Source organism: Hyla sarda, chromosome 1 (assembly GCF_029499605.1).
Source record: "Hyla sarda isolate aHylSar1 chromosome 1, aHylSar1.hap1, whole genome shotgun sequence".
In the NCBI taxonomy this organism is placed as follows: Eukaryota; Metazoa; Chordata; class Amphibia; order Anura; family Hylidae; genus Hyla; species Hyla sarda.
The window spans coordinates 66,599,701-66,743,879 of NC_079189.1; the positions used below are offsets into that span (position 1 = coordinate 66,599,701).

Genomic DNA, 144,179 nt, shown 5'->3' on the forward strand with positions numbered 1-144,179 from the left:
ATGACAGGTTAAGAAATAGGGGTTATCCACCTAAAATACTAGATCCTGCTTTAACTAGAGCGCAAGCAAAAAATAGTCTTGCTCTGCTACATAGTTACATAGTTACATAGTTAGTATGGTTGAAAAAAGACATACGTCCATCAAGTCCAACCAGGGAATTGAAGTGAAGGGTGTAAGGGGATAAGGGAAAGGGATGTAGTTTTATAATTCTGCATAAGCATTAATGTTATTTTGTTCCAGGAATGTATCTAACCCTGTTTTAAAGCTGTTAATTGTTCCTGCTGTGACCAGTTCCTGAGGTAGACCGTTCCATAAATTCACAGTCCTCAAGGTAAAGAAGGCGTGTCGCCCCTTTAGACTAAACCTTTTCTTCTCCAGACGGAGGGAGTGCCCCCTCGTCCTTTGGGGGGGGGGGGGGGGGTGTTTAACCTGGAACAGTTTTTCTCCATATTTTTTGTATGGGCCATTTATATACTTATATACGTTTATCATATCCCCCCTTAAACGTCTCTTCTCAAGACTAAACAATTGTAACTCCTTTAATCGCTCCTCATAGCTATAGATGTTCCATGCGCCATATTAGTTTAGTTGCGCGTCTCTGCACCCTTTCCAACTCCGTAGTGTCCCTTTTACGAACAGGCGACCAAAACTGAACAGCATATTCCAGGCGAGGCCGTACCAATGCTTTATAAAGGGGGAGTATTATGTCCCTGTCCCTTCAGTCCATGCCTCTTTTTATACATGACAATATCCTGCCGGCTATGGAAGCAGCAGCCTGACATTGCATGCTATTCTGTAGTCTGTGATCTACAAGTACACCCAGATCCTTCTCTACCAGTGACTCTGCCAGTTTAATCCCCCCTAAGACATACGACGCATGCATGTTCTTAGTACCCAGATGCATAACTATACATTTATCCACATTGAACCTCAAATGCCAAGTGGATGCCCAGGCACTTAGTCTATCATCCAAGTCATCTTGTAACTTATGCACATCCTCTATAGACTGTACCGTGCTACAAAGCTTGGTGTCATCTGCAAAGATAGAAACAGAGCTGTTAATACCATCCTCTATATCATTGATAAATAAATTAAACAGCAGCGGGCCCAGTACTGAACCTTGGGGTACACCACTAATTACCGGGGACCAATCAGAGTACGAATCATTGACCACTCTCTGGGTACGATCCATGAGCCAGTGTTCAATCCAGTTACAAACTAAAGTTTCCAAGCCCAAGGACCTTAACTTACCTGTCAGACGTCTGTGAGGGACAGTATCAAACGCTTTGGCAAAATCCAGAAACACTATATCCACAGCCATTCCTCTGTCAAGGCTTCTACTCACCTCTTCATAAAAGCAAATAAGATTGGTTTGACAACTTCTATCCTTAGTAAACCCATGCTGGCTATCACTTATAATACTATTATCCCCTATGTATTCCTGTATGTAATCCCTTATAAGTCCTTCAAACAATTTACCCACAATGCACGTTAGACTTACCGGTCTATAATTGCCTGGCAAAGACCTAGAGCCCTTCTTGAAGATTGGTACCACATTAGCCTTGCGCCAGTCCCTTGGCACAATACCAGACACCAGAGAATCTCTAAATATCATGAACAAGGGTACAGATATTACTGAACTTACCTCTCTAAGAACTCTTGGGTGTAGTCCATCTGGCCCTGGAGATTTGCTTACATTTGTATTACTTAACTTACCTTGTACCATCTCTACATTAAGCCAGTTCAGTACATTACATGATGTGTTACCAGCACTGACCTGTCCAATGTCAGCTCCTTCTTCCATAGTGTATACAGAACTAAAGAACCCATTCAGTAGCTCCGCCTTCTCTTGATCGCCTGTGACAACCTCCCCATTATCATTATTAAGGGGTCCTACATGCTCTGTCCTTGGTTTTTTTGTATTTATATATCTAAAAAAAATATTTAGGATTAGTTTTGCTTTCTTTGGCCACCTGTCTCTCATTTTGAATTTTTGCTCTTTTTATTACATTTTTACAGATTTTATTAAGCTCCTTGTACTGTTTAAATGTTATAGCTGAGGCTATTTTTTTGTTCTTTATTGCTCTTTTAACATCATTTGTCAGCCATGTAGGATTTAGTTTTAATCGTTTATATTTGTTCCCCTTTGGTATATATTTAGCTGGATAGTTATTTAGAGTTGATTTAAAGATGTCCCATTTACCTTCTGTATCAGTATTTGAGAACACCTCCCCCCAGTCTATGTCCTGTAGTGCAGCTCTCAGCCCAGGGAAATTTGCCTTTTTAAAGTTATATGTTTTTGCCTTCCCCGCCTGTCTTAATCCAAGGAAAGAGAAAAAAGAAGGTAACAAACAACAGGACATATTTGCTTTTACATTTAAATATAGTCACATGGCCAGCAAAATTTAAAATATCATTAATAAGAACTGGTACATTATACAAAATGATGTTGACTTGAAAAACATCAGTAGTGGCAGACCCCTTGTGTCATTTAGGAAGTGTAACACCATTGGCTGCACATTAACCTGAAGTAAATTTTCTAATTTGAAAGAATCTAACTGGCTAGAAAAATCTGTGCCTAAAGGTAACTTTAAGTGTGGCTCTTGTCAATGGTGCCCCTATATGGTTACAGAGAAAGATCTAACCATAGAAGGCATTAAAATACCTAATAAAGATTGTATATTTTGCCACACCCCCTTCGTCTATGCCATTCTGTGCATGCGATTTTATATCGGGTGCACGAGTATTGCCCTCAATACCCGTTTCAGGGAACATATCTATTCCCTAAAAACAGGAAAAGGAGCACCCAGGCTGATTGATCATATATGTGAAGCACACAGTGAAGATCAAAGATGCCTAAAAAATGCTCGGCATTGAAAGGGTGCATGCACAGACCGGCATAGACAGACAACAGGCACTACTACAGTGTGAAGCACGCTGGATTATTGCTACAAAAGCTCTTGGAATGCAGGGTTAAATGATAGTCAGGATTTAAGTATGTTTTTATGAAAATTCTTTGCACTGTGTAATTTATATTGTTTTTAAGCTCTTTTGTTCTTTTTTGACACGCCCCTCACCTATGTCAGGCAGAGTGTGAGTTAAATCTTCCCTCTGCACAGGTGAGTTTGAGTCTGAAGAAACACCATGCTGGTGTGAAACAGTGCTGTCACTTGTGCCTTGCTGGCGTCCGAACTAACCTTCTGTATGCGCTTTTAACTGCACCCCAAAATAAAGAATGAGCACCAAGAAGCGGTGAGTGATCTCTCTTCATTTCTACACTTTCTATTGCCGTGGTATCTTTAAATTGGTTTGGGCCAAACAGACTCCCCAATGTCTTATTTTTTCCTCTACGTAAACAGTGGTTTGTTTTCAGCAATCAGATGCCAATGGCATCTGACCACTGTCTGAATTGCATGATTCATAGGACTGTGTTTGAAGGAAAACACAAACCTGTTGGGACTTCTTTTTGGTTTACCATGGGATCTTAAATCCTTATCACTCAGGTTCCTAGCTCTGACCAAAGCACTCTCAATAACATCCGATGGGTAGCCTTTTCTTAACAATCTATTAGTCAGCTCACCTGCCTGTATCGCAAAGGATTTCCCTGTGATATTTAGTCTTCGCAGACAGAGAAATTGGCTAAAAGGGACTGATTTCTTAATGTGAGGGGGGTGGTAACATTTGTATAGTTACCGTACAGTTGTATGGCTGCATCTGACAGGACCTCATAGCCTGGCCTCTCAGGTAACTTCCAGGGGAAGGCTTATTGTCCCATAATACCTTTAGGCCTCATGGCGCTTCCATGCTGGCCCCCCTTCTCTTTGAAGATTATATTATTAAATTTTAAATATGGTGACTTTCGATCTCCCATGTCCCCCCCACAACCACCACCACCACCACCACCACTGTGGCTTGAAGATATATTTATAAGCATGGCTGTTTATGACATACGCCCCTGGGTATGATACTCTTGACCAATAGGGACAATGACAATACAATTTATTTGAGATGTAACTAAAGTGGGGATCAAAAGTTTCTGAACCCCAGGTAAAAAAAATTATTAATGTGCATAAAGAAGCCAAGAAAAGATGGAAAAATCTCCAAAAGGCATCAAATTACAGATGAAACATAGACATTCTTATAATATGTCAACAAAAGTTAGATTTTATTTCCATCATTTACACTTTCAAAATAACAGGGGAAAAAAAATGGTGTCTGCAAAAGTTTGCAGAGTTAATATCTTGTACTGCTCCCTTTAACAAGTATCACAGCTTGTAAACGCTTTTTGTAGCCAGCCAAGAGTTTTTCGATTCTTGTTTGAGGTATCTTTGCCCATTCTTCCTTACAAAAGTCTTCCAGTTCTTTGAGATTCCTGGGCTGTCTGTCACGCACTGCTCTTTTAAGGTCTATCCATAGACTTTCCATTATGCTGAGGTCAGGAGATTGTGAAGGCCATGGCAAAACCTTCAGTTTATGCCTCTTGATGTAATCCCCTGTGGATTTCGAGGTGTGTTTAGGATCATTATCCATTTGTAGAACAAATCCTCTCTTTAAATTCAGCTTTTTCACAGATGGCATCCAAAATTTGCTGAAATTTTATTGAATCTATTTTCCTTCTACTCGTGAGATGTTCCCTGTCCCACTGGCTGCAATACAACCCCAAAGCATGATTGATCCACCCCCATGCTTAACAGTTGTACAGAGGTTCTTTTCATTAAATTCTGTTCCCCTTCTTCTTCAAACGTACCTTTGCTCATTCCGGCCAAAAAGTTCAATTTTAACCTCATCGGTCCACAGAACTTGTTTCCAAAATGCACCAGGCTTGTCTATATGTTCATTTGCAAAGCTCATACGCTGATTTTTGTGATGAGGACGTAGAAGAGGTTTTCTTCTCATGACTCTTCCATGAAGACCATATTTGTACAAGTATCTCTTTATAGTGGAATAGTGTACCACAACTCCAGTGTCTGCCAGATCTTTCTGGAGGGATTGTGCAGTCAAACATGGGTTTTGAATTATTTTTCTCATAATTCTGTGACCTGTTCTGTCTGATATTTTTCTTGGTCTTCAAGATCTTGCTTTAACTTGCACTGTTCCTGATGACTGCCATTTCTTAATTTGATTCCGAACAGAGGATATGAACATCTGAAAATGTTTTCCTATCTTCTTATAGCCTTCTCCAGCTTTGTGAGCGTCAACTGCTTAAAAGAACCCATGGTGCTGATTGTTTGGGCAAGGTCAGATGAGTCTGGGCATTTAAAACCTTTGAGATTGACATCACCTGGTCTTCCCAGATGATGATTGAGAACAATCCATGACACTGGCAGGTCTCAGCTTTGCAAAGGGGGCAGTGCATGCTATAAATTCTGCAGGGTGCCCAAACTTTTGCAGACGCCATTTTTTTTGTTTTCAGTTAATTTGAAAGTATAAATGATGGAAATAAAATCTAACTTTTGTTGACATATTATAAGAATGTCTAATCTGTAATTTGATGCCTTTTGGAGATTTTTCCATCTTTCCTTGGCTTCTTTATGCACATTAATACAAATTTTTACCTGGGTGCCCAAACTTTTGATCCCCACTGTATTTGTTTACCCCAATCAAAATTAATATGGTGTTCTGAGAACATTTGTAAATGTGGAGAATTGCATGTTTATGAGAATAGAGGTTAGTATGGAACATTACAGATCCATTAAAAATGGCTGTTGTCATGTTATACTTAAGAATATGCAAGGCTATGCCTCAATATTTGAGTTGTGATTACTGACAAAGTGCAAGGAATATCTATGAGGAACAATACTGTAGAATGACAGCACTATGTGCTATTCTGAAACTCTAAATATTAGAATAATGTGTTATGGCTGATACTGTGTACAGCTAATTTTATGCAGAGTGTGAATATGTCAGTGTGATGCACCATTTAATATTCATCTAAATATAATCTATTATTTTGGTATTTAGAGTTATTCTTTGCATGCATCTGCTTAACCCCTTAAGGACCGAGCCCTTTTTCACCTTAAGGACCGGAGCGTTTTTCACAATTCTGACCACTGTCATTTTTAAACATTTATAACTCTGGAATGCTTTTAGTTATCATGCTGATTCCGAGATAGTTTTTTCGTGACATATTCTACTTTAACTTAGTGGTAAAATTTTATGGTAACTTGCATCCTTTCTTGGTGAAAAATCCCCAAATTTGATGAAAAAAATGAAAATTTTGCATTTTTCTAACTTTGAAGCTCTCTGCTTGTAAGGAAAATGGATATTCAAAATATTTTTTTTTGGGTTCACATATACAATATGTCTACTTTATGTTTGCATCATAAAATTTATGAGTTTTTACTTTTGGAAGACACCAGAGGGCTTCAAAGTTCAGCAGCAATTTTGAAATTTTTCACAAAATTTTCAAACTCGCTATTTTTCATGGACCAGTTCAGGTTTGAAGTGGATTTGAAGGGTCTTCATATTAGAAATACCCCATTATAAACACTACACCCCCCAAAGTATTCAAAATTACATTCAGTAAGTGTATTAACCCTTTAGGTGTTTCACAGGAATAGCAGCAAAGTGAAGGAGAAAATTCAAAATCTTCATTTTTTACACTCGCATGTTCTTGTAGACCCAATTTTTGAATTTTTGCAAGGGGTAAAAAGGAGAAAATTTTTACTTGTATTTGAAACCCAATTTCTCTCGAGTAAGCATATACCTCATATGTCTATGTTAATTGTTCGGCGGGCGCAGTAGAGGGCTCAGAAGGGAAGGAGCAACAAATGGTTTTTGGGGGGCATGTCAACTTTAGGAAGCCCCTATGGTGCCAGGACAGCAAAAAAACACACATGGCATACCATTTTGGAAACTAGACCCCTCAGGGAACGTAACAAGGGGTAAAGTGAACCTTAATACCCCACAGGTGTTTCATGACTTTTGCATATGTAAAAAAAATATTTTTTTTTACCTAAAATGCTTGGTTTCCCAAAAATTTTACATTTTTAAAAAGTGTAATAGCAGAAAATACCCCCCAAAATTTAAACCCAATTTCTCCTGATTCAGAAAACACCCCATATGGGGGTGAAAATTGCTCTGCTGGCGCACTACAGGTCTCAGATGAGAAGGAGTCACATTTGGCTTTTTGAAAGCAAATTTTGCTCTGGGGGCATACCGCTTTTAGGAAGCCCCTATGGTGCCAGAACAGCAAAAAAAAAAAACACATGACATACCATTTTGGAAACTAGACCCCTCGGGGAACGTAACAAGGGGTAATGTGAACCTTAATACCCTACAGGTGTTTCACGACTTTTGCATATGTGAAAAAATTTTTTTTACCTAAAATGCTTGGTTTCCCAAAATTTTTACATTTTTAAAAAGGGTAATAGCAGAAAACACCCCCCAAAATTTGAAGCCCAATTTCTCCCGATTCAGAAAACACCCCCATATGGGGGTGAAAAGTGCTCTGCTGGCGCACGACAGGTCTCAGAAGAGAAGGAGTCACATTTGGCTTTTTGAAAGCAAATTTTGCTCTGGGGGCATGCCGCATTTAGGAAGCCCCTATGGTGCCAGGAGAGCAAAAAAAAAAAACACATGGCATACCATTTTGGAAACTAGACCCCTCGGGGAACGTAACAAGGGGTTAAGTGAACCTTTATACCCCACAGGTGTTTCATGACTTTTGTATATGTAAAAAAATTTTTTTTTTTTTTTTACCTAAAATGCTTGTTTTCCCAAAAATTTTACATTTTTAAAAAGGCTAATAGCAGAAAATACCCCCCAAAATTTGAAGCCAAATTTCTCCCGAGTACGGCAATACCCCATATGTGGCCCTAAACTGTTGCCTTGAAATACGACAGGGCTCCAAAGTGAGAGCGCCATGCGCATTTGAGGCCTAAATTAGGGATTGCATAGGGGTGGACATAGGGGTATTCTACGCCAGTGATTCCCAAACAGGGGGCCTCCAGCTGTTGTAAAACTCCCAGCATGCCTAGACAGTCAGTGGCTATCTGGCAATACTGGGAGTAGTTGTTTTGCAACAGCTGGAGGCTCCGTTCTGGAAACAGTGGCGTACCAGACATTTTTCATTTTTATTGGGGAGGGGAGGGGGGCTGTGTAGGGGTATGTGTATATGTAGTGTTTTTTACTTTTTATTTTATTTTGTGTTAGTGTAGTGTTTTTAGGGTACAGTCACATGGGCGGGGGTTCACAGTAGTTTCTTACTGGCAGCTTGAGCTGCAGCAGAAAATTTGCCGCAGCTCAAACTTGCAGCCGGATACTTACTGTAATCCTCCGCCCATGTGAGTGTACCCTGTACATTCACATTGGGGGGGGGGACATCAAGCTGTTGCAAAACTACAACTCCCAGCATGTATGGTCTATCAGTGCATGCTGGGAGTTGTAGTTTTGCAACCGCTGGAGGCTCCGTTTTGGAAACAGTGACGTACCAGACGTTTTTCATTTTTATTGGGGAGGGGAGGGGGGCTGTGTAGGGGTATGTGTATATGTAGTGTTTTTTACTTTTTATTTTATTTTGTGTTAGTGTAGTGTAGTGTTTTTAGGGTACAGTCACACGGGCGGGGGGTTCACAGTAGTTTCTCGCTGGCAGTTTTAGCAGCGGCAGAAAATTTGCCGCAGCTCAAACTTGCAGCCGGATACTTACTGTAATCCTCCGCCCATGTGAGTGTACCCTGTACGTTCACATTGGGGGGGGGAAACATCCAGCTGTTGCAAAACTACAACTCCCAGCATGTACGGTCTATCAGTGCATGCTGGGAGTTGTAGTTTTGCAACAGCTGGAGACACACAGGTTGTGAAACACCGAGTTTGGTAACAAACTCAGTGTTTTGCAACCATTGTGCCTTCAGCTGTTGCAAAAGCTACAACCCCCAGCATGTACGGACAGCGGAAGGGCATGCTGGGTCTTGTAGTTATGCAACAGCCGGAGGCATACTACATTGGCTGGGGATGCTGGGGATTGTAGTTATGCAACAGCTGGAGACACACTGGTTTGCTACTTAACTCAGTGTGCCTTCAGTTGTTGCAAAACTACAACTCTTAGCAGTCACCGACAGCCAACGGGCATGCTGGGAGTTGTAGTTATGCAACCACCAGATGCACCACTACAACTCCCAGCATGCACATTAGCTAATTGTGCAAGCTGTGAGTTGTAGTTACACAACAGCTGAAGGTACACTTTTCCATAGAAAGAATGTGCCTCCAGCTGTTGCAAAACTACAAGTCCCAGCATGCCATAAGGGCATGCTGGGAGTTGTGGTGGTCTGCCTCCTGCTGTTGCATAACTACAGCTCCCAGCATGCCCTTGTTGCATGCTGGGAGCTGTTGCTAAGCAACAGCAGGAGGCTGTCACTCACCTCCAACGATCCACACTGCAGGTCAGACCCTCGCCACCGCCGTCGCTCCTGGGGCCCCGATCCCAACAGGGACGCCGGGGATCGGGGTCCCCAGCACCCGGGGTCTTCTGCCCGCACCCGCTCACATCCTCCGGAAGAGGGGCGGAGCGGGTTGCGGGAGTGACACCGGCAGCAGGCGCCCTGATTGGTCGGCCGGTAATCAGGCCGACGAATCAGGGCGATCGTGAGGTGGCACCAGTGCCACCTCACTCCTGCAGGCTCTGGCTGTTCGGGGCCGTCTCTGACGGCCCCGATCAGCCAGTAATTCCGGGTCATCGGGTCACTGGAGACCCGATTGACCCGGAATCCGCCGCAGATCGCTGGACTGAATTGTCCAGCGATCTGCGGCAATCGCCGACATGGGGGGACATAATGACCCCCCTGGGCGATATGCCGGGATGCCTGCTGAACGATTTCAGCAGGCATCCGGCCCCGGCTCCCCTCCGGCTAGCGGCGGGGGCCGAAAATGCTCAGGGCGTATCCATACGCCCTCGGTCCTTAAGGACTTCGAAACGGGGGCGTATGGATATGCCCTATGTCCTTAAGGGGTTAAACATGGCTGCCAGGGTCAAAATGGAGACTCATTTCTCTCCGCTTCGTTCTGACACAGAACCCCTGACATGGGTTACATCCCACAGCAATATTTCTTTTCATAGTTCAGGGGTGTGGAAATTAAAAAACAAACTACTTGTCCAAGAGATTAAAACAAGAGCACAACCTACTTGTCCCTCATGACAATCCACTTGTCCTGGTACACAAAATAATTTCAACCAAAACAGTATGTCAATAAGGTCTTTAATAATACACTTAACCCCTTAACGACCAAGGACGTATATTTACGTCCTTGGCCGGCTCCCGCGATATAACGCGGGGTCACGTGGTGACCCCACGTCATATTGGGTCGGTCCCGGCATGTATCTGATGCCGGGACCCGGGGCTAATAGCACGCGGCAGCGATCGCGGTCCCGCGCGCTGTTAACCCTTTAGACGCGGCGTTCAAAGTTGAACGCCGCGTCTAAACTGAAAGTGAAAGCTGCCCGGCTGCTCAGCGTGGCTGATCGGGACTACTGCAGTGAAAATGCGGTGCCCCGATCAGCTGGGACACGAGCGAAGGTCCTCTTACCATGTCCCCTCGGCGACTGATTGCTCCAAGCCTGAGATTCCGGCTTGAGCAACCACTGATCATTGCAAAGCTATGGCTTTGCAGTGAACAGTGCTGGCAATCAGTTTGTGCAGTGTTATAGGTCCCTATGGGAGCTATAACACTGTAAAAAAAATTGTAAAAAAAAAAGTTAATAAATGTGATTTAACCCTTTCCTTAATAAAAGTTCAAATCACCCCCCTGTTCCCATAAAAAAAGACACCATGTAAATAAAAATAAATATAAACATATGTGGTATCGCCGCGTGCGTAAATGTCCGAACTATAAAAAATATATCATTAATTAAACCGCACGGTCAATGGCGTACGCGCAAAAAAATTCCAAAATCCAAAATAACGTACTTCTGGTCGCTTTTTATATCATGAAAAAATGAATAAAAAGCGATTAAAAAGTCCGATCAATACAAAAATGGTACCGCTAAAAACTTCAGATCACTGTGCAAAAAATGAGTCCTCATACCGCCCCATATGTGAAAAAATAAAAAAGTTATAGGGGTCAGAAAACGACAATTTTAAACGTATAAATTATTCTGTATGTAGTTATGATTTTTTTCCGAAGTACGACAAAATCAAACCTATATAAGTAGGGTATCATTTTAATCGTATAAACCTACAGAATAAAGATAAGGTGTCATTTTTACCGAAATATGCACTGCGTAGAAACGAAAGCCCCTAAATGTACAAAATGGCATTTTTTCTTCAATTTTGTCACACAATTATTTTCTTTTCCGTTTCGTCGTAGATTTTTGGGTAAAATGACTGATGTCACTGCAAAGTAGAATTGGTGGCGCAAAAAATAAGCCATCATATGGATTTTTAGGTGCAAAATTGAAAGGGTTATGATTTTTAAATGGTGAGGAGTAAAAAACTAAAGTGCAAAAACGGAAAAACCCGTTGTCCTTAAGGGGTTATAGGGGTACTCTGGTGGAAACTTTTTGGTGGAAAAAAAACAGGGTTCTTGCACACGTTTTACACAGTCATCAGACAACTGCTTTTTTTTTTAAAGAAACATTTTCTTTTAAATCAACTCGTGCCAGAAAGTTAAACAGATTTGTAAATGACTTCTATTAAAAAATCTTAATCCTTCCAGAACTTATTAGCCGCTGAATACTACAGTGGAAATTCTCTTCTTTTTGGAACACAGAGCTCTCTGCTGACATCACGGGCACAGTGCTCTCTGCTGACATCTCTGTCCATTTTAGCAACTGTCCAGAGCAGCATATGTTTGCTATGGGGATTTTCTCCTACTCTTAAAATGGAAAGAGATGTCAGCAGAGAGCACTGTGCTCATGATTCAGCAGAGAGCTCTGTGTTCCAAAAAGAAAAGAATTTAATTTATAGTATTCAGCAGCTAATAAGTACTGGAAGGATTAAGATTTTTTTTTACAAATTTGTTTAACTTTCTGGCACCAGTTGATTAAAAAAAAAAAAAAAAAGTTTTCCACCGGAGTACTCCTTTAAATATTTGAGTTTAAGGTTTATTAACCTTTTTGGATTGACAAAGAGCACTTTAGCTTTTCAATCATAAAATGAATACAACTTGACTAATAATTGTTCACTAAGAAATAAATTAATGACTCATCTCATATTGCAGATGGAATAGCTTTCTCGGCCATTTGAAAGGAAGAAAAGGCATCCCAAAGCCATGGCAAGTTTTATGTAGTAAATTAAAGTCCTTAGAAAATACAAACACTCAACAGCACAATTCAGAAGAATTAGCAGCAGTGTTAGAACTGGTAAGATCATAATTTTTTTCTTTTGCAGATTATAGCTAAATATCCAAAGTAATATGGAGTTTCTTCTCTAGAATACAGAAACTGTGTAAAAAAAAAAAACCTGCTAATTTAGATTTTTTTTTATATAAAAAACACATGTATTGAAATGTACAGCTATGTTCACATAGCGTAAAATGTGTCCATATATTTTATTATAGAACATATACTTATTTGCTAATAGACAAAAAAATTATGACCTCATAATGGAAGCTAACTGTTATAAACATATCTTTTATTGGAATAATGTTGAAATAATTGTAAGACTTAGAACTAATAAATAATGTTTTAAAGTCTGGCTGCGGGCACTTTATTGCTGTCTATATGAATGATTTCTAGTCTTGTGACAGAACTTCCAGCACTTTCTGTGTCATTAAAGACGTACTCCGGTGGAAAAAAAATGTTTTCAAATCAACTGGTGTTAAAAAGTTATACAGATTTGACCATTACTTTTATTTAAAAATCTTAATCATTTCAGCTGCTGTATGCTCCAGAGAAAGTTGTGTAGTACTTTCCAGTATGACCCCAGCGCTCTCTGCTGACACCTCTGTCCATGTCTGGAACTGTCCGGAGCAGAAGAGGTTTGCTATGAGGATTTGCTCATGCTCTCTCTCTCTCTCTCTATATATATATATACCCATATATATACTAGATGTCCCAGAAGAAGATGTTCAGCCAAATCCCAAATGATGCAGAAAGTTGAAGTAAAGTAGATTTCTTTATTAAAATAACAAAAAGAATGTGCAAACTGGATAATGATGCATTTCAGGGGCCTTGTACCCCTTTCTCAGATTATTTAAAGTACTAATGTCTCCATCAGACCTTATATTCACAAAATGGGCGCCCTATAGGTCAGGGGCGGAGATACATGATGTCACAGATATCACAATAAATAATTAATAGCATTAAAAAAAACACTCTAATCAACCACTGAAATCCGGGATATGGGCTGTACACAGCTTAAAAAAGAGGTTGCTCTTGTATTGATAAACAAAGCAGCCATGTGTTCTCCAGACTGGAGCAGCGCCATGATCGGACACAGCCGAACACTACAGCGCAGCATTGTAACCATGGATGCGTCGGTATGGCCACAGAACTTGACAACTTATCCAAATCTAACACCAATTACTCTAACAACCTAAATAAATGGATTAAGTTATAAAACCATTGGTAGACATGAAAGAATATGTCAGTAATTTTTCTGCAACCTGAACCCTCATAGAGAACTCTTTATCATCTCATTAAGACCAGATGGTGCCAAAGTTTGTATATCCAAAAATTCTCTCTTCTCCTAAGCATATCAAGGGGTAGTGTTTTGTCTTTAAGACAGTAATTTAGATGCAGCTGAAATAAGACTGGTGATGTGCTAGGTGTCTCAAAACACTGTGTAGCATAAAACCTAGGTTGGTGTTACTCCAATGTTTATTCACCCTATCCCTTAGGCATTGGGTGGTGTGTCGTACATTACTGTAGGCCACACAGACACCCTAGGAGATATATCACGAAGTGCGATTCATGAAAGACTTAATGTGAAAAACTTCCTTGGAGACCGAGGAAGAAAAGTGTTTACTACGGTTCACAATACATCTAACTTGACAGCACTTAAAACAGCCCAGGGAATCTAAAAAGGTGTTCTTAGACACTTTGGCTATTCTCAGTCTGCTAGGAGCCAAAATGTTCTCTAGCCTTCTCTGGAAAGATAAACCTGGTTTAGAAGGTAAAATGGGACTCAGATGGTGGTCCTTTCGGAGGATATACCAATATTTATTAAAAATGTTATGGATATCCTGGTTTTCTTGCTACAATGTGGTGATACAATTTCCTGACCAGTCTGGCTTGGTGGGAATCCGAGATCGCAGATCCTCCATTTTAAGGGCAAGGCATTCCTCTTGGGTTTATTGGCTGGCCCTATTGAAAGATGCTTTGATAAGTTGCTTGGGGGATTTTTGGGCTGCAAATCTTGCCTTCAAAACACCACTCTGATGTTCAAAATCACTCCAGTTTCTTCTAATTTTCTTGAGGTATGTTGATGAGCCTCTTCATAAAATGAGCACTATTGAAATCAAGGTAACTGTTGCTGTTCACAGTCTTAAAAAAGAGTGTATATGTGTTTAGAATCATTGTGGAGAACAACAACAACATCCAAGAAGTCTGCATTATTTTTAAAAACAGACTGAGTGATATTAAGACACCACTGATGCTTATATAGAGGATGTGTGTAAACAAACGACTTTTCAAACAGGCCCACAAGATTGGCGAAACTAGGCGCCATTTTCGAACAGACTGCGGTTCCTGTATGTTGAGTGTAGATCTGCTGTTGAAATAGTTATATGTAAAAAAAAAAAATCTTATTCCATTGAGAACAAATTCGCTCTGAGCCTGTTGCATGTTGCTATCTGATCGCAGAAAGTGATCTATTGCACTTATTCCCAGCTCATGGTCTATCACAGTGTACGAAGAAGATGTATCCATGGTGACTAAAAAATACTGCTCTTCCCAAGATACATCTAAAATATTTTTAATAAAATCTGGGGTGTCTTAAAAAACAATTGTAGACTACAGACATGCTTTTTCAGCAAAAGGTCCACATAATAAGAAAAGATAAATGTTAGGGGGTTGATCCTAGAAATGATAGGATGACCAGGGGGATTTTCAATGCTCTTATGCGCCTTTGGTAGAAAATACAACAGGGGAAAAGAAGGCTCATTAACCAAGAGATAATCTTTTTACTGCTTTGCCACGAACACCACTAGTAAAACCAACTAAAACTAGAGTGTGCAGTTCTTTTGTAAAGTCCAATGTAGGGTTGAAAGGGAGGTTTTTGTAATAATAAGTGTCAGAGAGAAGTCTCAAAGCCTCCGTAACATAATCCACATGATCCATGATGACTGTCCCACCCCCCTTATCGGTCAAACATATAACTATGTCATCATTATCCACCAGTTTCTTGATAGCAAGAATCTCTCTTTTTTAAGTTGTTAGAGTAACTGGTGTTAGATTTGGATAATTTGTCCAGTTCTGTGGCCATAGCGACGCATCCATTGTTACAATGCTGCTCTGTAGTGCTCGGCTGTGTCCAATCACGGCGCTGCTCCGGTCTGGATAGCACATGGCTGCTTTGTTTATCAATACTAGCACAGCCTCTTTTTGAAGCTGAACACAGCCTCGATCCGGATTTCACTACCAGGATGTCGCTGGAACCCAGATGTTTTTTAATCTAAGGGAGAGGTACAAGGCCCCGAAAATGTGTGCAGCTAATTTCCCAATAGCATGACAATAGGTCACAGCATTGTCTAGTCACTACTTATTGCAGAAACTTGGGTGTTACACCAGGATCCAACTTACAGAATCAACATACAGATGCAAAGGGAGTATGAAGCAGAATTCTCCTCTGCGGCAGACTACTGTTCCTTGGATGACTCTTGGGAATATGACTCTTCATTGATGATGCTTCTCTAGGATACTGCGAAAAAGGGAGCTGGTAGGCTTTCACATTACAGAGGTATAGAGTAGCAAAAATTTCTGAAAACTGTTGCCTAGTGCTTTTCAGGAAAAGAGTTGTGGATTCCTGCTGATGTTAATCTACCATCATTTTATTTTAGTTAAGAGGCCAACACTGCAGCCATACAGCTTAGTACCTTCCAGTCATCGCCTTTTTATTTGTCGACAGAAATGTATGAGGGCTTAATGTTGTGAGACAAGTTGTAGTTTTTAATGGCAGCCTTCATTTTACCATATAGTTGAGTGAAATTGAAAAAAAAATAAAAAATTTTTGCAGAATTTTGTGTGACTTACAAGTTTGCCATGTCAACTTTATTCTACAGGTCAGTACAATTATGCCAATATTGAGCTGGGTGAGGGTTTTCTTCTTGCATGGGGAGCTGTTGTTTTTATTGGTGCAATTTTTGGGATATATTAAATTTTGTAATCACTTTTTCTAACCATGCCGTTCAGGATGTGAAATGGGCAAAAACAGTAATTATGGTATTTTGTAATTTTTTCTTTTGTTTACTGTGTTTACCACACTAAATAAATAACATCATATTTTAAAGGGAAACTGACAGGTTGTTCAAAGGCTATAGAGGCAGGGAGCCGGATTTCCTTACTCCCATGCCTCCTCAGTATTCCCACTCTGCTTGCCCGTCATGAATATGCTGTCACTGCCAACTTTTGGTTGTAGCGAGGCAGTGGCGCCTCCATTGCTCACAACAGCGCAATAGCAATAGAAGGTTAAACCCACATACTTCTGTCATTACTGGACCTATTGAAGTAAGTAACCCCTCTTTTTAATGCTGTTCACCCACACTATAACTCATTATATTGGGTTTGGCGCAGATGAACAACTTGTCAGCTTCCCTTTAACTTCTTCCTCACCCATGACATACATTATCGTCTTGGCACAGGCTCGGGAGCCAGGTCTGGGACTTACCAGGCAGGTGCTGGATTTTATCTTCAGCTCCTGCTGGGGATGAGAGATATTGGAGATCACTCTGATATCCATCATTTAACTGTTGAGATACCATGATCAATAGCAATCACAACATCTAAATAGTTTTTAGATGCAACATTGTGGTGCAGTAACAGAAGTGCTCTGACTGAGAGACTCTGGTCTTGTAGCCGCTCTGCCTCGCCTCTGAACCCAGACAGATGAGCTGTTTGCTTCTCCTCAGGAATCAAGACACTTAGGTAGAAGGTGGGAGAGTGGCTATACAGCACTGCTTCTTCCTCCTATGACTGCTCCTGTCCTTTTATCATGTTTCAGCAACAAGGAAGGACATTTAACCCTTACACTGTTTCCCTTCAGTTAATCTATGCGTAATCTTTTGAGGGAAGCAGTGTGAGGGTTAAATGTTACCCTCTTTTATGTAAAAAAAAAACATTCAGTCAGTCATAAGAGGATTGGGGCATAAGAGGATTGGGGTAGCCAGAGCATATAAATGGAAGCATGTTCCCCTCCAGACACCTCTGTCCTCCTCCAGACTCCACTATTCCCCTCCTCCAGACTCCTTCTGTCCACCTCAACAGGGCAGGCGCTACCTCTAGGCAAACTAGGCAGCTGCCTAGAGCACACTGCTGCCCAGGGCACAGCCGTCCAGATTTCCAAGAGAAAGAAGGAGGTGCCAATCAGTCGTTTTTTAAATGGCAAACTAGTGCAGTTAATAACAGTGCTCATTTGCAGTTCATAGGTGCTGCTTGGTGGAGGGGGTGGCACCAATGTGCTATGCACACTCACATCATTGCTGTGGTAGAACCCCCAGCTGCTCAGCTGAATCAGAGAAGCCAGCAGCTGGGACTTCATGTGCCTCCCTGCACGCCATTCTCCTGCAGCGCTTGTACTCTCAGACACAGCGCAGGCAGCTTTAGTATATCAAGCTGCATGCGCATGCCGGATAAGAGGGTGCTGGCGCGGACGTGCTGGTTGGGGCTGGTGCCAGAATAGCGCCCTATGAGGCTTCAGGTACTGCTACCCCCATATCTATATGCATATGGCCTCCCTCTATATGGAAATGCTCCTATTCTTATTTAGTCCCCTCTCCTCTGTACCCCATCATCCTCTCTCTCTCTACAGCAATGTCTGGAAGTGTCACCAACACACTGCCAGACAGCCCAGCTTCCTCCTAGTCCTACTCCTCACTGTCACCCTCCCTGTGTTCACCTTCATGTCACCCTCCATCTGCCTGCACCCCATATTACCTTCTCTGTTTGCACCTTCATGTCCCCCTCCCCTGTGTGCACCTCTGTGTCACCCTCCCCTGGCAGCACCCCAGCATCACCCTCCATCTGTCTGCACCCCCACATCACTCTTTACTCTCTGCACCCTCATGTCCCCCCCCCCTTCCCCCAATGTTAGACCCCCAACTCTTGTGTGGAGGATACTTTACAGAGACACTGAAGATGATGTAAAAAAAAAGGGTGACACTAAGTGGTGAGGCTGAGGGAAGGAGCAAGGGGGCAGCAAAATGAGCTTATGCCTAGGGTGGCAAAAATCCTGGCACCAGCCCTGCACCTCAAGACTTATCTGTCACCTCCTCCAGACCTCTCTTACCCCCTATAGACTGCTCTGTCCCCCCCCAGACCCCTCTGTCCCCTCCAGGCTCCTTTTCCCCCACCCCCCTTCTAGACCCGTTATTTTTCTTCTCTGTCTAGGGCACCAAAGTACTTTGTCCTGAACTTGTTTTTAATATTTTATTAGGAATACATTTTTTCATTTTATATAATGAAAAAGATCAAAGAATATTTTATTAATAAAATTCAACTTTACAGCAAAGCTCTTACGACACGGAAATGAGTGCAATCATGATGTAGTGACATGGGAGTCAGCTGTTTCTTTTCAAAATGAAAAATACTTAGTAAACCATTCTGGACGCTTGGTCTCTTGTTCTTTTGTTTCTGTCTTTGATGACACATGGCAGGGATTGCGTCTTATAATAAGAAAAATAAAAACACAAAAAAGCAGAATGTTATAATATACTCATAAAATACAAAAGAGAACTGAGTATACAATACTAAAAGGGTTGTCTCAATAAGACAACTTCTGTTGGTCTCAGGAACACAATGTACATTTATATATACATTTTAGGAATAACAGAGGAAAAACATAACACAAATAGATGCTCAAGAATTGTTAATTTATAGGGAATAAAATTGTTGATTAAAACAGAACAGATAACAGATCCATTTTAACCCCTTGGAGACAAAGCCCATTTTGACCTTGAGGACTAGAGCATTTTTTGAAACTCTGACCTCTGTCAATTTATGCATTAATAACTCTGGGATGCTTTTACTTATGAATTTGATTCCGAGATTATTTTTTCATGATATATTCTACTTTAAAATAGTGGCAAATTTTCATCAATACTTGCATCATTTCTTGGTGAAAAATTCCAAAATGTTCAAACTTAAGCATTTTTCTAACTTTGAAATTCTCTGCTTGCAAAGGAATTGGACATGAGATATACATTATATATTGAGTCACATATACAATATATACAATATTTCTTATTTATGTTGGCATCATAAAGTTTACATGTCCATACTTTTTGAAGACATTAGAGGGCTTCAAAGTATAGCAGCAATTTTCCAATTTTTCCAGAAAAATTCAAAATCTGAATTTTTCAGGGACCAGTTAAGCTTGAAGTGGATTTGATCTGCTTTTTTTGGGGAGAAGTCAGGGTTAGGGGCCCATAGCAGGATGAGCGGTGCTGAAAAGGGTACCTTCACTTACGTGATTAATTTTATGTTTTTTAAAACTTCTTCACAAAAGGGTTTAATTTTGGGGCAATAAAGCCATATGGGGGAATGTACCTATTCCCAGATTATCACCGACAATATTGAGTTGAAAGAGCCAATCAGTTGTGCCGTACCACCTAGACAAAAGCTTAAAGGAGTTCTCTTGGATCCTCACACATCCAAGAGAACTCCTTTACGGTGCGTTGACACGTGCGTATTTCTGCTGCAGATCTGCTTCAATGGGTAGCAAAATCTGCAGCAGCAGATCTGCAGCAAAAATACGCACGTGTGAACACACTCTTAAGCTTTTGACTAGGTGGTACCGAATGCCTGATTGGCTCTTTCGTCTCAATCTTGTCGGTAATAATCTGCCCTAATATGCATCAATTTAGTTAATTCTATCTGATATGCATTTGTATAATGATGCTTCTTGATCATATGCCTGGTTTGTATATAGTTGAGTTCTCTCCCTTCACCTTATCCTCTCCTCCTGCCCTCCCACTCCCCCCCCCCCCCATCTTCTTCTCCCCCTCTCAATGTGCCCATCTTTACCTCACTCTATCCTTCAATTGCTCAACAAGTTTATTGTTTCCTTCCTTTTTGGGTGGCATTGTACATATTTTACTGTACGCGAGTGTTATCCCCCATGTACATGAATGGTTATTTTGGACCTACGTGCCCTCTTATAGTTCTTGGAGAACCATCCATTGTTCCTCATTATCTTTGATACTTGTTACGCCAAAATGTTCATTTTCACAAAGGGTAATAGGAGAAAAAGACCCCCAAAGTTTGTAACCCCATTTCTTTTGAGTATGGAAATACACCATAAGTGGATGTAAAGTGCTTTGCGGGCCCACTACAATGCTCAGAAGAAAAGGCAAATTTTGTTTTTTGGGGAGAGAATCTGTCTGGAATTGAAGTCGAGGGCCAAGTGCAACAATAAAGGCACCATGCTGCCAGAACAGTGACCCCCCCCCCCCCCAGGTGACTCCATTTTGGAAACTACACCCCTCATGGAATGTTACAAGGGCTACAGTGAGCATTTACACCCCACAGGTGTTTGACAGATTTTTTGAAACAGTGGGCTGTGCATACAAAAATGTTAATTTTTGATTTTCTCAGACCACTGTTCCAAAAATCTGGTGAATGCCAGTGGGGTGTAAATGCTCACTGCACCCCTTATTACATGGTGCGCTCTCACTCCTGAGCAATGTTGTGTGCCCGCAGAGCACTTTGCATCCACATATGGGGTATTTCCCCACTCGTGGGAAATTTTGGGGGTCTTTTTCTTCTTTTACTTCTTGTGAAAAGAAAAAGTATGGGGCAACACTGGCATGATAGTGTAAAAAAAATTTTACACTAACATGCTGGCGTAGCACCATGCTTTTCCTTTTCAGAAGGGGTAAAAGCGGGAAAAAGCCCCCCCCCCCCCCCAAAAAAAAAAAAAGAATAATAATGATTGTAACACATTTGAGGCCTATGGCAGTGTTTCCAAAACAGGGTGCCTCCAGCTGTTGCAAAGCTCCCAGCATGTCTGGACAGTCAATGGCAATGCTGGAAGTTGTTGTTTTGCAACATCTGGAGGCTCCGTTTTAGAAACAGTGCCATACAAGACGTTTTTAATATTTATTTGGGGGGGGGGGGGAACTGTGTAAGGGTGAGTGTATATGTAGTGTTTTACTTTTTATTGTGTGTTAGTGTAGTGAAGTGTAGTGTTTTTAGGGTACATTGACATGGGCGGGGGTTCACAGCGAGTTTCCCACTGGGAGTTTGAGCTGTGGCTGAAAATTTGCCCAAGCTAAAACTCGCAGCGAGAAAAGGTGTAAATCCCTGCCCATGTGAATGTACCCTGTACATTCACATGAGGGGGTGCAAACCTCCAGACGTTGTGAAACTACCTTTACGCCCTCGGCCCCCAACAGGTTAAAGTGTAAAAAATAAGACTGTACTGGGGAATAGAAGATCTTAAAGGAAAAATTACTTTGTAGGGCTGATGGGTTGTTGGTCCTTTTACTAGGCCGTCTTTTTCTGATTAAAAAATTTCTCCTCTTAGGGTGCGTTCACACTGAGTAATTCAAGAGGAATTTACTTGAGTAATTCCTCTTGAATTCTCCGCTCCAAATTAATTCACATCTCCTCTGCCCATTGACTTTAATATTTTTTCCGCTGTCCTGTTCACACTGCGGAAATTCTGCTAGCGGAATTCCGACGCTGAATTCTGTTCCACTTGAAAAAAGAGTGTGTTCATTCTTAAAGCTTAAAGCGGAATCCGGTAGCAGAAATCAATAGAAGTCAATGGTAAAAAAAAATTGTGCCTGACATCGTTTTCACGCAGAATTTGCGCGGAAATGGCTGAAAAACCCTTCACTTCTTTCTCCCCCATTTCCGCGCGCAATTTACGTGCAAATTTCGCACAAATTTCACGTGAAAATAAAATTATTTTTGTCCGCCTGTAAATTTTTTGACCTGTATTCCTCTTGCTTTGCTCAGTGTAAACGCACCCTTAGGGTGGTGCTAAAGATGAAGCCTGTGTCATAGTCATATTTTTTTTACAAATGTCTGTCATGGAGTTTTCTTTGTTAAGTTTTTAGAATGGGTTTTCGCATGGCAAGGTTCTACAGTTCTGTTTACTTGCTGAACAGATTGAGAGAGCTAAGAGAGCTACTGATTCTTTTATTTGTAGAAATAAAGTGGCTGCGAAAGAATTTCAAAGTATAATGGGAGTATTAGCTTTCTATGCAAGACCTTTGCCTATGGGATATATTTTTGCTCGTCTCTTGATAATGGTGATCACAGGTCTTCAAAACCTCATTGGCATGTTTGCATTTGTAAGAATGTAAGGGAAAACCTTTAGGTTACATTTCTTCAGACAGTTTAAAGGGGTACTCCACTGCCCCAGCTTATGGAACATTTTGTTTAAAATGCTTGGAGCGGACGGCAGGGTTGTGACATCACGGCCACACCCCTTATGCCCTGATGTCACGGCCTCACCCCCTCATGCCATGATGTGGCGGCAGCCACGGCCCCTCCCATAGACTTTTATTGAAGGGGCATGGCGTGACATCATGAGGGGGCGTGGCCATGACATTAAAACTCCGCCACCCACGCCCAGTGTTCTAAACCAACGCCAGGTGCTGCACAGAGATCATGGGGGTCCAAGAAGCGGGACCCCACGATCAAACATCTTATCCCCTGTCCTTGGATGTCTAGAGTTCCCCTCTAATGGTAGAGCTACAGCATTTGGCAATCTGATTATTACCCCACTGATACATTACAGTGATCCACAGATGCTGCAGGTGTGGTGGGCTTTGGTGCTTTTTCCAGGGGCAATGGGAGTGGCATCACTCCCGGATTGGTGATAGTGTGGTTAGGAATCTTGGTTTGTTTAAGTTACTTTGTTTCTCTTGCATTATGTAGCAGTCTTTAGTGAAGAATTGCATTTTGTCACACACTGATGAAGTGATGTATTTGCTGACAGATGTTTTAAATCTTCTAAATGTGGTTTGGTTAAAAATTAGAAAAATTTAAAATTCATGTAAAATAAGATCACTTGGGCTAACAAATCTCTTTCATTGTGTCCTTTTAATTTTTATCTTAGAATAGATTTATGTTTATCCCAGCATGCCTAAAATGCACACATTATTGTTATGTGTTGCATCACTTAGTTCTATTGTATTTGTAGTTAAATATCTGGATCAAGACAGCACATATTGGTGGTTCCTCCAATTAGGTTGCTGATGTCTTTTCACAATGTCAGTTTTTCAGGTTCCAAGAATGGGGAATCTTGCCCAGAACCTCTCTATGCTTCATCTGGCCTAGGGGTACTAGAGGTTTTAGGGGTACTCCGCCCTAAAACATCTTATCCCCTATCCTTTGGATGTCTGATCGCGAGGGTCCTGCCGCTGTGGACCCCCGCGATCTCCAGGTCGACACCCCAGTCATACGGTGCATGGAGCAGAATGGCGACCACAACCTTTTATGTCTATGGGAGGAGGCGTAATGGCTATGTACTAGCTGTCATGCCCCCTCCCATAGACATGATTGAGGGGGCGTGGCATGACCTCACAAACATGGAAGCCCCAGGCTTCTGTGTTCAGAACGCCGCCGCACTGGCCTGGAGATTGCGGAGAGACCCAGTTGCCGGACCCCACATGATCAGACATTTTATCACGTATCCTTTATATAGGGGATGAGATATTTAGAGTGGAGTACCTATTTAATATTGCAAATTGTTCAGCACTCTGTAGCTCCTGCCACATGGTCTAGTTGTAATAATTATGGAACAGATGGAATTATTTTCTTGCTGCCATCAATTTATAACCTTTGGTAGTGGAAGATCAGTTGGCTTTGGCTTCCTTCTACCTATTTTTCTTTTGTGAACATCTAGCTTACTCCACTTAATTAGGTATTTTATTTTTGGTCAAGTTTTTGGGTGGTAGCCTGATTTTTTTTTTTTATTATTGTTATTTTTCAATGTAATTACATGGTATAAAAATAGCATTAGATAATTGTTTTCCACAAGCTGTTTTGATTAAATTATGGTTTTTATGTGTACATATTTTGCCTGGGTTAAAGGGCACCTGTCAGCTGTGTTTGATGCTAAGAGCTGCATACACAATTGAATTGCTGTTAGGGTATAAAAGCAAACTGTACTCTGTACATCAGCCAAGAGGGGGTTTGGGAGGTGAGGGAAAATTGGGAGGGGTGCGGGGCTGTAGCTGCCCAGCCCTGCTTTCTTGACACATGGCTAAGAAATAAAAAGGCAATTTTATACTTTTGGCAACTACCATCATCTCCAGTAAAGAACAGTTTGCTTTTATACCCTAACATCTATCCACTGGTGTCTCAGGAACTGCACAGAGCAGGAAAGCTTTGCTACGGGGATTTGCTCCTGCTCAGGACAGGTTCTGAGACAGACAGAGGTGTCTGCAAAGAGCACTGTGGTCAGACAGAAAAGAACAGCTCAACTTCCTCTTTAGTATACAGCAGCTGATAAGTACTGGAAGGATTAAGATTTTTTAATAGAAGTAATTTACAAATATATTTAACTTTCTTAAGCCTGTTGATATGAAAAAAAAAATTTCACAGGAGTACCCCTTTAAATGGTTGTCCCATCTGATTGATTGATTAATTGATTGTATTATTTTACTATTTAGTAGTATGATTTATAATCCCATTGGGAAACCCTGCACATTATGGAGGGATCCATATGGCATAATAGTCATTCTGACTGTAGATTTTTTCTGAGTTTTGCTAGGAAATTTTCTCATTAATTTTATCTCTATCTCCTGGCAAATTTTGGCAAGGGTCAGCAATTGTTTTTCACTGGGTCTCTTCCTGGACCATGTGAACAGGGACAAAGTCAGATCTTTCCCCGGCTCACAGCTCACAGCTATCTACATCAGGCTTATAGAGTGGAATGGTGTAGAAGCGTGCATGCCTGACAATGTAGATCATCAGAAGGACACAAGACCCTTGTTCTACTGATTCGTGAAGGTCCTATTGGTCAGACCCCGACAGGTTGGGAACTCATCCCCTATTTCTTTGTAGGGAAACCCCTTTAAAGCTAGTACCTATGGGATCCCAAGCTACAACACAGTAGTTTGTACAAAGGGAGATAGTGTATTTGTCTTTATTATAGTGGGAGTGTGGCTGATACGGTATGGTATAATGAGTTCAGGTAGTATTGCTATTGATATGCTATGGACTAATAAGTACATCCAATCAACATTACAGTTTAATTTCTAATGTACAGATAAAAAAAACTATATTTTAAGGCAAATATAAACTCAGATTATAGAGTCATATAATTACCTGTTAGGACGTATGATATCTAGAAGCTGTGCTGGTTGTCTAAAAGGGTATCCAGGCTTGATGGTGTGGTCTAAACTTGGAGAATTCCGAAGGGGATGTGTTGTATTTTTGGTGGTAACATTATTACTAAAGCTTTTTTCATAAGCTGCTAAATTAGGAACACTGATAACACGGGTCTCACCAATTTTCTTTTTCTGTAAGACAAAACAATGTGACCATTTTATGTGGTAGAAGTCACATTATCCACTAAATACAGCTCAGTGTTAATGGCAGCCTATACATTGCTGATTGAATTCTCAGAAGGATTGCCATGATGGCTATAAATTGGATTGCCCTGTGACTGATACCCAAAGTAACACAATCAGAAAATCTACTGGAAGTTTTGGGCAAGTCTATGGGAGTTGCGGTACATCACTTTCCGCTATTTTCAGGTTGCGGAGATGGCCTGTGAGTTTTAAACATCCAACCACCTTACCTACATTATGGTAAAGTATGATTTAACTGTTCAACAGGAAGGTGTAGCGATTGGTGCATGGCAGGGAAAGGGGGTGGAGTGGGTGGGGAGAGAAGATCTATTGCTGGCTGAGAAAAGAGTGAGGGGGAGTGGAGACATCAATATGGGGATAGGAAGAGGGCATGGTGGTGCTGATGCAGTGAGGATTTCTGGGGCTTCAGAAGAATTGGAAAGCTGGTTGGCAGGCAGCACACAGTGTAGGACAACCAGTACTCTCCCAGCTTTCCCACTCTCCTGAAAAACTTATCTGTCTGGTAAAGCAACCACATTGGAAACATACAGAGAACTAGCAGATGTCACTTAACTGCTGTATTTCCTGACATGGCGTTAATTAATTTATTGACTAGCTGAGTGCGGTGATATAAACAAAAGCTTTACTTGAAACTGCTCTTCAAAAACATACTTTATGAGGGAGATTTAGGTTTCCCCAGTAATAAGGATGTGACATTCTCCTACTTAAGTCTAGGTGACCAACAACTAATGTCAAATAGAGATGTCGCGAATTGTTCGCCGATGCATTCGCATCGCCGGGCGAACATATGTGAAGTTCGATCCGCCCCTATACTTTAACATTGCAGTAAACTTTGACCCTGTAAGTCAGAGTCAGCAGACACATTACAGCCAATTAGCAGCAGTCCCTCCCTTCTAGACCTTCCTACCTCTTGCACGGACGCCATTTTAGCCTCATTCAGCATGCTGCAGGCTTAGAAAGTGGAGGGTTAGAGAAGCTGCTCCTGCTGTATAGGGAAAGCGATAGCTAGGTTGCTGCTAGGTATTGTATTCAGGGTCCAGTTTATACCTAAAGCACTAGTGTAACATCTGCTTTAAGGACAGCACCCAAAAAAGCCCTTTTTAGGGATGAAAGATATCAGTCCTGGTTGGGAGGGAGCCGCTGGTTAAAAGGGGTACTCCAGAATCAAACTTAAGTTCCTTCAAGCAACTAACTACTACAGTATTCAAAGGGCTGAAAGATATCAGTCCGTGTGTTTTGCAACAGCTGTAGGCACCCTGGTTGGGGACCACTGCTTAAAAGGGGAACTCCGCTGGCAAGCTTTTTTTCTTTAAAGCAACTAACAACTACAGTATTCAAAGGGCTGAAATATATCAGTCCGTGTGTTTTGAAACAGCTGGAGGCACCCTGGTTGGGGACCACTGCATAAAAGGGGAACTCCGCTGGCAAGTTTTTTTGCTCATTGTCACACTAGTGCAAATCACATTAGGTGTGACAGTTGTGCAAATAAAAAAATTTTAAAAAACTTTTTTCGCTGTTAAATAAAATCAGTTGTCACTGTTAGTTCACGTCACAGTTGTCATTTTTCTTGCCTGCAGGGCAAATTGTGTCACCCTAGTGCAAATCACATTAGGTGTGACAGTTGTGTAAATTAAAAAAAAATACCTTTTTTGGCTGTTAAATAAAATCAGTCGTCACTGTTAGTTCACGTCACAGTTGTCATTTTTCTTGCCTGCAGGGCAAATTGTGTAACCCTAGTGCAAATCACATTAGGTGTGACAGTTGTGCAAATTTAAAAAAAATACCTTTTTTGGCTGTTAAATAAAATCAGCCGTCACTGTTAGTTCAAGTCACAGTTGCCATTTTTCCTGCCTGCAGGGCAAATTGTGTCACCCTAGTGCAAATCACATTAGGTGTGACAGTTGTGCAAATAAAAAAAAAATACCTTTTTTGGCTGTTAAATAAAATCAGTCGTCACTGTTAGTTCACGTCACAGTTGCCATTTTTCCTGCCTGCAGGGCAAATTGTGTCGCCCTAGTGCAAATCACATTAGGTGTGACAGTTGCGCAAATTAAAAAAAAAATACCTTTTTTGGCTGTTAAATAAAATCAGTCGTCACTGTTAGTTCACGTCACAGTTGCCATTTTTCTTGCCTGCCGGGCAAATTGTGTCACCCTAGTGCAAATCACATTAGGTGTGACACTTGTGCAAATTTAACCAAAAAAATGACAGGCAGAGGAAGGCCACCCCGCAGAGGCCATCGTGGTGCTGGGATTCCCTTTGGCCCTAGAATGGCCAGTGTACAGAGGCCACGTACCCTGAACCCCCAAAGTTCTGAGGACTTAGTTGACTGGCTATCACAAGACACCCAATCTACTACTAAAGCTTCCGCTCGGAACATTGACGCATTGTCCTTCTCCTCCTCTAGCTTAGCTTCGGGCACCTCTCATGCTACCACTTGCCCGCCTGCCACCACCACCAACACTAGCACCACAGCAGCTTTACTTGATTCATCAGAGGAGTTATTTACACATCAGTTTGAAGACATGAGTGATGTGCAACCATTATTGACAGAGGATGTCGTTAGCAGGGATATGTCTCAGTCAGGCAACATTACACACATGGACGTACGGCTTCCTTTCTTGAGGTGTCAGATAGAGGTGAAGGTGTTGATAATGACGATGTGTCCGTGGATGCCACGTGGGTGGCCGCTAGAAGAGACGAAGAGGGGGAAAGTTCAGATGGGGAGACAGAGAGGAGGAGGAGACGAGTTGGAAGCAGGAGCTAGTGGCACAGTCAGACAGCATGCATCGGCACCCGGGGTCAGCCAGACGGGACGCCAATCAACGCATGCTGTTGCCATCACCAGAATGCCGTCATGGCAGAGCTCAGCAATGTGGCATTTTTTTTTGTGTGTCTGCCTCTGACAACAGCGAGGCCATTTGCAACCTGTGCCAGAAGAAACTGAGTCGTGGGAAGTCCAACACCCACCTAGGCACAACTGCTTTGCGAAGGCACATGATGTCACATCACAAACACCTATGGGATCAACACGTCAGTACAAGCAGCACACAAAGTCAAAGCCGCCATCCTCCTCCTGGTCCAGCATCTTCCGCCAGGTCAACCACTGCTGCCCTCCTTGCCCCCTCTCAACCATCCGCCTCTCGGTCTCTCGCCTTGAGCAGTTCCTGCTCATCTGCCCACAGTAAGGTGTCTGTCAAGGAGATGTTTGAGCACAAGAAGACAATGTCTCAAAGTCACCCCCTAGCCCGGCGTCTGACAGCTGGCTTGTCGGAACTGCTAGCCTGTGGCGGTGGAGTCTGAGGCCTTTAAAAAATTTGTAGCCATTGGGACACCGCAGTGGAAGGTACCCGGACGAAATTTTTTTGCACAAAAGGCAATCCCCAACCTTTACTCCATTGTGCAAAAGGAAATTATGGCATGTCTGGCACACAGTGTAGGGGCAAGGGTCCATCTGACCACTGATACCTGGTCGGCAAAGCATGGTAAGGGCAGGTATATCACCTACACTGCTCATTGGGTAAACCTGTTGACGGCTTCCAACCATGGAATGCGTGGTTCTGCAGAGGAGTTGGTGATACCGCCACAACTTGCAGGCAGGCCTGCTGCCACCTCCTCTACTCCTCCTACTCCATCCTCTTCCATAACATCCTTGGCTGAGTCCTCTACCACTGCTGCATCTTGCTCCACATCACCGGCACCCCCCCCCCCCAGTTCCCCAGGTGCTATTCCACATCCTGGATACGGCAGTGTCACGCCATCTTGGGGTTGACTTGCCTCAAAGTGGAGAGTCACACCGCACCATCGCTCCTGTCGGCCCTGAACGCACAGGTGGACCAGTGGCTGATTCCCCACCAACTGGAGATCGGCAAGGTGGTGTGTGACAATGGAACAAATTTGTTGGCGGCATTGAGGTTGGGCAAGTTGACACATGTGCCGTGCACGGCACATGTGTGTAATCTGATTGTACAACGCTTTGTGCTCAAGTATCCAGGCTTACAGGATGTCCTGAAGCAGTCCAGGAAGGTGTGTTGACATTTCAGGCATTCCCACACGGCCATGGCGCACTTGTCAGATATTCAGCGGCGAAACAACATGTCAGTGAGGCGCTTGATTTGTGACAGCCCGACACGTTGGAATTCAACACTCCTAATGTTCGACCACCTGCTTCAACAAGAAAAAGCCGTCAATGAATATTTGTATGACAGGGGTGCTAAGACATCATCTGCGGAGCTGGGAATTTTTTGCCACGTTACTGGACGCTCATGCGCAATGCCTGTAGGCTCATGCGTGCTTTTGAGGAGGTGAAAAACCTGGTCAGTCGCACCGAAGGCACCATCAGTGACATCATACCGTTTGTTTTCTTCCTGGAGCGTGCCCTGCGAAGAGTGCTGGATCAGGCAGTAGATGAGCGTGAAAGAGGAAGAGTTGTGGACACCATCACCACCCGAAACAGCCTTATCAGCATCGCTTGCTGGACCTGCGGCAACGCTGGAAGAGGATTGTGAGGAAGAGGAGTCAGAGGAGGAATGTGGCTTTGAAGAGGAGGAGGAAGACCAACCACAGCAGGCATCCCATGGTGCTCCTTGTCACCTATCTTGTTCCCGTGGTGTTGTACGTGGCTGGGGGGAAGAAGATTATACCTTCCCTAACATCACTGAGGACGAGGAACGGGACAAGAGTAGCTCGGCATCCGTCCTTGTGCAAATGGGGTCTTTCATGCTGTCGTGCCTGTTGAAGGACCCTCGTATAAAAAGGATGAAGGAGAATGACCTGTACTGGGTGTCCACGCTACTAGACCCCTGGTATAAACATAAAGTGCCTGACATGTTACCGCATTACAGCAAGGCGGAAAAGATTCAGCAGGTCCAAAATAAATTAAGAAGAATGCTGCACACAGCGTATAAGGGTCATGTCACAGCACAACAGGGATCTAACAGGGGAAGAGGTGAAAGTAATCCTCCTCCTCCTCCCACGAACATGCCGGCAAGGACAGGATGCTGTACAGACATGCTGTTGATGGAGGACATGCAGAGCTTTTTAAGTCCCACACATCGCCACAGCCCTTCGGGGACCACCATCAAAGAACGACTTGACCGACAGGTAGCAGACCACCTGGCCTTAACCGCAGATATCGACACTCTGAGAAGCCATGAACCCCTAGACTACTGGGTGTGCTGGCTTGACCTTTGGCCTGAGCTATCCCAATTTGCGCTCGAACTTCTGGCCTGTCCCGCTTCAAGTGTCCTGTCAGAAAGGACCTTCAGTGCAGCAGGAGGTATTGTCACTGAGAAGAGGAGTCGCCTTGGTCAAAAAAGTCTGGATTACCTCACCTTTCTTAAGATGAATGAGGGATGGATCTCGAAGGGACTGACACTGGGCAATACATTTGACTGAACAAGGCCTGATCAGATGAGCTGCCTTGGCCTAAAAATGGTCCACACGCTGCTGTATTTGAACTCTGAATGCCGGATGACTTGCGTGACTTATCCGCCACCAACTAAGGTTCAAGCCGCAATGTTTTAGGGCACTTTCTGCCTGGCAAAACAGGCTGCTGCTACAATACCAAATTTTCCAGCCAGGTGTTCATGCATAATTTTTCTGTCCTCTGCTGCTGCACTTGTTATGGTGCTGCAATTTTTATGGCCGCTGCTACAGCTGCGACAATACCAAATTTTCCTGCCAGGTGTACATGCCTAAATTCCAAATTTTTCTGGCCTCTGCTGCTGCAATTGTTATGGTGCTGCAATTTTTATGGCTGCTGCTACAGCAGCAGCTGCGACAATACCAAGTTTTCCAGCCAGATCTACATGCATAATTTTTCTGGCCTCTGCGACAATACCAAATTTTCCAGCCAGGTGTACATGCCTAATTTTTCTGGCCTCTGCTACTGCACTTTTTCTGGTGCTGCAATTTTTCTGGCTGCTGCTACAGATGCGGCTGCGACAATATCCAATTTTTCATCGATGTGTACATGCCTAATTTTTCTGGCCTCTGCTGCTGCAATTGTTATGGTGCTGCAATTTTTATGGCCGCTGCTACAGAAGCGGCTGCAACAATACCACATTTTTCAGGCATGTGTACATGCCTAATTTTTCAGGTACTCTCTGCTGACATCTCTGTCCATTTTTGCAACCGTGGATATTAGATGTATGCTAAGGGTAGCATGGTGGCTCAGAGGTTAGCACAGCTGCCTTGCAGCGCTGGGGCCTTGTTCAAATCCCACTATGTGCTGCCTCAAGGGGGGCTCTAACTATGTGCTGCCTAATATGGGGGAATCTTATGTGCTGCCTAAAGGGGAGCTCTAACTGTGTGCTGCCTAACATGGGGGAATCTATGTGCGGCCTAAAGGGGGAATCTAACTATGTGATGCCTAAAGGGGGGATCTAACTATGTGATGCCTAAAGGGGGAATCTAACTATGTGCTGCCTAAAGGGAGGCTCTAACTATGTGCTGTCTAAAGGGGGGAATCTAACTATGTGATGCCTAAAGGGAGGCTCTATGTGCTGCCTAAAGGGGCTAAAGCACGTTATTCCAAACCATTTAGGAATAATAGGTGATTTATGCCCTTTATGGATTAAAACCAGACTCTGCATCAACTATGTAATTTTCCATGGGAGTTTTGCCAGTCCCCTTGAAACAACTTTTAAATCACTATTGTGGCCAGAAAGAGTCCCTGTGGGTTTTAAAATTCGCCTGCCCATTGAAGTCAATGGCGGTTCACCCGGTTCGCGAACTTTTGCATTCGCGGTTCGCGAACCAAAAATTTTATGTTCGCGACATCACTAATGTCAAATTGTCCCTTTGTTATTACAAGTGATTGATCATTCTGTAACTTAGAATAAATATTAAATAATAGACTTATCACTGTAACATCCAATTCTCTGACATATGGCTGTTGTTATGTTTTGGGACTTACCTTTAGTGTAGGAGTTAGGCTTCCGCCATTTGGATTGCAGGAAAATGACTGACTTCTATGTGTTTCCTGAGTAATCGGCACCATATCCTCACTAAAGTTTTGAATTTCCTGCAACATAATAAATACTATAAATACCTTTCTTTTTTTCCTAAGATTTGTATTGACAGACAATGGGAAAGTTTTAACAAAAATATGAAGTAGTTTCTCATCATAACATTGTGTCTTGTGTTGTGACCTACTAAAACCAGCTAAACAGGTAATCCTCAGGCCATAGGGGGTAAAACTTCTAAAACCTTCTTCAATCCCAAGAATGGGGACGCACGTCTGTAATGTAAACAATTCTAAGACTACAATGACTTTTACTATTCTAACAGTACCTGGAATCTTGGAATAATAGTTGTCTTACCAATAAATGTTTAATAATCTGATCCTTATCATTCAGTTTATCTTGCAGGCAGTTTATGAGATGCAAATCCTCTGGACGGGAGAGTTTCTTTCCCTTATCTTCTATATCTTTCAGCCTGTGTTTTAGAAAAATGGAATCCGCTTGTGATCAGAGTCTCAGTTTCAATCTCACTACAAAGCTATTAAACGTTATAGACATACACAATAAAAGAATTAGGACATATCTAAGAAGGGTTTCTCATTGGTTAGTGCAATTTTAAATAGCATAATAGTATATTACTGTATTTAAAGGGGTACTCCAGTGGAAAAGATTTATTTCTTTTTTATTTCAAATCAACTGGTGCTAGTATACTACAGAGGAAATTGTGTAGTTATTTTCAGACTGACCACAGTGCTCTCTTCTGACACATCTGTCCATGTCAGGAACTGTCCAGACTGTGGTGTTCCAGCACCAAAGGCTGTCCTGTGGGCTGCGGATCTCCTCGGGCATGCCTGCAGCCCAGGTGTTGGGCCCACTGAGAGACTGTCTGCTGTATTTCAAATGTTCCAGCACTTTATCATATGTTTTATTATGTTTCTCATATGCACTGTATTATATGTTATTTATGTGTGTTATGCCTTTAACCCCTTGAGGACTGAGCCCTTTTTCACCTTAAGGACTCAGCCATTTTTTGCAATTCTGACCACTGTCACTTTAAACATTTATAACTCTGGAATGCTTTTAGTTATCAATCTGATTCCGAGATTGTTTTTTCGTGACATATTCTACTTTAACTTAGTGGTAAAATTTTGTGGTAACTTGCATCCTTTCTTGGTGAAAAATCCAAAAATTTGATGAAAAATTTGAAAATTTTGCATTTTCTAACTTTGAAGCTCTCTGCTTGTAAGGAAAATGGATATTCAAAATTTTTTTTTTTTTTATTCACATATACAATATGTCTACTTTCTGTTTGCATCATAAAATTTACGTGTTTTTACTGTTGGAAGACACCAGAGGGCTTCAAAGTTCCGCAGCAATTTTCCAATTTTTCACAAAATTTTGAAACTCGCTTTTTTCAGGGACCAGTTCAGGTTTGAAGTGGATTTGAAGGGCCTTCATATTAGAAATACCCCATAAATGACCCCATTATAAAAACTGCACCCCCCAAAGTATTCAAAATGACATTCAGTCAGCGTTTTAATCCTTTAGGTGTTTCACAGGAATAGCAGCAAAGTGAAGGAGAAAATTCACAATCTTCATTTTTTACACTCGCATGTTTTTGTAGACCCAATTTTTGAATTTTTGCAAGGTGTAAAAAGGAGAAAATTTTTACTTGTATTTGAAACCCAATTTCTCTCGAGTAAGCACATACCTCATATGTCTATGTTAATTGTTCGGCGGGCGCAGTAGAGGGCTCAGAAGGGAAGGAGCGACAAATGGATTTTGGGGGGCATGTCACATTTAGGAAGCCCCTATGGTGCCAGAACAGCAAAAAAAAACACATGGCATACCATTTTGGAAACTAGACCCCTCGGGAAACATAACAAGGGGTAAAGTAAACCTTAATACCCCACAGGTGATTCACAACTTTTGCATACGTAAAAAAAAAAAAAAATTCCCTAAAATGCTTGGTTTCCCAAAAGTTTTACATTTTTAAAAAGGGTAATAGCAGAAAATACCCCCCAAAATTTGAAGCCCAATTTCTCCCGATTCAGAAAACACCCCATATGGGGGTGAAAAGTGCTCTGCTGGCGCACTACAGGTCTCAGAAGAGAAGGAGTCACATTTGGCTTTTTTGAAGGAAATTTTGCTCTGGGGGCATGCCGCATTTAGGAAGCCCCTATGGTGCCAGGACAGCAAAAAAAAACAGATGGCATACCATTTTGCAAACTAGACCCCTTGGGGAACGTAAAAAGGGGTAAAGTGAACCTTAATACCCCAAAGGGGTTTCACAACTTTTGCATATGTAAAAAAAAATAAAAATAATTTACCTAAAATGCTTGGTTTCCCAAAAAATTTACATTTTTACAAAGGGTTAAAGCAGAAAATACCCCCCAAAATTTGAAGCCCAATTTCTCCCGATTCAGAAAACACCCCATATGGGGGTGAAAAGTGCTCTGCTGGCGCACTACAGGTCTCAGAAGAGAAGGAGTCACATTTGGCTTTTTTGAAGGAAATTTTGCTCTGGGGGCATGCCGCATTTAGGAAGCCCCTATGGTGCCAAGACAGCAAAAAAAACCACATTGCAAACCATTTTGGAAACTAGACCCCTTGGGGAACGTAACAAGGGGTAAAGTGAACCCTAATACCCCACAGGGGTTTCACAACTTTTGCATATGTAAAAAAAAAAAAAAAATTTCCCTAAGATGCTTGGTTTCCCCAAAAATTTACATTTTTACAAAGGGTTAAAGCAGAAAATACCCCCCAAAATTTGAAGCCCAATGTCTCCCGATTCAGAAAACGCCCCATATGGGGGTGAAAAGTGCTCTGCTGGCGCACTACAGGTCTCAGAAGAGAAGGAGTCACATTTGGCTTTTTGAAAGCAAATTTTGCTCTGGGGGCATGCCGCATTTAGGAAGCCCCTATGGTGCCAGGACAGCAAAAAAAAAAAAAAACATGGCATACCATTTTGGAAACTAGACCCCTCGGGGAACATAACAAGGGGTTAAGTGAACCTTAATACCCCACAGGTGTTTCACGACTTTTGCATATGTAAAAAAAATAATTTTTTTTTTACCTAAAATGCCTCTTTTCCCAAAAATTTTACATTTTTAAAAAGGGTAAAAGCAGAAAATACCCCCCACAATTTCTAACACAATTTCTCCCGAGTACGGCGATACCCCATATGTGACCCTAAACTGTTGCCTTGAAATACGACAGGGCTCCAAAGTGAGAGCGCCATGCGCATTTGAGGCCTAAATTAGGGACTTGCATAGGGGAGGATATAGGGGTATTCTACGCCAGTGATTCCCAAACAGGGTGCCTCCAGCTGTTGTAAAACTCCCAGCATGCCTGGACAGTCAGTGGCTATCTGGCAATACTGGGAGTAGTTGTTTTGCAACAGCTGGAGGCTCCGTTTTGGAAACAGTGGCGTACCAGACGTTTTTCATTTTTATTGGGGAGGGGGGCTGTGTAGGGGTATGTGAATATGTAGTGATTTTTACTTTTTATTTTATTGTGTGTTAGTGTAGTGTAGTGTTTTTAGGGTACAGTCACATGGGCGGGGGTTCACAGTAGTTTCACACTGGCAGTTTGAGCCGCAGCTCAAACTTGCAGCCGGATACTTACTGTAATCCTCCGCCCATGTGAGTGTACCCTGTACGTTCACATTGGGGGGGAACGTCCAGCTGTTGCAAAACTACAACTCCCAGCATGTACGGTCTATCAGTGCATGCTGGGAGTTGTAGTTTTGCAACCGCTGGAGGCTCCGTTTTGGAAACAGTGGCGTACCAGATGTTTTTCATTTTTATTGGGGAGGGGAGGGGGGTTGTATAGGGGTATGTGTATACGTAGTGTTTTTTACTTTTTATTGTGTGTAAGTGTAGTGTTTTTAGGGTACAGTCGCACGGGCGGGGGTTCACAGTAGTTTCTCGCTGGCAGTTTGAGCTGCGACAGAAAATTTGCCGCAGCTCAAACTTGCAGCCGGATACTTGCTGTAATCCTCCGCCCATGTGAGTGTACCCTGTACGTTCACATTGGGGGGGGAACATCCAGCTGTTGCAAAACTACAACTCCCAGCATGTACGGTCTATCAGTGCATGCTGGGAGTTGTAGTTTTGCAACAGCTGGAGGCACACTGGTTGTGAAACACAGAGTTTGGTAACAAACTCAGTGTTTTGCAACCAGTGTGCCTTCAGCTGTTGCAAAAGCTACAACCCCCAGCATGTACGGACAGCGGAAGGGCATGCTGGGTCTTGTAGTTATGCAACAGCCGGAGGCATACTACATTGGCTGGGGATGCTGGGGATTGTAGTTATGCAACAGCTGGAGACACACTGGTTTACTACTTAACTCAGTGTGCCTTCAGCTGTTGTAAAACTACAACTCCCAGCAGTCACCGACAGCCAACGGGCATGCTGGGAGTTGTAGTTATGCAACCAGCAGATGCACTACTACAACTCCCAGCATGCACTTTAGCTGTTGGTGCAAGCTGGGAGTTGTAGTTACACAACAGCTGAAGGTACACTTTTCCATAGAAAAATTGTGCCTCCAGCTGTTGCAAAACTACAAGTCCCAGCATGCCCATAAGGGCATGCTGGGAGTTGTGGTGGTCTGCCTCCTGCTGTTGCATAACTACAGCTCCCAGCATGCCCTTTTTGCATGCTGGGAGCTGTTGCTAAGCAACAGCAGGAGGCTGTCACTCACCTCCAACGATCCTCGCCGCACAGGTCAGTCCCTCGTCGTCTCCGCTGCGGCCGTCGCTCCTGGGGCCCCGATCCCAACATTGACGCCGGGGATCGGGGTCCCCAGCACCCGGGGTGCACGTCCCGCACCCGCTCACGTCCTCCGGAAGAGGGGCGGAGCGGGTTGCGGGAGTGACACCTGCAGCAGGCGCCCTGATTGGTCGGCCGGTAATCCGGCCGACGAATCAGGGCGATCGAGAGGTGGCACCAGTGCCACCTCACCCCTGCAGGCTCTGGCTGTTCGGGGCCGTCTCCGACGGCCCCGAACAGCCTGTAATTCCGGGTCACCGGGTCACTGGAGACCCGATTGACCCGGAATCTGCCGCAGATCGCTGGACTGAATTGTCCAGCGATCTGCGGCCATCCCCGACATGGGGGGGCATAATGACCCCCCTGGGCGATATGCCCCGATGCCTGCTGAACGATTTCAGCAGGCATCGGGCATCGGCTCCCCTCCGGCTAGCGGCGGGGGGCCAGGATTTGACAGGACGTACTCAAATGTCCTGAGTCCTTAAGGACTCGGAAAAGGGGACATTTGAGTACGTCCTGCGTCCTTAAGGGGTTAAGAGTGAGGAGCAGTGTGACCCTGCCTGCACAAATGGGAACCCCTAAATTGTCAGTATATAGTGTAGTGGGGAAGGAGTTACCCCAATTTAGTTTCAGTTTTTGTGTGCAGACATAGCAAGCTAAGCTCCTGAGCCGAGCTCTCTGGACCTTTTCAGAACCTTAGCCGGTGTGGAGAATCTTCAATCTTCAGAGCTGCCTCCACCTTGGACCATGTATAGGATAACGGTGCCCTGGCGTCACGAAGTGATTGGGAATTTGCACCCCTGTGTCACCACAAGAGAAGGAGCAAACCTCATAGCAAACCTATCCTGCTCTGGACAGTTCCTGACACGGTCCAAGGTGTCAGCAGAGAGTCAGACACTGTGGTCAGACAAAAAATAAATAAGAAAAGAACTTCCTGTGGAGCATACAGCAGCTGATAAGTTCTGGAAGGATTAAGGTTTTTAAATAGAAGTAATTTAAAAATCTGTTTAACTTTCTGGGTCCAGTTGATTCAAAAAACAATTCCACCAGAGTACCCCTTTAAGGGAAGCTCATATCTGTTTTCTATCTTATCATAATAGGCCCACCATAGCATACAGAGCAAGCTTAAAGATGAGGTACAGTGGGAGAAACACCCAGCTCAAGAGTGTGTGTGTGTGTGTGGGGGGGGGGGGGGGGGGTTGTTTTAAGAGAAAGGAAGCAGGGAGATAAAGTTATATGGAAACCAATTTACAAATGGAAAATAGAAACTTAGAACTATTACTGGACTCACTCAGCTTCTAATGCAACAACCTTCGCCTGAAGAAAAGACTGGGCATTGCTGAACTTGGACACCATGCCTTGCATTTCCTTTTGGTGGCTTTGTCTCAGAATCTCCAGTTCCATTTTTTGCTTCAGCTGAAGTTCTTCCTGATGTCTTTGCAAATAAGAGAATATAAAAAAAAAAAACAAGTTTCAAGAAAACTTAATAAATACAATTAGTATTACAGGTGATTTAATTGTTCATGTCACTGCCCCCATGTACAACCCCCAACCTAAAGTAAGAGAGAATTACCCATATAACAAACATTAGAGCAGATCTGTCATCCGACTATACTGGCCTGTTGGAGAGCAGTATAGTATGGTGACGCGTCTGGGTCATGCTTAGACTAAAGAGCACCAAACATGAAAGAATATAGCAGCCTCTTCTGTATTAAAAAAGATAGAATTTATTCTGCCAATGTAAACAACACTTCTGATGTGAACATTGAAGCAGCGTGGGAACTGGAGTTAGTAATAAACTGAGGGGTGAGTGCAGTGTGTTGTTTCTCCCAATTTTTACTCCAGTCCCTGCCTATAGGCATATTTTTTTTAAAGCATCAGCATACCCTTTAATCTAAATACCGTATTTTTCGCCGTATAAGACGCACTTTTTCTTCCCCAGTTTAAGGGGGAAAAGTTGATACGTCTTATACGGCGAATACACACCTATCGGGTCCGTCCCTGCGGCCATCAACGGCCGGGACCCGCGGCTAATACAGGACATCACCGATCGCGGTGATGCCCTGTATTAACCCTTCAGACACGGCGATCAAAGCTGACCGCCGCATCTGAAGCGAAAGTGACAGTAACCTGGATGCTCAGTCGGGCTGTTCGGGACCGCCGCGGTGAAATCGTGGCGTCCCGAACAGCTAACAGGACACCGGGAGGGACCTTACCTGCCTCCTCGGTGTCTGCTCCGTGCCGGGATCCCATGCATGGCGGCGCTCTCCTTCGACATCTACACGTTGTCGCGCACGCCGTCCCATCGTCCATTAGGAGTGGCGTGCGTAGCGATGTGATGACGGCGACGGAGAGCGTGGCTCCCGGGGAAGAAGACGTCCGGAGCGTTAGGGACACAACAGGGACGCGGTGACAGCGATGGAGCGACATCCAGGGCAGCGGTGACGGGTCCGGAGCGGCGAGGACACATGAGTATTACCTCCTATCCAGTGGTCTTCAACCTGTGGACCTCCAGATGTTGCAAAACTACAACTCCCAGCATTCCTGGACAGCAAACGGCTGTCCGGGCATGCCGGGAGTTGTAGTTTTGCAACATCTGGAGGTCCGCAGGTTGAAGATCACTGTTGGGTGCAGAATCTTTTTTTTTCTAGATTTTGCACCTTTAAAATTGGGTGCGTCTTATATACCGGTGCGTCCTACAGGGCGAAAAATACGGTATATAGTTTTACTGTTCTTTATACTGCACCTGGTTTGTTCTTCATTCAGCTCCAATGCCTCCTGTTGGGACATGGTAACCTCCTTGCTAAGAAGTTCCACAGAACCTCTTAAGACGGCGTTCTCCTGTTCCAGTCTGGATATTTCCTTTTCAAACTTATCAATTTTGCTACTTATTTTTCTAAACTGATTCTGTGAATTTTCTTCCTATAGATGACAATGGAAACAGAAAGCATTAAAAACCTGTTAAACACATCTAGAGTCTTCACACTGTAGTAGGAGGCAAAATGACCTTTAACCCCTTAAGGACCGAGCCCTTTTTCACCTTAAGGACCGGAGCGTTTTTTGCAATTCTGACCACTGTCACTTTAAACATTAATAACTCTGGAATGCTTTTAGTTATCATTCTGATTCCGAGATTGTTTTTTTCATGACATATTCTACTTTAACTTAGTGGTAAAATTTTATGGTAACTTGCATCCTTTCTTGGTGAAAAATCACCAAATTTGATGAAAAAAATGAAAATTTTGCATTTTTCTAACTTTGAAGCTCTCTGCTTGTAAGGAAAATGGATATTCAAAATATTTTGTTTTTGGGTTCACATATACAATATGTCTACTTTATGTTTGCATCATAAAATTTATGAGTTTTTACTTTTGGAAGACACCAGAGGGCTTCAAAGTTCAGCAGCAATTTTGACATTTTTCACAAAATTTTCAAACTCGCTATTTTTCATGGACCAGTTCAGGTTTGAAGTGGATTTGAAGGGCCTTCATATTAGAAATGCCCCATAAAAGACCCCATTATAAAAACTACACCCCCCAAAGTATTCAAAATGACATTCAGTAAGTGTATTAACCCTTTAGGTGTTTCACAGGAATAGCAGCAAAGTGAAGGAGAAAATTCTAAATCTTCATTTTTTACACTTGCATGTTCTTGTAGACCCAATTTTTGAATTTTTGCAAGGGGTAAAAAGGAGAAAATTTTTACTTGTATTTGAAACACAATTTCTCTCGAGTAAGCATATACCTCATATGTCTATGTTAATTGTTCGGCGGGCCCAGTAGAGGGCTCAGAAGGGAAGGAGCGTCAAATGGTTTTTGGGGGGGCATGTCAACTTTAGGAAGCCCCTATGGTGCCAGAACAGCAAAAAAACACACATGGCATACCATTTTGGAAACTAGACCCCTCAGGGAACGTAACAAGGGGTAAAGTGAACCTTAATACCCCACAGGTGTTTCACGACTTTTGCATATGTAAAAAAAATAATTATTTTTTTACCTAAAATGCTTGGTTTCCCAAAAATTTAACATTTTTAAAAAGTGTAATAGCAGAAAATACCCCCAAAATTTGAAACCCTATTTCTCCCGATTCAGAAAACACCCCATATGGGGGTGAAAATTGCTCTGCTGGCGCACTACAGGTCTCAGAAGAGAAGGAGTCACATTTGGCTTTTTGAAAGCAAATTTTGCTCTGTGGGCATGCCGCATTTAGGAAGCCCCTATGGTGCCAGAACAGCAAAAAAAACCACATGGCATACCATTTTGGAAACTAGACCCCTCGGGGAATGTAACAAGGGGTAATGTGAAACTTAATACCCTACAGGTGTTTCACGACTTTTGCATATGTGAAAAAATTTTAATTTTTTTTACCTAAAATGCTTGTTTTCCCAAAATTTTAACATTTTTAAAAAGGGTAATAGCAGAAAACACCCCCCAAAATTTGAAGCCCAATTGCTCCCGATTCAGAAAACACCCCATATGGGGGTGAAAAGTGCTCTGCTGGCGCACTACAGGTCTCAGAAGAGAAGGAGTCACATTTGGCTTTTTTAAAGCAAATTTTGCTCTGGGGGCATGCCGCATTTAGGAAGCCCCTATGGTGCCACGACAGCAAAAAAAAAAAACACATGGCATATCATTTTGGAAACTAGACCCCTCGGGGAACGTAACAAGGGGTTAAGTGAACCTTTATACCCCACAGGTGTTTCATGACTTTTGTATATGTAAAAAAAAAATTTTTTTTTTTACCTAAAATGCTTGTTTTCCCAAAAATTTTACATTTTTAAAAAGGGTAATAGCAGAAAATACCCCCCAAAATTTGAAGCCCAATTTCTCCCGAGTACGGCGATACCCCATATGTGGCCCTAAACTGTTGCCTTGAAATACGACAGGGCTCCAAAGTGAGAGTGCCATGCGCATTTGAGGCCTAAATTAGGGATTGCACAGGGGTGGACATAGGGGTATTCTACGCCAGTGATTCCCAAACAGGGTGCCTCCAGCTGTTGTAAAACTCCCAGCATGCCTGGACAGTCAGTGGCTATCTGGCAATACTGGGAGTAGTTGTTTTGCAACAGCTGGAGGCTCCGTTCTGGAAACAGTGGCGTACCAGACGTTTTTCATTTTTATTGGGGAGGGGAGGGGGGCTGTGTAGGGGTATGTGTATATGTAGTGTTCTTTTACTTTTTATTTTATTTTATGGTAGTGTAGTGTTTTTAGGGTACAGTCACACGGGCGGGGGTTCACAGTAGTTTCTCGCTGGCAGCTTGAGCTGCAGCAGAAAATTTGCCGCAGCTCAAACTTGCAGCCGGATACTTACTGTAATCCTCCGCCCATGTGAGTGTACCCTGTACGTTCACATTGGGGGGGAACATCCAGCTGTTGCAAAACTACAACTCCCAGCATGTACGGTCTATCAGTGCATGCTGGGAGTTGTAGTTTTGCAACCGCTGGAGGCTCCGTTTTGGAAACAGTGACGTACCAGACGTTTTTCCTTTTTATTGGGGAGGGGAGGGGGGCTGTGTAGGGGTATGTGTATATGTAGTGTTTTTTACTTTTTATTTTATTTTATTTAGTGTTAGTGTAGTGTAGTGTTTTTAGGGTACAGTCGCATGGGCGGGGGGGTTCACAGTAGTTTCTCGCTGGCAGTTTGAGCTGCGACAGAAAATTTGCCGCAGCTCAAACTTGCAGCCGGAGACTTACTGTAATCCTCCGCCCATGTGAGTGTACCCTGTACGTTCACATTGGGGGGGGGGGAAACATCCAGCTGTTGCAAAACTACAACTCCCAGCATGTACGGTCTATCAGTGCATGCTGGGAGTTGTAGTTTTGCAACAGCTGGAGACACACAGGTTGTGAAACACCGAGTTTGGTAACAAACTCAGTGTTTTGCAACCAGTGTGCCTTCAGCTGTTGCAAAAGCTACAACCCCCAGCATGTACGGACAGCGGAAGGGCATGCTGGGTCTTGTAGTTATGCAACAGCCGGAGGCATACTACATTGGCTGGGGATGCTGGGGATTGTAGTTATGCAACAGCTGGAGACACACTGGTTTACTACTTAACTCAGTGTGCCTTCAGCTGTTGCAAAACTACAACTCTCAGCAGTCACCGACAGCCAACGGGCATGCTGGGAGTTGTAGTTATGCAACCAGCAGATGCACCACTACAACTCCCAGCATGCACTTTAGCTGATTGTGCAAGCTGGGAGTTGTAGTTACACAACAGCTGAAGGTACACTTTTCCATAGAAAGAATGTGCCTCCAGCTGTTGCAAAACTACAAGTCCCAGCATGCCCATAAGGGCATGCTGGGAGTTGTGGTGGTCTGCCTCCTGCTGTTGCATAACTACAGCTCCCAGCATGCCCTTGTTGCATGCTGGGAGCTGTTGCTAAGCAACAGCAGGAGGCTGTCACTCACCTCCAACTGCTGCTCCAAGATGCCGCCGCACAGGTCAGTCCCTCGCCGCCACCGTCGCTCCTGGGGCCCCGATCCCAACAGGGACGCCGGGGATCGGGGTCCCCAGCACCGGGGGTCGTCTTCCCGCACCCGCTCACGTCCTCCGGAAGAGGGGTGGAGCGGGTTGCGGGAGTGACACCCGCAGCAGGCGCCCTGATTGGTCGGCCGGTAATCCGGCCGACGAATCAGGGCGATCGTGAGGTGGCACCAGTGCCACCTCACTCCTGCAGACTCTGGCTGTTTTGGGCCGTCTCTGACAGCCCCGATCAGCCAGTAATTCCGGGTCATCGGGTCACTGGAGACCCGATTGACCCGGAATCCGCCGCAGATCGCTGGACAGAATTGTCCAGCGATCTGCGGCAATCGCCGACATGGGGGGACATAATGACCCCCCTGGGCGATATGCCGGGATGCCTGCTGAACGATTTCAGCAGGCATCCGGCTCCGGCTAGCGGTGGGGGCCGGAAATGCTCAGGGCGTATCCATACGCCCTCGGTCCTTAAGGACTTAAGGACTTGGAAACGGGGGCGTATGGATACGCCCTATGTCCTTAAGGGGTTAATACATTTTAACTGGCTTATTTTGTTTCAGTGTTAAAGGGGTATCCCAGGATTTTTTTTATTTGACTATGCTATAGGGGCTGTGAATTTAGTGTAGTTCATAATATAGTGTCTGTACCTGTATTTCATGGTAATCTCACAATTCTTCTGGGATTTTTTTCCCCCCTATGTTTATTTTTAACGGTCCTCTCAGGTTTTCCCAGGTTGCAGTGCATCCCGAGATATTAAATCACTAGTCAGGTGATGAAAGGGGACCTATCTTTACTTCAATGGGTGGAGCGACCACTGGGTGGGAGGGAGATAATGCTGCAAGGAATTGTAGTTTTTCAACAGCTGGAGGCTCCCTGCTTAGAAAACACTAGTCTATTGCATGGGAAGGAGTACAGTTGTGTTTCAATGGAGGGAGGGAGAAAAGTGACCTCACACTTACAAACAAGGAATCATGGGACCTGCGGCCGGACCCCTCGCGATCAGACACTAATCCCCTATCCTGGATCTCTTGCCCGGTAAACCAGTAATCTGCATGCATGGAGCGATCTCCGCTTGGTGCGGGATTACGGGTGATCCGAAGCTGTGGCCGACATGTTCCCTCCATATATCTCTAAGGGAGATACCCAAACGCTGTATCTTTGTTTCTTCCATAGACATGAATGGAGAGGGTGTGATGACCATGGCCGCCCGAAGCCTAGCACAGCCGGCATTCTGAACATAAAGGTTCAGAACGCAGTGGTGCCGGGCCGGAGATCCTGGGGGTCCCAGCGGTCAGTCCCACAAGATCAAACATCTTATTACCTATCCTTTGGATAGGAGATAAGAAGTCTAGGACTGGTGTACCCCTTTAAACCAAACATGCTACAAGCATTTGACTTGTCGAACTTCAATTCTACTTATCCTTAATGTAATATATACTGTATGTATAAAATATCAGGCAATAGCACTGACAAAATAAAAGTGTATATTTCATCAAGCATAAACAAAACGAATGCAGAAAACATGAACTGTGCAAAAAGCGCAGGTGGAAGGGGTATTGATTAAGATATCAGGGTACAATATAGGAAGATAAATAAAAGGTGATGGTGATTATTTAAGGTGGGTGGGGCTTCCTGACCTCCGGATGGGGTGGTGGGGGGGTAGGGGGGGTTACACAGTGTTTACACAAATGTGATTGTTTTGAATTATTTGATTCGCTCTGTTTTTTGGTATGTGTGAAAATAAAATAAAAATAACATGCAAAAAAAAGTGCACGTGGTATTGAATTTTTGCAGCATTTTTTTCTTATTTTATGTTTTTGGCTCAAATACCGTATATACTCGAGTATAAGCCGACCCGAATATAAGCCGAGGCCCCTAATTTCACCCCAAAATCCCAGGAAAAGTAATTGACTCGAGTATAAGCCTAGGGTGGGAAATACATCATCCCCCCCCCCTGTCATCATCCAGACCCCCGTCATTAACACCCTCATCATTATCACCCTGTCATCATCCCCCCCTTCATCATCACCGCCTGTCATCATCCCCCCTTCATCATCACCGCCTGTCATCATCCCACACCCCCCTTCATCATCCCCTTGTCATCATCCCACATCCCCCCTTCATCATCCCATTGTCATCATCCCCTTGTCATCATCCCACACCCCCCTTCATCATCCCCTTGTCATCATCCCACACACCCCTTCATCATCCCCTTGTCATCATCCCCTTGTCATCATCCCCACCCCCCTTCATCATCCCCTTGTCATCATCCTCTTGTCATCATCCCACACCCCCCCTTCATCATCCCCCTGTCATCATCCCCTTGTCATAATCCCACCCCCCCTTCATCATCCCCTTGTCATCATCCCACACCCCCCTTCATCATCCCCTTGTCATATTCCCCCCCCCTTCATCATCCCCTTGTCATCATCACCACATGTCATCATCATCACCGCTTGTCAATGTCTTATACAGTGGTCTTCAACCTGCGGACCTCCAGATGTTTCAAAACTACAACTCCCAGCAAGCCCGGACAGCCGATGCCCGGGCTTGCTGGGAGTTGTAGTTTTGAAACCTCTGGAGGTCCGCAGGTTGAAGACCACTGCGGCCTTCGACATCATCCAGACCCCCCCCCCTCTCACCCCCTTTAGTTCTGTACTCACCTCCGCTCGGCGCTGGTCCGGTGCTGAAGGACTGTCCGGTGGGGAGGTCGTCTGGTGGGATAGTCGTTCCGGGCTGCCATCTTCATCGGGGGGCCTCTTCTCAGCGCTTCGGGCCCGGAATAGAGGCGTTGCCTTGACGATGACGCAGAGGGACGTTGGTAATGAACGTACCTCGTCGTCAAGACAACGTGACTATTCCGGGGCCGGGCCCGAAGCGCGAAGAAGAGGCCCCCCCCCCGGTGAAGATGGCAGCCCGGAACCACTATCCCACTGAACGACCTCCCCACCGGACAGTCCTGCAGCACCGGACCAGCGCACCCTAACGTCCCGCCGAGCGCAGGTGAGAGAACTAAAGGGGGTGAGAGGGGGGGTGGCTGGATGATGTCGAAGGCCGCAGTGGTCTTCAACCTGCGGACCTCCAGAGGTTTCAAAACTACAACTCCCAGCAAGCCCGGACAGCCGATGGCTGCCCGGGCTTGCTGGGAGTTGTAGTTTTTAAACCTCTGGAGGTCCGCAGGTTGAAGACCACTGAGGGCGGAGAGTTCACTCGAGTATAAGCCGAGGGGGTGTTTTCAGCACAAAAAATCGTGCTGAAAAACTCGGCTTATACTTGAGTATATACGGTAAACATTTTTCTACTATTTAATTAGTGTTGCTCGCGAATATTCTCAATGCTAATTTTATTCGCGAATATCACATATTCACGAATTTGCGAATATTCACGAATATAGCACTATATATTTGCAATTATGAATATTCGTTTTCATTTTTTTCAAAGTACACATCGCAGTGATCATCCCTCTCTGCTTCCAGCTTGTGTGGTGTAAAGAAGGCCATAATACTACTGTGTGAGACTGGCGACTTTTCGCTTATGCTTATTTTTTCACATGCTAATGTTTGCATACGCAAATTTTTCGCATACGTGAAAATAAAACACGAATAATATGAATATGCGAATTTAGCAAACATATGAAGAATATTCGTCCATATTTTCGCGAAATATCGCAAATTCGAATATGGCCTATGCCGCTCCACATTATTAATAAGTTGTATACTGTATATTTGCAGCATATCAAAGGTATAACATATATTAGCTCAGATATGAGTAGCAATGATATGACTGATCAGGCTAGGTTCAGCATTTGTCTTTATGTCATTTTATATGTCTACAAAAAACATTTTTTTTAAAGCAAGTGTGCAGCTCACCAGGAGCATGTATATTTGTATGCTATGTATTCTAGAACTCAGATAAATCACCAAAATCCTCAAATGAGAAAATACTAATTAAAGAAACAAATAGCATCATAATAAAACAATATCTGTCCTCTAGACACCCAATGTAATTACAATAAATGTCTCACAACAAACATCATAACATTATGAAATTACTTGAAATAGCATGATACAGAATAAAACTATTCATAATAACAAATAACAAAATTAAATTAAAATTGAAAAAAAAATTAAAAAATTTAAAAAATGCCCTTACATGTCGATTTTTTTTCTTTTTGCACTCTTGTTTTATGATTATTTTTATTGTGTATTGCTCTGCACTGTTAGAGATATTCATGTGACAATATTGTAATTACATTGGTTGTCTAGAGGGTGTCAAGTTTTGTTTTATTTTCTTTATTTATTGTCTTTTTACATGTGTTTTGTGAACACCAAGAAAAAAAAGAAAACAGAGTAAGAAATTCACTTCATGAAATGCAAGATGATGTGCAAAAAACATTTGTTATATATTTATATACATATATATATATATATATATATATATATATATACATATATATATGTATATATATATTTTTTTTTTTTTACACTTGTATATATTTATAAAAGAAGTGCTTGAGCACCACCCAGTGGTTTTTACTGGTATTTTATCGTACAAAAAAATGTTTTACTTTTACTTCTGCATTATATTAAAGTGAATCTGTCATCAATGTCACCTGCACTAACCTACTGGTACAGGCCGCTAGTGTCATGATAATGATACTTACCTATCCCCAATCCGTGTCCATTATGCTTCTTATCTGGGCTGAAGGCTTTGTTCATGGGTGGAGAGCCCAAGAGTATGCGGACATCACAGCTGCTGCTTTCCCACTTGGTTAGGCTGTGAGCAGGCTTGGGAAAGCGGCAGCGGTGACGTCAGTGCTCTCTGCTGCCACTTCTGTCTATGTCAGAAACTGTCTGGAGCAGAATAGGTTTGCTATGGGGATTTGCTTCTCCTCTGGTAAGTTCCTGACATGGACAGAGGTGGCAGCAGTGAGCACTGTGGCAATACTGGAAAGAACTACAAAACTTCCTCTGGAGCATATACCAGCTGATTAGTACTGGAAGGGTTAAGATTTTTTTAATTACAATTTGCAACTTTCTGGCACCAGTTTAAAAAACATTATTTTAAAACATTATAGGGGAGATTTATCAACACCTGTCCAGAGGAAAAGTTGCACAGTTGCCCATAGCAATCAATCATATCGCTTCTTTCAGTTTTAACAAGGCCTCTGCAGAATGAAAGAAGTGATCTGATTGGTTGCTATGGGCAACTGGGCATTTTGATAAATGATAAATCTCCCCTATGTTTCCTCCAGAATACCCCTTTATGGTCTATTCACACGTACAGAATTCTGCGCAGATTTGATGCGCAGGATTTTCCGCTGCAGATTTCAATGTAAACTAAATGACTGAACACAGCTTCTAATCCTGCGCATCAAATCTGCGCAGGATATTATACGTTTGAATAGACCCTTAAAGGGATACTCCGCTGGAAAACATTTTTTTTGTAAATCAACTGGTGTCAGAAAGTTAAACAGATTTGTAAATTACTTCTATTTAAAAATATTAATCCTTCCAGTACTTATCAGCAGTTAAATGCTCCACAGGAAATTCTTTTTTTTATTTTTTTATTTTTTTCCTTTCTGTTCTGAGCACAGTGCTCTCTGCTGACACCTCTGTCCATTTTAGGAGCTGTCCAGAGTAGATGTAAATCCCCATAGCAAACTTCTCCTGCTCTGGACAGTTCCTGACATGGACAGAGGTGTCAGCAGAGAGCACTGTGGTCAGAACAGAAAGGAAAGAACTTCCTGTGGCTCATAGAGCAGCTGATAAGTACTGGAAGGATTAATATGTTTTAATAGAAGTAATTTACAAATCTGTTTAACTTTCTGGCACCAGTTGATTTAAAAAAAATGTTTTTCAGTGGAGTACCCCTTTAAGGATTATATATGGAAATAAATAGACAAGTTGATGAAAGCAAACGACACTTGACATTTTGTCAGAATTATAATATCACAATTTATTTGTCGTTCTCGAAAACTGTTCCATTTCTGAGCACACAATGTTCCGGCGCCGCATTGTAAATACCTTCGCAAAGTCTCTGCAAGTGAAATATGATTGGCAATTACCACTTAATGTCATAATGTTCACAGATTGGCACAGTGTGCTTGTGTTGCTTGGTGACAGCAGGAATTCTTTAACCTTTTCAATTACCCCAGTTACGGCTGTCAATTAGGTCTTCAAGTACAGTATCTGTGTTGTATTATGTGAACTTATTCTGAGTCATTCGCTATATAAGTCATTTTTCGGCTTCTTTAGGGCTCCGCGGCAACTCGGTATCGCCTGCGAGCCACAGTAAAGTCAATTATTAAAAAAATAACACCTCTGGAACAATGACAAAAATCTAAGATTTTATAGTGGGTACCTTATTATAAGTGTATAGTTACATTCTTATGAATAACTTTTACTGTAACTACAATGATGGTCTAAAACAGTGTTTCTCCAGCTGTTGCAAAACTACAACTCCCAGCATGCTGGGAGTTGTAGTTTTGCAACTGCTGGAGAGGAGACACTGCTCAGAAAACACTGGTGAAAATAAATAAATATATATCTATCAATCTATCTCTATCTATCTATCAAAGCAGAAGGAGAGCAGCACATCCCCAATGTAAAGTGCACGGGTGCCGTCAGCGTAGGGCCCAGGTTCAGGGATCCATAAAATAGTAGCAAATAGGCAGCAGCAACTCCATAAAGTGCAAAAAAGTGGATTTTATTCACACAACGTGAGGCGACGTTTCGGTTTGCTCACCAAACCATTTTCAAGCCTTGAAAATGGTTTGGTGAGCAAACCGAAACGTCGCCTCACGTTGTGTAAATAAAATCCACTTTTTTGCACTTTATGGAGTTGCTGCTGCCTATTTGCTACTATCTATCTATATCTCTCTATCTATCTATCTATCTATCATGTGTCTCATATATATCTATCTATCTATCTATCTCTCTCTCTCTCTATCTATCTATATCTCTATCTATCTATATCTCTCTATCTATCTATATCTCTCTATCTCTCTCTCTCTCTCTCTCTCTCTCTCTCTCTCTCTCTCTCTCTCTCTCTCTCTCTCTCTATCTATTTATCTATCTATTTGGGTTTAACATGGTGACCCTGACCAGGAACCAGACGACGACTTGCACTGAATAGATTGTATACACCTGCCGTGGTTGTGCTGCTTTTTGGACTTTCTTTTTCTTTATCTATCAATAAAAAAAAATAAAAAAAAAATATATATATATACTTCTTCCAAGCAAGGGCTGTATGTTCACAAGGCCTTTTGGGGTACCTACATTTTGACAGCCAGAACAGCACAGCGTGAAGCATTATTCCGTGTGTCAAAATGACAAATCCTATTATAGGTCAATTTGAAACCAGAGGTACTTGTATATATAGAACTTGTGGGGGGTTTAGTTTTAGTTCCAGTGTCCAGGAATAACATTTTAATCAGAATTATGTGCTCAAACTCTTCAACTCCATAGCAGCTGGAGGTCTGTTTTCCTGTTATAGAGTTCCAAATCCCCTGCAAAACATAGATTTAAAAAAACATTCTGGGGATTGATTTTTTTCTGCTTATATAGTGGCTATTAGATAATAGTCTGGAGGTTCTTGTGTATGCCTTGTTCTTCCCTGTTTTATCTGATGTGGCAGGCATGGGGTTTCAGCCCTCTTGATTCAATTTCAAAACAGAAATGATTTTCTCTTGCAGCCTACTTTTCCTATAAATCCTCAACTTTGCAGAGAGAGGGGGTAGAATGTCATCACTGCAATTCTCCTAATGAGACCAACCTAATTACCTGGCTAGGCCCAGCATCTGGGTTAGCAACTGGCTCAGTGATAGCAGTGGCGTTGCGACCCAGGTGCGGAGCGCAACGGGTGACACCAGCCTGGAGGGGTGACACCACGGCCGGCAGCACCCCCCAGTCCTCATCTGAACACGTCCGCCAGCACCAACACCCCTTTTATATATATATATAAAAGAGAAGACCTGACTCACTGATTCATCAACGCCCAGCCTAAACCCTTGGACCTAGAAAGCTGAATTTTTTCACAGGTATTGTTTTTAAGACGTAGACGAGGAATAAGAAAGGATTTTTTGAAATTCAACCCTTAAGGGGGTGAAAAAGGGGTTGAAAGTTTGTATGGAAGTCCGTCATTTTTGAAGCTAGAAGCATGAAACTTAGTTTTTAGGCTAACAATTAGAGATGAAGAAACACGTGTTTTAACGTTTTATTAAAATTCCACCCATGAAGGGGTAAAACGGGGGTTGAAACAGGAGGGTTATGAAGCGAGCTCAGGAGGGTTATGAAGCGAGCTCAGGAGCTGAGCTTGCATCATACCCGCACGGTCCCAGCTGCTATCAGCAGCCAGGACCCATGGCTAATGCTGGACATCGCCGTTCCAGCAGATGTCCGGCATTAACTCTTTAGACGCGGCGATCAAAGTTGAAATAATTCAGGTTGTTTGGATGCCCGTAGACTTTACCCAGAGCGGCCTTATCACTATAGGATGTTAAAAAGTTGATCTATCTTACCCCAAATTTAACGCGAGCGAAGCCACGGGCAAAAGCTAGTAAATGATATGGGAGGATTACAGAATCAAGACAGGTTATCAGGCTTAGGGTTATTTATTTTAGAGAAAAGACATCTTAGGGAAAATCTGATCACAATGTATAAATATATGATTGGACAGTACAAAGATCTTTATAAGGATCTTTTTATACCTAAGTAAGTAACCATGACAAATAGGGCATCTTCTACATCTAGAGGAAAGAAGGTTTCACCATCATCAAAGACAGGGATTCTTTACTGTAAGAGCAGTAGGACTATGGAACTCTCTGCCACATGATGTTGTGATGTCTGACTGAATAAATAAGGTCAAGGGGGGCCTGGATGTTTTTCTGGAAGAAGATATTATTAAGAATTATGGATACTAGATTTATGGGGATAGAACGTTGATCTATATTTCACATAGAATGATGGTAATAGTAATAATGATTATCACACATCTGCCACATAAACATATGGACCACTGTCAGAGATGTAGTTCTATTAAAAAAACAGAGAAGGAGCGCTCCATGGTGTAATATCGCCAAATCAAAGAAAGACTCTAGATGATAGTAGCGCTTACCAGAACAAGTTGTGCATGGGCCAGCACAACTTGGGTGAGGGTATGTAACAATGGTCCACTGCTGCCGTGCCACCGGTGTAGCAATTGCAAGACAAAAACCTCCAAGGAAAGTGGACTTCAGGCGCTGAAGGACCAGACAATGTGGAGACAGTATAACATTTATTCCCAGTATGCAACGCGTTTCGCGCATGTGCGCTTCATCAGGCAGAATGATGCCTGATGAAGCGCACATGCGCGAAACGCGTTGCATACTGGGAATAAACGTTTTACTGTCTCCACATTGGCTGGTCCTTCAGTGCCTGAAGTCCACTTTCCTTGGAGGTTTTTGTCTTGTAGTTCTATTAAATCATTGTCAGAGCTCAGAGGTGAAAAAGAAAATAGGGAACTACCTGTTGTCCAGATGCGTTTTCTGAGAATGTCTGAGATCCATCTAATGAAGAGGTTTGAGAGGAATGACAGTCACATTCACATCTGAAACGAAGAAAAATCTTAAGCCTGTATTTATTCTCACAATCTACATACTGTAAGAAATTACCTTTACAAAGCATAGACTATCACAGAAGAAACTCAGGAATCGATAATACATAAAGCTATATCAACAACAAGTCACAGAAAAGTGGAGAATAAGCTCTATTAAAACGTAAAAAGGTTCAATTGAATGCGTGTAAAATAAATTATCCTCCAGTACAAAAATATGTAAACCAGTACCGCCTCGATACCATTTATCAAGACCAACAACAATGATTATCAACAATCTACAGGTGTGGGAAACCACACGACAAATTGTGAATGTACCCCAATTAAAAATAACTTGTGACAAGCGTGATCACATATAAAAATAATTTTATTGAAATATATAGTATAAAAATGCATTTATATATATATATATATATATATATATATATATATATATATATATACAGTGGTCTCTCAACATACGATGGTACTTCGTTCCAAACGGACCATCGTTTGTTGAAACCATCGTATGTTGAGGGATCCGTGCAATGTAAAGTATAGGACAGTGGTCTACAACCTGCGGACCTCCAGATGTTGCAAAACTACAACACCCAGCATGCCCGGACAGCCAACGGCTGTCCGGGCATGCTGGGAGTTGTAGTTTTGCAACATCTGGAGGTCTGCAGGTTGAAGACCACTGGTATAGGAAGTTGTACTCACGTGTCCCCACCGCTCCAGACCGTCACCGCTCGTCACCGCTGCCCTTGATGTCGCCCTCCATCACTGTCGCCACTTCCCGGGGTGTCCCTGACGTTCCGGCAAGGCCTCTGCTTCCCCGGCATCCTCGCTCTCCGTCGCCGCCATCACGCCGCTACGCACACCGCTCCTATTGGATGACGGGACGGCGTGCGCAGCGACGTGATGACGACGATGGAGAGCGCCAATGATGCAGGGGATCCCGAAGAGGACGCGCCGGACACGTAAGTGATTGTCAGCGGACCACACCGGGCACCGTAAATGGCTATCCGGTGGCAGCTGAAGCAGTCTGCGCTGCCGGTTAGCCGTTTATGCGATGGCCCCGACATACAAAAGCATCGTATGTTGATGCTGCCTTCAACATGCGATGGCCTCTGAGTGGCCATCACATGTTGAAATTATCGTATGACGGGGCCATCGTAAGTAGGTCGGGGGGTCACTGTATATGAAACCACAGAATCAATTCATAGGGGGTATATATAAGGATAAATAGTACAGATATAAAATAAAGGGTGGATACTGGGGTGAGAGAGCCTGTATACCAATGGAAGTGGGTAAAAAAAAGGTACATAAAAAGTCACAGTGCTGTTAGTGGGCTGCAATTCATACATATAGATAAATAAATGAATAAAAAGGGTTGCATGCACGAAGACAGGACAGGGGGGGGGGGAGTTGTGTTATGTGTCTGTACACAAACAAAGTGTGCAATACATGTAGGGATTACACACCACACAGTGGCTAGTGATGACAAAAAATAATGAATAAATGAAAAATAAAATAAAGACAAATTAAGCACAGCACTCTAGTGAATTACATAAAAAAAAGTGCAGAAATACCGTGCAAATGTGACAAGCGATGACGTGAACATGCAACCCAGAAAGAGATGGATACTGCCTGGGTGACCCAGTATAGTGCTAGCAGCAAGTAATAACAAGCAGCAGGCAGGTAGCAGCAATGAGATGGATAGCAGCAAGTAGGTAGCAGCAGAATTAAATAGTGACTAGCAGCAGACAATGGTATAGAAAGAAGAGAGCTTGGTATAAGTTGGCACAGGACTCACCCCAGTCCACCTCCACAACCGGGTTGCATGTTCACGTCCTCGCTTGTCAAATTTGCACGGTATTTCTGCACTTTTTTATGTAATTCACTAGAGTGCTGTGCTTAATTTGTCTTTATTTTATTTTTTGTTTATTCATTATTTTTTGTCATCACTAGCCACTGTGTGGTGTGTAATCCAGGGGATTGCACACTTTGTTTGTGTACAGACACAGAACACAACTTCCTCCCCCCCCCCCCCCCCCCCCGCCTGTCTTCATGCTTGCAACCCTTTTTATTCATTTATTTATCTATATGTATGAATTGCAGCCCACTAACAGCACTGTGACTTTTTATGTACCTTTTTTTTACCCACTTCCATTGGTATACAGGCCCTCTCACCCCAGTATCCACCCTAAATTTAATATTTTATATCTGTACTTTTTATCCTTATATATACCCCATATTAATTGATGCATTTTTATACTATATATTTCAATAAAATTATTTTTATATGTGATCACGCTTGTCACAAGTTATTTTTTATTGGGGTACATTCACAATTTGTCGTGTGGTTTCCCACACCTGTAGATTGTTGTTATAGTTGCTCTTTTAGTGGGAAAAAAAAAAACCCTATCTATAAATCATTTTACCTTATTTGAGCCCTTGAGGAAAGTTTCTTTTGGTTACAATAATGATTATCACTGTTTGGATGATGGTAGAAAATTAGTTTAGGGGCTGAGCAAATAAGGTCCCTCATAAATCTCTCCAAACAGTACACATGACATCCTGCTGCATGAAACAATAAACAAGAATTTGTTCCAAAATGTCCCAACGCGTTTCCTTCCTAGCAAAATATTACAATCAAGATAACAGGGTTCCTTAGGGGACTAATATAAGCAGAATACAAAATTACAAGATATGGCTACATAAATATAAATAAACACCGAGGTTAATGATAGCCAGGTCCACGATGGGACAACTCACTCGGAACCAGGATATAGTGCAAGATGTGCCAGGATGACGGAGAGAAGTCCAGGTAGATGCCGGGATATTCCCATCTCCACTGGATTTACCATAAATGTCTGATAGATGAGGGTCCCAACTCTGAGATCCGCAACTATTGTGTCTCAAGAACAAGAACCCTTGTTCAGAATCCATATCTTGTTTATTTTCTATACAATAAAAACTGCAGCCTATTTATATTGATGCAGTGTATTATTTCCACGCCTAAAGGAAATGTATCACCAAAATTATTTTCACCCGATTAAAGCCAAATACTGAAGCACATTCTTTCTCTAATCTGTCTGTTTTCTTATTAATTTTTTTTGTACATTATTATGGGGACAGTCATCTTGTCTAAGCTTCTGCTCTGTTCTTTTAACAACAGAGAGATATGCTTTACAGCAGACACATGGACATCAGAAACAAAAAACTGAAGGGAGCTCATTTGCTTCTATGGGAGAGTTTTCTGGGCATGCTCTGTGACCTGTGCAGAGGTCACTGTGCAGGAAAGAGAGCAAACTTAAAGTGTACCTATCATTTAAAATGTTTTTCTATAAATTATAAAGTATGCTAATATAAACTGTGTAATCTTTCTTATTTCCACTGATCTCGTGCTTCCTTTCCTGTGACTGAACTTTCTTTAATTCTTTAAAGTCTGTACACTCTCTAAAAATACCTTATTCACTATAGATAACCATACACCTTCAAGTACTGTTGGCCAAGCATGCCTTCACATCCCCCATACATGTGCACCTTTGGCTTAGTCGAGTGTACATGTAATTTCAAAGAAAGAGAGAAAGCCACTGCCAGACATCATTGCTGGTGGATTATCTCTAAGGCTCTATTCACACGGCGGAATTTCCGCCAGAGGAATTCCACCTCAAATGAAAGCCCAATACACTTCTATGGGATTCTGCACTCCCATTGACACTTCGGAATTTCTGCAATGGGAGTGTCAATGGGAGTGTGGAATCCCATAGAAGTGTATTGGGCTTTCATTTTAGGTGGCGTTCCGCAAGCGGAATTCTGCTGGCGGAAATTGCGCCGTGTGAATAGATCCTTAGGGGGAAAAAAGGATCAGGTATTGAATTCAACATTCCTGATTGGAGGCCCTCTTACACATTAGACAGTCAGCTAGTCCCTTTGAAATAAACAGGTTTCGTTGACTTTCGTGTACGGAGGCGGTTAGAGATATGAAAGTTGTCAGAGCTTCTTATTTATAGACCATATGGCACAGAGCGGATGAGGAGCAAGATAGGAGGAGGAAAAAGAAGGCTTCCTGCTCACATATTAGTAAATGGAGACTCTCCTGCTGAACAGATCTTCTCCTAGAGAGTGATGGGCTCTGCTCACATCTGGTAATAAAGTTGAGAAATTCAGACCTCTAGGCACAGTTAGTATTTTGTGCTAGTGTGTGTGTGGGAAAAAACTAGATGGGAGATGTGGCTGCTATCTAAATAAGATGTGCTTTATTCAAATATATTGCCAATATAGGGGGAGATTTATCAAAACCTGTGCAGAGGAAAACTTGCCCAGTTGCCCATAGCAACCAATCAGATTACTTCTTTCATTTTTCACAGACCTTCATAAAAATGAAAGATGCGATCTGATTGGTTGCTATGGGCAACTGGGCAAGTTTTCCTCTTCACAGGTTTTGATAAATCTCCCCCATAGTTAGTAATAAAATTCTGTCTCTGAGCAGGGCCCTTGCTACAGAGATAATGATATGTATATATATATATATATATATATATATATATATATATATATATATATATATATGTGTGTTAAAAGCAGTATAGCCCACTTTTGCCATTGAAAAGGGGGGTTCTCCCCCTTTAACCTGTCTATTAGCTCTCACCCAAAAATCCACTTTGCCTTTTTTAACTCTTGAAGCACTCAGACGGATCTCTCCAAGGAACAGCACAGGATAGAGCCGGCGCACAAAACTCCAAAGGTAAAAACTGTTTTATTTAACCGGCATGCAATGCGTTTCGCTGGATGACCAGCTTCATCCAGCGAAACGCGTTGCATGCCAGGTAAATAAAACAGTTTTTACCTTTGGAGTTTTGTGCGCCGGCTCTATCCTGTGCTGTTCCTTGGAGGGATCTGTCTGAGTGCTTCACTTGTGTTGCTAGGAGCGGCTGTCGAGCTTCGCCCGTTGAGGGTTTATTCTACGTTCACACCATACTTGTACTTGGCCGCAGTACAACTCTCCTCGGTGACCATTATTGCTTTTGAATTTCACACCGTACATGTGACGTTGTCACACTAGGAGCGCTTTTCCTTTCGTTCATAGTTGTTTTTTAACTCTTGACAAGGATTGATTCTCCATTCTCAAGCACTGGAGTCCCCTGCTCAGCGGACCACCATAAAGTGAGTAACTGACACAGCACGAAGAAGCGGCGAGTGATCTGCATATCCCTGCTCCCGTGATCCCACATCCCCGCTGCTGTCCACTCATCTATCCAGGGCCGGGACGCAGCTCCGAGCCACCTGCCACCACAGACCTACGTGCCAGGATCTCCACAACAAAGACGGAACAAACACCTAAGAAGACTGCAGGTATTTCCATCAGGCCGGGTGTGCTGTGAGTGCCAGCACCTATGCCAATCTGCACAATGCTATATTTCCTCATATTCATTCCTTACACATTAGACTGCTACAAACCACCATTGTATTTACAGCGCTGCTACTATTTTTACTCTATTATTATTATACATCATTTTACAAGTGATTCTAACTTTTTCCTTGTCAAAGACTAGTACCATCATTTAAAAATCATTTTTTATGTTGCATTATGCTATACTGCTTTTAACATATATATATATATATATATATATATATATATATATATATATATATATATATATATCTGTAGCAAGGGCCCTGCTCAGAGACTGAATTTTATTACCGACTATATTGGCAATATATTTGAATAAAGCACATTATATTTAGATACCAGCCACATCTCCCATCTCATTTTTTCCCCACACTAGCACAAAATACTAACCGTGCCTAGAGGTCTGAATTTCTCAATTTTATTACTAGTTTCTTTTGGCACTACGGGTAAAGTGTATCACAGCACCTCGGCCCAGTTAAACTATACATTTATAGTGTGCAGCTCCCTATCCACTTTTTAAAGGGTACCTCTCATCAAAAAAACTGTTGATATATTACAGATTAATGTATGCAGAATAACTTTACAATTGCATGTTATTAAAAAAATATGCTTCTTTCTATTTAATTTTCCACTTTGAAGAAATGACCACTAGGGGTCTCCCTACCAGTCCTGGCAGCAAGCATTTCAGACTCATGCTGGAGTCCTAAACACTACGAGCTGCCAGTCTGCTTTGTTCACAAAGGAGAACACTCAGAGCTGCCAGCCTGCTTTGTTCACAGCCTGTTTGGCTGTGAACAAAGCAGGCTGGCCGCTCTGAGTGTTTAGGACTCCAGCATGAGTCAGAAATGCTTGCTGACAGGACTGATCGGGAAAAATACAATAGAAAGAAGCATATTTTTCATTAACATGCTATTGGAAAGTTATTCAACATTCATTAATCTAAAATGTATCAAAAGTTTATTTGATGAGAGGTACCCTTTAATTCATTTTCTGCTCACATCTGTGTTGGAATCTCATCACATTTGACAAAAAAAAATAAAAAATAGTGCAAATTATTTTGGCATGATACCATGCATGGCAGATACCATGTGGATCCATGTGACAGTTCTGGCACTCCACCATTATAGGTTTTCTGTCCCTATGGCATGCAGATGTAAACAGAGGCTCAGATTATTCCCATAGCTAGAGAGCAGCACTGCCTAGACCAGTGGTCTTCAACCTGCGGACCTGGAGATGTTGCAAAACTACAACTCCCAGCATGCCCGGACAGCCGTTGGCTGTCCGGGCATGCTGGGAATTGTAGTTTTGCAACATCTCCAGGTCCGCAGGTTGAAGACCACTGGCCTAGTCTATTCATTAATATTGCTCCCCATTGCAACTGCTGTGTCTATGTTGTCTGCCTGTGTGTGTTTAGGGGGTGATCTGTAGACAGTTGTCATGTCATATGAAGGAACAAATAATTGTACAGAGTATTTAGACTCTGCAGGCAGGGAATTGTGAGCGGGGGGATGGAGAATCTGTGCTTCTGTATGATAGTACAATATAGCAGCTAGTGCTCGCCCCTTCTGGAGCTGAGATCTGGAAAAACTGCTAATTTCAGATGGAACCTGCAGAGAAATATTGTTACTACTCAAGTACACACAGCGAGACTATAGCTTTTTCTGAAAATTACCTGGAATGATAGATGTGCGATAACAATATTATAACATTAACAATATTCTTTTTTAGCAAAGAACATTTGGAAATTTAGATGAAATTAAATCTAAGATTATTGGCTTGTTATGTCCAGATCCCAAATAAATAAAGCATTTCCATCAGCTGAAATTGTCACTGTTGTTTGAAACAGCTTCCCTCCTTGTGATAGTTTATGTGATTTCCAATATATTTGTAAATCACTTAATTTATTAAAAATAGCATCTTACCCCAGAAAAACAATGCCTTAAAATCTTGGACACTAGGTGATTCAATTCTCTGTAATCTGCAGTCCACTACTTGTTGTTAGGCTCATTCCATCTTTACTATCAGAGAGACCAGGACTGAACAAAGGTGGGGCTTAGTTAGTGCTATGTGGGGGTGGGGCTTAGCTCGTGCTATGTGCAAGAGAAAGGGAGAGAAGCCCTGGACTGTGTACTTGCAATCTGTGAAACTGTCTTTGTCCTTCATGGGATCCACGCCGTCCCTGAAAAGTAAATCAAGGCTTTCCTCTCATCTCTGCTGCAGTTAAGTGCTTAGTATTACACCTTTTCTTGCTGTCCTACTGCTCTTTCTTTCCATTCTGTTCACATAGCTCTCAGTAACACTTTCTCCCTTTGCATGCTATCTATATGGCAGTACTGTAAATTATTCCCCAGCACTGTGCCAGCCTGTTTAGTATAGTGCACTTTCACCAGAACCATGTCATTCAGGGCATAGCAGTAAGAAGTAGGTATTGTGCTGTTCTGTGATTGGCCAGACAAGTAAGGGAAAGGAATGGCCTTTTTTTCTACTAACAAATAGCTCAGCTCTGGTCCTGCCAATTAAATAAGGTTAATGAGAAACAGCTATGTATTTTGGAGGGAACTCTAAAGCAGTGTCCCCTTTAAGCTGTGTACTATGGAAAGGACAGAGTTAAAATAACCATACTATAAGGTCAGGACCACACGTAGTGCATCTGCAGCATATTTAACACTGCGGATGTGCCGACAACAGATACAGGAGGGAGCTCCCTGCTGCAGTCTGAGTGTCTGCTTGTAGCAGTATGTTTGAGCAGACACTGTGTCTGCAGCAGATAATCCTCCGCTACGGCAAACACACAGAGCTACCCTCCCTAGTAGGGAGCTCGCTCCTGTGTCTGTTATCAGCGCATCCGCAATGTAAAATACGCTGCAGATGCGCTCCATGTGGCCCTACCGTTAGGGTTGATGAGCCAAAAAGCAGCAGTACCTGTCAAACTGATCAGAGTTTTTAATTCAATAATATAATTTTCAGAATTCACAGCTTAGAGCAGTGTTTTCAAACCAGGGTGCCTACAGCTGTTGCAGAACTACAGCTCCCAGCATGCTCGGACAGCTTAAGGCAGTCCAGGCAGGCTGGAAGTTGTAGTTATGCCACAGCTGGTGGGACCCTTGTTGGAAAACACTGGCTTAGAGAGAACAGTGCTCTCAGGGGGCTGAATAACAGTAGTGAGAGTACTAAAATGATCTTGTCCTCACAAAGGGTTAACCTAAGAAAAAAATGTAGGCACATTTTCAGATCTGTATTGTGGCTGCAAGTCCTAGCTTGACCACGGATCTTATAACATGAATTGACATCCGTCAGTTCAGATCATCAGACCCACAGCTGGGCCGGGACTTGGAGCCGTAATATGGATGCAAAAATCTGTCTGTATAATGCTCATGTGAAACCAGCATTAAAGGGGTTCTGTCACCTTGAAATCCGCTATATAACTGCTAGTATGATTATGTAGCACTGGCAATAATAAGACTAAAGGTACCTGTGCATAGCTTGTTTAAAGGGGTACTCCAGCCCTAAGACATCTTATCCCCTATCCAAAGGATAGGGGACAAGATGCCTGATCGCAGGGGTCCCGCCGCTGGGGACACCCGCAATCTTTTATGCAGCACCCCGCTATCATCTGGAGCAAACATCTCTCTGGGTCTGATGAATCATGATCATGGGGTCGGAGTATCGTGACGTCACGACTCTGCCCTTGTGTGAAGTCACGCTCCGCCCCCTCAATGCAAGTCTATGGGAGGGGGCGTGGCAGAATCCTGTGCATGTGCAGAACATTCACACGTGCAGTTAGCTTGCTATGGGTCCACCGCCTCACCGTGTGTCCTGTCAGGGCTCTAAGAGTCAGTCATAGGAGAGGGGAAGATAGGGTGGTGAAAACGAGTGTGTTGAGGCATTATAGTCATTGTAGTCAATGAGTGCCCCGAAAATGCTTCTGTGACTCTTCAACAAATAATGGCATTTTTAAGGTACCATACACATACCTACTCTATTATCAGGCTTTCAGTTATAAAGTAAAATAAATGGCATATCCTGTGTTGTACATCACTGATATAAAGTGAAGAAGACATGAAGTGAAGTATATAAGGAGGGAGATGAAAACAGCTGAGCAAGAGAGGCTTACATCCCTCAGAGACTTTTATGGAGACTTTGTGGCAGAAATTATAGTTCTCTCTCCCCTTGTTCACACAACAGAATTTTCGAGTAGAATGCGGCAAAAATAAAAATCCCACTTAGAAATTCCATTGCAGCAGAACCCCATTGTTTTCAAGGATTATGCTGCACTGTGCACATGGCCCCTGTTTTCCAGGCAGACATTCAGCAAATTTTCCACTGTATGAACCTAATACTGCATTTAAAAGAGTATTGAAAGGACATAGGACCCTATTTCAATTAGGGGGATCCCAGTGATCAGGAATGACATTTATGGAGTATATTATACACAGAGGTTTCTTATCAAAATGATAATTTAAAGGGAAACTGACAGGAGGGTCACCTGTACTCACCTGATTGTTGGAAACAGGGTCACTCGCATTATACCCCTGTATATTCTGATTAGTGCAGGTGACCCTGCTGTCAGTTTTCCTTTAAGAGGTTAAACATGGATGCAGACATTCCCAATGTGTTCTACCTCTTTCTCTCTTTATTTCTTGATTCAGAGGATAAGCGATCCTTTTCTTTACTTCCACTAGTGGAGGATTCACATTGCTGTAGAATAGCTGTATTCTGCTGAAAACATATACAGTAAACATTATATACATACTGATATACTTACAATACTTATTTAAAATCATGACCCAGAGTATAATCTCACCACAGGTATGTCTTTAGGGGATACAGATGAACCCTGGTGACTGAGGATCCCTAAAGGTCCTTCTGCCACATATGACACCAGCATTATAAATGCCACGTGGTAGGTGACACATTTTGATACAACTCGTTCCATAGTGAAAAACAAGCTCCCAATTAGGTAATATCAGTGGAGAAATAAAAAGGTTATGGCTATTAAAATGCATTGTTAACATTTTTTTTAAATACATTCAATTCTGAAGGCCCAAAACCTCAAGGTTTTAAATGGGACAAAAAAAAAAAAAAATAGGATATCAATGTTTAGTTGGTGGAGGTCTGACCATATGAACACCACCGATTAAGAGAATGAAGGTGAGTACCAGTCATGGGAGCTCTAAGGGTAAGTGCACACGGGCACAAAGAAGCATCCATGTAAAGTTCCATTGCTCTGACTGAGCCATGGACACCACAGGGGGTCAGCATTGAAGCTCCCACTGACTTCATTAGATACTTCAGTGCTAAAAAACGCTGAAAAGAAGTTCTGTGTTTACCTGTCGCCCATTGAAATCAATGGCAGCGGGTCTTCATAGCCGACACCATATTTGTTTTGCACGGAAATCGGTGCATTGTCTGAACACAATAAAACATGCAGCTTTTAAAGGAAGTCTATCACTATCACCTGAACTAACCTGTCAGTACAGGTACATACTTACCTGGTCTGGTTCCGTACGCCCGTTCTCTCGCTATCTTCCGCCATTATTTTCGTTCCAGGGCCAACTTGGAGAATAGGTGGAGCTTTCTGACATCACCTCTGCAGCTTCTCTGCTGGGTCCTGCTGCTAGCAAACAGCAGGGGTGACGTCAGGAAGCTCCTCCCATGTTCCAAGTCGGCCCCAATATGAAAACAATAGAGGAAGATAGAGGTAGAACGGGAGCACGGAAAGGGACCAGGTAAGTAGAGTTATCATCAGTTTCACCAGCACTGCCTGTCTGTACTGAGAGGTTAGTGCAGGTGACACTGATGACAGATTTCCTTTAACCATGTAAAGATGCCCAAATGGTGGTTCTGTTGGTTATCAACCAAATATGTGAACAGCCCCCGACTTACGTTACATATGGAATCTTGAAGCTTAACATAAAGTGCGTCTCTTTCTTCTACCAACTGTTTTACTTCATATTCATTCTTCTTTTTTAACTCTTCTATGTGCATTTCATGATCCTGTGAAGATTAACAACATACAAAATAAACATTGGCACCGAGGTTACGATATAGGGATAAAATAAATATAGAGTATAATGACAAAAATGTTAGAATGACAGTAGTGATTAGAGATGAGCGAACTTACAGTAAATTCGATTTGTAACGAACTTCTCGGCTCGGCAGTTGATGACTTATCCTGCATAAATTAGTTCAGCTTTCAGGTGCTCCAGTGGGCTGGAAAAGGTGGATACAGTCCTAGAAGTCTCTTTCCTAGGAATGTATCCACCTTTTCCAGCCCACCGGAGTACCGGAAAGCTGAACTAATTTATGCAGGATAAGTCATCAACTGCCGATCCGAGAAGTTCGTGACAAATGGAATTTACTGTAAGTTCGCTCATCTCTAGTAGTGATGAATCTTGAGATTAGCACATTGCCCGTCTTGGACCAAGTTCCTGAGATTCTTGTTGCCTGTCCTGTGGGAAGAATCTCAGATAATTCTGTGTAGTATGGAACATCTATACCAGTGTTTTTCAACAAGTTTACCTCCACCTGTTGCAATACTACAACCCCCAATATACATTGTACACCAGTTAGAACATACTGTGACTATTTTAGCTGACATGCTGTAGCTAAATATACTGAGATGGTCATCCAGGAGGACGTCAAGTATATGCTTGATCTAATACACTCTGTGCACTACATTTAAAGGGGTACTCCGGTGAAAACCTTTTTTCTTTTAAATCAACTGGTGGCAGAAAGTTAAGCATATTTGTAAATTACTTCTATTAAAAAATCTTAATCCTTCCTGTACTTATAAGCTGCTGTATACTACAGAGGAAATTCTTTTCTTTTTGGAATGCTCTCTGATGACATCACGAGCACAGTTCTCTCTGCTGATGTTATTATAATAATAATAACGCTTTATTTATTGTTGTCCTTAGTGGGATTTGAACCCAAGTCCCCAGCACTGCAAGGCAGCAGTGCTAACCACTGAGCCACCATGCTGCCCTTAGTATACATCTGCTATGCATGGTTGCTAAAATGGACAGAGATGTCAGCAGTGAACACTGTGCTAGCGATGTCATCAGTGTTCCAAAAAGAAAGGAATTTCCTCTGTAGCATTCAGTAGCTAATAAGTACTGGAAGGATTAAGATTTTTTAATAGAAGTAATTTACAAATATGTTTAACTTTCTGCCACCAGTTGAGTTAAAAGAAAAAAGCTTTTCACCGGAGTACCCCTTTAAGGAATTTTCTAGTCTAAATTTATTGATGACCTATCCTTAAGATAAGTCATTTATATCAGATTGGTGTGGGTCCGACAACTGCCACATCTGCCGATCAGCTATTTGCCAGAACCACGGTACCTGCATACACAAAGAACAGTGAGGAAGACAGTAGACAGCTCTGTACATTGTGTAGTGCAGTGGTCTTAAACTGTGGCCCTCCAGATGTTGAAAAACTTCAACTCCCAGCATGCCTGGACAGCAAACGGCTGTCCAGGCATGCTGGGAGTTGAAGTTTTGCAACATCTGGAGGGCCACAGTTTGAGACCACTGGTGTAGTGGCTGTGCTGGGTTACTGCAGCTCAGGTCTCATTCACTTCTATGGGAGCTGATATGCAGTAACCCAGTACAACCACTACACAATGTAGCTGTCTACTCCATGATCTATTCTCAGTTAGTCGGTGAGGTTGCTGGGAGTTGGACCCACACTGATCTTATATTAACCCCTTAAGGACCAGGGGTTTTTCCGTTTTTGCACTTTCATTTTTTCCTCCTTACCTAATTACCTAAAAAAAAAGCATAACTCTTTCGATTTGGCACCTAAAAATCCATACGATGGCTTATTTTTTGTGCCACCAATTCTACTTCTGTTTCTATGCAGTACATTTTTCGCAAAAAAATGACACATTCTCTTTATTCTGTAGGTCCATACGGTTAAAATGATACCCTACTTATATAGGTTTGATTTTGTCGTACTTCTGAAAAAAATCATAACTACATGCAGGAAAATTTCTACGTTTAAAATTGTCATCTTCTGACCCCTATAACTTTTTTATTTTTCCGCGTATGGGGCTGTATGAGGGCTCATTATTTTCGCCGTGATCTGAAGTTTTTAGCGGTACCATTTATTGCATTGATAGGACTTATTTATATAAAAAGTGACCAAAAATATAAAATTTTGGAATTTTTTGGCACGTACGCCATTGACTGTGCGGTTTAATTAATTATATATTTTTATAATTCGGACATTTCCACACGTGGCGATACCATATATGTTTATTTTTTTATTTTATTTACAGTGGGGTTTTTTTTTAATGGGAAAAGGGGGGTGATTCAAACTTTTATTAGGGGAGGTGTTAAATAATCTTTATTCACTTTTTTTTTCACTTTTTTTTGCAATGTTATAGCTCCCATAGGGACCTATAACACTGCACACACTGATCTTTATCATTGATCACTGGTTTCTCATAAGAAACCAGTGATCAATGATTCTGCCGCTTGACTGCTCATGCCTGGATCTCAGGCACTGAGCAGTCATTCGGCGATTGGACACCAGGAGGCAGGTAGGAGACCCTCCTCGTGTCCCACAGCTGTTCGGGATGCCGCGATATCGCAACCGATATCCTGAACAGCCCCCTGAGCTAACCGGCAGTGATTTCAACTTTGAACGTTGCGTCTAAACGGTTAATAGCGAGCAGCACCACGATGATTGCAGCGCGCTATTAGCCATGGGTCCCGGCCGTTGTTAAGAGAATCACCCTATCACGTCGTGGCCGCAGGTTATAGAAAGGGAAAGGACTCAGGACGTACCGGTACGTCCTTGGTCCTTAAGTGGTTAAAGGGGTACTCCGGTGAAAAACTATTTTTTATTTTTTTTAATCAACTGGTGCCAGAAAGTTAAACAAATTTGGAAATTACTTCTATTTAAAAATCTTAATCCTTCCAGTACTTATCAGTAGCTGTATGCTTCACAGGAAGTTCTTTTCTTTTCTATTTCTTTTCTGTCTGACACCTCTGTCCATATCAGGAACTGTCCGAAGCAGGAGCAAATCCCCATAGCAAACCTATCCTGCTCTTGACAGTCCCTGAGACAGACAGAGGTGTCAGCAGAGAGCACTGTGGTCAGACAGAAAAGAAAGTTAAAAAGAAATGAACTTCCTGTGGAGCATACAGCAGCTCATAAGTACTGGAAAGGTTGAGATTTTTAAATAGAAGTAAGTTACAAATCTGTTTAACTTTCTGGCACCAGTTGATTAAAAAAAAATATATATATATATATAGTTTTTCACCAGAGTACCCCTTTAATGTCCTATTCTGAGAACAGGCCATCGATTTTATAAGACTGGATATCCCCTTTAATTCACGTTCCCTTTGTTGGGAGAACATGGATAAAGATCCAACAGTACTTTCTGCAGGCGCCTCTTCTCTTCCGCCATGGATGCCTGAATGGATTTCATCTCAGCCGCATGACTTTTCGCCAAGTCTTCTCGACTCTTCACAAGCTGCTTTGCCTCTGTTTCTTTCTGACGTTTTGTTTTCCCGATGTCCTCTTTGTGTTGCCTTGGAACAGAGTGTTCTCTCAAGTACTAGTGGATGAAAAGACAGACAGGGTTTAAATGGACCTGTTCTTCATTCTAATAAGACATCTAAGGGTACAGTAGAGGATTAAAGGAACACTGAGTGCAGAAAATACAGAAAAAAGGTAAAAAGTAATCAGAGAAATTCCTCTCAGCATCTCCTCCTCCCCCTTCATCTTATTATAATAAGTCTCATATTGCAATAAACACTGAGAAATATAACAAGAATTCTAGATGTTTCCCAGGCGATCAGCCATTTTCCCTCCTTCTCCTCACAATCCTGTGACCCTTCCTGAAATAGGACCCTACCTGAAATAGGGGAAAGGAAACACAAAACTGTGTCCCCATAACCCCACCCTCCAAAAGCAGTCTACAAGATGAAAAAAGCCATTTTTCATTGAGAAAGGGATGTGCGGTCCCGAAACACGTCTGATACTGGCTAAATAAAGAAAACTTTGCACAATACTACAATTGTATTGTTTTACATCCAAGCGGATTGCGCCTCATCATCCCGTCATTTTTTGGATAGCACTGCCATCCCCTCACCTATCATAAGATGAAAATGGAGGCGATTAGAAGGAAATGTGTCTCTATGAGTTGTATGTTTCCTTCAATATACTATAGGTATACTCTCAGGGGACAGAAATGTTTCAGATTTGCCGCTGCAAACTTTGGCGCGAGTGTGAAAGGAAAAAAAAGTCCGCAATTGCAGATTCTTTTCCAGAATCTGAACAGTAGCATTTCATTGCAGATTTGTTGCAAATTTTCACTTGACCATTAAAGTGAATGAGCAAAATATGTAACAGATCTTTCCACTTTGTAACAAAATCTGTAGTCAAATCTCTTCCTCTTTGCTGGTACGACAATATGCTGCAGATTTTCCACCTGCAAATACACCGAAGAAATCTGTCCCATGTATCTGTCCCATGTAAACATACAAAAAGAGTAACAGAAGGAGCATTTTGTAGTTAATGAGAGCCCTGGAGCATTGTATATTTTTTCTTTACCTTAATTATTATTATTTAACTAATTCATGACCCAGGCAGTTTCAACCCCCCCACCCCCAATACGCTTCATGACCAGACACATTTTTATTTATTGTTTTAATACATGCAGATCTAAAAGCTATAATTATATTTGTAGAAAAAAAAAGATAATTTCAGTTTTTTATTGTTTTGATTATTTTTATAGTAGAAAGTGCTGCTAAGATTCGTTTACTATTTCTTTTGTTTATTTGTAATAACTAATTGTATTAACATTCCGTGCTGGTAAATTTCTTACTATAAATTTCGGCTACCTGCAGCCACCACCAGAATGAGCATATGAGCTTGCTGCTTACTGTTTTTACATTAAACACCATAATAAAACAGTATGCAGCAAGCTCCTAGGCTCCCCCTAATGGTGGCTACAGATAACTAGATTTTTTTTATTCATTATGTCATTGGGATTTGGAGCTCTGTATAAGTAAAATAAATCTCTGATCATTACAGCAATATATTAAGAAAAAAATCAGTGAAGAATCATGTGCTAAAACTTTAAAAGTGTTCAAAGAGTGGGATTCACTTTATATTTCAAAAAGCTGATCTCATAATAAGCTCAAACTCTGTAATGCATTAACCAATTCAACACCCCCTCCTCTCCCTGCTTCATGACCCGATATATTTTTATTTATTGTTTTAGTACATGCAGATTTAAAAGATATAATTATATTTGTAGATTATATTTGTATAGTTTTTTTTATTGTTTTGAATATGTTTATCGTAAAAAGTGCTTTTCTTTTGTTTACTTTTGTTTATTTCTTTTGTTTATTTGTATTTTATTTTATTTTTTATTATATTGTCCCCCATAAGTTCGTACCCCTTGACACTCACTGAAGGGCTGATTGTGGTCTGCTACGTCACATGATCCCTGGGACAGACAAGGGAAGTCTTATGGCTGCCTTATGAGCCGCATACATAGTGAATGGGTAGGTATCACCTTTATTTATGTACATATTTATAGGTGATACATATTTATATTAGGTTTAAAAATAAAAATTCAGACCCAAAATATTTTAAACTAATTTAGGAACCTGAAATTTACTTTCTTATTCTATAGAGATGAGCGAGAAAACCTCCACTAATTCTCTGTTTAATTTGTCATCTCTGATAAATTCCTCATTGTTTTTCATGATATAACAGAATATTCTTTATTTCCCATTTTTTTTCCTATTCTGCTTGCCTGCTAGTACAATACCTGTTTAGAATTCCCAGCGTCCCCGCTCTCTCTCTTGCTTGCAGTTGTTTTCCGTACTGGCTTTTGCTGCTGTTGATCTATTTGACTTTTTAATTCAGCAAGTTCAGCGAGCGCTGCTTTATGTGCACTTGAAATGCTCTTCATCTGTTCTGTCAGAACAAAGCAATGCATTATTGTTTTACCACATTGCAGACAGCACGAGATAAAGAGTGCAGCATGAAGGGTTAACACGTACTACCTGTCTGCTTCTGGATCTCATTTTCTTGCTGTAATAATCTCTGTTTTGCCACTGAAAGCTCCTCTGTCGCATAACTCTGCATGCTCCTGGACTCTACTAGTTCTTCTTCTTTCTGTCTCAGCTGGGCTTCCAAATCCTAGCAAAAAGTAAGGTCTTACCTTGTTACAATTACACTTTTATGACTTCACTTTAATTGGATGTACCATAGATGTCACGATGCCGGCTGGCAGGAGGTGGATCCTCTGTGCCAGAGAGGGATAGCGAGGACCGTGCTAGTGGACCGGTTCTAAGACACTACAGGTTTTCACCAGAGCCCGCCGCAAAGCGGGATGGTCTTGCTGCGGCGGTAGTGACCAGGTCGTATCCACTAGCAACGGCTCACCTCTCTGGCTGCTGAAGATAGGCGAGGTACAAGGGAGTAGGCAGAAGCAAAGTCGGACGTAGCAGAAGGTCGGGGGCAGGCGGCAAGGTTCGTAGTCAGGGGAGATAGCAAAGTTCTGGTACACAGGGTATAAACACACAAAAACGCTTTCACTAGGCTCTAGGGCAACAAGATCCGGCCAGGAAGTGCAAGGGAGGAGACTAGATATAGCCAGGAAACAGATGGGAACCAATTAAGCTAATTGGGCCAGGCACCAATCATTGGTGCACTGGCCCTTTAAGTCTCAGGGAGCTGGCGCGCGCGCGCCCTAGAGAGCGGAGCCGCGCGCGCCAGCACATGACCGCAGGAGACGGGAACGGGTAAGTGACCTGGGATGCGATTCGCGAGCGGGCGCGTCCCGCTGTGCGAATCGCATCCCCAACGGCCATGACAGGGCAGCGCTCCCGGTCAGCGCTGACCGGGGAGCTGCAGGGAGAAAGGCGCCGTGAGCGCTCCGGGGAGGAGCGGGGACCCGGAGCGCTAGGCGTAACAGTACCCCCCCCCCTTAGGTCTCCCCTTCTCTTTATCGGGTAACTGCCTCCCCTGGGATGAGGACACCGGGAAAGGAAGGAGGGATTCCTCAACGGCAGGCAGAACCGCAGGAGTAGGAATGGGGAGAGAGGGCAGAGGGCGAGACCTGGCACGGGGCAGTGTGACACCAGGACGGGGGCCATGGGGTGGCACAGAGGCTTGCCTGACGGGACTGGGAGGGGGGGAGGGGCATTTCCTGTGGCAGGCAGAGTCCTTAATGACCTTAGGGGGACCGGAAACAGGAGGAACCACAGGGTCACGGCAGGGAGTACTGGGAACCGGTTTTAGACAGTTCTTGGAACAAGAGGACCCCCAACTCCTGATCTCCCCAGTGGACCAATCCAGGGTAGGGGAATGAAGTTGAAGCCAGGGAAGTCCAAGGAGAATTTCCGAGGTGCAATTGGGGAGGACCAAAAGTTCAATCCTCTCATGATGAGATCCGATGCTCATAAGAAGGGGCTCCGTGCGGAAACGTATGGTGCAATCCAACTTGGCTCCGTTGACCGCGGAAACGTGGAGTGGCTTGACAAGACGGGTCACCGGAATGCGAAATTTATTCACTAGGGACTCTCGAATAAAATTTCCAGAAGCTCCAGAGTCCAGGCAGGCCACGGCTGAGAGAGAAGAGCTGGCTGAAGCAGAAATCCGCACGGGTACCGTGAGACGTGGAGGAGCAGACTTGGAACCAAGAGACGCCACACCCACGTGAGCTGGGTGCGTGCGTGCGTTTCCCAGGCGTGGAGGACGGATAGGGCAATCCACCAAGAAATGCTCGGTACTGGCACAGTACAGACAAAGATTCTCTTCCTTACGGCGATTCCTCTCTTCCTGGGTCAGGCGAGACTTATCCACTTGCATGGCCTCCTCGGCGGGAGGCCCAGGCGTAGATTGCAACGGATACTGTGGGAGAGGTGCCCAGAGATCTAAGTCTTTTTCCTGGCGGAGCTCTTGGTGTCGCTCAGAAAAACGCATGTCAATGCGGGTAGCTAGATGGATGAGTTCTTGCAGATTGGCAGGAATCTCTCGTGCGGCCAGCACATCCTTGATGCGACTGGATAGGCCTTTTTTGAAGGTCGCGCAGAGTGCCTCATTATTCCAGGATAATTCTGAAGCAAGGGTACGGAACTGTACGGCATACTCGCCAACGGAAGAATTACCCTGGACCAGGTTCAACAGGGCAGTCTCAGCAGAAGAGGCTCGGGCAGGTTCCTCAAAGACACTTCGGATTTCCGAGAAGAAGGAGTGTACGGAGGCAGTGACGGGGTCATTGCGGTCCCAGAGCGGTGTGGCCCAAGACAGAGCTTTTCCAGACAGAAGGCTGACTACGAAAGCCACCTTAGACCTTTCAGTGGGAAACAGGTCCGACATCATCTCCAGGTGCAATGAACATTGCGAAAGAAAGCCACGGCAAAACTTAGAGTCCCCATTAAATTTGTCCGGCAAGGACAGGTGGAGGCTAGGAGTGGCCACTCGCAGCGGAGGAGGTGCAGGAGCTGGCGAAGGAGATGATTGCTGAAGAAGTTGCGAATGTTGGCGCACAATGGTGGACACTTCCGACAGCTGGTGGGTTAGATGGGCGATCTGTCGGGCGATATCAGAGACAACTGGCAGGGGAACCTCAGCGGGATCCATGGCCGGATCTACTGTCACGATGCCGGCTGGCAGGAGGTGGATCCTCTGTGCCAGAGAGGGATAGCGAGGACCGTGCTAGTGGACCGGTTCTAAGACACTACAGGTTTTCACCAGAGCCCGCCGCAAAGCGGGATGGTCTTGCTGCGGCGGTAGTGACCAGGTCGTATCCACTAGCAACGGCTCACCTCTCTGGCTGCTGAAGATAGGCGAGGTACAAGGGAGTAGGCAGAAGCAAAGTCGGACGTAGCAGAAGGTCGGGGGCAGGCGGCAAGGTTCGTAGTCAGGGGAGATAGCAAAGTTCTGGTACACAGGGTATAAACACACAAAAACGCTTTCACTAGGCTCTAGGGCAACAAGATCCGGCCAGGAAGTGCAAGGGAGGAGACTAGATATAGCCAGGAAACAGATGGGAACCAATTAAGCTAATTGGGCCAGGCACCAATCATTGGTGCACTGGCCCTTTAAGTCTCAGGGAGCTGGCGCGCGCGCGCCCTAGAGAGCGGAGCCGCGCGCGCCAGCACATGACCGCAGGAGACGGGAACGGGTAAGTGACCTGGGATGCGATTCGCGAGCGGGCGCGTCCCGCTGTGCGAATCGCATCCCCAACGGCCATGACAGGGCAGCGCTCCCGGTCAGCGCTGACCGGGGAGCTGCAGGGAGAAAGGCGCCGTGAGCGCTCCGGGGAGGAGCGGGGACCCGGAGCGCTAGGCGTAACAATAGAGTGGTCATTTTCACGTTTCATTAGAGAGCATTTCCACCTATTACACTTCACGACCTTGGCATTCAGCCTTTAGTTATGTCTTTCTTATCCTTGATAATGATGGCCATTACCGTTCCCATAGTGCTTGTTACCCAATTTTCCCAGAGCGGAAAGTGCCAGTTTTCGTTACACAGTGCTATGGAAGAGTAGAATGTATAGCCGCATCACTGGATAAATTTGTCATTCCGATGTCTTGAAAATCCTGAGCTAAATCCTCTGTGGGAGCTGTAATCGTAGCCCTGTTTGTTAAAACCGAGCATTTCCTGAAACGGGTCCCCCTATTTGAATGAAGTAAGTAATCAAAGATGCACACTGCCCCTGTATGTATCTCTATGGGCTGAACATTGACAGCCGAGCACTGTATTTGGCCATCTTCACCTAAACCATAGATTTAAAAAACGCAGCAGCACACATGTGTGACCACCATTTCTTTTAAATAGGGGGCACATGGGTCCCCCTAGATCTGTTTAGACACTTATTACTTATCTTGTAAATAGGTTTTACTTTCTTGCAAAAGGCCTTAATAACAGTGCACATGCAGAGTAATTGATCTACAGCCCCCTAAAATAATAGAATAGGATCAAGTCCTGGGAAAAATAAGTGTGGGAACTCTTCCACTAAAGGGCTGGTCCTGAAGACTCCTTTTAATGGCAACAGTGTTCTTGCTGTAAAAAAAAAAGAAGTGCAGGAACTCAGTTCCCATGCGTTCCTGCAGGACTTGAGCTCTGGATTTGCCTCCAGATAAGTCATCCTAAAGTCCTTTTTTTAGCACAACTGTGGAAAAGGTTTACAATAGGCTCACTTGTTCACTGGTTTAGCCCCTGTTAGAAATTTTACATGTGATCTATATTTTCTCCATGGATTTGGCCACAGTATATCTGTTGCAAAATCCTCTTTCCCAAAACCTACAGATTTGGATGCAGATTTGCTGTAGAATGCAGAGTGAAATACACAGCAAGTCTACAGCATGTCCCCATTATAAACTGCATTAAAGGAGATATCCAGTGCTGAAAAAACTATCCCCTATCCTAGAAGTTTCGGATCGCAGAGGGTCTTACTGCTGGGGCCCCCGTGATCTCCTGTACAGGACCCTGGCAGCCTGTGGGAAGGGGGCGTGTTGACCACCGCACAAAGTGGCGGCTGACACGCCCCTTCAATACAACTCAATGGCAGAGCCTGAGCACTGCCTTCGGCAATCTCCAAGTCTCCAAAGCGCTGTATTGAGGGGGCGTGTCACCCGCCGCTTTGTGCGGTGGTCGACACCCGCTACCTGGCCAGCGAGCTGGGGGCCCCATACAGACCGCCCCCGATTTGAAACGTCCCCTATCCTTAGGATAGGGGATAAGTTTTTCAGCACTGGACTACCCCTTTATGCTAATACAGATTATTTCAGTGCCTAAATACACAGTAGAAAATTACACTACATCTTCTTAAAAGAAATCTCAAAAGATGCCCTTATTTAATGCATCACCTGGAAGTGGCATTTTAATCTCTTCTCAACATTTGTCTGTTTTACATTGTTGTATATTGTGCATAGCCATTATAGTGCTGTGAATGTAAAAAATGCAGGCACCTTCTGGAAGCAAGATGGATCTTAACCTCGCCCAGTCTTTCTTTAGTGGAAAGTAATAGTCAGTATGTAGAGAAGTTAAAGTTTGAGTGCAGGAGGGAGAGGGGTAAGAAGAAGAGTAGGCTGCGCAGAGTTGTACAAAGACTTCACAGCTTAAAACTGGGCCCTCCAGCCTTTTGTCAAGGCCTAGTACACCTATGGCTATTATTTTTTTATAGTTTGGCACCTCACTGCTGGAATTTGTCATACAAAAGGTTTGTGCAGGCATTGATATTCTTGCTCCTAAAAGAAATCTGACTACTGAAAGGCTGAGAGAAAGACTCACATTTGGATTTCTTTGGAAACCATACTGCAGCCTCAGCAAAGCCTGTCTGGACCAGTGTATCTTATTGATTTTCTGAGTAATAAGAACTGTGGATAACCATTTTGCAAGTTACCCCCTTTTATGGCTTTTATTTGCATGCCACAGTGGTAGAGGGTGTGATGCAGGGCAGATGGAATTACCCTAGGGGTAGATGGCATTAACCCCTTGTGTTCGTGATGCTAGGGAATGGTTTATCCTCTATACCACCCAACGGAATACTGCTGGATCTGGACTATGACTGACTTCATCCCTTCTGTAGCTTACCAGGCTTTGACTGGACCTGTGGGGCAATGGACTTAATAATCCATGGCTGCTGAACTGTCTTTAGGTCTCATCTGGACCCCAGACACACACCTAGGCTTGACCTCACTGCAACTCAGCTCGGACTCTAAGAGCCAAGAGGCTGAAGAGACTTCTCCCAGACTCTGGTTGGGTCCCATTGGTCACCCTTTGGTCACATGGTCACTGATACCTCACTGGGTAACAATCACATGACAACTGGTGAATCACATGTCACTTGTTCTTAAATCTATAACACATTACAGGTATAATACACTGGATAACATATATACAAATTAATATGCAAGGGGAAAAGATGCAGAGGGGCCCAGGGGAGTCTGACTGACAGGGCAGCAAGGGAACAGGGGTGCAACTCCATTACTGGGCCACCACACCACCTTAAAAGGGTATTCTGGCCATAGAAATCGTATCCCCTATCCAAAGGAAAACTCTAAGTTTCCGGGACTGGAGACATGAGGTCACGCCAATGGGTGGCTGCCCTTTCTGTCATTCAATCACAGGATGCCAAGCAGTTAAAGGACAACTGGAGCGGTATGACACTTATCCCCTATTCACAGGATAGGGGATAAGTGTTTGGTTGCGGGGGGTCCGACCGCTGGGACCCCCCGCGATCTCCCTAACGGGGCGCCTCCATTAGCGCTCATGGTGAGCGCTAAGGCCCGTAGCGTCGACCTAGAGGTCGACGGTGATGCCCCGTCTCCTCCCGTCCCCATACAGTTCTATGGGGGAGGCGTTCTCCCATAGAGATGTATGGAGGAGGCGTGCCGGCTGCAACGTCATGCTGCGGCCGGCATGCCCCCTGCATGGGACAGCCGCGGCCCCGTACAGGAGATCACAGGGGGTCCCAGCGGTCGGACCCCCCGCGATCAAACACTTATCCCCTATCCTGTGAATAGGGGATAAGTGTTAATCATGCTGCAGATGTCCTTTAAGTTGGCAGCTGGTGTACTAAGGTTCCCTAGAAAATCTGGTGTAGTAGGAACCCTGTCAGATCATGATATACCGCAATAAGCCTTCATGCAGCTCTGCTGACAGGACAACAAGAAAATTATTGTTCTTAGAAGCCGATGAGTGATACAAAAATGCTGTGGGTGAAAATCGATATGGCAAAAAGTTAAAGTTAGTCTAAAGTTTTAAAAAGGCTTCGGACAGGTCAAAGATTTGATCAGTGGATGTCCAGATGCTCAGACCCCCTCTGATTGCTAAATGGGATGGGAGGCAGCACTCCAGTGAGCGCTATGCCTGTTCATGTCTGCTGGTCACTGCTTAGAGCAGTGTACGGATTCACAGAAAGTCTATAAAATGTCTACGGAATTTCTGTGAATCCGTACACCACTGCAAGCAGAGCCAAGACGTGAAAAGAAGATACTAGCAGGCCCAGAAATCCAAATGTGAGGCTCTGCTCAGCCCTGCTGTCCATTTGTGGTAGGGTTGCCACCTGGCTGGTATTTTACTGGTACAGCCAGTATTTTGGCCACCCTGCCAGTATTTATATATTAAAAATATGGGCGATGCAATGGCTGGTATGTATCCAACCAATTCTCCAACTCAGGGAATGTTGCACCATATACTATACTAGTGTTTCCCAACCAGAACGCCTCCAGCTGTTGCAAAACTACAACTCCCAGCATGCCGGGAGTTGTAGTTTTTCTACAGCTGGAAGCACCCCTGGTTTGGAAACACTGACCTATACTATATACTACTATATAGTCCAACATGCTGGGAGTTGTAGTTTAGCTGGAGGCACCCATGGATGGAAAACTCTGACCTATACTATATACTACTATATAGTCCAACATGCTGGGAGTTGTAGTTTTCGTTTGGGGCTGCTGCTGACCCACAGGCTGTATCAGAAGTGAGAAAAGGTGCTTCAAAGGAGGACACCGGTCTAAGCGTGGCGCTGAACACAGAGGATCAAACAAATAGATGGATAAAAGCAATGATAGTTTATTCTCCCATCATGTAATGTGTTTCGCTGCAGCAGCCGCTTCATCAGGCTGCCTGATGAAGCTGCTGCTGCAGTGAAACGCGTTGCATGATGGGAGAATAAACTACCATTGCTTTTATCCCTCTTTTGGTTTGATCCTCTGTGTTCAGCGCCACGCCTAGACCGGTGTCCTCCTTTGAAGCACCTTTTCTCACTTCCATGCCAGACTGGTCGGCTGCAGACACTACATCTTTTTGTGCTCACCATTGTTGTGTATGTGGATACACAACTATCGCAGGTGAGCGGTGAATTTATACTATTACGTACGCCTTACAGGTTTATCTTTTAATACACCATGGAGCGCTGTATCTTTTTTCTTCTGCCATAACAGGCTGTATCAGGGCATGCTGGGAGTTGTAGTTAGTAACTAACTGCAACTCCCCAATTTAACTAAAAAGAAAGCAATCAAAAAGTCACATCAAAACAAAAATGGTCCCTGCAGATCGGGGCTCAAAAAATAAGCCCACATACAGAGCCGTATAAGGAGAAATAAAAACGTTATAGAGGTCAGGATAAGACAAAATTTCCCTGCATATGTATATCCTGTGATGTCATGCATTCATAATTAATTATGCAAATTAGCATGGCCGGTATTTTTATTTTTTGCGAGAAAGGTGGCAACCCTAATTTGTGGGCAAGTCAGAGGTAATAAAAAAAAAAAAAAAAAAACTTCTGACTTGCCCACAAACGGGCAGCGCTGCTGCCCGTTTGTGGGTAAGTCAGAATTTTTTTTTTTTTTTTAAACTTTGAGTGAAATAGCTGCTCAATGCCAAGATGCCCTCCCCTGTTTACCTGTACCAGATCTTTCATTTTATGAGAATGTTGTCTGGCTTCAAGTATTTCGAGCTCCTTTGCCTCCAGATCCTCTTTCAGCTGTTGGAGCTCCTGTAGTGCGGCAGCTTCCTTCGCCTGGCTGCCTTTCCTCTGGTCTTGCTCCTTCTGCTGAAGCTGTTTTATCATTTCGGTAACAGACTGCTGCAGAGCTTTTCTTAGGTTTTCCTTCTCTTTGACATAGCTGCTGTGGAGTTTGCTTGTCTTGACGCTATAGTCCTCAGTCAATTTGCGGTTCTGTGTTTTCAGATGATCTATTTCTTTGCTTAGCACCTGGATTTCCTTTTTAAGTTTCTCGTTTAATTTTTCGACAGACTTCTCTTGGTCATTGGAGGCGCGTTCTTTTCTTAGGGCCTCGGCCTCCTCTGTAAGTTGCTGCAGACGGTTTTCATAATCTGTCTTCATAGAGAGCATTTCCTTGGACAAGGCGGCAATCCTTTCCGCTTGTTCACACTGGGTCTTCAGTTCTTTCTCTTCTGACTGTTCTTTGTACAGGGCAAGATCGGCTAAACTTTGTTCTTTTATCACATTATTTTTCTCCAGCACCTCCTCGAGGTTCTGTATTTGTATTCTAAGGTTCTTCTCTTCCTCGACCATGTTCTCGTACTTGAGAACTTTTTCTTTTGTCTCGTTTGAAATGAGATCAATTTCGTTTTGATGGGCTTCTTTTAGAGTGAGAATATTCGCTTCATATTCATCAATCTTCAGATTCAAAGAATAAATTACCTACAGAACGAGAATACAGGACAGAAATTATAATCATTCAATAATGACATGAATATGGTGCGATTACAGGATTGTGCAGTGAGCATAGCATGATATCCATTCTCTTTATCCTACTTATCCTACTCTTCTACTTATCAAGTCACTGTTCTTATGTGATATCGTCCGTTCCCCCATTGGGACCCAGTTTTAGCCAGGGCCGGCTCTGCCTGTAGGCAAAATAGGCAGCCACCAACAGCGCACTCTTGATGGGGGCGCCACTCTGCCCGGAGCAATAAAGTTCGCCAGCATCTGGAGCACCCACCAATCTAGCAAAACACTTACAGTGTGTCACCTCAGGAGTAAGGTGATTACATGAGGAGAAGGTTTGTTACAGTGTGTCACTCCTGGAGTAAGGTGATTACATGAGGAGGGGGTTTGTTACAGTGTGTCACCCCAGTAGTAAGGTGATTACATAAGGAGAAGGTTTGTTACAGTGTAACGGTAGTAAGGCGGGGCGTGTCAAATGGCGGAGCTAATGGGCGGGGTCAAGGGGGTGTCAAAATTAGCTTTCGCCTAGGGTGGCAAAAATCCTTGCACCAGGTTTGGTTGTACCAGCTACCTATATTGTATATCCTCCATAGCTATACTACTAAACTGACCAAAGCAAAACATCCATATGCGCATATCAACAGAATGTCTTATGTGTTTTCTAATTTACCACTAAAGATCTTGTTCTACGATTAACTGTTAAAGGGAATCTGTCATCAGTGTCACCTGCACTAACCTGTATAAACAACGAACATCTTCTTTATTGCTCCATAGAAGGTAAAAGCACAGGATGATAGATTTACAACCAATGTACCCGTTTCGCGTCGAGTGACACTTTGCTTTTTCCTGCTATGGAGCAATAAAGAAGGTATTTGTTGGTTATACATTACCTCTGTGTGCCATCTTAGTAAATTTTTGGGTGAATAACAATACTTATCTATCCCTGATCCATGGTCCCATTTGCCCGTTATTCTCTTTGTTCAGGCGCCAGGCTTGGTGCACTGGCGGCGCTTCATGAGCAGACTGAAATCACCGCTGCCACAGGATTTTAGACGCTGTATTATTAAAGTGTTATTATTATTTTTACATGTCATCCAGACATGTGAAAAGTTTAGATTGCAACGAGTCTAAATCCTAACACACAACCTGGTGAAGGGTGCTTTACTCCATGACCATCCACCATTTCAGTTACATCTGGCGGCCAGCCGAGGAGTGACTTACACTAGTGTGAGCTTTACTGGGTTATAACTTATTATCGCAGCGGGTCTCAGGAGTGAGACCCAATGCGATCTAAACTTTTGATATGTCTGGACAACATGTCAAAAGTTTATATAAATGACAGTGATGCCTTAAGACATAGGTCACTTGTACAAGGAGTGATTATCGGCTGAACAGGCTGAAATCTCCCTTTGTAATAAAGCCATTTTTTGGCTGACCACTATCTTATGTTTTGATTTGCTTAAAAATCATCAATTGCCGGCTGCACGTTTTTTGGTGTAATAGGAAATGTGCGGCCGATAAATGATAAAAAAAATGAAATCATTCATGTGAATCTCCCTGCCAAAGGTCAGGACTTGTAACAGGTTCTTTAAATCACATAGATCTCGTAGACTGGTGCTCGCTTACAATGAGAATTGGGCGCTTACTTTGTCATTTCTGTTGTTCATTGATCTCAGGAAGAATAAGAGCTAGCAGATGTGACAGGTCATTTTGGTTTTAGAGGAGCAGGTTATGTGCATGCACACATAAAGTATACAACAAGGTGTTGTGTTATATAGCAGGGAAAGATGGGAATACTGGTATGTAGTTTTATTATTATTTTTATTATTATTATTTATTCATTTCAATCTCTTTCCATTTTGGGCTTATGAATCCATCCAGTGGCTCAGGTTGACAGCTACTGTTATGCATCGAGTGGGCTTTTATCATCGACTGAGACTGGTCACTGAAATCCTAAACCGAGAACATGCAGGGACTAATAAAGTATACATTATACTAAATTATTCCCACAAATCTACACATCAATTTACACAACTCCTTCTACTACACCAGACCCAGGGATGTCAATGTGACAAGTTCTCTTTGTAAAGGGAACCTGTCATATAGGTTATGCTGCCCTTATTGAGTCCCTACGATATGCTGTATTTATTTTTATACAATTAATTACATACTAAATGCTCTTCAGGCTGGTTGGGGGTAATGTTATATATCTTTCACTGCCTTGTAATGTGCTTTGCTTTGGAAAGTATAAAGCCATTGAATTTAATACCCAGACTAAAGTAGGTTCCATCTCTGTGCCCTTGCACTGACTGCCTAGTGCTGTCTATATATCAGACACTACTTCTCCAGTTACAATAAAATTCATCTACATCCCTTTTTAGCAAGTGTCTAGCCATGTATTTAGACAGGCTCTGTTTATGGACTGTTAGATATTTTAAATTCAATTTTTAAAATAATTGTCTTTGTCCAGATCCCAATATCACATCGCATACGCTACTTCTCACTGTTCACAAGGTTTCTTTTCATATAGAACCATGAAGACACATACATCTGCATATGAACTGCATACACAAATGTATAGTGTTTTTAATCATGACAATTTGAAAAGGTAGCTTTGTGTTTATGTTTATTGGTGCATTACAATAAAGAAGCAATGTTGCGCATCTTCCCATAAACAGGCTATTGAACTGGTCCTTAGGCTCCTTTCACACTATATTATTGTTCCGTTTAGGAACTTCCGTCAGAAGTTCCGTCACTATATCGGGGAAAACCGGCCGTTACAAAACCCCTGACGGCCGCGACTAAATCGCATTGCAGCCTATGGGGTTTTGTAACTGCCCGTTTGCACCCGTATATGCCCGTAATTCCTTACGGACGTTATATAGTGACGGGACATCGTGGCGGAAAAATTACTGCATGCGGTAATTTTTCCACCACGATGTCCTGTCACTGTATAACGTTGGTAATGAATTACGGGCATATACGGGTGCAAACGGGCAGTTACAAAACCCCATAGGCTGCAATGCGATTTAGTCGCGGCCGTCAGGGGTTTTGTAACGGCCGTTTTTCCCCGATATAGTGACGGAACTTCTGACGGAAGTTCCTAAACGGAACAATAATATAGTGTGAAAGGAGCCTTATAATACAGATATCTCTGACATAGCGTTGGGCGCAAATATTCGCATTTCGAATTTTTATCGCGGATATAGCAAATTCGCAAATATATTCGCTATATATTCGAAATTGCGAATATTCGCTTTTTTTCCTGCATATTCGCATATGCACATATTCGCATATTCCTTCTTTTCACTTGCGGGCCAATTAGAATGATGCAAATACACTTGTCAGAGGTTATCAACAACATCCCTAGAAACCAATAGTAAAGTTGCCCACCCTCTCACTGGTGTCTTCCTCAAGTACGCGATTATGTGAATATTCATTAATGTGAATATTCGCAAATGCGAATATTCGCATATGCGAATATAACGAATATGCGAAATTCGCGAATATAGGACAAGTATTCCTCTATATATTCTCGAAATATCGCAAATTCGAATATGGGCAATGGCGCTTATCACTACTCTGACATCACTGATACAGGGCTAAATGGAGAAGCCAAGAAAACATGATCTGCTACTGCAAGTAATTTATCCTAAAACAGAATAAAGCCTATACTACCAACACTATAAATACGAATAACACAGCAACTGCATGTTGTCCTTGTATCATGTACTAATGCATAGATGCGTTGATATACTTTCTAATATATTTTATCCCATAAATGCAGAAATGATCCCTGGCCACCATTTTTTTGCTCCAACCACATTTTTTCTTACACTTTAAAGGAGTTGTCTGGTAAAAAAAAAAAACTTATCCCCTGACTACAGGATGGGAGATAATGGTCTGTTCACTGAGGGGGTCTGACTGCTGGGCCCCCTAACAATCTCCAGAAAAGGGCCCTGGCTCTCATAGACAGTGTGTGCTGCAGAAGACATGTCAACGGGACACGTGTAATTTGCAGCACCACTCTGTCTGAGAACCGGGGCCCTTTTCTGGAGATGGTGGTGGGGTCCTAGCAGTCAGACTCCTCTGAAAACAATCAGACAAAAATTCTATATACAGTGGTCCCTCAACATACGATGGTAATCCGTTCCAAATGGACCATCGTTTGTTGAAACCATCGTATGTTGAGGGATCCGTGCAATGTAAAGTATAGGACAGTGGTCTACAACCTGCGGACCTCCAGATGTTGCAAAACTACAACACCCAGTATGCCCGGACAGCCAACGGCTGTCCGGGCATGCTGGGAGTTGTAGTTTTGCAACATCTAGAGGTTCGCAGGTTGAAGACCACTGGTATTGGAGGTTACACACACGTGTCCCCGCCGCTCCGGACCGTCACCGCTCGTCACCGCTGCCTTGGATGTCGCCTTCCATCGCTGTGGCTGCATCCCCCGGGTGTCCCCGATACACCGGCAAGGCCTCTGCTTCCCCGGCATCCTCGCTCTCCGTCGCCGCCATCACTTCGCTACACACACCACTCCTATTGGATGACGGGACAGCGTGCGCAGCGACGTGATGACGACGATGGAGAGCGCCGGCGATGCAGTCTGCGCTGCCGGATAGCCGTTTATGCGATGGCCCCGACATACAAAAGCATTGTATGTTGATGCTGCCTTCAACATGCGATGGCCTCTGAGAGGCCATCGTATGTTGAAATGATGCTATGTCGGGGCCATCGTAGGTCGGGTGGTCACTGTATTTCCAACTTCTTTTCAATTAATAATATTCTGCAGTTAGTCAAAAGTTTTGATCAGGTGTTCAGACCACATCTGATCATTAGAACTAGCAGGAGAAGCACGAAGCTGAACACGTTTTTAGTAGCTATAACCATTTAATCTAGTTATGAACTGCCTTTTTACAGAAAGCTTTAGTGGTCAAATAGGCTTTAAATTGGTGTAAATAACTTATAGTCTACTAAAACTGTAGCTTGTCAGGTTTGACATTCTCTATGGCTCCAATATTTATTGGGACATATTTAATTGAAGTTGGTGTAATTCTCATACCACAACCAGTCCACTGTGCTGAACATTACACTCTGCCTTCTAAATATACAGAAATAACTGGCACATAGTTTTTGTGTGTACATTCTGGGCATAAACTTAGCACATGTATTTATTTCACAAGAGACAGCTTGTCTGGTCTTTTATTTGTAGTCTGTTTAAACATGTGAAACATTCCAGCCATCGGCTTCCTAACAGCTTTCAACTTACGTATATACACCGATCAGCCATAGCATTAAATGGTGTAGGCCTCCCTCGTGCCACCAAAACAGCTCTGACATTACTTTTAAGGTGTCCTGTGTTATTTGGCACCAAAATGTCAGTATCAGATCCTTTAAGTCTTAAAGTTCACAGACGATCAATCAGATTAAGGCTTCTTTCACACTACTGCTGAGCACTGCCAGCGGTAGTTCCGTTGTGAAATGATGGGAGTTTAGCGGTGAAAAAATTACTGCATGTCCGGTATTTTTCTCTGCTAAACTCCTCCAAAATAACGGCACCCAACAGACCCCATGCAAAGTCAGTGGGATCCGTCGGTACCCGTTGGTGCCCGTTTAGGGTCCGTTAAGCACAAGAAAAAAAAGCCTTACGGACCCTTAATGGGATGGAGCATAGGAGCTGTGTGAACCTAGCTGTAATGACTGGAGATGTGGATCTGCAGTACCTTGTGTGGATGATGGCTTGAGCCATACCAGGCAGCGGAGTCTAGGGAGCCACTGAAATTCACCAGAGCCCGCCACAAAGCTGGGATGGACTTGCTGCAGCATGCGGCTCCCAAGTCACTACCCCTGATACGACTTGTCCACTAAGGCAATCGAGGTGATGCGTGGCACAGAGAGGATGAGACAAACGCTTTCTCCAGGGCACAAAAATCCAGCAGGGGTCAAGAGGAAGCCCAGGGCTAGAAAGGTTCAGGAGCAGACAAGCACCAATCATTGGTGTGCTGGCCCTTTACATCTGAGAGTTAGAAACAGCAGAGGGGACAGAGAGCATAGGAGGTAAGTGATGGACTGGCATTCGCATCCAGGCGCATCCCGCGATGTGAACGCCGCCACCGCCAACAGCAGTGGAAAGAGCAAGAGTGTGCTCGCTGCCAGCAAGAATGGCCACAGCGCGAGCTGTAACAGTACCCCCCCCCCCCCCTTAGGTCTCCCACTCTTTTTTGACCACAGGAAATTGAGGACCAGATCCCGATCCAAAATGTTCTCCTCTGGCTCCCAGGACCTTTCTACAGGACCAAACCCCTTCCATTCCACCAGGAAGAATCTTTTCCCTCTAATGGTTTTGGTGGCCAAGATTTCCTTAACCTCGAAGATATCTGAGGAAACGAACACAGGAGAAGGAGAGACGTCTTTTTGCAAGAAAAAATTTAAAATGTAAGCCTTGAGGAGAGAAACATGGAAGGAGTTTGGAATGTGAAGAGTAGATGACAGATGAAGTTTATAAGACATAGGGTTTATGTGGTGCATAACCTTGAAAGGACCCAGAAAGCAAGGACCAAATTTATAACTGGGAACTTTAAAATGTATATATTTGGCCGAAAGCCAGACCTTGTCACCAGAGAGTAGGTTGGAAGAGGCAGCGAGAAGTAAGATGGGCCGAGTTTCTTGCCAGATAGTCGTACGATCTCTTAACTGGTCACCCACCGCAGGAACTTCAGAAGAGGAAGGCAAATATAGAGGAGGGTGAAGATGGTGACCATAGACAATGAGGAAAGGAGATGTTCTTGTGGCTTCAGAGTCCCAATGGTTGTAAGAAAACTCTACTGAAGGTAACAAGTTGGACCAGTCATCTTGCCAAGCAGAGACAAAATGGCAAAGTTAATCTCCAAGTATCTTGTTCAGTCTCTCAACCTGGCCATTGGACTGGGGATGGTATGCTGAAGTAAAATCCAACTTGATCCCAAGGCGTTAGCAGAGAGCCCGCCAGAATTTGGAGACAAACTGAACCCCACGATCAGAAATAATGTGAGATGGTAGACCATGTAGGCAAAAAATATGTCGAAAGAATTTATCCACCAGTTGTGGAGCTGAAGGAAGCCCATGTAATGGCACGAAGTGAGCCATCTTAGAGAAACTATCTACCACCACTCAAATGACTGTGTTGTTACTGGAAAAAGGTAGATCGATGATGAAGTCCATAGCGATGTGGGGCCATGGGCACTCCAGAATAGGTAAAGGTTGTAAGAAGCCCGCAGGTCTAGTCCGAGGAGTCTTGTCAGAGGCACAGGTCATGCAGGAACAGACAAAATCAGTGACATCACGCTCTAGGTTCAGCCACCAATAATGTTGGGAAATTAGTTGAATGGACTTTCGAACTCCAGTGTGTCCAGCCAGCAAAGAAGAATGTCCCCAGTTCAACACTCTGCATCTAAGACGAGAAGGTACAAAAGACTTCCCAGGAGGAACATGTTGAAGATCGACTGGTATAGCCGTAATCAGGCGTTCAGGAGGCACAATATGCCGCGGAAAGGAGTCCAGGCCTACAACATCTGATGCCCTAAAGAGAGCATCGGCTCTGATATTCTTGGCTGCTGGTCGTAAATGAATAAAGAAATTAAATCTGGAAAAGAATAGTGACCATCTGGCCTGCCAGGGGTTCAAAAGTTGTGCGGACTGAAGATTTAGGAGATTCTTATGGTCCGTAAAGATACTGACTGGATGAGAAGATCCCTCCAGAAGATGATGCCACTCTTCCAGGGCAAGCTTAATGGCCAAGAGTTCCCGATCTCCAATAGAATAGTTCCTCTCAGCAGGCGAGAACGTCTTGGAGAAGAAGCCGCAAGTCACGGTTTTACCCCTGGAGGTCTTCTGGGTCAGAATAGCACCAGCTCCTACCGAAGAAGCATCCACCTCGAGGGTCGGGTCTCGAGAGTACTGGAGCAGAAGCCAATGCCGAATTCAAATGGGAGAAGGACTCTTCAGCTTCACGTGACCAGGACTTGGGGTTACTGTTTTCCTTGGTAAGAGCAACAATCGGCACAACCAACGATGAAAAGTGTGGTATGAACTGTCTATAATAATTGGCAAATCCAAGAAACCATTGTATAGCCCGCAGGCCAGAAGGGCGTGGCCAGTTTAGTACAGAAGACAACTTGTCAGAATCCATCTGGAGACCTTGACTGGAGACAATGTAACCAAGGAATGGAAGACTCGTCTTCTCAAATAGCCAAAGTTTGTCATAAAGATGGTTCTTCCGTAGGCAACGTAAAACCTGGCGCACATGAGTGCAGTGTACGTCCAGGTTGGGTGAGAAGATCAAGATGTCATCCAGATAGACCACAATACAGGTGTAGAGGAGATCCCAGAAAATGTCATTAACGAATTCCTGGAAGACAGCCGGAGCGTTACAGAGTCCAAACGGCATCACTAAATACTCAAAATGCCCATCATGAGTATTGAAAGCTGTCTTCCATTCATCTCCTTGTCGGATTCTGATTAAATTATATGCTCCTTGCAGATCCAATTTAGTGAAGACCTTGGCACCCCGCAGATGGTCAAAGAGTTCTGAGATCAAGGGTAAGGGGTATTGATTCTTGATGGTGATTTTGTTAAATCCTTGGTAATCTATGCATGGGCAAAGAGACCCATCCTTCTTTTCCACAAAAAAAAAAAATCCGGCTCCAGCAGGAGAGGAGGACTTTCGAAAGAAACCCTTCTGGAGATTCTCCTTGATGTACTCCGTCATAGCTTGCGTTTCTGGTGCCAACAGGGGGTCAATTCTTCCCCGCGGGGGCGAAGTGCCAGGCAGAAGGTCAATTGTACAGTCATATGGCTGATGCGGAGGTAGACTCTCAGCTTGCCTTTCACAAAAGATGTCAGCAAAGTCTTGGTATGGAGGAGGCAGGCCAGACAAAGAAGGAGGAGGAATGGAACACTTCAGTTGTAGAGACTCAGACAGTGAGTCAGACAGTCAGGTCCCCAGCGGGAGACCTTTCCGGAATGCCAATCAAGAATCGGGGTGTGAAGTTGCAGCCAAGGCAGTCCGAAAAGATCCGCAGAAGAACAATGGGGTAGTACATAAAACTTGATCCTCTCCTGCAAGGCACCCACTTGTAACAACAGACGATCAGTGAGGAATTGCACCACGTAATTCAAACACTCCCCATTGATGACAGAGATATACAAAGGCTTGACGAGCTAGGTAACTGGGAGATGGTACATGTGGAGCAGAGAGGCATTAATAAAATTCCCAGCAGAGCCCGAGTCCACAAAGGCAGAAGCAAGAAATGAGACTCCTGAAGAGTTGGTCAGTTGAACCGGCAGGGATAGCCGAGGAGAGGATGTATTCACACCTAGAGACGCCTCTCCCCCATGCCATAGGTGCGTGCATTTCCCGGACGCTGGCGACAAAGAGGGCAATTGCTACGGAAGTGCTCCGGACTGGCACAATATAGGCACAAATTCTCTTCACGACGTGACCTCTCCTGCGGGGTATGATGAGCACGATCCACCTGCATAGATTCTACGGCTGAAGATAAAGGAGGAGCAAGAAGTGGTGGCCGCTGAAACACCGGTGCCAGATGGGGTAGACAACGTGAATGGACTGGTTCGCGTTCTTGGCGGAGTTCCTCCACTCTCTTGCAAAAACAAACATCTATGCGGGTAGCCAGAAGAATAAGCTCACTTAGGAAAGAAGGCGGATCCCGGGCTGCTAAAGCATCCTTGACCCGGCTGGAGAGACCTTTTTTGAAGGTGGCACACAGAGCTGCATCATTTCAGTCTAGCTCAGAGGCCAGGATGCGAAATTGGACCGCGTACTCGCCAACAGAAACATCCCCTTGCCGGAGATTCAGAAGCGCGGTTTTGGCAGAGGAAGTTTGTGCAGGCTCTTCGAAGACACTGCGGAATTCTGTAAGGAAGACTTGCAGACTAGTAGTCACCGAATCGCTTCTGTCCCAGAGAGGAGTGGCCAAGGTTAGAGCCTTGAGCCAGAGAAGACTGACCACGAAAGCAATTTTGGCATGCTCAGATGAGAACTGATCGGCCATCAGTTCCACCTGCATAGAGCACTGCGTAACAAATCCCCTGCATAATTTGGGATTTCCTTCATAATGCGTAGGCAAGGATAAACGAAGCTTGGGTCCGGAAGAAAGTGCTGGCACCAAAGGAGCCACTGGAGCTGGTTGCGGCAGCTGCTGTTTTGCTGTTGTCGCTGCTGGACAGAAAGGAGCTGTTGCATCATAGCAGACAACTGATGCAACTTACTGTGTATTCCATGGTTATCCACTACATAGGGTATTACAGACCAGACATGCTTGCCTGTACCAGTGAGAAATTGTCCCTTGTCACAGTCGCTCAGATCCTTACACTTGTTTAGAAGCAAGAGAATCACCTTTAAGAAGTGTCTAATTACTTGCTGCCTAATATATTTCACCCTTTGACAGGCGCCACTGTCATTGGATATTTATGATATGACTAAGCTATAAAATATACAGGAATCCATATAAGCAAAAATGCCCTACTACAAATAACTTATCAGTACACTGTTTACACTAAAGGGGTACTCTGCTGCTCAGCGTTTGGAACAAACCCTGCCCTTTCATAACATCATGCCCCACCCCCTAAATGCAAGTCTATGGGAGGGGGCGTGACGTCACAAGCTCACGGCGCCAGCTCCACCATTCGAAACAGTTTGTTCCAAATGCTGAGCAGCGGAGTACCCCTTTAATGTGGATTTTCATCTAAAAAGTATAAATGCCATATAAAGTATAGTAAACCATTTGATAAGGTGATATAGAAACACAGGAAAGGTTGACTCTAGCACCAAGTCGTCCACGGAAGAGTGAGATTAGAAACATTCCACCTTAATTTCTTCATGGTTAGTAACATAAGGTTTTACACAACATGGAAAAAGACTTCTAGCACTTCCAGTTGTCACAAGGCAACATGTGTCCTCAAGCTAATATTTCCAGCAAAGTAGGACCAGCAATATGCTGCTCTACAAAGGCTGTGTTGGCTGTGGTAAGAACTTGTGCCCTCTCTGTGCATATATGTAAAAATCCACCAATTGTATGTCCATTCCTGGTAACCATGAATAAAAAATGCATTGAAATGGTAACACCAATGATGTCATTTACTTGATCTATTGCAAAGAATCACAACTGCAATATGTTGGCAGCAAGACAGGAAAACTGAAAACTACTGTATATACTCGAGTATAAGCCGACCCGAGTATAAGCCGAGGCCCCTAATTTCATCCCAAAAACCCAGGAAAAGTTATTGACTCGACTATAAGCCTAGGGTGGGAAATACATCATCCCCCCTGTCATCATCCAGACCCCCATCATTAACACCCTCATCATCATCACCTGTCATCATCCCCCCTTCATCATTACCCTGTCATCATCCCCCCTTCATCATTACCCTGTCATCATCCCCCCCTTCACCATCATCACCTGTCATCATCCCCCCCTTCATCATTACCCTGTCATCATCCCCCCCTTCATCATTACCCTGTCATCATCCCCCCTTCATCATCATCACCTGTCATCATCCCCCCCTTCATCATTACCCTGTCATCATCCCCCCTTCATCATTACCCTGTCATCATCCCCCCTTCATCATCCCCCCCTTCATCATCCCCCCCTTCATCATCCCCCCCTTCATCATCCCCCCCTTCATCATTACCCTGTCATCATCCCCCCTTCATCATTACCCTGTCATCATCCCCCCTTCATCATTACCCTTTCATCATCCCCCCCTTCATCACCCCCCCCTTCATCATTACCCTGTCATCATCCCCCCTTCATCATTACCCTGTCATCATCCCCCCCTTCATCATTACCCTGTCATCATCCCCCCTTCATCATCCCCCCCCTTCATCATTACCCTGAATCATCCCACACCGCCCCCTTCATCATCACCGCTTGTCAATGTCTGATTTAACAGTGGTCTTCAACCTGCGGACCTCCAGATGTTCCAAAACTACAACTCCCAGCATGCCCGGACAGCCATCGGCTGTCCGGGCATGCTGGGAGTTGTAGTTTTGAAACATCTGGAGGTCCGCAGGTTGAAGACCACTGCCCGGGCCTTCGTCATCATCCAGCCCCCCCCCCCTCCCCCCTTTAGTTTTGTACTCACCTCCGCTCGGCGGGACATTCGGGTGAGCTGGTCCGGGCCATCTGTGCTGCAGGACCATCCGGTGGGGAGGGATAGTCATTCCAGACCAGCTCACCCGAACGTCTTGCCGAGCGGAGGTGAGTACAAAACTAAAGGGGGGAGGGGGGGCTGGATGATGACGAAGGCCCGGGCAGTGGTCTTCAACCTGCGGACCTCCAGATGTTTCAAAACTACAACTCCCAGCATGCCCGGACAGCCGATGGCTGTCCGGGCATGCTGGGAGTTGTAGTTTTGAAACATCTGGAGGTCCGCAGGTTGAAGACCACTGAGGGCGGAGAGTTCACTCGAGTATGAGCCGAGGGGGGTGTTTTCAGCACGAAAAATTGTGCTGAAAAACTCGGCTTATACTCGAGTATATACGGTAGGTTTTAAAATCATGTTTGGTATGCCACCTTGTTCGTATTATATTTGTAGTTTTCTGGCATTTCAGGGACGTTCATGGTGGACCTTTTAAAGTGTAGACTTTATAGAGGGTACTATGACTAAATGTGGTGGGGATCACAGCAGTCTGCTCTTAGCCCAAGTATGTTGGATATTTTCTTTTAATGTAGCTGTTTTATATGTATTACATAATGCACTTCTATTAGATTAATCTGCCTATAATATGTAGTATAATATAATAGTTTACCTAGGAAAGTTTGTACATTTGTCAGGTTGCTGTCAGTATGTCTTACACTGAGACAATTGTAAGGTTTTTCAAATTCCCTTTGCCTTGTACTTGACCTCAATAATGTTAATTATGATAATCTCAGGTGTTCCCAGACATACCGTATACTGTACATGCTGAATTTAATATATATCTTTACTGTTTACTCTTACTATGCCTTTGCTTTGATTGCCCTTTAGGGTACATTTATGTATTCCAGATTGGATTACATTGGCAACATTGTACGTCTATTGCAGGTGTGGTACCGCTTGCATGCAATGAACATAATTTCAAACCCTCCCCCTTTTATCTTGGAAGGTATCCTTCCTAAAACGAGTGCCGGCAGAAGTGGACCCCCTACCTGTCCATGTATATATAAGTCAACATTTCATGTATACATACCATGGATAGCACAGTTGTGTTGGGAATCCCGCCTAATTTTGACTAGCTTATTTAGATTGTTATAAAGCAATCAATCTTTAAATCCCCCTTAAACTGGCCATACACTTTAGATTAATGTTGGTTGAACTTGGTCAGGTCCGGCTGACCATCTAATGTGTACCTGGGCCTCTTAAAGGGGTACTCCGCCCCTGGCATCTTATCCCCTATCCAAAGGATAGGGGATAAGAAGTTAGATCGCCGCGGTCCCACTGCTGGGGACCCCGGGGATCGCCGCTGCGGCACCCCGCCATCATTACTGCACAGAACGAGTGTGCACTGTGCGTAATGACGGGTGATACAGGGGCCGGAGCAGCGTGACGTCATGGCTCCGCCCCTCATGACATCACGGCCCGTCCCCTTAATGCAAGTCTATGGCAGGTGGCGTGACGACCGCCACGCCCCTTCCCATAGACTTGAATTGACGGGGTCGGGCTGTGACATCACAAGGGGCGGAGCCGTGATGTAACGATGCTCCGGCCCCTGTATTGCCCGTCATTACATGCAGAGCGATCTCGCTCTGCGCAGTAATGATAGCGGGGTGCTGCAGCAGCGATCCCCAGGGTCCCCAGCAGCGGGACCCCGGCGATCTTACATTTTATCCCCTATCCTTTGGATAGGGGATAAGATGTCTAGGGGCGAAGTACCCCTTTAACTCTCCACCAATGAAATACGTTGAGAAAGCGAAGAATGGGGCAGTAGAAAATCTACACACCCAATTGTTTTTTTCCCATGGGAGATAAGCTGCCAGACATGTGGCTGTCTCCCCTCTCCCTAATCACAATATATACATAAGTATGGATCAGGCGCTGATTTCTATTTAATCTGTATAACCAGCCTTACCCATATGTTGAGACAAGATTATGTGATTTACCCCTTAAGGACACAGCTCATTTTCACCTTAATGGGGTATTCTGGGATTTTTTTTTATTTGACTATGCTACAGGGGCTGTAAAGTTAGTGTAGTTCATAATATAGTGTCTGTACCTGTGTGTGTGACGGTTTTCTCACAATTCTTATGTGATTTTCACCCCAATATTTATTTTTTACCAGCATACAAAATTACTGCTGTCTCGGATTTTTCCCAGCTTGCAATGCGGTCGAGACCTGACTCACTAGTCAGCTGATGAAAGGGAGCCTGTCTGCTTCAATGGGTGGAGGGATCAATCTGCAACTAATGCAACAGCTGTAGGCACCCTGATTGAAAACCACATGTCTGCAGCTCATTTATGTTTCAATGGGTGGGGTAGCTGATGTGTGGGAAGGAGGAAAATGGTATCATGGGATTTGTAGGCAAACAAGAAAACTGAAAACAGGAAATACAAGTTCACAGAAAGCTAGCCACAGTATTATGGTAATCTCACAGCATAGCCATTTAGCCCAAGACAAGCGCAGATCCTTCCTAAGCATGTCCATTACTGTTTGCCAGGTATGTACTAAAATCACCTTATGCTAGACAACCCCTTTAAGGACGCAGCCCTTTTTTGCAAATTTGCAACCACTGTCACTTTATATATTAATAACTCTGGGATGCTTTTACCTTTCATTCTGATTCAGAGACTGTTTTTGCGTGACATATTCTACTTTAACATAGTGGTAAATTTTCGTCGTTATTTGCATAATTTTTTGGCAAAAAATCCAAAAATTTCATGAAAATTTAGCTTTTTTCTAACTTTGAAACTCTCTGCTTGTAAGATGAATGGATATTTCAAATAAATTATATATTTATTCACAAATACAATATGTTTACTTTATGATTGCATCATAAAGTTGACATGTTTTTACTTTTTGAAGACATTAGAGGGCTTCAAATTTCAACAATTTTCAAATTTTTCACGAAAATTTCAAAATCGGAATTTTTCAGGGACCAGTTCAGTTTTGAAGTGGATTTGAGGGGCTTTCTTCTTTGAAATACCCCATAAATTACCCCATTATAAAAAGTGCACCCCGCAATGTATTCAAAATAACATTCAGAAAGTTTGTTAACCCTTTAGGTGTTTCACAGGAATAGCAGCAAAGTGAAGGAGAAAATTCTAAATCCTCATTTTTTTTAAACTCGCATGTTCTTGTAGAGCCAGTTTTTGAATTTTTACAAGGGGTAAAATCCCTCCAAAATTTGTAACACCATTTCTCTCGAGTAAGGAAATACCTAATATGTGTATGTAAAGTGATTAGAAGGGAAGGAGCGTCAATGGTATTTTGGAGAGTGAATTTTGCTGAAATGGTTTTTTGGGGGGCATGTTGCATTTAGGAAGCCCCTATGGTGCCAGAACAGCAAAAAAACACAAAAAAAAAAAAACACATGGCATACTATTTTGGAAACTACATCCCTCAAGGAACGTAACAAGGGGTACTTTGAGCGTTAACACCCTACAGGTGTATGACAAATTTTTGTTAAAGTTGGATGTGCATATTGAAATGTTCTTTTTTTTTTACTAAAATGCTGGCTTTTCCCCAAATTTTACATTTTTACAAGGGGTAATAGGAGAAAATGCTCCCCAAAATTTGGAACCCCATTTCTTATGAGTATGGAAATACCCCATGTTTGGCGCACTACAATGCTCAGAAGCGAAGGAGCGCCATTGAGCTTTTGGAGAGAAAATTTGTTTGGAATGGAAGTCGGGGCCATGTGGGTTTACAAAGCCCCCATGGTGCCAGAACAGTGGACCCCCACATGTCACCCCATTTTGGAAACTACACACCTCACAGAATTTTAATAAGGTGTGCAGTGAGCATTTACGTGCCACTGGCATTTGACAGATCTTTGGAACAGTGGGCTGTGCAAATTATATATTAAATTTTTCATTTTCACGGACCACTGTTCCAAAAATCTGTCAGACACCTGTGGGGTGTAAATGCTCACTGTACCCCTTATTACATTACATGAGGGGTGTAGTTTCCAAAATGGGGTCACAAGTTGGGGGTTCCATGGTTCTGGCACTATGGGGGCTTTGTAAACACACATGGTGTTCAATTCGGAACAAATTTTCTCTCCAAAAGCCCAATGTTGCTCCTTCCCTCCTGAGCATTGTAGTGCGCCACAGAGCACTTTACATCCACATATGGGGTATTTTCATACTCAGAAGAAATGGGGCTACAAATTTGGGCGGCTTTTTTCCCATTTACCCTTGTGAAAACTAAAAATGTAGGGTAACACCAGTATTTTAACGGAAAAAAAAATGTTTTTTCATTTTCCTATCCAACTTTAAGGAAAATTTGTCAAACACCTGTGGGGTTTTAAAGCTAACTATACCCCTTGTTACATTCCATGAGGGGTGTAGTTTCAAATATGGGTCACATGTGGGTATTCATTTTTTTGCATTTATGTCAGAACCGGTGTAAAATCAGTCACCCCTGGGCAAATCACCAATTTAAGCCTCAAATGTACATAGCGGCTCTCACTCCTGAGCCATGTACATCACCCCGATCTGCTATTGGTCAGTCGCTTCTGACCGACCAATAGCAGGGATAGCAAATAAAATGTAAGCAAATCCCCAGGGCCGGATGGACTACACCCAAGAGTTCTTAGAGAGGTAAGTTCAGTAATATCTGTACCCCTGTTCATGATATTTAGAGATTCTCTGGTGTCTGGTATTGTGCCAAGGGACTGGCGCAAGGCGAATGTGGTGCCAATCTTCAAAAAGGGCTCTAGGTCTTCCCCAGGAAACTATAGACCGGTAAGTTTAACGTGCATTGTGGGTAAATTGTTTGAAGGACTTATAAGGGATTACATACAGGAATACATAGGGGATAATTGTATTATAAGTGATAGCCAGCATGGGTTTACTAAGGATAGAAGTTGTCAAACCAATCTAATTTGCTTTTATGAAGAGGTGAGTAGAAGCCTTGACAGAGGAATGGCTGTGGATATAGTGTTTCTGGATTTTGCTAAAGCGTTTGATACTGTCCCTCATAGACGTCTGACAGGTAAGTTAAGGTCTTTGGGTTTGGAAATTTTAGTTTGTAACTGGATTGAACACTGGCTCATGGATCGTACCCAGAGAGTGGTCAATGATTCGTACTCTGATTGGTCCCCGGTTATTAGTGGTGTACCCTAAGGTTCAGTACTGGGCCTGCTGTTGTTTAATTTATTTATCAATGATATAGAGGATGGTATTAACAGCTCTGTTTCTATCGTTGCAGATGACACCAAGCTTTGTAGCACGGTACAGTCTATAGAGGATGTGCATAAGTTACAAGATGACTTGGATAGACTAAGTGTCTGGGCATCCACTTGGCAAATGAGCTTCAATGTGGATAAATGTAAAGTTATGCATCTGGGTACTAATAACCTGCATGCGTCGTATGTCTTAGGGGGGATTAAACTGTCAGAGTCACTGGTAGAGAAGGATCTGGGTGTACTTGTAGATCACAGACTACAGAATAGCATGCAATGTCAGGCTGCTGCTTCCAAAGCCGGCAGGATATTGTCATGTATCAAAAGAGGCATGGACTCAAGGGACAGGGACATAATACTCCCCCTTTATAAAGCATTGGTACGGCCTCACCTGGAATATGCTGTTCAGTTTTGGGCACCTGTCCATAAAAGGGACACTGCGGAGTTGGAAAGGGTGCAGAGACGCGCGACTAAACTAATATGGGGCATGGAACATCTTAGCTATGAGGAGTGATTAAAGGAGTTACAATTGTTTAGTCTTGAGAAGAGACGTTTAAGGGGGGATATGATAAACGTATATAAGTATATTAATGGCCCATACAAAAAATATGGAGAAAAACTGTTCCAGGTTAAACCCCCCCAAAGGACGAGGGGGCACTCCCTCCGTCTGGAGAAGAAAAAGTTTAGTCTCAAGGGGCGACACGCCTTCTTTACCGTGAGGACTGTGAATTTATGGAACGGTCTACCTCAGGAACTGGTCACAGCAGGAACAATTAACAGCTTTAAAACAGGATTAGATACATTCATGGAACAAAATAACATTAATGCTTATGAAGAAATATAAAATCCCATCCCTTCCCCAATATCGCGCCACACCCCTACCCTTAATTCCCTGGTTGAACTTGATGGACATATGTCTTTTTTCGACCGTACTAACTATGTAACTATATAGGAGGGGTGGCACCCCTGCCACCTCACTCCTATCCCTTTAGCGGGACACTCCCGATCCCCCTTATTTTCCGGGTCACCGGAGACCTGTATGACCCGGAATGGCCGCAGATCGCTGGTCTGAATTGACCGGCAATTTCCTGAAATCGCTGACATGGGGGTCTCAGGACCCCCCTCGGCGATGTGCTCGGATGCCTGCTGAATGATTTCAGCAGGCATCCCAGTCCGATCCCTGACCGAAATTCCCACTGGCGTACATGTACGCCTTGCGTCCTTAAGGACTCAGGATGCAGGGCATACGCGTACACCCTGTGACCTGAATAGGTTAAACATGGCTGATCAAATGGGTGTTATATGCAGCTTTACATAGTGTGAAGTTAAAGCTCATGGATTTAAGAGTCATGAAAATCCTTTCTGTCACCCTCCCTGTTCGCCGTATCTATTTTACCACAGATAGGATGCTAAACATGATATGTCTTTGGGGGAGTAAAACTGGGAGTGTCACTGGTAGAGAAGGATCTGGGTGTACTTGTAGATCATAGACTACAGAATAGCATGCAATGACAGGCAGTTGCTTCTAAGACAAGCAGGACATTGTCAAGTATCAAAAGAGGCATGGACTTGCAGGACAGGGACATAAAACTACCCCTTTATAAAGCATTGGTACGGCCTCACCTGGAATATGCTGTTCAATTTTGAGCAGGGGTTCATAAAAGGGACATTTTGGAGCTGGGAATGATACCGAGATGCACAACTAAACTAATAAGGGACATGGAACATCTTATCTATGATGAACGCATTGGTTTAGTCTTTAGAGACACTTAAAGAGGGATATACTCTTACAAAAAAATGTGAATTTATAGAACAGTCTACCTCAGGAACTGGTCACAGCAGAAATGGTTCAGGGCTTCAAAACAGGGTTAGATATACAAAGTAACATTAATACATATGTAGAAATTTAAAACCACATCCCCTTCCCATTCATCCACCCTTCCCTATATTCACCCATACCCCTTCCCTCTACCTCTTTGGTTGAACTTAGTTTACTTTTTCAACCGTACCATGTATATACAGCTCAGTTGTTCGAGGTGCATTGTATGGCCAAATTTATACACAGTTGTTTTAGTCTTCCCAAGAATAAGATCAATTTTGATTGTTCCTGTCTATAATGGCTGTTACATAATATAATATGTGTATTGTCATGAATTTTTCCATTTAGTTCCATTAAATTCAATAACTGAGAAATACAGCATTTTTTTATTGTTTATACTTATACAAAACGTGATAAGTTCTTGACCTTTTACTTATATTTTCCACCTGCTTGCAAGAACTTAGCTTATGATGGGCTGTCAGTCACTTTAGCCTGGAAACCCCCTTTAACTGGGATGATTATTATCCCCACACAGAGTATTATTTTTTATCCACCATCACATAAATCAACTGCCGGCACAGAGCATAGAGGACAAGTGCTTATCAGTTTTGTGGGGTGTTTTTTTTTTCTTTTTTGCTCTTTGTTTTACTGTACTGTATACTGTTTTACTATACTGTATTACTGAGAATTATGGACCACCAGGTACAAATTTAGCGAAAATTTACAGTATATCTGAATCTTTCAGATTAAGGAGAATTCCTCAGCGAATGGAGAGTCAATAGTACTTGCCTTAGACATGTCATAACTAAATAACTAGTTATTGTTTGCAGGATAATCTTTCAGTAAGTTATGTACGGAGTTGTGTGTTTTGGCTGCCTGACTGCTGGTAACAGCTGCTCCTCTAATACACTGTGGAGCTTTAAAAAATAGAACTTGGCTCATGCAGTTGACCCTTGCAAGTTTAGACATTGAGGAAGCAACTCTTCACATCTGAGGGAAATTCTTCTATGAAATTTACTGCTGAGGACCTGTGGATGGGCATTGCAGTCATTTTTGCAAAAGTGAAGTACAGACATATTGTCACCTTTGAATTACTTTCCCTGAAGCTGTTATCGTGTCAGCATGTTTATCTCGGTAACCCCTTTTATGGAGAAAAATAGAGAGCTGCAAACAAGCAGCATTTACCATACGTCCTTCCTGTGCCACAGATCGGTACTCTGCCCTCGTTGACTGGTTAGGACCAGTAGAAATTTTATTGACATCCCACCCCCCTTACATTTTGGGGGAAAGAGCCCAACCCCCTTGTGTTTTTTTTTGTCCTCTCGGACAAAAGTTATGACTGGTGGACGGGTCCTGTTACTATCACGACCCCTCTATTATATGACTCCTCTGGGGCTCGTTTTTTAGCCCCTCTATTTCCCCTATTCTTAGGGGTTCCTCCTTTACCTTCATGCAGTGTTTGCTGCCTGTGTTTTCACTGTGTTCTCTAATGCTGGCTGCTCTGAGCCGGCACTTCTCTGTGCCAGCCGACTTCCTCCTCTGTGAGCGCTGCGCTTCAGGGAGGGGGCGGGTCAGAGAAGACGGCATCTGTCGTCAAATCCGGCCCTTCGACTTTCTCCTATTTGGTTTCTTTATACGAATATAATTTTAAATGTTTAGGCTTCGGGTTTTAACCCTTGCCTTTCCCTCTCTTTACCTGCAGTGTATTTTTTCTGTTATTCTTGGGATTTAATAAATGTTATTTATTCCGCCCATAATGGGCAAAGCTTCATGGCTCTGGTCACCGGAGCCCTATTTAAGGCTGCTCAGAACAGCCTGGTGGCCTCCTAGAGCGGTAGTGCTTTGTCTTTTGCCTAGCCCTACTTAACTTGGATTGCTATTGAGCCTTTGCTGTCTCTATAGTCTTTTTGCTATTTTGCAACGTTTATTGCCTTTTCTTGCTTTCCTTGTGGTAAAGCTTTTTTCTTGGATTAACATATTTTTTCCTTATTTTAACTGCTCTTATCTTTCAGAGCATATAATTTGCCGATGGTTCCCGTGAGCCGCCTGCTAAGAAGTCTGCCTCCAAAAGGAAGCATTTACAGTCCCATGATTGTCAGGCCCTGTTAGAGGACAATTACCAGTTCTCCCACTGTCCTTCGTGCTGTCCTTCATGCCCAGCAGGAACCTACTATCCAGGACATGTTTTTTTGGGTCAGGGATTTTGTGTCCTCCAACATGAACACGATGGGAGCCTCCATTGACGAGTTGAAGCAATTGATGTCTGCCAAGCGTATAAGACCAGCTTCGCCAACAAGATCCATTGAGGTGTCTGGGGAAGCAGCACGTGAAGACTCCCTATCCTCATCCTCTAAGGAGGAAGATAAATTTCAATACTTTTTCTTCCTGGAGAAAACTCAGCGGCTGCTTAGGTCTATCAGGTCGGGGGACAGGGGTCAAGTCCTGGAAAAAAAAAGTATAAGAACTCACCCAAGATTTCCACTTAAGGGCTGGAGCTGCAGGACTCCTGCTAATGGGAATGGTGCCCCTGCAGTGGAAAAAGTGCAGGAACTCAGTTCCCACACTTTCCAGCAGATCTTGAACCCTATCGGGGGACCATGATGCCAACGGGGGTGAAGCCTCTACACCTGCCTCTAAGGGGCCTAGGGCCTTTAAAGCAGATGATTCCCTCTTGTCTTTAATGAAGACGGAGTGGAAAAAGCCGGAAAAAGTTCTAGTGCTTACCATGCGCTTTAAAAGCATGTTTCCCTTACAGGAAGACCAAGTCTCTTCCTGGGGACCAATACCTAAGGAGGATTTGACCATCTCAAAATTATCCAAACAGACCTTGGTTCCCTCCGATGATGGCTCTAGCCTCCAGAATGCCATGGACTGTAAGGCCAACTGCACTTTTCGGCGCTCCTATTCTACCGCTTCGTCGTCTGCCTCCATGGCGATAGCCTCTTCTGAGGTGGCAAAATCCTTGAGAAATAGATTTTCTCAGATCCAGTCCGACCTAGACCAGGGGGTCTCTAGGGATGAAATTTTGGCCTCTTGTAAAGGGCTAGTTTGGCTATAGGTTTCCTCTGTGATGCCGCCCCTCAGTAGCTTAAGCTGTCCTCAAAATCCATGGCCCTCTCCTCAGCGGGGCATCGCCCCTTATGGCTTAAACCCTGGAGGTCTAACACCTCCTCCAAACACACTCTGTGTGCTATGTCATATCAGCCTGGCATTCTCTTTGGGGCTGAGCTCTATTATGGAGAGACTGTCTGTTCGGAAAGGGAAATCTCTTCCTAAGCAGTCTTTTCGCGGACGAGGTACAAGGTATGGAGCCAGGTCAGGTTCCCAAGCCAAATCCCAAAAATATTGGGGGTCCCAAAAACAAAGGGTCGCTAGACACTCCAAGGGCTCCAAGGGTGGAAGATCCTCGGCGCCCTGACTACGGGCCTCTGCCAGTGCCTCTCTGCCCCAGGAGACTGCACTGTACGGGCTGGGGATTTCACCTCACAACAGCTCAGTTGAGGAGGCCGAGCATGCAGGCGACGGGAAGGGTGGTTGTATATGTATGTAATGTATGATTAGGGGAGTGTATCAGCGGCGGGTGTATGTATGATGTGTGCATATGTATGGTGTATATGTTTGATGTGTGCATATGTATGGTGTATCTGTATATAGGAAGTGTATATGTGTATGGTGTATGTGTGATGTGTGTATGATGTGGGGTGTATCAGCGGCGGGTGTATGTATAATATTATGTATTATTATGTACATAATATGTATGTATTATGTGTGCATATGTATGGTGTATGTGTCATGTGTATATATGATGTGTGTATGTGTGTGTGTATGTAATGTATGATATAGGGGGCAGCGGCAGGTGTATGTATGATGTGTGCATATGTATGGTGTATATTTATGGTGTGAGTGTATGTGTATATATGATGTGTGTGTGTATATATGATGTGTGTATGTAATGTATGATGGGGGGCAGCGGTGGGTGTATGTATGATGTGTCTGTATGTATGATGTATGTATGTAATGTATAATATAGGTGGCAGTTGCCGGTGTATGTATATGTATGATATGTGTATACATGTATGTCTTGTACAGGGGCGGACTGACAAGTGTTGCTCCCAGTTGTGCTATCTAATATTATTTATTTTTAGTGGTTTCTGGCCACCTGCACTAAATTGCACCCCCAGAATCCCGCCCCCTTCATACTCATGACATTGTTGGTTTCTCTCTACCATAACGTTTAGGTAAAAAAGACTGAGTATTCTTCTAGTATATATATATATATATATACAAAGGGTACAATGGTCGCAAATATAGCTGTTCTAGCCCCTGTTGCATATGAGCAGTGCCAGCAATAGTCCTTGTACAATACTGCCAACAATTCTCCAATAAGACTGACTACTACAATGTATCCATCTGCAATCTAGTTTGGCATGTGCCACAGCTCATGCATATGGGTCATGAGGAGCCCTCGACCCACCATCCTTCCGTAAATGATGATGATGTTATAATATGCAGAAACATAGAGGCATGTTAGGAGAAAAAAAAATTCTATGGATTTTTCAGATTTCTGCATATGCCATACAGCTCCAGCATCTGTACAATAAATAAATGGAGACAAGTATTATTTCTCTAATTGCTTTATAAAAAGAATCTGAAGTGGATTCCTGGGCTATACTTCATATTTTAGTAATAACAGCACTCCATTACATATACTCCTACATATGAAATAGCTTTGAAAAGGTTCAAGATCAGAGGAATATGAAAGCGTTGTACATTTTGCACTCACCGCTTCAAATAAATCAACAAAAATACATAAGAAAAATATGCAACACATACCAGAATGTGAAGGGCGCTTTACTTTACTGCATCTATCATTAAAACATGCTTAAGATTCTTTCTTAGAAAATTGTCTCCAATCGAATGCCATGTTTACAGCAAGGACAGCATGTTTCCTGATAAAATGTATGCAAAAGTGGGATTTATATTAACTTCCATTCACCCGTTTATTCATTATGAGACATTTTAGGTTTGGCTTAATGGGTTCTATACTTGGGGGCAAACAAAACACCATATCTACTTATCTCTAAGTTGTGATTTCCATTCAGCATTCAGTGTTCCTGTTTTATGGCCATTGCAAAAATGAAATTTCTTTAGTTAAAGCGTACTTGCCCCTCAACATATAACATGTCTGATGGCGGGGGGACTGACCGATCTCCGGGCTGGCGCTGAGGCCGGACCCCCACGATCAGACATCTGTATACAGTTCCTACACAAACCAGATTGCAAATCTGCATGGTCTTATCCTAAAGTTTTTTTTACTTGTTGGGCCTCATTCACATGTTCCTAGCAGGCCCACTGGTGCTTAAAGTGATGTTTCAGAATAAGCTGTTTTGTGTGTACATGAGAAGTAGCACTATTTCTGGCCATTTTACCCTCTGCAGAGCTAGTGGGTGGAGACTAGCCTGTATGATGTCTCCTAAATACTGCACTCACACACAGAAAATGAGATCCTGCTTCCCTATATCTCTACAACACACCCTCAGAAGCAGTAGCTGCATAGAGAACAGTACTGAACAGTCTAAGGCTGGTTTCATACTGCATTATTCATACGTATATATTCCCCCTATACCCACATATACCTATGAAGGATGGCACTTAGTGGCATTCAATATATTTTGGATCCTTTGTTAAAAAAGTATACTGCTCAAAATAAGTTTTCTAATGGATCAAGCTCAAAAGAATAGTGTTGAGGTCTGCACTATTCCAGCCACCACTATTTCATTTACCTCTACTCATGCTTCCTGAATTGAGGCCAACATGACACACTTTTGATCTCAATTGGATATTTTGATGTATACGGATGTATTAAACGTATGTACTGGGACCTATCCAGCTTTGGCTGCACACTCCATAATGCAATGGGAAAACTACCTAAGCTGTAAATCAAGAACTGAAGTGTGATCTATTGCTGACAGTAAATGTTTGTGTAGTCTTTTTGCTGTGTCTACAGTTTCTTGCTCTCTACGCTCATTTCCCTTATCTCCCTTACTCTCTCCATACACTTATAGGTGCATTGCACCAGGGGAGTTGTATTTAATGCCAACAAATGCTTGTAGTGATTTGTTATGTTAAGAAGAGTAGCCCCTGATATGTTACATGGCTTGGGTGGTACAACCAAATGTCCCTCTATGAGCCCACTCCATCCCTTACACAAAGCTAAAAACTCTGTAGATAGAGTTTTTGAAAACAACTGTAAGTAGAGTACAATACAATATTACAAAACTTTGGAATGCTGCTTGAATTTTGTACATGTATTTAGAATACAACGTTGGTTTCAGGAGAAACAGTAATTGTTCACTAGTGACTATTCTTTTAGAATTGTATGTTATACATAGACTTTAGCTTTTGCAGATATTTTACTTGAGTGCCATACTGGACTTGTAGTTCTACTTCCTTGTACTTGGCCTCAAAGATGTACGTGGTGATTGGAGACTGATTTTATGTGTGTGTCCTTGCAGAGGGACTGTAACTGGGCAGATGTCTTTTGACTGTAGATAGGGCAAGGAATATTGTGGCCTACTTGAATAAGGTGTGCTTGACTTTAGCTACATCTAAGGCTTACTGTGGTGGCAGAAGCTGCTGATAATGTGTGTTACATGTGTGTACAGTAAAGTCTCAGCCTTAGTAAGGTAGTGAATGCATGGAATAGCCTGTCTGCAGAAGTGGTAGCTTTAAATACAGTGAAGGAGTTTAAGCATGCATGGGATAGGCATAAGGCTATCCTTCATATAATATAGGGCCAGGGACTATTGATAGGATTCAGAATATTGGGCAGACTAGATGGGCCGAATGGTTCTTATCTGTCGACACATTCTATGTTTCTATGCGACCAATACTGATTTTCCCCTATACAGAAACAACTTTTTGCCAATTATCGGACTAAGTTTGGTCCATTTCCTGAACATACCATTTTTCTTTGTGGGACAATACAGTGCACAACATTCATAAAATGGCCCAAACACAGACATTAGTAGATTATGTTTAGTTAAATAAAGTCAATGGACCAATCTGCATGTAAGTGAATATACTGGTGATTTGTGCAAAAATGATGATGTGAATTGGGCCTTACTAGCATACATTCAGTAAGTAGACGAATAGGAAGAGAAAGATAACAGATACAATGGAGTGTGACTCCGCAATCAGACTACAAAAGGTTTGTTTGTAGTCTGCTACCATGAAAACATATACAGTATACACTCGAGTATAAGCCGAGTTTTTCAGCACGATTTTTCGTGCTCAAAACACCCCCCTCGGCTTATACTCGAGTGAACTCTTCGCCCTCAGTGGTCTTCAACCTGCGGACCTCCAGATGTTTCAAAACTACAACTCCCAGCATGTCCGGACAGCCAATGGCTGTCCGGGCATGCTGGGAGTTGTAGTTTTGGAACATCTGGAGGTCCACAGGTTGGAGACCACTGTAGACATTGACAAGCGGTGATGATGAAGGGGGGGGTGTGGGATGATGACAGGTAGTGATGATGAAGGGGGGGTGGGATAATGACAGGCGGTGATGATGAAGGGGGGGTTGTGGGATGATGACAGGGGGGATGATGACAGGCGTTGATGATGAAAGGGGGATGATGACAGGCGGTGATGATGAAGGGGGGATGATGACAGGGGGGGATGATGACAGGGTAATGATGAAGGGGGGGATGATGACAGGCGGTGATGATGAAAGGGGGATGATGACAGGGTGATGATGATGAGGGTGTTAATGACGGGGGTCTGGATGATGACAGGGGGGGATGATGTATTTCCCACCCTAGGCTTATAGTCGAGTCAATAACTTTTCCTGGGTTTTTAGGGTGAAATTAGGGGCCTCGGCTTATATTTGGGTCTGCTTATACTCGAGTATATACGGTAGGTATGTATAAAAGCTGTATATCCATTGTGGTAGGATATCAAGAGTATTTGCAGAATTTCTTAATTTTTTGTTTTAAATGGACTGAAGCAATACAGTATAATACATTGGCTCACATTCGGGTCCATGTATTCTTTAAGCTCCTCTGGATTTATAATACGGATGCAGTGTGGATTCGTCCAATTTTATACATTCTCCAGAGACTTCAATGGGCAGTTTGTGACTGAAAGAGGGATAATGGTAGCATACACTGATTATTTAAAATATGTGCATACTTTATAAGGCTGTGTGAAAAGCCCTATAGATTATCATTGGCTCCACAATGCAGGCTGTATAAATATGGATGTGACTTGGAGGCAAATGCTTGTGTGACATTGGCCTTTGTATTGTTCTATATACCGCTCTCGTTAATTTGTAAATCAACTTGATTTTACCAACATATTAAAATCATCTGCATCTAAGGACAATATAAAATAATCATATTGTATTCAATGAGAGGCGTAATATAATACGCAATGCATGTTTACGGCAGTTATACAAAGCTTATGAGCAAAACTGCCTTCAAGCCACTACTTATTCTTCCTAATTTCTAACACAAAGATTCCATACAGATACAGAGTCACTTATTTATTGCTATTGTTAACGAATACTCCAGGGGGGAATAAAACTGCAGATAAGCCAATGCATGTCAGGAGCATTGTAAAATATATTTCAGTGAGGGCGACTACAATGTCATAGACCACAGACACAGAATTAATTACAGGGAACACAGGATAATATTCCAGGAAGAAGTGACTGATGTATTTATACACAAAAAGGTACAATATAAACAAAAAGGCAAAAAATAAACTCTTCCATATTGGCAAGTAAATACAATGAATGCTACTAACGCTATGTTCACACTAATGTCATAGTTTCCATTAAAGGGGTATTGTGGCTTTATACATCTTACCCCGTATCCAAAGGATAGGGGATAAGATGTATGATTGCAGGGGTCCCACCTCTGGGGACCTCCGCGATCTCGGTGCAGCCCCCAGCATTCTGTGCTGGGCGCTGCCTCCGAGACAAGGATGTGAAGTCACGGCCACGCTCCCTAGTGACGTCACGCCATGCCCCCTCCATTCATGTATATGGGAGGGGGCGTGATGGCCATCACGCCCCCTCCCATAGATATGAATGGAGGGCGTTTGGTGTGACGTCACTAGGGAGCGTGGCCGTGACTTCACATCCTTGTCTCGGAGGCAGCGCCCAGCACAGAATGCTGGGGGCTGCACCGAGATCGCGGGGGTCCCCAGAGGTGGGACCCCTGCAATCATACATCTTATCCCCTATCCTTTGGATACGGGGTAAGATGTATAAAGCCACAATACCCCTTTAATGGAAACTATGACATTAGTGTCGTGACATGATGTCATGCCCCCTCCCATAGACTTGAATGGAGGGGGAGTGGTGTAATGTCACTAGGGGTTCCATTGAAGTGAAAGGAGTCATGAAGTAATACCACACACAACCCCTTTAAATAACTGAGCTACCAACCAATCCTGGGAGACCACTTTGACTTATGATGGGTCTACCAGGTTCATATTTGTGATCAAAGAATAGCACAGCACACTACACTCTTCTTGCTGTCAATAAGCATTGGGATTGAAGGAGTTTTCTGGATATTAGTATATAGTTGCCATGTGTTCCTGCTGAAGTGAATGGAAGGTGAGCTGCAGTAACCCAGAATGACCACCTAAGGAGGTCACGTAAGGAGCCACGGCTTTCAGCTCCATATACTGTGTACATCCAGGCTCCATGGCTCTGCAGAACAGCTCATTGGTGGGGTCCCATTACTCAGACACCAACCAATCACTAGATAGAGGTTCCTGTGTACCCTACTTGTATGGAGCGGCTGTCATGCATGTCTCCCCATTAAAAACTCTCTAAGACTAATGAAAATAGTCAACACAGTACTATAGACTTTAAATGAAGCCACCCCCATAATGTAATGCCTGTAATACTATGATGAAAATATAATGCTGCATGGCCATGACTTGGGTGCAGCTTCACCAGAAACATGTTTATTCCAAGGTGTCTGGTGCTTTTTCCAGTTTAAGTGTTATGTTTTATGGATTTTTCTAATAAAGGTAATTTTTATATTTTGCCCCTTTTCTACTTATTTTTATATTTTGCCTCTTTATAAAAAGGATCAAGTTCCTCTTTTGGTTTCACTGCATGGCCATGTACATTGCCTGGTGCACTTGTGTTGCTCAACTTAGTCTAACATTTTTCAGCAGCACGCCAGTGTTTTCCCATTGGTAAGTGAAACAAAAAAAATCACTTAAAATCACAGAAAAAGAAGCTGAACTCAATTATTACTGGTACAAGGGCAAATTTAAAAGCTAATCCCACCATGATGCAGATCAGCCACAATGCTATATGGGGAGGTCATGACCTCCCCCATATAGCATTCTGGCTGATCTACAGCATGGTGGGAACAGGTTTTAAGCCTGCCCTTGTACCACCCATTGGTAAGTGGCATGATATCATAGCTGCCTGGTATTTGATATTTGAGCATTTTAGACTATCCTTTTTATTAGGGCTCATTCACATCACGTTTTGAGGATACGGCAGTTGGATCCTGTTGGAGAGCTTGAAAACGGAGATGCTGTCAAATCCCTGCCGGACCCTTGCCGTACCCCATTTATTTGAACGAGCAAGACAGAGTCAGCTAGTGACTCCGGTCAGCTCATTTTTGGACCCTATCCAGATTTGTTTTCGGACTGAAAACTGTCACGGCTTCAGTCCGGCAACAAAACCGTAGACTGTCCAAAAATGAGCCGACCGGAGTCCCTAGCTGACTCTGCTTACTCAAATTAATGGGGTGCGGCACGGGGATACGGCAGCTGCCTTACTTGGTCATACTACAAAAGCTAAAGGCAGCACTAGTTTTAGCCCCATTTCCATTACTAATAACACTATCAAAAATCCTAAATGAATAATTACGGTAAGCCATCAGCTATACAAAGGTCATGATGGGTCAAACTACCTCGGCTAATTTTAAGGGTCAGTATATTAATGAGTTAATAATATCCATTGAAGAGTTGCAGCCGCTTTCCTCTATGTAGAAGTCTCTGTAGGATGAGTCATCCTTGTGTTTTAGAACACATCAAACTTCAAAAAAAAGACTTTTCCTTTAGATCTGCAATGTTACAAAAACTGTCCAAACACAAGGGCACTGTATATTATAGCGCTGTTACTTTAGGTAGATTATTTGTGCTCTGAATGAAAATCAATATGTGGTCCCATGCCTGAAAGCTTTCGAGAGGTAATTTTGTGATATATTGAGGATGTATTTTATGATTATGCTTTGTAGAGAGAACAGATAATCTTCTACTGTCAGTGTCCTTCCTGTGTCTTTGTATATGAATATAACACCCGCACATTATAAAAAGGACAACCGACTATAATGGGGGAGCTAATTCTACATTACAGATTACATTGTGTAATTAGGAATGCGATGCTTTGGGTAATGCACTATTAAAGCACTTGAATTGATATTTCCAGTAAATATTTGGAGATTTCATTCGGTATGTTCTGTTACTTTCAGAATGCATAGGGTTAAACTCAATGATATAAATGTTCTTTGATCTGAAGATAAACAATTGAACAAAACTGTGGCAGCAGAGAAATCACAAATCTACATATTCTAGTTTACCTGGAGTTTTTGAGAATAAATACTGAGGCCATGGTGTGCCTAAAAGTCCCAAAACTCCATGGCGATGGGGAGGGATACCTTTCCAGCACTGGACTGTCCCAGGCCACCAACCTCATTTTAGGACCTTGGTTTGCCTCCATGTTGTAGGTCACTGTGCATAGCATAATATCAAAGTTTAGCATTTTTATGATTTTATGGCTTATATTAGAAATATTAGAACTGAGTATCCAGCATTGCCTGGTCTTCCTACCTAAACTATATGGGAGAGGAAAAAGCAACAATGATGCTCTGGTCCTCATATCTCATCCTCATATCCCCTTCTCATATGTCCTCCTCATATCCCAACCTCATATACCCTCCTCATATCCCAACCTCATATAGCCTCCTCATATCCTGACCTCGTATACCCTCCTCATATCCTGACCTCATATCCCGTCCTCATATCCTGACCTCATATCCCGTCCTCATATCCCCTCCTCATATCCCAACCTTATATCCCCACCTCGTATCCTGTTCTCAAATCCCCTGCTCATATCCCCACCTTATATCCTGACCTCATATTCAATTCTCATATCCCCTGCTCATATCCCCTTCTCATATCCTGTCCTCATGTTCCGCCTCATATCCTGACCTCCTATCCCGTCCTCATATCCTGACCTCATATCCCATCCTCATATGCCCTCCTCATATCCCAACCTTATATCCCCACCTTATATCCTGTTCTCATATCCCCTCCTCATATCCTGTACTCATATCCCGCCTCATATCCTGTCCTAATATCCCCTCCTCATATCCCCTCTTCATATCCTGACCTCATATCCAGACCTTATATTCCGTCCTCCTATTCCGAACTCAAAACCTGTTCTCATATCCCATCCTCATATACTGTCCTCTTTTCCCATTCTAATATGCGGACCACATATTCCAACTCCATATAATTTACTGTCCTTTTATCCCATACTCATGTCCCGTCTCCTGCACTGTTTTATTGCACTGGCCTGCTGGAAAGTTAAATCATAATTGACCATCATGTTGTTTCGGGGGCAGGGTGTTTAAAAGTCCCAGGCAGCTTGAGAGTAATGTGATCAGGAGTTGTACTAAATGCCCCATAGACTTACATGGGACTTTAGAGAAAAAGCCCTGAGCCTCACATAAGGGGGTGAGTTAGAGTTAATTTAACTCTTCTATATTTTTAGTTGACATAGAGGTAAGACGTGTACCACGCTTGATCAAAATTTTTCCAACCATTTGGAAGTTATGCTGGAACATACATGCAAGCATTTGTTGAGTTATATATATGTAGCGCTGTAGTATTTTTTTACACAGTTTTCCAAATCCAAAAGGTGTTGCAGAGGAATAAAAACACACTCAAACCCCAATACGTGGCATTCTCCAGGCTTTCCTGATACAAAAATGGTCATTAGAAACATAGAGTGACACCGGCCCTGCTCTGCAATAATCTAGACATAACTACATTCCACTAAACATACAAATACTTATATCTGCCATTGTCTTAATGGAAAAAATATCATTGTACTGTAATATCCAGTATCAGAGACATAGGAAATCTTAAAAGCTCAATCTTTATTTTTTCATTCTGCTTGTAATATATACCGTGATCTTGGGTGGGTGCATGCACATAGTAAACAGTACTTTGTGCCTTATGCCTCCTTTAGAATATTAAAATCCTGCACAGAATACAGATTGTTCTATTTACGTCCTTATTTATGACTCCATAAGGGTGTAAATGCAGAAATCAATAGAACATCCCTTGGGACTCACAACAGTTCCATATTCTAAATAGGACACAAATAATCTATAGCTATGGGGGTAGCAGTCAAACTGAGGTCCTGGAGGGGTCTGCAATGGCCTCTTTACATATAAGAAAACAATAAGAGAATTATCTTTTTTCCTTTGCATCAATGGAAAAGTGCACTAAGGTACAACACATGAAAAAAATGTGATTCCGTTTTTTAATGCCTCTTTAGAAAAAAAAAAATTTTTTTATAAATACATTTTTGTAATCATTGTGGCTGCAACCTAGACTCCCTCCAGTTCCACTGAACTGAGCTTAAAAGGGATTGTCTTTTTTAGAAACTCTTAGCATTACAGAGGAGGTACTCTACAGAAAAAAGGATTGAAATCAACTGATGAAAAAAGGTTACACAGATTTACAAATTACTTCTACTTTAAAATCTCAACCCTTACAGTACTTATCAGCTGCTGTACGCCCTGGGGGAAGTCATGTAGTCTTTGTCCATGTAGGAGAGGTATACTATGGGGATTTGCACATGCTCTGGACAGTTCCTGACATGTACAAAGGTGGCAGCAGAGAGCATTGTTTCTGATTGAAAAGACTACATGGCTTCCTTCAGGGCATAAAGCAACTGATAAGTACTGGAAGGCTTGAGATGTTTAAATAAAAGTAATTTGTAAATCAGTATATTTTTCTTTAACCAGTTGATATAATTTGTGTTTACCTCTGGAATATCTGTTTAATATTAGCAGGTAAATTATTATTCTGTCTACAACAGGGGTTGCATGACCAAACATCCCTGTGTCGCACTGTAGTGAGCACGCAGCTCTCACCCACGGCCGGTGAATGAGGTCGTATTTCGACCCTTATGCGTCTGTGACTGAGATCTTGGATGGATTTCTTGCAACTGGTGGGTCTCGGTAGCTGCCATTTTTGCTTGAAGTTTGACTCCATAGGGGAGATTTATCAAAACCTGTGCAAAGGAAAAGTTGCTCAGTTGCCCATAGCAACCAATTAGATCGCTTAGTTCATTTTGCAGAGGCCTTGTTAAAAATGAAAGAAGCAAGCTGATTGGTTGCTATGGGCAACAGGGCAACTTTTCCTCTGCACAGGTTTTGATAAATCTTCCCGCATATGTTTATCTTAGCTGCGATGAAGCACAATCCACACAGCACAACACAGCTATCTTTGGTGCAGCCTCTGTCATGGTAATGTCAAGTGCTGTGTAGCCTTAGCCTTAAATGGACAGCTCAATGATTTCAATGGCTCCTGTAATGCTGCATTTCACCTATGGTGGCACTGTGGGGAATTTAACATGTGCTTGTTTCCAGTGCAAATGATTGATCTGATCTCTGGACAGCCCAATAATTTCAATGCCTGATGGCATGCTTCATTTCACATATGGGGGCACTGTGGGGAATTTAAGGGGTTATCCAATCTAAGGTTACTTTAGTACTTACCTGCCAGACAGTAATGGACATGCCTAGGAAGGATCCGTGCTTGTAATGGGGTGAAATGGCTGTGTTGTCCACCATAACGCTGCTTTTTTTTTCTTTTTGTAAAATGGCTATTTACTATTGGAGTTCCCTCCCTCCTCCCTTACACACATCAGTCACCCCACCCATTGCAGCACACCTAAGCTCCCTTCCATGCAAGCTGCACTTGAAACTACAATTTCCTGAAGCCCTGTGAAGAATGATCTCTCCCCCACCCAGTGGTTGTGCCACCCGTTGAACCACAGACACGCTCCCTTTCAACACCTGACTAGTGATGTAATAGCTTGAGTTGCACTGCAACCTGGGAAAAGCCTGAGACAACTCTCATTTTGTATGCTGCTAAAAATTAACATTGGTGCAAATATTACATAAGAATTGCAAGACCAGCCTTCAAACACATGTACAGACACTATATTATGAACTCCAGGGCACAATAGAGGATAGCTCGGGATGGCACCACTGGTGGAGCGCAGGTAATACGAGCTAATGTACAAAAACCAAATCAGAGGTAGATACCGTACAAAAACTGTAATTAAAGGTGCAGAATACCAAGAAAAATAAGAAGTAGAAAAGTGGCACACTGGCACTCACCTCTAAAATGTCAATCTTTATTTTAATCCATTAAAATTGTCTGTTCTCCGGCAGGGTAGAATAAAAAAAATGCTGCGGCCGAGACCAGGCATTTCCGATCTCGGCCGCAGCATTTTTTTTGTTCTACCCTGCCGGAGAACAGCCAATTTTAATGGATTAAAATAAAGATTGACATTTTAGAGGTGAGTGCCAGTGTGCTGTTTTTCTACTGTATTTTTTGAATAATATAAACTACATAGCACATTCAAATAAAAAAAATTTAAAAATCCTGGAATACCCCTTTTTCAGTGCAAATTATTGATCTGATCTCTGGGGTTCACAGCATGCAGGAGGCTCAATGAACACTCATCTATCAGATTCATTGTCTAAAGCAGACAACCCCTGAAATATGGTGATCTGAATTTTGTTCAGCAGAACTAAAGAGTTGTTTTTATTCATATTCAATTTTACAAAAACAAACATAAATACTAGATATAAAAATGTTTTCTGTTACACCTCATCCAGCAGTAATTTGAAATATTAAAAATACATGAAGGGACCCTGTCCATCGAGGAGGAATAAAAGGATAATTGCTCATTGTGACTCAGCTGTTTGTCATTCTGTGCGGCTCCATCTTCACAGATAAATGTATAGTTCTGTCAAAACAGTGTTTTGCAATCAAGTTCATTTTCAATACAATGACATAGAAAATTTTCACATCAGTATTCTAAGTATATTGCACCCAGATAATGTGGGAAATCGTCTGCATTTTACAATTCTCTTCCACAGAATGCGCAGGTGGCACTGAAACACTCCTGCAATATAAATAAGCAGACTATCTACTGGGATTCTCTTTGGGCTGGTGTGGTTATCGCAGCACAGAGGTACAAATGTTTGAATGTGACATTGTGTTCTCTTTCTAAAGTGTTTCTACAAACAAGATTCCCCAACCTTCATTTCACCTTGCAAACATTGGATTTCGGTTTCAAAGTAAAAAAAAAAAAAAGTCCAAGTCTCCAACACTTTGGACCTACATTGCGTTTTAGGCTCTTTTCACACTATGTTTATGCCAGATGTATACTTTGAACAATATAAAAAGTTATAAAGATGTATATAGTAATATACTCATAGACTTCTACTGTGTAGACAGATGCCACAAATGTGTCCTTTGGGCATACATCTGAGAGTTTTCCATCTGGATACCTATTGTTATGGCTCAGAATTGTGTATTCTAAGCTTTTCAGATCATAATGACAATGGAAGTCAGTGACAGATGGACACAAACATTGGATATTGGACACAAATGTGGTTTGAACATAGCCTAAGGGTCCATGCGGCCAGCAAAGCCACATGCACGCACCCTGTAGAGCGCCAGACAATGAAGCCCTGTATCACAGACCTGTTTGCCACCTATGTGTCACCATACGGTGTCTCTGGACAGTTTGTGACATGGACATAGCTGGCAGCACAGACACATTTCTGACTGGAAAGACTACATGACTTCCTCCAGGGCATAGAGCAGCTGGTAACTACTGGAAGGCTTGACATTTTTAAATTAGACGTTCTTTATAAATTTGTGGATGATTCCTTATAAATCATCCAAATTATGTAGAGTGGAAAGAAACTACAAAAAGTGTTACTCTGTGGAAATGATTGTTTTGATACAGGTGTTTCCTCATTGATGTGGTTTTAGTCAATTGATGTATTTTTAGGCTTTTATTATATCTTTCAACTGGGAAAATGTAAGGCAGAAAAACCACTTGCAAAAACAGTGACCTTAGTTTACATTCAGTACATCTAGTGGTTTACTGTACCCACTTTCAACTGAGCTAGAAGAGGTGCCGAAACTGGTATTCAGCCTGTAAACCCCCTCTTTCCTTATAACTCAAGTGAATGCCATCTCTTTACAGTGAATATGTCAACTCTATTAGCTGCTCAGAGCGGCATACACAGTTCAATAGCTGTTAGGGTATAAAAGCAAACTGTAACTACCAAACTTATACAATCACTTTTTTGTTTCCCAGCCAAGTATCAAGGGGGTAGACTGAAGCTGTTCAAGTGCCACAGACTTTCACTCCTCCTTGATTGATTTTTAGGGCTCTGTACATGAATCAAGGAGGGGCTAGAGGTGAGGAAGGGTGAGAAGGCGTGCCATCTATGACACTTGCGTAGCTCAGTCCCACCTCCTTGACACATGGGTGATTTTATAAATTTAGCAACCCCCATTAGGTCTATGAAAGGCACAGTTTGCTTTTATACCTTTACAGTTCCCCAGAGTCTGAAGCTCAGAGCAGCAAATACAGCTAACAGGTTCCCTTTAAACAATGCCTACGTTGCTGCAAAAACACAAGAGTGTACACAGCAATCTATTTTCAGTAAAGCTTCTTATATTTTATAGAGGAAATATAAGAAAGAATTTGTAATTTTCCAGGGATTTATGTACTAATTTTACAGCCTCCCAATGCCCCTCTGACAGACTTGGCCCTTCCGAATTACTACAAGGCTGCCATGTAATACTGCATTTGGAGAGTAGCCAATACCATCCATACCAGCTTCCCTATTAAAAGAGTCAAATCCATTAAGAGTTGGAATTTCCATTTGTAGCTTTCTGGTGATATGTAGGTTTTCTTGCTTTCTTCCAAAATGTGCACAGTGCTGTATCTTTGAGAAAAAAAGATGAACATATTACACTTTAGATAACAGGTACTAATGAAAGAAATATCAGGGCACTCACCAGTCTTTGGCTTGATTCTTTTTTTGCATTAAAGGGTTTTGCAACCCCGGCTCTCCTCATGCACAGAGTGGTCGGCACATTCCTTCCATTCATCTCTATCGGGGAGCCGAAGATACACGAGTGCTGTACTCATGTATCTCTTGCTCTCCCATAGAAATGCATGAAGGGTGCGTTCCGAGGAGAGCTGGAGCACCGTGAAGGAGATTGCAGGGGGTCTCAGGGGTCGGACCCCCTGCGATCAGCTGCTTATCACCTACCACGAGAAACACATGGAAGCGGGGGTACAGACAAGCAGGGCAGGGGTGTCTACTACCTGTTTACTGCTACTACATATCTGCTTTGAGAAACAATGTGGGTCTGTGAGCGAAGGTCATAGTTCTCTATGTCTTAGAAGCTTCTTGAATTGATGGGACATTTACTAGAAGATTTGTTACAGTGCCATATGTGTTATGCTTGCTGTGGACACAATCTTATACTTTAGATATAAGTTGGATTAACTGAACATTTAATATGCATGCTGGTATGCCAGCCCCGACAGCAAGAAAAATTGGGCATGTTTGATTTTATCATGCCTAATCCTTTGTTCCCAAAGGAGATAAGCCATCACCAGAGGTGTCTGGCAGCAACTTATTCTCTTCTCCCCACTGAGAAGACATGCACGCTTGGCTGAGTGTGTATAGAGGAAGGAAATAGTCAGGAGGAATGAAAGTCAACAGCTATCTAAAGAAGTGGTCCCCAACGCAGTCTTCAAGGCCCAACAACATTCCGGATTTTTTCACTTACTCCATTGGAATAGAACAGGGAAAAATTCAAAATTCAATAACTATTGGTGGGTCTTGGGAAGGGGATGATCCCTTTGACCACAGAGAAGTCGTGGAAGGGAGAAAACAAAAGTTTGTTTATGCATATGCTTTTTTTTCTCCTTCTGTATTTGGACCCTGATACTTCTAGAATATTTGGCTCATTCTAGAACAAAATAAGTGTCATAATATTTAGGAGTATTCCAAACCTTCAGGAAATCCAGATATGTCCCGCCATGCTTCTCTCTCTTGCACCTGACATGCTGTGAAAAATGTGTATACCTCTGCCAAATACGACTACAAGGCAATGACCATAAAGTGTGTGAGCAATATTTCTAGAAAATAAAAGAATAACCTGATCTATTCTCTCTAGTGTATATGTCAATATGATTGAAGGTTGCTCTACTCTATATAAAAAATGCATATCACGAAATGCATAAATCTTCTGTAGGTATGAAATCAGTTGATGTACGACTAGAGATATTCAGTCCTATCTACAGTGTCAGTCTGGCTTACGGTGACTGATACAGATACAGATAAAGATATAAAATACATAAAACATATATATGGTGTTTTGTTAGGTATTTTTGCTTTCTGGTGATATACAGTGAACACATATTAAAAAATCTTCCTCAGTTATATAGTATAGGGATGTTTAGCACACGGCCGAGTTCTATCATGTAAATGTAATATAATGACTTTGGCAGTCTATTACTTTATCACCTACTGTATATTCTACTGCACTGCCACTGCACCATTTTAAATATGGATAATACATTAGTACTGAGTATTTTTACCCCAAAGAAACTTACATTAAACATGTCCACACCCTTTACAATCTCTCTACCAAAATCTGAATCCGATAAATGACCATATACAAACCAGTGTAGACGTAAACAAGTTTCCTTAGCAGTGTATCTCATGTTATACCTGTAAGATATAAATGACCATGCCGAAAATCAAGAAATGGGGATGAAGTTTTAACGTTAAATCTGCTCGTCTTCAAGTCTATCCGAAAAGCACATTAAGTATCGACAAATACAAGTGGACAAAGAGGAGTAAGAAATAGGAGTATCCTGGTAAATCGTACCCTGTATCACTATCACAGGTCTATCAGGTTGCTGTCACATTAGGTGCCATGACTGTTGGGATGCTTCTCTTACCTTAGTTAGTTGAGCGATTTTCTTACACATCTTAACATGCAGTTCATGAGTGTATTCCTGTGATAGCAGCGGGCTCTGTTTGGATCCATTATACATGCCATGCTGATTTTTTCCTGAGGCCATTCTTCTCTCCTTGCCTCTCTTTAACACAGATCAGCAAGTGGGTTTTCGGACTACGCACACATATCGAAGAGGGATTTGTATACAGTATGAGTGGCTGCAGAGAAGAGGCAGCCAAGGCCCCCGCACGCTTCTCCTATAACTGCAGATGTCCTGATCCTTCAGAAAGCAGCCAGGCTAGAGGAGCTGCAGCATGTGCTGTATATCTGTGGCTTCCTTATTGGACTAAAAGCTGACAGGGAGATGCCGGGAATTCTTTTTAGCATGCATTTCAGGAGACTAGCAGACAGGAGCTAGCACAGAGCTAGACACAGGAATATCTTCACCTAAACCACATATAATGTTAACACCACCTTCAGCATCTCAGACGCTTTCTCCTTCCCTTGAGTGACACATTACAAAGATTTTTGTGAACCTTTTTTTTTTTTTTTTTATGATTATAAAACATGATTTTTTTTTCCCCATTCATTTCTAATACAGAATTGATACCTAGGCCATATACATACAGGATTATTTATTATTCTAGAAGGACAATAAGCTTTTAAGCACCGAGGCGGTGCCATCATTTTTATTACATATGGATTTTATTGTTCCAGATATTGTTGTATCTGTAGCTCCCCAGACGGCAGTTTGTTTTGCAAAGATACATTTAAAGCTGCAGATTGTAAAATACTGACTGAAATGTTAATTTTTTTCGTGTTCATAGGTAACAAATGACTTACTTAAATAACAATTCCTCAATACTATTATTGCTATAATTACTTCTTTACCACTGGAAATCTATGTGCAGGATTGAGAGGAATTTGAGATTCCCTACCATTACCCTGTGACCAGGCAATAGAGCAGCCCCAACAAGATATTACATGATAACCTAAGACCTAGAAAAGAAACTCAACTAAATAGAGACTCAACTTCAGCAGGTTGAGCTGACTCCCTAATGTATGTAGGCGTCACTTGACAAACCCTTGAGAAAAGGATCTTGCATGTTGAATTTCAAATGCCTAACCCTTCTGTTCTCTGAGAGACCTAAATGTCTGGCAGTGGCTCACACCCCCACACCCCCATTCATAACACATGTGTATGGGAAAAACAGGAGAGAAAAGAATTAATTTGTTCAGTCTATAGCTATTGAAGGTGTATGGCCACCTTAAAGGGGTACTCCGCCCCTGGACATCTTATCCCCTATCCAAAGGATAGGGGATAAGATGTCTGATCGTAGGGTCCCACCTCTGGGGAACCCTGCAACCTCCCTGCTGCACCCGGCATTTGTTTAGAGCATCTGGTGCAGCGCCGGAGACTCATGATGTCACAGCCGCGCCCCGCATGTGATGACACGGCCATGCCCCCTCAATGCAAGTATATGTTGGCGGGCGTGACAATTGTTACATCCCCTCCCAAAGACTTGCATTGAGGGGGCACGGCTGTGACTTCACAAGCTGGGTGTTACCATGACATCACGAGTTTCCACCCCGCTTCGCCAGTCTTTCGGCACCGAGCGAAGTTCATTCTGTGCACTGGATGTCTGGGGTGTTGCAGCCGAGATCGCAGGGTCCCTAGCGGCGGGACTCCACGATCAGACATCTTATCCCCTATCCTTTGGATAGGGGATAAGATGTCTAGGGGCAGAGTACCCCTTTAAGTAAAAGAAAACAAAGAATACTCAAATACATACAGTAAACTAATAGTAGATATACAGTGGGGATCAAAAGTTTGGGCACCCCAGGTAAAAATTTGTATTGATGTGCGTAAAAAAGCCAAGGAAAGATGGAAAAATCTCCAAAAGGCATCAAATTACAGATTAGACATTCTTATAATATGTCAACAAAAGTTAGATTTTATTTCCATCATTTACACTTTCAAAATAACAGAAAACAAAAAAATGGCATCTGCAAAGTTTGGGCACCCTGCAGAGTTAATATCTTGTACTGCCCCCTTTGGCAAGTATCACAGCTTGTAAACGCTTTTTGTAGCCAGCCTTTCAATTCTTGTTTGAGGTATCTTTGCCCATTCTTCATTACAAAAGTCTTCCAGTTCTTTGAAATTTCTGAGCTGTCTGTCACGCACTGCTCTTTTAAGGACCAAGGACGTACCGGTAAGCCCCGCGTCATAGCGGGTCGGGCCCGGCTGTTGTTAGATCCGTGGCTAATAGCGTGCGGCAATAATCGCGGTGCCGTGCGCTATTAACCCTTTAGACGCGGCGCTCAAAGTTGAGCACTGCGTCTAAAGTGAAATTAAATCACTGCCGGTTAGCTCAGGGGGCTGTTCAGGATGTCCACAGCGAAATCGCCGCATCCCGAATAGCTCTGGGACACAAAGAGTGTCTCCTACCTTGCCTCGTGGTGTCCGATCGCCGAATGACTGCTCAGTGCCTGAGATCCAGGCATGAGCAGTCAAGCGGCAGAATCATTGATCACTGGTTTCCTATGAGAAACCAGAGATCAATGTAAAAGATCTGTGTGTGCAGTGTTATAGCTATAACATTTTAAAAAAAAAGTGGAAAAGAAAGGGACTAAAAATCATTTATCCCCTCCCCTAATAAAAGTTTGAATCACCCCCCTATTCCCATTTAAGAAAAAAAAACTGTGTAAATAAAAATAAACATATGTGGTATCGCCACGTGCGGAAATGTCCGAATTATAAAAATATATCATTAATTAAACTGCACAGTCAATGGCGTACATGCAAAAAAATTCCAAAATAGTGTATTTTTGGTCACTTTTTATATCATGAAAAAATTAATAAAAACCCATCAACAAGTCCGATCAATACAAAAATGGTACCGCTAAAAACTTCAGATCACAGCGCAAAACTTTCAGAAGTACTACAAAATCAAACCTACATAAGTAGGGTATCATTTTAATCGTATGGACCTACAGAATAAAGAGAATGTGTAATTTTTACCGAAAAATGTACTGCGTAGAAACAGAAGCCCCCAAAAGTTACAAAATGTCGTTTTTTTTTTTTCAATTATGTCTCACAATGATTTTTTTTTCCGTTTCGCTGTAGATTTTTGGGTAAAATTACTAATGTTATTACAAAGTAGAATTTGTGGTGCAAAAAAAATAAGCCATCCTATGGATTTTTAGCATTAGCAAAACAACAACTCCCACCTTGTCCTCACTGACAGTAGCGGGACACAAGCTGACAGTGGGAGGATTTTTCCTCCAGCTCTGAGCCCTGCGCTCACAGCTGTCAATCAAGGAAGTGTGTCCATGACATAGGTGATGACGCATGGACACAGCAGGACTAGTATGTGTCCAAGCAGGCAGGGGGGGCATTTGTTTGACTGGCTTTTTCAGTATGAAATACTGAAAATGTTTCTAATTAAAGCAATTGCAAAACCTATTGGTTTTGCAAGCTTTACAATATATAAAACGTTTTTGTATCTGACAGTGCCCATTTAAGATAATTAATAATAAAAAAAAAACAGTGTTTAAAAAAAAATGCTATATGCACTTTGCCGGGCATAGGTATCTAACCAATACCCCAATATCATATATATATAGGGGAAGGGGGGGGGGATTTATCAAGACCAGCATGTAAATAAATCCAGCGAGTCTGTGTGCCCTCCATGAAATGTCCCCCAGCTCTGAGCTGGCAGAGATTTTCACTGCAGTTTATGCTTGCTAGTCATAAATTCTGGCATAACTGTTATAAATTTGGCCAGTGCCCATTCAACCACGCCCATTCAGCAAGCATGGCGAAAATAGGCAAATGATTTAATAATTTATGAGCCCAGCTCAATCTTGCACAAAAATAATGTAATTTTTTCTTTCTGTCTTTGGAATAATAGTCTGCATACAGTCTGGCAAAATCTGAAAATAGTATATGTGAAGGAGGGCTAAATGTGCTTTCAACTACAAGGTGTTCTAAACTAAAATATCAGTGATCAATTGTTATAGATGGTTCATCCTTTAGATTGTTTTACCTATTAGTCTAAATCTGCAGTCAACAATGCAGACCATCCATTTCGCTGTCTCAGGATAGAGTGGATGCTGGCAGTTTGCCAATACCAAGGAAATCTATCAATGCTGGGAAGAACTCTGCCAACTAAGTAATGTAATGACTGAAAAACACTTAAGACTAAGACCATTTGAACAGATTTCTTCATTCATTTTTATAGAGGTTTTATTATTGAACATGATGCACATGAGCACATTAGACAATATGGTCTTACGTTGGCATTTTACCCCAGACGTCAAGTTTGGTCAATATGATTTTGTATTTTTGCAGACTGCTAGAAAAGCATAATTGTTGTATTTTTTCTAACATTTACAGTGTACAGTTTTGTGTGCTTATAAATAATTCTATGAATGAGGAAAAAAACTGTTTTCTAGAAATCTTTTCGCAAATTGAATTTAATAGCGAGTTTGTAATTTTTACATGTGTTCAGTTCAGTGTTGGATATCCAAAAAGATTGCACAGGCTTATTGAAACTTCCTCTCCATTCATGCCAAAATGTGTTAACACTGAACCTTTAAGAGCTCTCAATGGGCTGCTTGTATAATTCATGGACATGTCAAGTCCCCCAGATGGAGAAATACTCTTTATGGTTGTCCTCTGTTATAGCTAATAGATGAAGGTCGAGAACATATTTTCTAATGCAGTTTTTGAAAATGAGTTTTCTCAGAATAGAATACTACAGGTCGAATGAGAGCAAAAATGGTGTGCCATATGCTATTTCTCACCTACGGATGAGATGTGTCTTAACTGCATCATATGGAAGTTTCTCAATAGGGACTAGCAGTAGGGAACCAAATGGATGCAGAGGGGCCCAAATGGTAAAGCATTGTTTAGTGCAGAATGTTTGTAAGGGATACCTGGTTATCCTGGTCTAAAAGAGTATGGGAGCTGATGTATGTTGGTGGATGACCATCAAAACATATGCGTAATTATTGGATCTACTTCTGGTAGAAGGGTTTGGCTGCTGCATCCTGGGTTGCTGTGATGACGCCCGGGCCAATCAGGGAGCTTGGACAATGGGCAATTACTTCTGGCCTCAGCGTCAACGCCCTTCCCAGGTAGGATGTATTTACTCCTTGCTTGTGTGAGTTTTGTGTGAGTTCTTTCTGCACTAGCTCCTGAATTGATCCTTCCTTTATCTATTCTGTATATTATGACCCTTTGCTAAGTGACTGACTATTCTTCTGTTTTCCGTATTTGTACTGCCAGCACTCTAGGTTGGCATTTGGCCCATCTGATCTTTTTCTGTTTGTCTATCCCCTGTATTTTTTTTTTATCTAGTTCTTTAACTGTTGTCCAATTGTTCTGACATGCTTCCTTGACTTCTATACAGTGTTTGTTTATTGTATTGGACTTATACTGTAGTAGAGTAGGGTCAAGCACTGTGCTTGGGGCTACCTTATAAAGAAGGTGGACACCCTAAAAGGCAGGGAAAGTGGTCTGGGTGAGCTCAGGACTGCATTTTTTCCTGCCCAATGTGACAGTAACACAGGTCCAAATACTGTGTCCTATTGTAATGGACACATGACAGCTTTGATAGAGCAGATCCAGGGACTTACTCAATTAGTCCAGCTGGTTCAAGGTCAAAAGTTAGCTCGGGTTCAGGCCCCTATTTCTCCTGTTGCTGTTGCAGATGAACCTAAGATTAATTTACCTGATCACTTGAGGCCACAACCTACTGGTAATGAGGCCCATAAGTTGGGGGATGCAATGCCTCTACTCCAAGGTGATCCCCAGGAGAGGATCTTCCGTATCAACTTTTACCCTCAGTTGAATTCTGAGGATGCCTTAAAGGTGTACTCCGGTGAAAACCTTTTTTCTTGTAAATCAACTGGCTCCGGAAAGTTAAAGGGCAACTCCCACCATCATGTTCTTTTTTTCTGTCCCTGGCTATTGCCCTTCTATCCCTAACCCCCTCCCTGCCTTTATTTTTTTTTTTACTATTTTAAAAATGGCATTTAGTCTGCCTGGTAGTGTGCTCCCTACCAGGCAGACTTCCCCAGCAGGCACCACGTCACTGATGCCTGCTGGGGGGGGGGGGGAGGCAACTTCTGCCCTTAGTTCTCCTAACAGGGTGCCTCCAGCTGTTTCACCACTACAACTCCCAGCATGCCATGACATCTATTGGCTGTCAGGGCATGCTGGGAGTTGTAGTGGTAAAACAACTAGAGGCACCCAGGACCCAGGACAGGAGCTTCATGGGGGAAGGAGTGAGCCGGGAGCCGATGCGGGGGAGTCTCTTCCTGGCGCTCAGTGAGTACCACCCAACACCCCCCCCCCCCCCGTACCTTGCACCTTGCAGCAGGGCCGTCGGCGAGTGCCGGGAGCCAATGCGCAGCCCTGGATGTTCCTGCGCCTGCACAAAATTACGACTGATGCCCTGCCGGAATCAGTCGGAATTTTGCAGTGACGTCACTCCGCACTGCATTCACCCACTAGGAGGGCGACCCCTAGTGGCCGAATTTCAAATGGCTTTTAAAATGTTTTAAAAGCATTTTTTTTAAATAAGAGTATATTAGAGATATGTTGTAGTACTTAAGTACTACAACATATCAAAAATAATTTTTCATGACAGTGCCCATTTAAACAGATTTTTACATTACTTCTATAAAAAAAATCTTAATTCTTCCTGTACTTATTAGCTGCTGAATACTACAGAGGAAATTATTTTCTTTTTGGAATGCTCTCTGATGACATCACAAACACAGTACTCTCTGCTGACGTTATAATAATAATTCTTTATTTATTTTTGGTTGTCTTTAGTGGGATTTGAACCCAAGGCCCCAGCACTGCAAGGCAGCAGTACTAACCACTAAACCACCATGCTGCCATTAGCACACATCAGCTCTGCACCGTTGCTAAAATGGACAGAGATGTCAGCAGAGAGAACTGTGCTCGTGATGTCATCAGTGTTCCAAAAAGAAAGTAACTTCCTCTGTAGCATTCAGCAGCTAATAAGTACTGGAAGGATTAAGATTTTTTTAATAGAAGTAATATACAAATATGTTTAACTTTATGGCACCAGTTGATTTAAAAGAAAAAAGGTTTTCACCGGAGTACCCCTTTTACCCCTTAATGACGCAGGACGTATATTTACGTCCTGCGCAGGCTCCCGCGATATGCCGTGGGGTCACGCGGTGTCCCCGCGTCATATCGGTTCGGTCCTGGTGGTTGTCAACGGCCGGGATCCACGGCTAATACAGGACATCACCGATCGCGGTGATGCCCTGTATTAACCCTTCAGACGCGGCGATCAAAGCTGACTGCCGTGTCTGAAGTGAAAGTGAAAGTAACACGGCTGCTCAGTCGGGCTGTTCGGGACCGCCGCGGTGAAATTGCGGCTTCCCGAACAGCTTACAGGACACCGGGAGGGCCCTTTCCTGCCTCATCGGTGTCCGATCGACGAGTGACTGCTCCGTGCCTGAGATCCAGGCAGGAGAAGTCAAGCGCCGATAACACTGATCACAGGCGTGTTAATACACGCCAGTGATCAGCATGAGAGATAAGTGTGTGCAGTGTTATAGGTCCCTATGGGACCTATAACACTGCAAAAAAAAAAAAGTAAAAAAAAGTGTTAATAAAGGTCATTTAACCCCTTCCCCAATAAAAGTTTGAATCTCCCCCCTTTTCCCATAAAAAAATAAAACAGTGCAAATAAAAAAAAAATAAACATATGTGATATCGCCGCGTGCGTAAATGTCCGAACTATAAAAATATATCATTAATTAAACCGCACAGTCAATGGCGTACGTGCAAAAAAATTCCAAAGTCCAAAAAAGCGTATTTGTGGTCACTTTTTATACCATTAAAAAATGAATAAAAAGTGATCAAAAAGTCCGATCAAAACAAAAATCGTACCAATAAAAACTTCAGATCATGGCGCAAAAAATGAGCCCTCATACCGCCCTGTACGAGGGGTCAGAAGATGACAATTTTAAACGTATTAATTTTCCTGCATGTAGTTATGATTTTTTCCAGAAGTACGACAAAATCAAACCTATATAAGTAGGGTATCATTTTAACCGTATGGACCTACAGAATAATCATAAGGTGTCATTTTTACCGAAATATGCACTGCCTAGAAACGGAAGCCCCAAAAGTTACAAAATGGAGTTTTTTCTTCGATCTTGTCGCACAATGATTTTTTTTTCCATTTCGTCTTGAATTTTTGGCTAAAATGACTAATGTCACTGCAAAGTAGAATTTGTGACGCAAAAAATAAGCCATAATATGGATTTTTAGGTGGAAAATTGAAAGGGGTATGATTTTTAAAAGGTAAGGAGGAAAAAATGAAAGTGCTAAAACTGAAAAACCCTGAGTCCTTAAGGGGTTAAAGGGTTTCTCTAGGTTTTCTGATGAGCCGGCGAGAGTAGCTTGTGTGGAAACTCAATTGACAATCCTAAAGCAAGAATCCAGGATTGCAGAGGAGTATTGCACCAAATTGTATCTCTCTGTGTGGGTCACAGCAATCTTCCCGACTTAATTGCTGACTTTTTTATGTTTTCTTCTGAATGAACAGGTGCTCACCGATGGCGGTTGTACCGTCCAAGTACAAGCCGCTCCTAATTTGATTTTGGCCAGCAGCCCTGGCTGCCCGCAGGTTGGTTGCAAAAGCAGATACAACTGATTTAAATTTGGTCAGCAGCCCTGGCTGGCCACAGGGTGATTGCAAAGGCAAATGCAGCAAATTTGAATTTGGCCAGCAGCCCTGGCTGGCCGCAGGGTGGTTGCAAAAGCAATCGGTATAAATTTGTTGAATTTTGCCCCAGCCAGATGGCCCAGGCCTGTCTTTAAGTAGCAGCAATGAATGAATGAAGCAAAACAGTTTTTCAGCCATGTATTGCCCATGGCTGTAAGTACAACTCCGTGTATCAACTGTGGCATGCAGGGTATGGGTGTCTCAGCAAAATAATGGTGACTAGGTACTCATTTTGGCTGGCTGCAGGGTGGTTGCAAAAGCAAATTCAATAAATTAGAATTTTGGCCACAATGGAGACAACAGAAATGGAGCAAATCAACCGTGGCATGCATGGTACGGGTGTCATAGCAAAATAATGGCGACTAGGTACATGCAACCATGGCTGGGCACACCCCATTAGTTGTTTAAAGGCCGTGGAGTCCACAAAATGGTATTGGAGGGCCTTTGCCACCAACAACTTGGCCAGGTAGGAATTGGGCCACACTACAACAGGGTGACTGGGAGAATACTGTAGTCTGGAGGACATGCATCCCCCAATGGATAACTGACTGGATCAGGGAGGAGGAGGGCCTGACACAGATGAGGCAAATCCTGAAAATGAGCTGCCTATGGAAGTGGGCTGGCTGTTAGACAGTTGGGAGTAGAGTTGAGCGAACTTTTAAAAAATTCTGGCCTTATCCCAGTGTGTCAAAAATTATCCCTTTTCTGGGAGTAGCAAGAAGTTCTTAGTCTAGCAAGCGTAGAAGACAGCATAGATTTTTCCAAGCATCCCAAAAATGATCCCTTTTTTGGGAGTAGCAACAGGTTCTTAGTCTAGCAAGTGTAGAAGACAGCATAAATTTTTCCAAGCATCCCAAAAATGATCCCTTTTTTGGGAGTAGCAACAGGTTCTTAGTCTAGCAAGTGTAGAAGACAGCATAGATTTTTCCAAGCATCCCAAAAATTATCCCTTTTATTGTGGATGATGGGTTGTGTATGTGTGGGCCTGGATGGAAGTAGGGTGATGGTGGATTGATGTTACTTGTAGTAGCCAGCAGGCGATGGTGAGGTAGAGTTATCTGTAGCCAGCAGAGAGCAGACATTGGTCAACTAGGTATATTTCTACCCAGGCTTTGTGATACATAAGGGGCTGATGTAGAGGCATTATTCCTAAATTTGGGCCCTGCCTGTTCCTCCCTTTCTCTCCACAGAGACAGCACCTTGCCTGCTTTCCTGCATCTGGTAACATAGTAAAGAATTTCCACAAGGCAGGATACTGTAAATAGCTAGGTACATCAACACCCAACTGTGCCCCTGTTCTAGAATGTTTTTTTCTCAAGTCTTCAGATCCACCACCAGTGTCACTGTCACTTGCTCCTGAGCTGCTCGGACAAGAAGGCCTGCTGACATCTTCCTCTTTAAACTCCTCTTCATCATCACCACCACTCCTCTTAGTTAGCACTTCTGATGTGTCATCGTGGCCTCCTCGTTCCCCCGCACCACATCCATCATGAGGCCTTACAGAATCCTCACCACGACTACCACCAGTCCCGCTAGAGTTATGCTCGGCCACTGCAGCCCCTTCCCCTACCTCAACAACACACTCCAAAGGCTGACCGTGACCCAACTTCTCCTTGTGGGTAGTGTTATCCTTCTGCCTAGCAATAGGGGGGGGGGGGGGGAAGCAAAGACAGAGATGAGGAAACAGACCCTATAGGACGGACAATTCCTTTACCAGACATATTTTTTTAAGGATAATTTTATCTTTTTGTGTGATTTTTCACCAACCTACTTGTCAACTTTAAGTTTTAATGCTTTGAACTGCATTTATCTTACAACAGGGTACATATAAGGCAAGTTTGATAAAACCAAAATTAAAAAAATACAGTTGCTTTAGAAGCCTAATGTGTTTGGAATGCACAGGCTTTTAAGTATAATGCGTGTTTGCATGTACACAACTAGAAAGCTTTAACCCCTTAACGACGCAGGACGTATATTTACGTCCTGTGTCGGCTCCCGCGATATGAAGCGGGGTCGCGCTGCGACCCAACATCACATCGCGTCGGTCCCGGCGCTCATTAACGGCCGGGACCCGCAGCTAATACCACACATCGCCGATTGTGGCAATGTGCGGTATTAACCCTTTAGAAGCGGAGGTCAAAGCTGACCGCTGCTTCTAAAGTGAAAGTATCCCGGCTAGTCAGTCGGGCTGTTCGGGACCGCCGTGGTGAAATCACGGTGTCCCGAACTGCTTACAAGACACCGGGAGGGCCCTTACCTGCCTCCTCGGTGTCCGATCGACGAATGACTGCTCCGTGCCTGAGATCCAGGCAGGAGCAGTCAAGCGCCGATAACACTGATCACAGGCGTGTTAATACACGCCAGTGATCAGCATGAGAGATCAGTGTATGCAGTGTTATAGGTCCCTATGGGACCTAAAGCACTGCAAAAATAAAGTCTTAATAAAGGTCATTTAACCCCTTCCCTAATAAAAGTTTGAATCACCCCCATTTTCCCATAAAAAAAAAATAAAACAGTGTAAATAAAATAAAAAATAAACATATGTGGTATCGCCGCGTGCGTAAATGTCCAAACTATAAAAATATATCTTTAATTAAACCGCACGGTTATTGGCTTACGCACAAAAAAATTCCAAAGTCCAAAAAAGCGTATTTGTGGTCACTTTTTGTACCATTAAAAAATGAATAAAAAGTGATCAAAATGTCCAATCAAAACAAAAATCATACCGATAAAAACTTCAGATCACGGCGCAAAAAATGAGTCCCCATACCGCCCTGTACGTGGAAAAATAAAAAAGTTATAGGGGTCAGAAGATGACATTTTTAAACGTATAAATTTTCCTGCATGTAGTTATGATTTTTTCCAGAAGTACAACAAAATCAAACCTATATCCGTATGGACCTACAGAATAATGATAAGGTGTCATTTTTACTGAAATATGCACTGCGTAGAAACGAAAGCCCCTAAAATTTACAAAATGGTGTTTTTTCTTCGATTTTGTCGCACAATGATTTTTTTTTTCCGTTTCGCCGTGAATTTTTGGGTAAAATTACTAATGTCACTGGAAAGAAGAATTGGTGACACAAAAAATAAGCCATAATATGGATTTTTAGGTGGAAAATTGAAAGGGTTATGATTTTTAAAAGGTAAGGAGGAAAAAACGAAAGGGCAAAAACGGAAAAACCCTGAGTCCTTAACCCGTACAGGACATAAGGCGTATGCATACGCCTTTTTTCCCCAGTTCTTAAGTACCCAGGGCGTACAGGCACGCCCGTGGGAATTCCGGTCCCTGCCGCGCACCGGGCAGGGATCGGACAGGGGTGACTGCTGATATAGCAAATGCAGAGGGGGGTCCCCCATGTCGGCGATCGGCGCAAATCGCAAGTGAAATCGCACTTTGTGCAATTCCGGGATTTGTGCAATTCCGCGATTTGTGCAATTCCGGGTCTTACGGGTCACGTGTGACCCGATGACCCGGAGATACAAGGTGATCGGGGGTGTAGATTAAACACCCTATCACCTACTGTATCTATGGGGAGGTGTCGATTTCGCCCCCCCCCCCAGGAGAGCTGCTATTGGCTGGACGATCGTCCAGCCAATAGCAGCCGGCAGGGGAGGGGTTAAACGGCATCCTCTGCAGCGCTGACCGTTAGCTGGGTTCAGTCAGCGGTCAGAGCTGCAAGAGGAGCCAGGGACCCCCCCTCTGCCCCCATCGGATTGCCTCAGGAGACCAGAAGATTCCCTAGATAAGGGACAGAATCAACCAGAGGAAAAGGTAGGGAAATCCATGTAAATAAAGTTAAAAAAAAAGTTTTAAAAAAAGTTAAAAAAATAACCCCCCCCCCCTGACCCCCTAATAGGGCTCAAGAGTACGCCTCATCTTTTTTTGGCATGACCCGGGCCCTATTAGGGGTTCAGGGTGCTGCGATTTGCCCCCCCCCCCCCTTTTTTTTTGGCCACAGCGTTTGTTTTTTTTTGCTCACATAATCACACACCGTTATACATAGTTACACCAAGCACTCACTACACACTCCCCCCCCCAAACCCAACCCCCCACCACCACCACCACCACCCCCCTCTACTGTAGATAAAAGGCGATGGCTCGCCGGGCATTTTCGGCGGCGGAGGCATACGCTTTTCTTGCCTCCCAATCCGAATCTGCCAGAGAGGATGAGGAAGATCCAACATTCCTGTGTTCTTCCTTGTCCTCCTCATCATCTAGCAGTGATGATGAGCCCCCCAGAAGGCGGCGGAGACGCCGCCAGACGAGGCCACGCACCCCCCATGAAAGTGCCCAAGTGGCTGGCACTAGTGCGAGTAGTGATGCCGCTCGTACTAGGAGTCCGACCCCCCAGGCGAATTTACCGGAGCTCCCTTCCGGTGAACCTGTCTGGAGACCCCCAGAGGGTTATCAGCCACGGGTTCCGGAGTTTGTTGGCGACTCCGGAATCCGGATTGACACGGCTGGGTTCACTGAATTTGACTATTTCAGTTATTTTTTCAGTGACAGCCTGGTCAATCTAATGGTGGAGCAGACGAATCTGTACGCCAGGCAGTTCATCGCCCATCACCCTGATTCTTTTTTGGCCAGGTCCAATGAATGGTACGCCGTCAGTGCAGCAGAAATGAGGACATTTTGGGGCCTCTTGCTGCATATGGGCCTGGTCAAAAAGCCCAGTGTCAGGCAGTACTGGAGCGGGGACATCCTATACCAGACCCCACGGTACAGTATGGCCATGGCACGTAAGCAGTTCGAGGCTATTTGGAAATGCCTTCATTATGCAAATAATGAGGCATGTCCACCCCAAGGTGATTCCGCCCATGACCGCTTTTAAAAAGTGAGGCCGGTCATCGATCACTTTGGGGCCAAATTTTTGGAGGCCTACGTACCGCTTAAGGAGCTCTCGGTTGATGAGTCTCTTATCAGTTTTAAAGGGGTACTCTGCCCCTAGACATCTTATCCCCTATCCAAAGGATAGGGGATAAGATGTTAGATCGCCGCGGTCCCGCTGCTGGGGACCTCGGAATCAGAATGAAAAGTAAAAGCATCCCAGAGTTATTAATGCTTAAAGTGACATTGGTCAGAATTGCAAAAAATGCTCCCGTTCTTAGGGTTATAATGGGCTCCGTCCCCAAGGAGTTAAAAATTATTTTTTTTGCATTCCTGATCTTTGCTGACTGGGAAAGAGCAGGCCAAACTTCCCAAGGAACTGGAGTAATAGGTGCCAGAATCGTCCCAGGCCAACACTTTCCAGGTGAGGTCCCCCACACTGGAAAGAAGGGACGATCCCAGAAAAAATGTGTGTGTAACAGGAGGGGGATACGGAAGGACACCACCACTCAGTGTGACACTTGCCCCGATCATCCGGGCCTCTGCATTAAAAACTGCTTCAGGGAGTATCACACTTCCATGGAGTACTAAATTTTTCCTCTTCATTAAAATTTTCCATAATTTTACCCCAATGTACCAAGTTCAGAGTACATTCCAAATTTTAACCCCATAAAACCACTAAATTGCCCAAAAAACTATTTCATTAAAAAAAAAAAAAATGATAAGACCTCAGGGGGTATTTTTTCCAAAAATGGGTCATGGGTCACTGAGTCACTATCATCGGGGACTTTTTATGTTGCCTCAAATGCGCAGCGCTCTCTCTCCAACTGAGTGGGTGCGCATTTGAGGCAACAGGTTAGGGACGGCCACACACGTCACATTCCCAGAATGATGATTCAGAGGATTAGTTTTGGCTATGCTCTGGGTCATCATTCTGGGAACATAACCTGTTTTATAATTTTATGTCCCACTGTACCCCTTGTTAGTTATTAGTGTACCCCATATAATGCCCCTTGAGGGGGGGTCCCACTGTTCTGGCTCCATAGGCAGCTGTCTAGAAGCTCCAGGCCCCTGACTGCCCTCCTGTTCCTCCGTGACCAGTGAGCAGAGCCGATCTACACCCAGATATGAGGTATGTCCTTACTCCAAAGAAATGTATTTACAATTTTTTTTTTTGCTGTTCTGGCACTAAATGTGACATGCCCCCCCCCCCCCCCCCATTTCAGCAAAATGTGACTCCTTCTCTTCTGAGCATTGTAGTGCGCCAGCAGAGCCCTTGACATCCACACATGGGGTACTTCCATACTCAGAAGAGATGGGGTTACACATTTTGGGGGACATTTTCTCCTATTACACCTTGTAAAAATGTAAAATTTGTAAAATTTTAGGAAAAACAGCATTTTAGTAAAAAAAAAATAAAAAATCATTAACACATCCAAAGTCGTCAAACATCTGTGGGGTGTTAAGGCTCACTGTACTCCTTGTTACGTTCCTTGAGGGGTGTAGTTTCCAAAAAAGTATGCCATGTGGGTTTTTTTTTTTTTTGCTGTCCTGGCACCATAGGGGCTTCCTAAATGGGACATGCCCCCCCAAAACCATTTCAGCAAAATTTGATTTGCAAAAGCCAAATATGACTCCTTCTCTTCTCAGCATTGTAGTGGGCCCGCAGTGCCTTGACCTCCACATGTCTGGTGTTTCCATACTCAGAAGAGATGGGGTTACACATTTTGGGGGGCATTTTCTCCTATTAACCCTTGTAAAAATTTAAAATTTGGGGGAAAACTAAAATTTTAGTGAAAAAAAAAAGAAAATCATTTACACGTCCAACTTTAACAGGCTCACTGGACCCCTTGTTACGTTCCTTGAGGGGTGTAGTTTCCAAAATAGTATGCCATGTGTTTTTTTTTTTGCTGTCCTGACACCATAGGGGCTTCCTAAATGCAACATGCCCCCAAAAACCATTTCAGAAAAACTCACTCTCCAAAATCCCACTGTCGCTCCTTCCCTTCTGGGCCCTCTAGTGCACCCGCCGAACACTTGACATACACATATGAGGTATTTCCTTACTCGAGAGAAATTGGGTTACACATTTTAGGAAGATTTCTCTCCTTTTACCCCTTGTAAAAATTAAAAAAATGGGTCTACAAGAACATGCGAGTGTAAAAAATGAAGATTTTGAATTTTCTCCTTCAATTTGCTGCTATTCCTGTGAAACACCTAAAGGGTTAACAAACCTTTTGAATGTCATTTTGAATACTTTGAGGGGTGCAGTTTTTATAATGGGGTCTTTTGTGGGGCATTTCTAATATAAAAGCCCTTCAAATCCACTTCAAAACAGAACTGGTCCCTGAAAAATTTAGATTTTGAAAATTTTGTGAAAAATTGGAAAATTGCTGCTATACTTTGAAGCCCTCTGATGTCTTCCAAAAGTAAAAACATGTCAACTTTATGATGCAATCATAAAGTAGACATATTGTATATGTGAATCAAAATATTATTTATTTAGAATGTTTATTTTCCTTACAAGCAGAGAGCTTCAAAGTTAGAAAAAATGTGAAATTTTCAATTTTTTCATCAAATTTTGGAATTTTTCACCAAGAAACGATGCAAGTATCGACAAAAATTTACCACTAACATAAAGTAGAATATGTCACGAAAAAACAATCTCGGAATCAGAATGAAAAGTAAAAGCATCCCAGAGTTATTAATGCTTAAAGTGACATTGGTCAGAATTGCAAAAAATGCTCCCGTTCTTAGGGTTATAATGGGCTCCGTCCCCAAGGAGTTAAAAATTATTTTTTTTGCATTTGATTTATTCCCTGTAAAAAACATGTCTTATTATGTCCCTTTCATGGCCTTATAAATCTGGCCACTAGGGGGTCTCCCTTCTGGTCTGGACATTCTGTCTGCTCAAAAACACAGACTAAGGCCATGAAAGTGACATAAAAAAGACATTGGGGTAGATTTATCAAAACTTGTCCAGAGGAAAAGTTGCTAAGTTGCCCATAGCAACCAATCAGATCACTTCTTTCATTATTCAGAGGCCTTTTCAAAAATGACAGAAGCAATCTGATTGGTTGCAATGGGCAACTCAGCAACTTTTCTTCTGGACAGGTTTTTACAGGGAGTAAATTGCAAATCTTATTTTACCTGCTCTATCATATGCAAAAAGCTATTTAAGCTCTTTTGGTGTATAGGAGCCCCTATAGGATTTTTGCATGGGGATTGAATCCTGTTCACACACACACACACACAAGGAGGGGAATTGATCAATTGTTGTCTAGTATGTGAACTAATTTAGAGCAGAAAAGTCACGTTTGAAATTTGCACGCCACTTGATGAATTTACCAGCTCCTACACCCATGGTACCCGTTCATACTGCTTTACAGGGCTGAAGTAAATGAGTGTGGGTATCTAAAAGACAGCCCTGCAACTTTCTTAGGAAAGTCACTCATAATGAATCATTGCACACTTCATAAAACTAGTCTAAAGCACTGAAAATGGTGGTTCACTTTCAAATATGATCAAAAGCAAAAGTCTCACAAAAGTCGCATGGGAAGTGACTGAGACTTTTTGTGCAACAAGTTTAGACTAAAAAAAGGTTCTAAATAGCTTGATGAATATCCCTCAAGGTCTCTATTTCTAATCTATATCTCTCTCTATCTTTCTAATCACTAACTGACCCTATTTCTTCTCTTTCTTATCTGTATATCTCTCTTTCTAAACACTAGCTGTCCCTATTACTGCCTCTCCTGCTCTCTTCAGCAGCAGCGTCGCTCTGAACACTGTGGGGGAAGTCACTGGTCTTTTATCTGTGTCGCTTTCTGCATCCCATTGGCATTTGTGCTGGTTGACACATGAAAGCAGCCAATCACATGATAGACCTGAGTTATAATGTAATCTGTTGCTTTCCCTACATCATCTCACCGCCCCCTGCCCACCCTGCTTCTTCCTTCCGCCAAAAAAAACATGCCTTAACGGTTTTACGTGCTGTCTACCGGCTCGCGTGAAAAAATCCTAAAGTTCATGTCAAATCCGGGTTCACTGGATTCAGCTCGCTCATCTCTTATCAGTACCATTTAGGGGTAGATGGGACTTTTTGACTTATTTTGATTACATTTTTACTGGGATCGGTTGTGGATAAAAATGTGGCATTAAGGTTTTTTTTATTTAGTTTTTTTATGTGGGATCAATAACATTATATTTTAATGGTTCTGGAATTTCTGCACTCAGAATACCACATACGTATATTTTTAGACTTTTGTTTTTGGAAAATAAGGAAGGAGGTAAGAAATTGAAGTTTTCTTAGGGCAACATTTTTTTTAAATATTATAAGTAGAATTTTTTTGGTTTACACTTTTTAAGTGCTTGTTTAGTACACTGCAATACTAAATTAATAGCAGATCTCCTTTGTTAAAAGTCAACTGTGAAGTGTATGAGTAAATAATTCCTGTCACCCTTGCTCGGGAAAATGCGCAAAAAAAACTCCTAAGTAAAATAAATAAAACAATTCTGGGGGGCTTTTCAAGCACAGTACGATTCAACATTCTGTTCCCCAAGGATTCAGTTATGAGAAAAAAATGAGTATGAGAATCATTATTGTTCAACTGAGCACAAATAACTCTCTTTCCAGATTACTCCAGAGACACAGTAAGATAGGCATTTATTTTCCATTAATCTTTCTGGTTATACTTTATGTTGTCTATCATTACATTATTTTTATTATCATATGCACAATTTTTTCTGTGATCTAAAGATGTGTCAGAATGGTTATGAGTTCAGTTGCACTGCTTTTTAAGCTGCATGATGTGAGGTTGTGATCTTGAGAAATTTTTGGGACTTTCAGTATTGTAGATACCCATGTAATAGAAAGGGATTTTTTGGGGGGAGTTCCAGGCAAGGAGGTAAGGGTTTTTTTTTTTTTTTATAACCTAGAATGAAAAAACTTAAAAGAGTATTTCCATTTTGACATTATTTATGACATATCAACCTCTGGGACCATCAAACATCTCTAAAATGGGACCCTGACAGCTGTTTTCATAATCCCAGCAACCGCTGTTTGTCACAACCAGGACAGATTGAGTCAAGGAGTGCCTGTTTTATTTTATTTACTGATTTATATTATTATTTTGAGTTCAATTTACATATTATGACACCATAGGGGGGAAGCCGATCAGAGCCCTGACAGTGACTGGCTGTCAGACAACCACCTAAATACCAAGGTCAACACAGACCACAGCATTTAGGGGGTTATAGAAGCTGATAGAAGTTGAAACCTACCATGCATCCATTGTCCCCAAACTTGCATCTGCTGTACATATACTGTCATTTGGAGTATTATAGGCCATGAAATGCTGAGGAATCTTCAACAGGTGGCAATAGAGACCAATCTTTCTTCTTTTTGGAGTAGATGCATGTAATGTGAGTACTATGCATGTAATCTTGCTTGAAACCCAAATGCAAGATGCAACTTCTTTTAGATGCACAGAAATAAAGAAACATTGTAATAATTACTATGTATGACAACTGTATTTTTTATTTATCTTTTGTTCAATTTGTTTTTGGACAGTTGCTCTGACTCTTAAGATCTTGGTAAATAGGTGTCATTTTTAAAGTTCGTTCCTCATCATTATCTGTTCTCACAGTTCAGTAGTTTTTCTACATTGTTTGCATTTATTAAGTCCTGTGACCTTTGGACATTAAAAAAATGGCTTATAAACACCAGCATTGCAGGATTCCTACCCTAGAAGACTAGAAAGGCGTGATTAGTAAAAGAGATGTGGTGTCCCGATACAGGACCTTGTCCTGTCCCTGTCTTAACTCCCCTCAGTTAGAGTCCCTCCATTCCACAGGGCTCTCCTGCAGGGCTTACCCTTTACTCGCCTCGCATAATGCATTATAAAGGTATAGTGTATATTGGTTGTTATGCATAAAGTTATGTACAAAGTTGTATAAATGTATAGGACCTTCCTGGGTCATGTGATAATGTCATGTGATGTACCCAGAGTTCTCTAGGTTCAAGACCTCCAGGCTTGTCAGCCAATGGGCTGTAGTCCAGCCTCCTTAGTATATAAGGGGCTGTAGTCTCTAAACTCTCTCTCTTCCTGCTGGACACTAAAGCAAGCACAATCAGCATATCTCAATTCATCTTACCTAGGCCAAAACCTAAAGAACCAGCAGCCACTAAAACTGTGAGTTATAAAGCTCTATCTACAAATTCTTTTTGACTACTATTCAACTCAAATCCTATGAGGAACCTGCCTGTGAGGAACCTGCATCCCGGTTACCTCGAGAGAAACTGTTTAATTGTAAAGACTGTTTGCACAAGAAGTTAAGTAAAAGTTCCAGTTATCTCATAAATCATGCTGTGGACATTCCATTTATTTTCCTGACGTTTTTGGGCCAGTTGTCGGCAGGGCCTTCTATACAAAACAACCGCATCCTGGTGTCATGAGAAATCAAGGGTTAATACCACCAGACCCTGCTACACCGTTGCAACACCCCGGCACCACAGAGACAAATTTGGAAAAACTCCTAGGCTTGCAGGTGAAACAAGTAAAAAAAAAGATTGTATGTAACACCAAAGAAGAAAGAAAGAAGAGCACTCACCGCTCACCGGGAACATTTACTTCATGGGCCTTGTCGGTCCAGGCAGGGAGGCGGCAGGTGAATCCGGGGGGAGTTCAAATCAAGGGTTAATATCACGCCCCTAGGCCCTTTATCAGGTATTATCTCAGTCCATTCATCATGTCTGACAGCTCTTGGCACATTCTGTTAGCCAAGAGCTGTCAGACAAAGAAGCAAATGACAAGACTCTGACCCCAGCCCGTCCACCAGCAATCCTAGAAGCCGGTAGGCTGCAGAAAAGAAAGTTAGTCAGAGGAGATGAGAAAACTCCTTTAGAATCCTGATCCCCACTGCTAAATCGAGGAAAAGAAAAAAATAAACTCACTCACAACCTAACTATGTTAGAGGCATTCTTGTAGATTTCAATTGTCTGAGCGGAATTAAAAAAAATGTGGGAAAAGACATAGACAAGGATCAAACAAGTGAAAAATTAAATCATGGATTTAGAGCATGGGTGTCAAACATGCGGCCCACAATTATTATATTTGCGGCCCCGACATCCCTGTGTCCCAAAAGATGTTTTCAGGACACAGGGAGGCCCCCGTCAACTCTCAGTGGCCCCGCATTAAGTTTAAAAACGCAGGGGCCGCCGGGACGTCACTGACGTCCCGTGCGTGCGCCCATAGCAACGGAGGTGCAGAGTAGCGGAATATGAAGGTGGAAGACACGCGCTGGCCAGCATGTTAAGTGACCATCGGCACGTCAACTTCGGTGGTCAGACCACCGCTCCTCCAGTCTAGGGACCTACAGCTATGGCTGGACCGGAGGAGTGGTGGTCAGAGCACTGAAGTGGGGCAGTACACAGGCATCCAGCCTCCAGCCATACAGTGTATATGGCTGGAGGCTGTATGTCTGTGGAGGAACATAATGCACCTAATGTGGGGGAACTGTACTGGGTACCTAATGTGGGGGAACTGTACTGGGCACCTAATGTGGGGGAACTGAACTGGGCACCTAATGTGGGGGAACTGTACTGGGCACCTAATGTGGGGGAACTGTACTGGGCACCTAATGTGGGGGAACTGTACTGGGCACCTAATGTGAGGGAACTGTACTGGGCACCTAATGTGGGGGAACTGTACTGGGCACCTAATGTGGGGGAACTGTACTGGGCACCTAATTTGGGGAACTGCACCTAATGTGGGGGAACTATACTGCACCTAATGTGGGGGAACTGTACTGGGCACCTAATGTGGGGGAACTGCACCTAATGTGGGGGAATTGCACCTAATATGGGGGAACTATACAGCACCTAATGTGGGAGAACTGTACCTAATGTGGGGGACCTATACTGCACCTAATGTGGGGGAACTTTACTGCGCACCTAATGTGGGGGAACTGTACTGCACATCTAATGTGGGGGAACTGTACTTGGCAGCTAATGTGGGGTAACTGTACTGGGCACCTCATGTGGGGGAACTGTATTGGGCACCTAATGTGGGGCAACTGAACTGGGCACCTAATGTGGGGGCCTCGTATTGACATTCGCTCACGTCACGATCCCAAAATTCAAGGGCCAGCGTTACTACGTCCTTTTTTGGATGCGGCCCATATAAACTTAATCCTTGTTTTTTTGGCCCATGTTAGCCTTTGAGTTTGACATGCTTGATTTAGAGGATTATTTCGTCATTATAATATTCCAGAGGGGTCAGGGAATAATAACTGGTGTCTACTTTGTTAAACATTAAACAATGGAGTGCTTTGGTAAAGTATTCCTGGCGCACTTGCTAGGAGTAGAAAGGGCTAATAGAGTCCTACTTAAATAAACAAAACAATTCTGGTGGGTTCTTCCAGCACAATACTATGCAATATACTCAGTAAAGTCCACAAGATGCAGTAGTCGGCACTTAAACCCCTTCTAATTAGCTCCACCAGGACACTGAGCCAGCACAAGTATTCATGCAGTTAGAGATCGTGGTCTGCACGCAGTGCACCTGCCGCGGTGCAAACAAGCCCAAGAAAAGGTAGATTCATGCAATACACAGTTCTCCAATTATTCCATTTTAAAGGGGTACTCCGGTAGAAAACATTTTTTTTTTTTTAAATCAACTGGTGCCAGAAAGACAAACAGATTTGTAAATTACTTCTATTAAAAAAAATCTTTACCCTTCCAGTACTTGTTAGCAGCTGTATGCTACAGAGGAAATTCTTTTCTTTTTGAATTTCTTTTTTTTTTCTTGTCCACAGTGCTCTCTGCTGACACATGATGCCCATATCAGGAACTGTCCAGAGCAGGAGAAAATACCATTGCAAACCTATGCTGTTTTGGACAGTTCCTGACACGGACAGAGGTGTCTGCAGAGAGCACTGTGGACAAGACAAAAAAGAAATAAAAAAAAATTATAATTCCCTCTGTATAGAGGGGCATTTACTAGGGGGTTTAGTCATTTTTTTCGGACTATTTTTGGCGCTAAATTGTCGCAATTGCGCCTACCCTATTTTTCGTGCAACTTTCTCTAGCAAGAGCTAGAAAGTCAAATTTTTTTCCCCCGCTTGATTTACACTAGTTTGCATTTTTTACTTGCAGTGGTTAGGTATTTATTAACTGCGACAGTCGCAGATGCGCAATAAACAGTCGCAACGGCCGTAAAAATTGACAAAATTTACTCCAGCTCCAACATGGAGCAGGAAAAGCTACTGCCGCCCGGGCTCCGACATACTTTCTCCCCGCTACCCTCACTGCGCTACCGGGACACTACAGTGATTTATATCCCCCCCTCTCACCTGCCAGGGCCACACAACTCCCATCTGTCTGCTAACTGTTGCAAGACTACAAGTCCCAGCATGCCCTTACAGTGAGGACACGCTGGGAGTTGTAGTCTTGTAGCAGCAGGAGCTCAGCGGCATGGGCGGGAGAAAAGAGAGGGGGATATCAGTGTCCCCATAAGTGAGGGTAGCGGGGAGGCCGTATGAGGAGCCCAGGCGGCTGCACTGTAATGTCAGCCCGGGCTCCTGCCCTGACAGCCAAATGCTTTGGCTGTCAGGGCATGCTGGGTGTTGTAGTTTTGCAACAGCTGGAGGGCCACAGTTTGCAGACCACTGGTTTCCGAGGCTCCAGCCCTAAAACAGTGTTTCCCAACCAGGGTGCCTCCAGATGTTGCAAGACTACAACTCCCAGCATGCCTGGATAGCCTTTGGCCGTCCAGGCATCCTGGGAGTTGTAGTTTTGCAACATCTGGAGGCACCCTGGTTGGGAAACACTGGCCTAAAACAGTGTTTCCCAACCAGGGTGCCTCCAGATGTTGCAAAACTACAACTCCCAGGTTGGGAAACACTGTGCCCGACCTCCGCCCCACCTTACTGTAAGGGCATGCTGGGAGTTGTAGTCCTGCAGCTGGGGGCAGGGGACAAGCTTGTCACTTGCCCACACATCTCCTACACCAGACAACTACAACTTCCAGCATGTCCTTACTGTAAGGGCATGCTGGCAGTTGAAGTCGTGCAGGGTGGGAGATGTGTGAGCAGGTGATAATAAATGTACTAACCCATTTTTTTATTTTTTTTATTCTCATTTCAGATCCGTGTATCCTGTGGACTCCTTCGGATTCGGTGGACTACTTCGATGACAAGCGTTTTTCTTTGTTTGATTTTAACCCCTTAACCCCTTCCCGCTATTGGACGTATGCATACGTCCAGGCGAATTACACGTTCGCGCAAATGGACGTATGCATACGTCCAAGCGATCTCCTGCTCTGCCGCGGGCAGCGCAGGAGATCGCGGGTGGGACTCAGCTGTCAATCACAGCCGGAGTCCCACCGCAGCTGCCGGGGCCGCGATCGCGCCGGTCCCGGCAGCATTAACCCCATAGATGCCGTGATCAGTCTGATCACGGCATCTATAGTGTTTGCAGGGGGAGCGCTCTCCCCCTGCCCATCAATCGCGGCGCCGCGATAAAATAAGGGGGATCGGGGGTGTCCAAGACACCCTCGATCCCCCTTGAAGAGATAGGAGTGAGGTGGCAGGGTTGCCACCCCTCCTATCCCTGCTATTGATCGGCGGAGCGGCCGACCAATAGAAGACTGGGGGCGGGGGGGTTAAAGTTCGGTTCCCCGCGCTGTGCCCGCCCATCGGTGTCCGGGCACAGCGGGGGGAACCGTGCAGTAGCGGCGGCGGCGGCGATCACTTACCCGGCGGCGGCGGCGGCTGTGATCACGGCGGCGGTGGAGGTAAGTATGACGCCGCGTGTGCAGAGTCTGTTGCCTAGCAACATCTGCAGGGCGACAGTTTAGAGAGTGGTCTCTAAACTGTCGCCCTCCAGATGTTGCAAAACTACAACTCCCACCATGCCTTGACAGCTGTTTGCTGTGTTGGCATGCTGGGAGTTGTAGTTTTGCAAGATTTAGAGGGGTTCAGGCTAGAGATCACTGACAGTGGTCTCTAAACTGTAGCCCTCCAGATATTACAAAACTACAACTCCCAGCATGCTCAGACAGCAGTTTGCTGTCTTAGCATGCTGAGATTTGTAGTTTTGCAACATCTGGAGGGCCACAGTTTAGAGACCACTGTCAGTGATCTCCAGCCTGAACCCCTCTAAATCTTGCAAAACTACAACTCCCAGCATTCAGGAAC

The 144,179-nt window shown here is 43.2% G+C and overlaps 1 protein-coding gene across 3 annotated transcripts; it reads right to left on the reverse strand.

The window, feature by feature from the left end:
* Positions 1-18,511: 18,511 nt before the first annotated feature.
* Positions 18,512-119,795, reverse strand: FAM184B (family with sequence similarity 184 member B). 3 transcript variants are annotated; one of them, XM_056555314.1, is made up of 14 exons: positions 119,371-119,795; positions 79,239-80,003; positions 70,879-71,017; positions 70,644-70,792; positions 68,238-68,417; positions 64,735-64,845; positions 63,470-63,567; positions 53,363-53,444; positions 40,125-40,300; positions 38,670-38,813; positions 32,967-33,081; positions 32,561-32,668; positions 25,376-25,569; positions 18,512-18,753 (listed from the first exon to the last, which is right to left on the reverse strand). In XM_056555314.1, exons 1-14 carry the CDS (start codon positions 119,491-119,493, stop codon positions 18,663-18,665), a joined length of 2,475 nt encoding a protein of 824 aa, XP_056411289.1. In that variant the 5' UTR covers positions 119,494-119,795; the 3' UTR covers positions 18,512-18,662. The 3 variants fall into 3 exon arrangements, with proteins under 3 accessions (XP_056411289.1, XP_056411297.1, XP_056411306.1); XM_056555322.1 differs by having other exon boundaries at positions 18,513-18,753; positions 70,882-71,017; XM_056555331.1 differs by having other exon boundaries at positions 18,513-18,753; positions 63,470-63,564; positions 119,371-119,794.
* Between the last annotated feature and the right edge of the window lie 24,384 nt (positions 119,796-144,179).

Excerpts from the sequence above, each read along its gene's own strand:
- FAM184B (XM_056555314.1), bottom strand. The coding sequence starts at position 119,493 with ATGGCCTCAGGAAAAAATCAGCATGGCATGTATAATGGATCCAAACAG. Across the intron at positions 68,418-70,643 it reads ACGCTGGGAATTCTAAACAG|TACTTGAGAGAACACTCTGT; the intron begins GTATTGTACTAG and ends TTCATCCACTAG. Across the intron at positions 63,568-64,734 it reads TTCAAGATTCCATATGTAAC|CAGAATACAGCTATTCTACA; the intron begins GTAAGTCGGGGG and ends ATATGTTTTCAG.